The sequence below is a fragment of the Lissotriton helveticus genome, chromosome 9 (assembly GCF_964261635.1).
Source record: "Lissotriton helveticus chromosome 9, aLisHel1.1, whole genome shotgun sequence".
Lineage (NCBI taxonomy): Eukaryota > Metazoa > Chordata > Amphibia > Caudata > Salamandridae > Lissotriton > Lissotriton helveticus.
Window position 1 is genome coordinate 644,566,073 of NC_136070.1, and position 144,179 is coordinate 644,710,251.

General features: G+C 45.0%; 1 protein-coding gene across 1 annotated transcript; it reads left to right on the forward strand.

The window, feature by feature from the left end:
• Positions 1-1,045: 1,045 nt before the first annotated feature.
• Positions 1,046-104,210, forward strand: LOC144781743 (UTP--glucose-1-phosphate uridylyltransferase-like). The gene is made up of 11 exons (XM_078660721.1): positions 1,046-1,437; positions 46,731-46,801; positions 50,770-50,876; positions 51,576-51,683; positions 59,163-59,348; positions 63,766-63,899; positions 80,465-80,771; positions 80,886-81,086; positions 81,769-82,011; positions 103,073-103,177; positions 103,827-104,210. The coding sequence occupies exons 2-11, from the start codon at positions 46,774-46,776 to the stop codon at positions 103,932-103,934; spliced, it is 1,527 nt and encodes a 508-aa protein (XP_078516847.1). The 5' UTR covers positions 1,046-1,437; positions 46,731-46,773; the 3' UTR covers positions 103,935-104,210.
• Positions 104,211-144,179: the final 39,969 nt, after the last annotated feature.

The following is a 144,179-nucleotide window of genomic DNA, read 5'->3' on the forward strand; positions in this document are numbered from 1 at the left end:
CACTGCTCCACTACTGAGATATTGTGTGACTGAGAGCACGCACTGCCAGTAACCTTCAGGCTAGTGCACATTTTTGTCATCCTGTCAATGCTTGCCATATCGCTTTCTCTGTGCTCCTGACAGGTAAGGAAAATATAATGTATATATGCTTTTCTGATATCCGAGCCTGCAGCAGCACACTTGCAAGTTCCATGCATGACTATAGACCTGATCAGGCCTCAGTAGAAGTCAATGGGAATACACTGTCCCGATTCTTTTTTTTTTTTAAATCTCCCACTTTTATCTTTAAAAATGTTGGCATGTAAGGGATGGTTAATTGTTACAATGTCGTTTTTTTAAATTTGTATGCAGATTTATATAGCGCGAACTCGACCCGAAGGTATTGGAGCGCTTTACATGAGCACCAGTTACATTGGGAAACATCCTTTACAACGCAACGTTTACCACGCAGTGCCTTTACGACGCAACTATTACAACGCATGTCATTACAACGCATAGCGCTGGGGGGGGGGCTCTAGGATAGGGAATAGATTTCATTTACTATCCAACACCTTCCCTACTATCCACGGGGACTGGAGTTGGAATAGTAAATTAAACTATTCACTATCCAGCACCCCTAAGCGCTGTGCGTTGTAAAGGCATGCGTTGTAAAAACTGCGTTGTAAAGGCATGCGTGCTAAAAGCATGCGTTGTAATGTCATACATCCGTTACATTACACAAGGACACAGTAGTTAGGCTAAATCAGTTTAAATTGGTCTGTATTGCATGATGCCAGGGTCTGTATCATTTGATTTACACCTGGTCTCATCAAAACAGCTTTTTACACACACAATCGAAGGCATGTGGTCTCTGGGTGCTGCTTCTGCCTGTGCACGTGACTCAGGTCAGGGGCAGGTGCCTGGGGCTATGTCTTACTTTTCCATTGCACAGTTGCTCAATTTTCTAGTAATGAGGCGCCAAGAAACGTGTAGCGGCAGCAACGTCATGTCACATCCTGGAGCCTCGGGGATGGGCTGGGCCGTAGAAAGTTTCCGGCTGCTCAGCAACAAGGAGCGGCGTCATTGTGCCCTGCCTCACCCTGGCCAGTGCCCCTTACGTGTGAGTTGGGGCTGGGCAAGTAATTTAGGAAGTTTGTAAGGACATCCGTCAGCACCTCCAGCCCATTCCGGGCACCAAACTGACGAGGCGCGTCCCAGCAACACGACGCCAGGAACTTCCATCGAGGCAACCACGGCACTTGACAAGAACGTTAATAAAAATAACTTCAGTAGCGCGACGAACCTGGCGTTCAGTTTGATAGATCCGCGAAACAATGAATCATTTATGTGGGCGGCTCAGTCAGTAATCTGACGGGACTCGCCGTAGCAGCATAAATCTACAGTCATCGATCTAACCAGCTGGAGCCGCAGCAGCTCGACCACGTCAGCGCCGGACAGGTAAGGCTGCCAGCTGGGTGCGACGTTCGAACGACGGTGGGAAGGGTAGGTATAGCCCTTTTTCTCCTGCAGCGTTCCCTCACCAGCTTGCTACAAATTTACATTCTCGTGTACATTTCCACCCTGTCCCTGGCAGTTTCCACACTCTGGGGCAGATTTACAAGCCCCTTGCGCCACTTTTGCGTCACCTTTAACATGGGAAAAGTGAAGCAAAAGTGGCGCAAGAGCCTTGTAAATATGCCTCTCTATCTCTTACAGACCTCATTTCGCATCCTGTTTCAATCCTTTTCATATTGTAGCTTGCTGTAGATTCCATCCTCTTCCTCGTCCTGGGCTCTTTAATCCTTCAGTAGGGTTCCCACATCACTTCCCTACTTGTTTTCATCCTCTGCCTGTAAATGTCCACCCTACTGACCATTGCAGGTTTCCACGCTGCTCTCCAGGCATGTGTCCATCTTCCTTCTCCTGGATTCGCTTCTTTTCCTGCATAGTTCCAACTCCTTCTTCCTGCACTGGCCTTTCACCGGCAGATTGTGTTCCCTTCCTTCCATGTTTATTTTCTGTTTGTGCAGGGGCATTTGTGAGACAGGCATCAATCTGGAGAAGCACCAGGGCACTTTACACAGGGCTGGGCAGTGGGGTAGGCAAACAAGCCAATGTGCCTGGGTTACAGATGTACTAAGGTATCTTGCATGGGTTGGATTTTTAATTGTTCAGAAGAGAAACCAAACTCAACCCTTCCATTACCTTGTTTAAAAAGGAAGTTAAAGCCATCCTCGTGGCCAGGCTCACATGATTATAATCTACTGAAACCCTGTGTCTAGACACTCATGCGCCCCCACCCCAAGACACTTTCGTTTTCGATGTTACACCTATTTACGCTGTTTATACTATATGCCTTGTACACATGTTTTGATCTGCTCTTATTCTCGGTATATGTAACATTTAATGTTTGTACAGCGCTCTGATATCCGCGAGGATCTTGTTTGCGCTCTATAAAACGTAATAAATAAATAAATAAATAAGAGAAGGGAGATGAAGAGCACAGGGAGTTCATTGAGGTTCCATAATGGGCATTTCCCGGGCACAAGTCCCATAAGAAGAAGTGGGGGGACTGACCAAGTTAGACACTAAGCAAGCAACATAATGACGCGTGTCATTACAGCACATGACGTCTCAACGTAGCGCTATAAAAGAAACAAAATAGAGCTATTTACATTATTTGTGTAAATACTGGGACAGACCACCCCATCTGAGTCTTACAGTGTCTGCACTTATATACGGGGACAGAACAAAGGCAGAAGCATGCATCTCTAAAGTACCTGTGAAGAGTTAGCAAGCTGTGCGCCTTTGTTTCTCCTGTGTGGCATTTGCATTTGTGGGAGGTTCCAGGCCGCCCCCAGTCAAGATATTCAAACAAAAGGAGGACCGATGGCCCCTTAACTTTGGCCTGGCTGGAGGTAAAAAAAAAAAGAAAATCCCCCCTCGCTGCCTCCATGTTGCTGCTGGACATGGAAAGCAGACAACGTGCAGGCGCTGCTGAACGTGCCCGGTGTCTTACACCAGGGCAAGCTCTGCATATATCTGTGGGGCCCAACATCTTGGCAAGGGGGACGGCGTCCACCCTGTGAAAATAGTGGGTGGACGCCGTGTACCTGCGTGCACTCCTGACTCATGCCCTGGGCATTACTATTGTAATGATGAGCTCTCTGGGGAGGGAGCAAGGCTGCTGGTGAGAGGTAGGATGTTGTCTTGATAGTGAGGCCTGCCTTCTGCACAGCCTTCAACACTTCACAGAGGTGTTGCAAGCAGTGGTCGAAATGGGTGGGATCGGCAGGGCACGGCGTGCCCCTACTTCTTTAATTTAATACAGTCCATTCCTCATCTTTTTTATTTTAGATATGTTTCCCAGGATGGCTGAAATAACCCAGCCATTCGTGACTATTCGGGGACAGGCGGGCAGAGAAGGAAAAGGGCTGTATGTTCCTTCTTGCCCAGAGAAGTCAAGGACAGTGTCCACTTCTCCTGCTCCACCGCTGGCAGCCGCCCCCTCTCTTTCACCTCTTATTCTCTCTCTTTTTGTTGTGCTCCACGTCACTTGCTGAAAACCATTACTTTTCTTTCCTCTCCTTTCCTTCATTCGTTCCCCTGTGAAATGGATCTAAAAAAAGAGGAAACACTTTTGCTGCAAATGTCTTTTTCTGACATTTTTGTATTCCAAAATGCAGCCTCGGGAGGAGAGAAAAAAAGGTTTAAAATGTGAAAAATAAATACATAACTAGTGGTTGTAAATTGGCCAGCTTGATTTTATTCACCCACAAACACATTACCACCAGTTTACAGAGTTTGCCAATGAAGACTACTTTTCTTTTCTCATCTTTCTTTGAACAGCATTTTTCCCCAAATGGGGAAGTGTGCCATTCCTGGAGGTACTATAATTCCTGCTTGATGAGTGGAGTGGAAAACAATTAATGTGATCCTTATCAGTTGTTTTCCTTATTTTAGTTCACAAAATGTGTACCACAGCTCTGTGTTCAGGGATGTGGTCTTTTTAACTCCTACTACCGATGTTTTGTAAGGATATAAGCAGTGGACACTGAAACGGGTCCCTTCCGGGCCCTGTAGTCATGTGCTTAACTTTTCAGGCAGAAATGCTCATTGATTTCTGAATAACGAGTGTAAAAGTGTTAAGTTGTATTCCCTATGAGTGTTTGCTTTTTACAGAATGTAGTTACTTTTTTTCAGCCAGCATATTACTCTTGTCTAGTGTATAATTTGAATTGAATCTCATCTAGATGTTTATAGCGGGGCACAATTGGGTTGTACTTGAAGGCAGTGCGATTTTCTCTCAGTGGGGCAGTATGGTGTCCAGTTGGGTAGAGGATGTGGCACTTTGGTCATAGATGCCGAATTTGGAACTGGGGAACCAGGTTCAGCCTTCATGACCAATCCACAAGGCCACTCTCCTGAGAGAGCACATTCCCCTGCTAGACCATAGAAGGCCCCGCTAGACCTTAAAGGCCCTGGTGTCTTAGCATCATCAGGTGGACCCTAGCGGTGGCAAGTGTGGGTTAACCTTCAAGACATGTCCACCACAATCCATACTGAAGTTCACCTCCAGTCTTGTCAGCAGGCATACGAAGAAGCACACCCTAGAGTGACAGTTACTCAGTCACTGAGGTCATAGGACCCTAAAGGCCAGTCAGCCTCACCCATTGGTACCTCCATTGGCTTTGTTTCAGCAGTAGAAGCTGCAAATCATCAGGGCTCGGCAATGCAGGATTTACACACACACCAAAATAAGTTCACAAACTTCACAGTCTCTTTGCTTCATGCACAAGCACTTTTAACATGTGCTGCCTGCTTTGAAGTCGCTGGAATTATGCAGCAATTGAGGACAAAATTATGCTGCAGTGTTAACTAAATCATGCAGCAAGAAAAAGGCTGCATCGTAAAACAGTATATTTTCTGATACTTCATTGTTTTGACATTTTTACACATACTAACAGTCTCTGAAAATATTTTGACTTGTTAGTACCAGTTTAACATACAAATGTAGCAGTGATAAAGGTAACCAGTCAACCTTGGCAAAGGGCACTTCACTTTGCAGCAACGCAAGTCACATTTTTAGTAATATTTTGCCATTCATGTTTATACTGCTTTTGTGGAAACGGGGTGGAAAAGCTCTGATGACAGAAACTGCACAGCTCAGAGACAAATGGCTTGTGATAGCACTTTGAAGTGTATTTGAGACATTCTGTGATTGGAAACGTATCCCAATTTGTGAATGTATTTTAATGTCAATTTGAATTAAAAAACATAATGAGCTGTAACTGGTCAGTGAAATGCAAAACAAATATTACAAATTGGGATGTTTTGCCCCTTCTGACCACACCTCTGACTCCGCCCACTGCCCCAATCCTAGGGTTATTCCCGCCCTCTGATTCTCCGCCCACAGTTTCCCTACTTTTCCCCCCCTACTTCGACCACTGGTTGCAAGTGTTCCTCCCAGCTGGAGCTGAACACAGCAATGCCATCTAGATGAGCGGTGCTGAATTCCTCCAGCCCAGATAGTACCTAGTTGACCAGTCTTTGGAACGTGGAAGGGGCATTCTTCAACCCAAAGGGCAGGACACAGAACTGGTAGTGCCCCTCTGGTGTTGAAAGTGCAGACCTCTCTCTTGCCCCATCAGTCAAGGCAATCTGCCAGTACCCAGACGTTAGATCAAACATACTAAGTTACCGGGCAGCTTCAAGCCAATCAATGAGCTTATCAGCTCTGGGGATGGGGTGCGCGTCAGTCCTGGTGACAGCATTGAGCCCAAGGTAGTCCACGCAGAACTGGAGTTCAGGAGTGGCCCCGGGCGCAGCAGCTTTTGGAACCAATCCCAGGAATTATCTAAGAACCCTTTGCTAGCTTTAAGTTTCCAGGAACATACCAATTTACAATAATTAAATTTAGCTTTTTCCCCGTAAAATAAAAAGTCTCCTTGAGTAAATCAAGCAGAATTGTACAGTTGAACAATTAACTTTTTTTTCTCTCTGGAGAAAGTGTTTAGATTGGAGAAACTTCTTCTCCTACCTTCCTACTTAAACACAGGTGTTTTCTCTGCTCTTTCAGACCCTGAAAAGGCATCCACATTTGCTATTCACATCAGTAAAATTGTACACCTTATACTGAGTGGAAAACTAGCAGCAAGGTCTATGTAAGTACCCACCAACCTGCTAGTTTGTGACTTATTGTTTTACCTCTGACCCGTGACACATTCTAAAACGTTCCCTGCCTCATCACCAACCCTAATCATATGGCAGTGGAAACTTGCTTCATATTCGCACATTACTCCACTATAACCCCCATAAATGTTTTTAAATAATCATGTTGTGATTCAGGGTGTATAATTTATGGTAATAAATTCCACCGATGTCACACTTATGCTCAAACAAAAGTTTGTGAATCTAGCTTGAAGTCAACCTATTTCACTTTGTGAATAAAATTGCTAGTTTTGTTAAGTATCCTGAAATGTTTGTAGATCAAAACAATTATTTATGTTTAAAGATAGTACAGGCCTTTCTTGTGAGTGGCACTCGGAACACCTTTGCACTTTTATGTGTGCATGCACCTTTCCTGGTTGAAGTCGTTGTCTGGCTGGTGACATGTAAAAACCCCTAAGTAAGCTACAATAAGCAAAACACACAAGGTGATGGGCGGAATGTTGCACATTGGCAAAACATTCACCCCCAGTCACAGATCTGGGTTTAATCCATCGTTATTTTGCTCACCACGCCACCCCAGGTCAGACATGGCCATATGCAAATCAGTATTGACCCTGTGCCTCATGGGAACAGTCCTGCCCGAACTGGCAAGCCGGGTCCTAGGATGCTTGTTTCCAGTCCAGGGAGGACCTGGCTTGGCAGTTCGGGCTGGACTGTTCCCATGGGGCACAGAGTCAAGACTGATTTCCATATGGCTGGGTTCAAACTGGAATGGCATGGTGAGCAAAAAAAAACCAATGGTTTTAGGCCCAGATCTCTGTACTGGTGTGAATATATGATATTGTTCTGCATTCTGTCCATCAACTGTTATTTTTGCATTTGTCACCCCGAGTGGGACAGGTATGCTCAGACGTGAGTCCTGTGCTCTCCATGCCACTGGAATCAAGCTATCCTGGCTGATGAGGGCTGAAAGCCGGAAACCGGTCCTAGGATGCTTATTTCCAGTCCAGGGAGGACCTGGCTTGGCAGTTCAGGTTGGACTGTTCCCATGGGGCACAGGGTCAAGACTGATTTGCATATGGCTGGGTTCAAACTGGAATGGCATGGTGAGCAAAAAAAAGATGGATTTAGGCCAAGATCTCTGTACTGGGGTGAATGGATGACATTGTTCTGCATTCTGTCCATCAACTGTTATTTTTGCATTTGTCACTCCGAGTGGGACGGGTATGCTCAGACGTGAGTCCTGTGCTCTACATGCCACTGGAATCAGGCTATCTTGGCTGATGAGGGCTGAAAGCCCGAAACCAGTCCTAGGATGCTTGTTTCCAGTCCAGGGTGGACCAAGCTTGGCAGTTCGGGCTGGACTGTTCCCATGGGGCACAAGGTCAAGGCTGTTTTGCATATGGCTGGGTTCAAACTGGAATGGCATGGTGAGCAAAAAAAACGATTGATTTAGGCCCAGATCTCTGTACTGGGGTGAATGTATGACATTGTTCTGCATTCTGTCCATCAACTGTTATTTTTGCGTAAGCCAAAATAAGAACATCTAATCTGAGCACCAGATTATATGCTTTTGTTAGCACTAGATCCCAGTGCTATGATACTGCTTGCCGAATGTTTCTAAATGCGTTGGCCATCTTGAAATGGTATTCTCCATACTTATTATTGTTTACCTTTCCAAGAGGCCTACACGTTTATAATCAGTTGGCAGCACCACTGGGGAATGAGCGGTGCCAGAAGCTTCTAAAAATGGATGCTGCAGAAAGTAAAGCTTAATATTTGTCTGTGGCATCCATAACACCCGCACTCTGCCCACTCCAGGATGGCATGCAAACCTTCTTACATATGTATTACCAAAGGACAGCCAACACTTGTTGAAGTTTTGTGGTTGATGTTGGCCTCTGTTTTATTAGCCTTATCTGCATACTTATTTTGCAATCCCCTGGGCATACTTTTATGCCCAGGGTCATAAATCAATATCATGAACCATCATAAAATCATGTGTCATAAATCATTTTTGCTCATCATAAATCATGTGTCATAAATCATTCAGGTGCCGTAAATCATTAGTGTCAAGGACATTCCTACATTTCTTGTCATAAATCATTTTGCTTTACTGGCCATAAATCATATGCCATAAATCACTAGTTGATCATAAATCACTTGTTATAACTCATTTGTATATCATATAGTCATAAATCACGCTGACAGTTCGTTATTCTTCGGTACTGCTCCCCAGCTCCACGACGTAGAAGTGAGCTGTAGTGTGGGGAGCGATACAAAATAGGGGGTTTGAACCCATGCAGTCGCGGGGACCTGGGCGCTATATGATATACAAGAAAAGGGGGCCCCACAACAACCCCCTCCTCACATTTGTAGCCCCACAACAACCCCCTCCTCACATTTGTAGGCCCCACAACAACCCCCTCCTCACATTTGTAGGCCCCACAACAACCCCCTCCTCACATTTGTAGCCCCACAACAACCCCCTCCTCACATTTGTAGGCCCCACAACAACCCCCTCCTCACATTTGTAGGCCCCACAACAACCCCCTCCTCACATTTGTAGGCCCCACAACAACCCCCTCCTCACATTTGTAGGCCCCACAACAACCCCCTCCTCACATTTGTAGCCCCACAACAACCCCCTCCTCACATTTGTAGGCCCCACAACAACCCCCTCCTCACATTTGTAGGCCCCACAACAACCCCCTCCTCACATTTGTCCTGATGAAGACCCCGTTCATAGGATCAAAAGTAACCTACGGCTAGGGGTCGAAACGTCGACGCCTTCTTGTTTTTGGGAGCCCCACAACAACCCCCTCCTCACATTTGTCCTGATGAAGACCCCGTTCATAGGATCAAAAGTAACCTACGGCTAGGGGTCGAAACGTCGACGCCTTCTTCTTTTTGGGACATCCGGCACATGCTCATGATTTAATTCAACCATGTATCTAGCCGTTGAATGTTCTTGAATTGATTGGTTTCAAGCAATGCCTTAAAATATTTTGGTTCTATTTTGAGTTACTTTGAAATTTATGTAAACCTTAGCAATTGCATTTTTCCTTGAATGCTTCTATTTCTTTACGACTTTTCACTTACCTGAGCACACCCCCTCCTTTCCTTTCACCACCCGATTGGGGCTTATTACTATTTATAAATACGATGTGTGTTTTACAAATGGAATCTGGTATTGTCAAATAAAGGACAATATTTATTCAGAATCAATTGTGATTTGAGTAATTCTAGTTCTATTGTCTTTTTCAGTGTGTGTCGTACACAACACTATCTCCTTGCGGGGACCCCCTTTTCTTGTATATCGTAGTGTGGGGAGCGGCACCTTATATTCCCCTACCCCACCCCCACAATTTTCCCGCCGATACTGGGGTTGCCCTGATGGGGGGTTTGAAACATCTTTTGGCCCCCAATTTGCCAGGTGACTAGGCTCCTCACTGGTGCGGGTTTGCCACGAGGGAAGCGCCCCTTCTGCTTTGGGGCGATTCCAGGCGGTCAAAACTGGATCCTTACAGGACTCCGGCATCCGTTATGGTGACGGCCCTCGAGGCCCCCTTTGGGGGCGACCTCTGCAATTTTCAGCTGCTTTTGACTGTGCTTTACTACAGTAGGCTTCATGTTTGTCTGTGTTGTGCATGTCCAGTCTGCACACTGTACAAACAGTAACCTATTGGCTTTGCCAATTCCGGTTTTGTAAAAACTTTTTTGGGGGAATAATCACTGCAAAGGGAATCCTTATATAATGTGGTTAACTGGTATCTGTGCATATCATTCTGTGTTGTGAGAAAATAGATTCAGTCGATCATGTAGGTACCAGCCTTTCTTTCTGGTTCTGTTGCTTACAATTAGATGATGGGCTTCTGGTTAAGATAGATTGAGAGTTGTTTGTATTCTAGCATGCACCATATCCCAGTTCTTAGCTGCCTGGACAGAAAAGAAACTTGCACAAGTTTGGGACTTTTTCTAGAAAGGGATAGTCAAATGTGTTGTCAACCTAAAGAGTAGCTGTCATGATTGGTAGAAAGTTCAAGTTTTATGTTGAATAACGCGTGGTCATATGCCATAAATGGCTTGATCCATGGTGCGCACTGCTGTAAAGGTGATTAATCTAGCCATTGGGAGCCAGTGTAAGGGTTTGGGGGATTCTGAGATGTGAATGTGGATTGGTAAATTGAGAAGCTGCCAGACAGCTTTATTCTGGATACTCTCTAATTTGCAACGTAGGAAGGGAGGTGGTCCAAGCTACCACTCTTCTGCTGTTTCTAAGAACTGTAAATAGCTGATGACTATTAACCATTTTGTGGTCTTAGTACAGTCACGTCGGAGGAGAGGGTGGTAGTGTCTGCGTTGCTAGGATTCAGACTCATGACCTCCAGAACACTATTTTTCTTGGTGGTAAGTGTTCAGCTCACCAAGCTTTCATAACTGCAGAACAAGTTAAACTTTCGCTGGGAGATGTAGGTAATGGAAGTGTTGGTTTACTTGTGATGCAAGAGAGAGAGTGAACCCCATGGTTACCCCTAGGATCCTTACATGGGTCGAGTGGTTAGTTTGAGGCCATAATTCTAGTGACCAGATGGTGAAGAATTGGTAGTTGGTCTGATTTCCACAAACAGTATTTCAGTGTTTTATTTGTTTTAGTGGAGGTGGTTGGATAACATTCATTGGTCAGCAGCTTCAGTTGCTCTTGAGACATTGACCAAAATTATAGTAGTCAGAATTAGAAAGAATTTCTAGCTTTACTATGATTTGTGCATTATTGGTGTACTTAAAGCCTTGAGGTTGAAGGAAGAGGTACGATCAGTAATTAACGGCAGAGCCAGAAGTTAGATTATTCCAGCACCTGGGTTGCAGTTTGCTGATCTGGGATTTGAGTCTAAACTGGCAACTTAATGCAATTCTGCGAAAATGGGAACATAGGCAGAAACAACAAAAAAGAACACTGCTACCAGTGGTAGATCGCCTGGTAATCAGAACTCACTCTGAGTTAGCCCCTATACACAGCAGATAATAGAACAGTTGAGTACACAGCAAGGCACAATTAATAATAACTGGTTAGGATATGTATTCCTTGCAGGATCTCAACTTCTTCAATTAGAGAAAGCACGATGATCACGGGAAGCTCTTTGCAGATGAAGAGAAATGGTCATCAGGAAAATAGAATGTCTGGGGGCGTGGCTGACCCTCGTATGATGATTCGCATTAGGGCTATGCTGCTGTCTGGACCTCCTTGACACCCGCCATGAAATGGACAGAGTTGCCCCATATCCTGTAAAATAGAGGGGAAATGGAATGAGATAGTAGTGTAGGAAAATAATGTGGTGTGTACCCGTGCTCGGTCATAGAATTGTTTTAGAAAGCAACCTATATAGAGAGATACAGGCAGCCAACTGCTGATGAGTTGAGTTGAGATAGAACTTGTAAAGCGCAACTTTGCCCATAGGCGTCAAGGCGCTAGAGATGGAGAAGCTGTGTGATAGGTAAGCGGAGTAAGCCAGTTACAGGTAGGCCTCCCTGAAAAGCCAGGTCTTCAAAGCCTTTCGGAAGAGAGAGTGGGAGGTTAGTCCCTTGATCTCAGCCGGAAGGGTGTTCCATATCCTAGGTGCAAGGGAGCAAAAGGCCCTCTCGCCCCATCTGACTTTATTGCTTTTGGGTACAGAAAGAAGATATTTGTTGGCTGAGCGAAGTGCCCTGCTGGGGACATAGAGGGTCACCAAGGATCTAATATCTTCCGATCCAAGCCCGTGCAAAGCACGGTGGGTGAGGCACAGGACCTTCAACTCTATTCTGGCCTGGATGGGGAGCCAGTGCAGGTCCTTCCTAATTAGGGTGCCTGATGCGAACCTCAGGGCGTCAACAACAAACCGAGCTGCTGCGTTTTGTACTATTTGTAGGCATTGTACCTGTAGTTTATTAATTCCCAGGCACAATGCGTTGCAGTAGTCTAACCTTGAGGAAATTAGGGCCACCGTAACCAATTTGCGGGCATCTGTGGAAAGATAGTGTACTAATTTCCTCAAGGTTCTAAGGACACCACAGCATGTGGAGGTTGTCCTACTGACCTGTTTTTCGAAGGAGAGCTTGGTATCGAAAATAACACCCAGGTTCCGAGCGGACTGAGAGGGCGTAGGACAGGCTCCAAGGGCGGAAGGCCACCAGTCCATTGACCAGATCTCCTCCTTGCCTCCGAAGATCAGCACCTCCGTTTTTTCCCCATTTAATTTGAGGAAATTCCTCACCATCCAGTTTGCGACTGCTTCCATGCAGTTCCTAAAGTTTTGAGCTGTGATGTCAACAGTTTGTGAAAGAGAGACCATAATCTGGGTGTCATCAGCGTAGGAGAGAACTTCCAGCCCAAATGATCTTACAAGTCTGGCAAGAGCTGTCACATAAATGTTAAAGAGCGTGGGGCTCAGATACGAACGCTGAGGCACCCCGCACTGCACAGGTTTAGCTGGGGAGAGACAATCACCCAGCTTGACCCTCTGTACACAGCCATCCAGGAAAGATTTCAAAAGGCTAAGCGCCGGTCCGTCCACTCCTATCTCCCTAAGGCGTTTGACTAAAATGGAGGGGGATAGGGTGTCAAATGCGGCAGTAAGGTCGAGCAGGACCAGAAGGGTAGTCTGGCCACTGTCGACCTTAGCACGGATGTTATTAGTGACAACTGTTAGGGCGGACTCGGTGCTGTGAGCCCTCCGAAAGCCATGCTGGGAGGGGTCAAGTAGGCTGGAGTTCTCCAGGAAGGCACTCAGATGGTTGTTTAAATGGGCCTCTAGCATTTTTGCGGGGGCTGGGAGTAGTGAGATTGGCCGAAAGTTCTTTAAGATCCTGGGATCCAGCGAGGCGTTTTTTAAAAGGGGCTTAACTATGGCCATTTTCCAGGAGGTTGGAAAGACACCTTCCTGGATTGCCAGGTTGATGACTTTCAGAAAAGCAGGAAGTAGAACATCTCTGCATTGTTTAAAAGTCTTCAGAGGGCAGGGGTCAAGGGGGGATCCTGATTTAAGCTTGTCTAAATGCGAATCAAGTTGCTCTAATGTGAGCAGGGGGAAGATGTTAAAGTTGCCCTGTGGTGACTCTATAGGGTATTCTTTCGGAGGATGTAACACCAGGGCAGCTGAAGGTCCTAGTTTTTGATTAAGAACTTCTAGGCCTGAATGGATGTCGGTTATCTTTGCATAGAAGAAAGTTGATATCTGGTCGCAGAGCTCCTGAGTTGCTATTATAGGATCAGGGGATTGCAGAGCCGACAAGGAGTCGACGATTTTAAACAATTCCCTAGTGGAGCTAAGGGAGGCTGTCAGTTTAGAAAAGTGTAGTTTCTTTTCTGCAAGCACCAAGGTTTTATATTCTTTTTTTTTTTTTTGAAAAACCTTTATTGTGCATCAACAGCAGACATGTACGGGCCTACAACCACTCTGGCCGGCCTCGAAAGCAATTTTTAGCGTATCTGTTAATAACAAAGTCACTCAGCAGTCTCCCCAGTACGAAATGCGACAGTGTCCCCAGAATTGTACTTCAGTTGAACGTGACCGTTGAGTTACAGGAGTTAAGAAGGTTAATTTTAATAATACAAAATAAAGAGGATCAAATGCAATATGATCAACCAAGGACAGATAATGGGCGATGCACACAACAGAATATATACAAATCGGAGAATCATAATCGAAGTATCAGTGCTGAAGTATACTTATCAGGATGAAAGAGCACGTGATCACATTTCGCACCAGTCATCGCCCGCCCCATGAACATAAGGCTACCGCAGTATTGATTACTAAAAAAGGCAAAGAAAGAAAAGAGAAAAGGCAAAAAAAGAGGCCCATAGAAACTGAGAGAGGACAAAACAAAAGACCCCCCACTCCCAACCCCCCACCCTGCACCCCTGCAGAGGCTACGGCCAACCCCCCCCCCCCCCCTAGCAGCGTGCCTGTCACCCACGAAGAATACCCGAAATTTAGTCACAGAAAAGAGAAGGAAAAAAAGTTAGTTTTGTAAAAACTGGGGGAGGGCCATCCGTACGGGCTCCCGGCCACCCCCTCCCGCAAAATACACTCCTCCCCAAGATACATAATCCACAACAGTAATCAATCGAGTCAATCAGTAATGGGGAGAATTATCAACATATTGCACTAATAAGCGTAGCAGAATAACACGCGACCCCCACCCCCGCGCCACCCAATTGTCAACATTTTAAGGGATACATCTTATCCTTGGCCAGTCCTTGCAAGTCCCCGGAAGCACGTCCGCCGATCGATTCCAGGATCAGCCGATATAAGGAAACAAAGAGGCCAAGCAAGGCCGGAGAGCAACACGAGCATACAAGATGGACGTCGCTGGCCACCAGCAGAGTCATCGGCCCATACGGCCATCTTCCCCAAGACAGTCCCAGGACACGTATTCCTCAGCAGGGATGCGAGGACAAAGACGGAAGAAACAGGCACGGGAACCAGCCGTCGCTGTGACAAAGCATAGGTCGTCGGTAGCGGAGCAGCGCACAGAACCGCTAACATCTGTTGTGAGAGGGAACCATCAGAATAGTCAAAAGCCACGGATAGTTGTCCACGATTCACCGCATAGTCCATTAGCACCCGTACTCCTCCGCATACACGGGTGGACACGGCACCCCCCTCGGAGACAGTTCGGGGCGGATCCTCGTGCACCAAGAAGTCGTCTGACCATGAGCGCCCCAGTGCGAGCGTGACACCGCCCAGCTTCCTCCCCAGCTCACGGGAACAATGTTCCCAGGCAGATCGAAAGTCACCAATAGCAGCAAGTATGTCACCGCGGAACAGCGTAGCCCTTTTCGCACATACCGCAGCGCCTCGTGACTGTACACACTCCACCTCTTGCTGTACCCCGGTAGCCAGGATAGCATTCTCCATCTCATCCAGGCAGCATTCTGGTGTTTCCATCGCAAATGGGGACTGGGAGTTGGTCAAAGGCGAGGCCAGCTCGATGCGACCACAATCGGTTCGCGGAGACATGGAAGGCAGATCCCCAAGGAACGGTCTCCTGCAGCGATCATCTGCGCTCCGGTTCAGCGCCAGACGAAAATTCGGGAGTGGCCCGCAAAAACCGGGCCGAATCCTAAAACAGCGTCGGAGCAGCTACCATCTGTGCTCCCCATATATATAAAGTTTCCACCAGGCCATCGCTTCGGGAGTGCCCCACGGCCGCTTCGCTTGTCAAGCAGGACGCCTGTGGTAAAAATCCGCTCCAGTAGACCGACTCCGCCCCTGAAACGATGGCCGCTGTTGTTGCATCAGCACCCGGCCATATTTAGAAGCAGACGCCCCGGTTCCAGAGTCTTTTAGGGCCGCTGACTGCCGTCGCAGATTTCTACGGTTATGGGGCCGGCAGGGGTCACGGGATCGCGCTATCGGTTTCAGCGCTCATTCCCAAACACCAAATTGAAGCGCAATATCAGGATGATGACAGGAGAGTCGTGCGGGGCTCGGAGGTTCACGGAGCCGGGAGCCTACGCGTCCGTCCCGATCGCCATCTTGGCTCCTCCAGGTTTTATATTCTTTGAGTAGAAGTTTATGTTTGTTCTTTTCATCTGGATCGAGATTAAGTCTCCAGAGCCTCTCTTGTCTCCTGCATCCCTGCCTTAGTGACCTGAGAGTGTCAGAGTACCAAGGCGCCGAGGGGCGCTTCCTGGCGGAATAAGTCTGTTTGACCGGGGCCAGTTTGTCCATTGCCTTTAGAATGGAGTTATACAGGTCAAGAGCTGCACTGTCGATGTCACTTACTAATAGTGAACGGTGACTGGACAAAAGGGGAGCTAATGAATCACTATTTATCCCTCTGAAGTTCCTTTTTAATTCCCACTTGCTGGGGTCTGCTATGGGGGTGGCATAGTTAGGGTATGTCAAATCAAGGGGGATAGCCATGTGATCTGACCAGGACAGAGGAAGGGGAATCCCAGTCTCTACCCTAGGGTCGTTGGTGAAGACCCCATCCAGGGTATGTCCGGCTGTGTGGGTGGGACCCTCTACTCTCTGTATTAGACCACAGGAGGCTAGTGAGTTCAACAAAGAGACAGTGTCTGTGGAGTTATCCATCTCCAAGTGGAAGTTAAAATCTCCAAGAATGGTGAGGTTGGGTCTGTCGATGTAGGGTTCCAGCAACTTAAGTAACTTTTGACAGAAGGATGGCCTAGGGCCAGGAGGCCTGTAGATCAGAATCCCAGCGAAGGAGGTAGTAGGGGAGGGATTAAGAGCAAAGTATAGGGCCTGAAAGGAGTCCCGTGGTGAAGAAAGGTGCTCTGTTCGACATCTAATAGAGGTTCTATGTAAAATACCCAGCCCCCCTCCCCTTCGTCCCTCTCTGTCCATTCTTCACAGCGAGTACCCCTCCGGGATAGCATCCAGGAGTTCTGGGCCAGAATGCTCTGCAGCCCAGGTCTCCGTGATGAAGACCCAGGGAGGTTTTCTATCGCAGATAAAATCCCTGAAGGCAAAATTGTTCTTAATTAGGGATCTGGTGTTGATGAGGAACCCAGTCTCTCTACTCAGCTGGGGGAGCTTGTGATTTCCCGATCTAGGGTGCCTATTTAGGGAGATATGGAGGAAGGGGCTGTCCCCTCTCCCCATGCATTGGCACTCGAGAGCATCCGGTAACCCCTCGGGTGGAAACGTGTGGTGACAAGATTTAAATGAGGGTTTAGAGGACAGCAATGTCCGTAAGGAATGTAAGGGACTACCGGGAACAGGGGGATCTATGTGAGAAGCCTGCCCGGCCCCCGGCGCTTCTTCTGCGCTGACGGGTGCAGACAGGCTAGACTCTGGTGTGACTCCGGCGCTGAGACGGCGCGTCCGCTGACCGCGTCCGCTGCGCGGAGGCATACCCGTCTCCTTTATGCGCTGGAGACTAGAGCGCAGAAGGTGTAGCCTACCCCCAAGATAGCCGCTGCTCTATTCCGAGGCCCGAGGTGAGGTCCGAGTGTGTCAGCGCCTAACTCGGCTGATCACCGGAGTATCACAATTTAATGCGGGGAAGGGGCCGACGAGTGTCCTGTGATAAAAGTGAGCTTGTCTAAGTAAGTATTAAATCACTTACGTTACACACTTTAAAGATGCCGATTTTTAAAAAGATGCCGATTTTGTAAATAGCACAGAGAGAGTTAAAATTCTGGTGCTCTCAGGAGGTACACACACACTCGCGACACACAGCACAACCTCCCGGCTTCCGCCTCAGGAGGACACAACACGCAGCAAGGTGATGCTGATGCGAAAGAAGCTGTGCCAGGCCTAGCAAGCAGCAACCTTGAGTAAGGCTGCACTCACAGGTATGTGACATGATCAAGAGAAACATGACCAGGCTAGATGGAGGAATCCGAACAATACCAGGAGGCTGTGAACCACAGAGCACCACATTATTGGAGTGGCCATCAGATGCAACTTAACTGTTAAGGTGCACTATCTCAGTTATTATTATAAGAGAGATCAAACTTGTCCTCTCAGAGACTCCCCCATATTCACCAAAGTAGGTTTGGAAACTATAACCTAATCACGGACTGGGCCTGAGGAGGATCACCTAGTTACCTAAGAGCCACCGGATTTGTCATTGCCAATTCACTTCAAATAAGCACTCTGAACTCAGACCCTAAAGGGGCAACATGCCACATGAAGAAAGCCGATATTTCTAAAATGCATAGAGGCCTTCTCACCTGTTGGTATGCTGAATAACTCAGAAGTCACACAACGTTATTCAACAGGTCCCCTATGGCGGCATACGGAGGAGAGGATCAGCAACCACTGAGCAAACAAGATCTGATGTTGTGCCTATCTTGAATGCAAGAAACAATGACAGATGCTTAAAACCCAGATGCACACAATCCAAAACGTGGTACAGGCCTAGTTTGAAACATTGAACAAAAGCGATTCAAGCCATTGGAAACTGAGTGCGCTAACAAGGATGCTAAATTAGCTAATTACAGACATCAACAGAAAAACCGCAAGTGGCGAGGTGGTTGCCAACAGAAGACGTAGAAGTCATACAAAGAAAATGTGTAGACCTTGAGAACAGAGCAAGGCTGGACAACGTAAAAATCCACAACACCCAACACCAGAGAAAAGAAGGAACAACCATGTTGAGACAATTCGGTAAGGATATTTTCAAATAAATTCTGGGTGTAGAGGCCACTAACGACAATGGAATTGTGAGAGCACACATGGTGGGACTGCCAAGCTTGGAATCCTGAGCCGTTCCTTGTGACAGTCTGGCCAAAGTAGCAGGATGAGATGAAAATACAATAATGTTATAATGCCTCAAAAAGGCCATGTAGTTCAAGTGAGTTTATTAACACACTATTCACACTTCAGTCAGAGCACCAATCAGAATAGAATCTTAGCAGAACTCTCAGCACTTACAACTATAAGGGATGTTCCACTGTGATGGAAGGAGAGGGAGGGGCAGGGAAACCAAGGAAGGTAAAGAGAAGGACGGCTATGCATTGGTTCAATCCTACAGTTAAGTAATTACATAATTACAACAGATAAGATTCTACCAGCCGCCTGCCAGTTGGAAGCTATGACATATGATGGATGCACATTGCAACCATTCCAGAATCTTTCCTCAGCCACCTTGGCTAGAAGGAGAGCCCTGAGAGACATTACAATGGAACTTAGGAACAGGTAAATTAAATTCAGAAGAACCTACTATTTTGTCTTACTGTATACAATTGATTGCAAATCCAGGATGATTAGACCTGTGAACAAAGAAGAGGGATCCTGGGCACACATACTATAGTCTCAAGCCCACCAAGCCCTCCTGCGGCTCCAAAAAGCCGGGTCGGACACATTAAGTAGGAAAAGATGGCTAAACAAATTAAAAGGGGAAACCAAGGGGAATACATTCATCAAAAACAGTGTGCCCTAGGAATATGTCAATACAGGGGTGTGGAATTCCTATAGCCTGACGCCCAGTACATATTGTTTGCAGTCAAGGACAACACGTTTTGAAGTTTATTTTGTCCTTGGGACAAGTGGACCCAACCCCCTGCAGCATAAACCCTTTGGCAGCCAGAATACAGTACCACAATATGGATCAGGGAAGGACATTCTCTGCAGTTAAGGTAATAATTGTGTCCATATGTTGTTAATGCTTTTCGGACTTGTATTTATGGTTCATTAATACAAAGCCTTACAGAGCCCCCAGGATATAGCGGCATGGATTCGCAAATTTAGCGGCACAAAAATGGAAATTTAGCGGCACAAATATGGAAATTTAGCGGCAATTTAGCGGCATTTTATTTGGCCATTTTTCCTACAACAAACACAGATATCTTAACTTTTTTTGTTATTTAACAACATGAAGCTATGTATATTTGGTTTAATTACAATGTAGACACTTTGTTTCCCTCGAAAAGCTTGTACAGATATTCAAGTGTATCTCTGGTTATGGTTTGGGAATTCTCAACGTGTCAAATCCTGGGGCTGGTCGTGGGGAAATGAAGTAGTGAAGTATTCCAGGGGCATGACGTCATTGGACAGTCCGCACCATTGGTCTCTTGAAGTGCGTGCTCTGCTTGTTGTCGAACCAGACCTGGAGTAGGTGATGGCGTGACCGAGCGATATGTCAAATGCAGAGTTCACCAAGTCCACCGTTATGCACACCCTTTGGCTCATGGCCCTACTTATGCCTCATCGTGATGCACGGTGCACTTTCGGTTCTCTGCAGCTATATGTGTACTGTGAATGCCTCTCCTGTTTTTTGGTATTTTAATATGCTTCCTGCATCTCGGACAGGGACATTTTAGCGCTAAGTAATACATACAGATAAATATAAACAGGAAACATGATTGCCACAGGGCCTAGGCCAGCTCAATGTGCCTGGACTAGGCCTCTGTGGTGCCATTTATTCCTGCGCTTTCGTGTGTACCCTCTTCATTCAGTGCCACCAGGACCCTCCTACAAATCATAACTTTGTACAGACAGGGGCAATGGAATTAACCAATTGCACAGTTGTTCATTTGGGCTCTTCTGGGGGCGTTGATGGTTTCCCACATGTCAAAAGAATACACATTTGAGCCGTCCAAGGATGTTCCACGAGTCCCGCATGGTGGAGGAAAAATACCCTTAAACGGGCCTGCTGTAAAAGTGATAGAACGATGTAAACTCGTAAAGCGAATCTTGAGTGAATGAGGTAGTGGCTTTTCATCCATAAACTACATGTAGACTGCGGTAGAAGTCAGTGAACCCCCTGTGAATGCGTGGGACGCCCTCCCAGCAATAAGGTAAATGAATAAGGCTTTTCACAGTCCGAGACAGCATCGTTAGTCCGCAAGCAAGAGTGGTACTGGTAAGCATGTCAACAGGTAGGGTTAGTTGCCTGTTTTTTTTTTTAAGCTTTGTATTAAATCACTGTAACTAATTCCAACAAGATTATAGGAACCATTAAAATAAACACGCATTGTAAAAGCCAATAGGTATGCCACTGGTGGTCAATGTTTTGGTTTTGTCAAGGCGTGGCTTGTTTTAACATTGTTTTAGTAAAAGGGTACTGTTGTAGGAGCTGCCGGAACCTCATCATTATTACAAACATTGGCAAAAGCAAGAATATCTTTGGTCTAAAAAAACACATATTGCCACAGTAGTTCCTGGCAGTAAACAAAACTACATTGCTGAGGATATGCTCCTTGTGAAAGAGCAGAATGCTGCTACTCACAGACAAGCCATCCGGTAGATAGAGATATATATAATTTGAATATAAAAACAAAAGGTCTTGATTAACGCCAGACTTAAATAGGGGTCTAATTTGTAACGAAAGTCCCAAACATGCACCCTTGGGGGTCGATTCCGATCCGGTAAAATTCTCGTCCGTACGAATTGCATCCGCAGCCGTTTCCATACGACTCGTACACACACCGTAGGACTCGACGAGTACGATCCGGACAGGGGTATCAGGACGCGATTCGTACGGTCCACGTCAGGTAAGGGCGATTCATACGGAAAAGCGCACATTCACATACACACCGTACGGTGCGTACCCCCCATGATCGCTGGGGTACGGTGCGTACCCCTGCGATCATGGGGGGTACGCACCGTACACCCATCGGACATGGGGTACGCACCATACACCCAGTGTACATGGGGTATGGTGCGTACACCCCAAGTTTGCGGGGTACGGTGCATACACCCCGTGATCGCAGGGGTACGCACCGTACCCCAGCGATCATGGGGGGTACGCACCATACCGGGGGGGGGGAGTTCCGTACCTGTTTCGGGGCGAACTCTGCTTTTACGGCTGTTTTCAGCTCCCGTAGGAAAAGGGTCGTACGGTGCGTACCCAACACGAATCGTACTTGCCGGTTCGGGAAAGGCTGCCGCGAACCGTACAGATGTCGCGTACAGCGGGTTCCGAGGGAGATTCGTACGGGCATTTGATTCGTACGGTCCCTGTATGATTCGTACGGAGTCCAGCTCCCGGTACGGATCGTACTTCGTCGTTCGTACGGGGGACGTTGCAGGGTACGATTGGTACGGGAAAAACGCTCCGAACGGCAATTCGGAGCGCTTTTTACCGGATCGGAATCGACCCCTTGGTGTATGTCCTTGCATTAGTGCAGATTTATGGTTTTCATGAATTCACAATAATTTACATAAGTAGGTCAGGAAATTGTACTCCCAAAAATATTTGTGAACTGCATTTTAGCAAGAGCAAATATGCATGTGTAGATTTGCTCATGCGAAAATCTGTTGAGCGGGAATGACCACTTTTTTCCTCAACCCTGGAAGAAATTTTACTTCTGTTCTTGCCCCGGAGTAAATTTCCAACCTTTCTCGGTATGGAAAAATGTTAGCGACAAGCTAATGAAAACCCAGAAAACATGCACAGACTCGAAAAGGCTTTAAAACCATGTGGAACTATTGCTTACCGCTATCTCCAGCCACAGTATGTAAATCTACGGAAAGGTGGAAAAAACAAGGGAATTGTTAGTATTCAAACCCTGCCATGGTATGGGCTCTGGCATAATCAGAGATCTATTATCAGATCTCTTATATAATGAGATTGCCGCCAAAGGGGCAAGTGGAATTTATGAAGCAACCTTTCCCACAGGCAAGTAGCTATTTTATTAAATTCCACACTCCTGAATGCCAACATCAGAATCTAGTACCCCATTGCCAAGCGACCTTCGTGATGACAGATTGTGACGGCACCACATGTAAGATGATGGTGTGTTCCCCAGAGTGAAAGGGAAAATGGATTGTATGTTGAATAAAACAAAGTAAGGCCTTTGAAATTCCACAAGTACCTCGCTGAGGTAAATTGTGGCATAAGATTTGCTTACGATTGTAGTAAGTCTTTGAATATTTTGTTATTTCTTCCAGATGGTGAAAGTTTGTCAAAAGACGTGAGAGTGATGCTTGTTATATATGTTAGCTTCTTTATGTTATTCTATATTAGCTGAGTTGTCTACAGCAGCCCACCGTTGAATGTAGAAATGATGTTATGTTGTGTGCAGGGCCACTGGAATTATGCGGCAAGAGAGGACCAACTGATGCAGCAGAGTTGACTAAATTATGTGAAAAGTAAAGGCAAATTAAGCACCATAATGTGCTACTTTTTTGTGGTAGTATTACTTCAATGTTTTGTCATTTTCACATGTTAACACTGGGCAAAGGTTTCACCTCACTAGTACCAGTTTAACATCCAAATTCAGCAATTGACCACAGAGCGGTGACCAGTGAACCTTTGCACAGGGTCTTGCACTGTACAGCAACATCTTTTGCAGCATTTTTAGTATCTTTTCTTCCGTTTGAGTTGGAATTTTTTGTTGTTGTTAGAATCAGCAGATGATGGATTGTGATGGATTATGTAGCAAATGCAGTAAATACATAGTTATGCAGAAAATGCAGCAGCCACAAAATCTCATAATTCCAGTAGTCCTGGTTTTCTGGCTTTTATAAAACGCCACACTGGCCGTTAACCAAGCCTCTACCTTGACCTTGACCAAACAGCTGTCTCATATCAGGTACAGCCTTCTGATGCATTGGCAGTTTCCAATATGGTTGGAACTTCTTGGAGTTTGGATTGCCTCAAACGCACGTTATATGGAATCCCCTCTCCTCTGCACTCTTATACGTGAATTGAGATTATTTGGTGTACACAATTTGTAAGCAGTTCCCGTCCAATCTCAAGTGGGTGTGGCTATGACAGCCACCAAGCAATGGCTGACCGGCCTCATTGCTTTAAGGCGGCGCAATAAGCAGTGCCACTGGAATTATGCAGCAAGGGAGCGTCAAATTATGCAGCAGGTTTGAGTAAATTATGCGGCAAGAAAAGGAAAATTACGCAGCTTTACGTGGCCCGTTTTGTGATGATATTACTTCATTGTTTTGTCCTGTTTAAGCTTTTTAACACTGTCTGGGCATTAGTTGTACCCCATTAGTAACAGTTTGAAACCCAAATGTAGAATTATACGTTCTTTTATTCAGTAATGTCACTTCCATCCCGTATGAGACCTAGAGAGCTCACTCCAACTCTCCTGATGCATGCACATTCATATTTCTCATTCTTATTTTACTTCAATACAGGGATCTTGACTCCATAATAGTGCTGCTAACAGCCATAACCAAAAACATCACTTAGTCATGATTTAATTAGCACTATCTCCAAGTAATGTCCAGCTTAGCTCTAGTCACAAATTATCAATAAGTGGATGCTTTCCTTGCATAATTGCTGATTGTAGTTATATGGAGGGCTGCTTACTTTTGAAAATAAAACAAAGCAGGAGGCAAAGTCAAGCCCCATACTGTCATCAGGCCTCCCATTTCCGGTGCTTAATTTGACAAGGTGGTTGCAGGTGGGGGCCACCAGCACTCGTTTTTGGGGACTAAAACAGTACAACAGAGAAAGGCAGAATATGTGTAAAGAAAGAGGACTGGAAAATAGAGACAAGAGCAGAAAGCAGAATATCAATAAATCGTCTGTCTTCTATAATGTTCATAAACATCGTGGGGCCTCCTGTCATAGAATTTAAACCTGAATTTTATGTTCAGAAATGGTTAGAAAAAGGGAGGAGAAGTGCCAATGAAAGAAACTGCATGGCTCGGAGACAAATGGCTTATGATTCCATTTATAAGCGTATTTGGAATATTCTGTGATTGGAAACATGTCCCACATTGTAAATGAATTAAATATAAACAACTTATATATTAAACCTCAAATAAACATGTGTATCGATTGTTTGAATTAAATATTGTTATAAGCTGTAACTGGTCAGTGAAATGTCAAATGCTCTAAAAATTGGTATGTTTTGCTATTTTTAGCCACACCTCCGACTCCGCCCACTAATCCAATCATCTACTTAATCCCGCCCCCTGAGTGTCCGCCCACAGTTCTCCTACTTTTTTGTCCCCACTTCGACCACTGGTCATGTTACACAAACTATATTCTAAACAATACTCTGCTAATAATAAAGACATTAAATCCTAGGAAGTGCTTCTAGCATTACATAAACATCTTCTAAAAGTGCTAGAAAGAATGCCAGACATTCAGACATCAAAGAGGGTTGATACATATTAATAAAAAGGAAAACTAGGTGGGCATTACATACATTTAGTAGTCTTATATGCTCCTTACAACAATTAGGAGGAACACATACAACTAATCCTACACCTGCTGTGTAAGGAAGCAATGGATGTGATCACTTGGGCAAGAGATGTTAAAATAGCACACAGATGCGTTTGACAAGACACCCGCTAGACATTTTTAAAGGTAGAAGATTTTCCTCGGACACACTAAACAAAATGAAAGACTGCTGAAGAGAAATATCCTTGTGGAAATAGACCTGAAAGCTGTTTCAGATCATACACCAGTGGAGGAGGATATTCATCATGGAGAATCTCACAAACGACAACCCACCTAGAAATTCGACTCTACCAGGCTTAAAAAAGGATACACGAGAAAGGGCTAAAAAACCAAACTGGATTTATTTGACCTAAACCAGGAAGGCGTCACAAACCCAGCAAACAATTGGTACGCTTTTAAAGTCATCATGAGGTGGAAAGCGATAGTGATAATTAAGCATGAGAGACAAATATGACTAAAACTAGACGTAGATTCAGAACTGAAAAACATTCAACAGCAATACAGGGAGGAGAAAACCATATCGCTATTGAGAGGACTAAATATGGTTGAATTTATTACCCTTTGAAAAATCTGAATGAACCCAATTGTGTATGAAACAAAAATTATATGAAAAAGCCAAAAGGTTGACAAAATGCTAGGCACAAGACTGAGGCATGCAAAAGAGAATTCATATATTCCTGTCACAAGAAGAGGGGATGGAACTTTAGCTAATAGTGAATCTGCAAAATTTGACTCATTCCTTGAGTACTACTCTGAACTCTGTAAGAGCTAATCCCCAGAAGAGACTCAACAGAACATGTAAAGAAAGCCCACCTTCCTACCTTATCCCAATTTATGAAAGAGGACTTGGAATTCGAAAGTACAAGTGAAGAGGTGAAAAGGTAATTAAAAATCTCCCATCTATTAAGACACTGGGCCAGATGAGACCAAATGGTTTCTAAAAACAGTTTGCCTGGAGTTTAATTCCGCACCTAACAAAACTATTTAATACCTTCCAGGACATGGCCACAGGTTTTAAATATATGTGCGAAGCAGATATAGAGCCTGATTTAGATTTGGGCGGATGGGTTACTCCGTCACAGTGGTGACAGATATACTTAATGGAATATAAATCCCATAATATTCAATGGGATTTATATTTTGGTGGACGGGATATCTGTCACCGTTGTGACGGAGTAACCCGGCTGCCAAATTCTAAACCAGGCCCATAATCTTAATTCACAAGCCAGGTAAAGCTAAATAGCAATGAGTTGCTTATAGGCCCATCAATTACTTAATACAGATCTAAAAATCAATAGGAAGGTCTTGGCAAACAGATAAGGCAGGCATGCCTGTGTTGTAGACCCGGATCCATCTGGATTTATCTGGAACAGCCAAACTTTTGATAATATCAGGAGAGTCCTACATTTAGTAGAGAAGGCAAATAGACCATCAATCCTAGTGTTTGTATTAGTGATCAATGCTGAAAAAGCATTCAACTAGTTTGAATGGCGATTTCTCCAGCAGGTGCTGACAGGTGAGAGTGGGCCTGCTTATGCAAAAACGTATCCTGGCTAGCTACCAACAATCAGTAGCTTGGATAGTGGTGAATAGGGCTAGATCTAGAAGCTTTGTGCTCACAAGTGGAATGCTCCAAGGGTGCCCCATGTTGCCTCTCCTCTTTGCACTCTCCATTGAAAACCTAGCCCAATTGATACTCCGAGGGGGACAGGGATGCCCTTTGGAGGACCCAGCATAACATTCACTTATTCGCTGATGATATCCTTGTGACTATAGCCAAACCAGAGAAATCAACAGCAGAAGTCCTACTGTTAATTCAGTATTTGGGTGTCATGCTTTAAAATTAACTTTGCAAAATTGGAACTCGTGAAGATCAAAATTGACCATGCCACTAGGGAAGTATTGAACGAATCCGCCCCTTTCAAGTGGTCGAAAAAGGCCATTAAATAATTGGTGATCAATATTACACCATCTCTAAAGGATATTTAAAAGATGCATTATCTGCCCCTAATAATATTAAAAGTACACCAGATGGGTTCCTATGTGTATATCGTGGATGGACAAGATCACATCCCCAAAGATTAATATGCTGCGAAGACCAGACTGGGAACAATTACAACAGGTAATTGGCCGATATGAGTGGCTGAATAAAAGCTCAAAGGTGGGTAGAACAAGCCTCTAATCCTCTATGGCATCAGGGGGTCTGTCTCTCAGACCTGGAGTTTTCTTTATGGTGGCCTAACTATGAATCGCATGGGAATGGTCACTAACACAGAAAAATACTGGCTGAATATGGGAATGCCACCGAAAGTTGACCCGCACCAAGGTTTGTACACAAGTATTTGATTAATCAAATTTCTATATTTCACTGTGATGGTTAATATTCAGACAGAAACATCCCACAAGTAAGAATATCAAAACGAGTTGATTGAAGATTTTTCAATTTTCTTTATTCAATTTCTCAGTTAAAATTCACAGAATTGCTTGTTGCCAACGCGTTTCGTCACATCCGTGACTTCTTCAGGGCTCAATGGTTAATATTCTGACAGAATTTCTAGTTAACGTCAGTCACCATATAATCTCTACGTATTTCTGGTTTGATATATTCACATTGATATGTCCGGCGTGTACCTCTCTAACCATTCAGTGCAATGCAGGGAAGGTACCTCCTGATCTTTTGTCGAACCTTAAGCAATTAGTGTTCCGTGGCCAGCGCTCATCTGCGTATCAGTGGTTCCCCAAGCGTCCTGGACAATGTATAAGTGCTACCTGCTGGGTAGATGTACTCTGGCCCCCTAAACATCAAAAACGAAAAATGGCATATGCTTCTGATTCAACAAGACCACTTATGGAGACCTGGGATTCAGTCACCAAATCCACAGCAATCTTGACCTTTTCGTCACCATTTGCACCCATATTAAATAACCTGGATTTCACACTGGCACTTGACTAAAAGCATTTCAGAATTTGGAGGGAGTGCGAATGCACTATGCTTCGAAATCTGTCCATAGACAAGACAAATTAATTATTTCTTCAGTGTAAATTGGACTTTGAGCTTGCAGAAGTGAATAGGCATAGATACTTCTTATTGTGCCATTAGGTGATATATACAAAGACAAGGGAGGCAGGGACAAGGGAATTCACTACATTTGAGGAACTATTTTCCCAGTTATGAAACACCTACATTATTCATATTGACCATGTTCTCTACACTCAAAACTGCACCAAATAATCACATGTTTGCATAAATGCATACATTGGAAAGGGAAATAGGATTTGAAATGAAAGAGGAGATATAACCGGGATTATGGAGGGATATCCCAAAGGCGTCACACAATGTACAGGCAAGAGAACCCTCGTACAAGATAAAATATGACTGAAACTTCATTCCTCAAAGGTAAAAATGGCTTTACCCAAGCACGGATGGGTAATGCAGGAAAGGGTGTAGAATTGAAGGCTTGATGTTACATGTATGGTTCTCCTGACCGACAATGGATGTATTTCGGAAAGATAGATTACACCAAATTTGAAATACTATTGGTCTAATACCAAATGGTCCACTGGTGACAGTTCAATGAGTGAGGCAGACACATTGTTAGGGTCTAAGAAAATAAATGTGACTGGCTGGTGGTGTCTCAAATGCTCCATCCGTGAAACAAGAAATAGCCACCTATTGTAAAAAGGCGCAAAAGCACCAGGAAGCACTGGCTGGGCCCATAGACTATGGAACTTGATGGACATTGAAATAATGGCCTATGAACTGTGAGATGAATGTGAAAAGTGTTAACAAGGCTGAAAGACAATAATACACTATTTACTATTTCATCTAATTTGAGAATGCTAACAGCATTGACACTGTGTTGAAATCCTGAATTGTAACCTAGAGGTATGCAATTTCAGATAAGGATAACGTTAGGTGGTGTGAAGTTAAGAATGTACTGGTAGGTAAAGGTTGAGGGTGCTCTGAGTCAGGGTGGGTGAAAAGGGTGGAGGTTATAATTCTTGCAGTGGGCCCATTTCTCATGTTATTAGTATCGCCTACAGTGATCACAGGCTGTGACACACCCTTCTGAAGGGAGTTGGTACCTCTCTCCTCACAGGAAGGAGTGCAATCATGACCTTGGGGTATGAAGACCACATTACTGTGAATGTCTGCCCCATGTACAGCTGTACATCACATGCTTTGCAATGTCCTATTGTCTAGTGCTGGGATGGAATGCAATAACTTGTTTTTCCTAATAGAAGCGGTTTCGAGGTGACTCATGGTACCCACCCTGAAACCAAAAAATGCACAAAGACACAGTCAACAGCTTAGATTGTTTTTTGTCCGCCATCACGTTCGAATGTCTTTCAATGGGTTTGTTACCATAGTGAATGGGAGTAAAACTTCAGCATCAGAGAACAAAGAAATCAAAACCATCAGACATGGCACTGAGAATTTCAGAACAATAGTGCAGGCTGAGATAGGAGCCTGAGGCCAGATGTATGAGAATGACTCATTGGTGTTGGAGGGTATTACGTTTATGTTTTGCCCTTCCTTGCGAGAGGAGGTTCCCATGGAGTGGCCAACACCTGGTCTGTAATGTGTCTTCCTATGGACCATAGCCAAAGTGTGTAATGCCAACTGTTCTAAAAAGAGGGTTTGACACCTACAGGATAGAAGGGCGCATTACACAGAAATGCAGTTTCATGATTCTACAAAGTCCTTCAGAAGCAGTAGCCAAGGACATTGAGGGCTTTGATTCTGAGGAACAATTTGGAGGTGGCGAGTGCATCTGGTAGCGCAGAGGTCCATGGGGAGCGTAGTCCCATTTCTTTCTCCTTTGACGACTGTGGAAGTAAAAGGTTTCTAGCTGCATTATGGGAACCCACATTTAGGATTAAGATTATTGATTATTGAAGATTATTGGATTATGTACCAGTACATTCTTCGCTTCAAAAGGAATAGCGACAACCCTCACAGCCTCGAATGGACACACTCCATTTTCAAACTGAGGATTTTCCTTTAGGGGATCGAACTCGAAAATACCAATGGGTCCACAGTAAGGAACGGCCCGACAGCACCATGTCTAAAATGACAAGCCACGTCCAAAGAAGACACAACAGTAGTCAAGACCATTCAGTGCAGAATCACACTTTCGACATCAGAGGTTACACAATGTGAGCAAGTAGTCGCTCAGATGGTATTTACTCACCTTAGGCACCGAATATGGCTTTGATGCCAAAAAAGCAGTTTGATACTTTCTCAACAGGTAGAGAGTGAGCTACCCATATAGCCAGTTGTACATCAAAGGGCTATATATGTTAAGCCGGGCATGGAGGCAAATTGTTGCTTGACCACCTAAGGGTTGAAGAAGCCTCACTTTTGAGGAAGCAATGTTTGCCTATCTAGCAGTCATAGGTGTAGCTGCTGTGCATCATAAGACGCAGCCACATGCAGAGGATTCCGTGGTAGAGCACATAGCATGTAAAAAAGCATTAATGCAAAGGACCGGTGATACTCCACTGAGGTATAAGGTGAGTAAAAAGGTAGACGCTGAAGGCAAACATGTCGATATGGAACAGCTATGTAGTGGTGCATTTCTACTTCCATTTACATTTTCTCAAGATATGATAGACATCGATGTAGGGAGATTGAAGACCTCATTGACGTGAGAATGCAACAGAGGTAAATCCAAGTTTCATAAGTCATACGGTACACATCCCCAAGGTTAAGTAGGCTGCTCGTCCTTCCTCCCTAAATGTCTTGTGAGCCATCGCTAGCATTCTAAACTGGACCAATGAGATTAGGGACAAGAGGGAATGTACCACAGTGAATATTAACAAGGGGACAGGGAAGAATACAAAGACAATTGACAATTAGATAGTGATGAAGGTGCTATAAACAAAATCTGTTAAAATACAAGCTAGTCTTTAAATATAACATTCATGCGGCATCTCTCGGATATTTATAAGGAAAGGCCAAAAGAAGTTGTTGATAAAGGTAAAGTCCTCACCAGGGTTAACATTACATGTGCCTTAGATGTTGCAGACACTGCCTCAAGACAAGGGAAGAGCAGTATTTGGCTTTTCGTCATGCCTGACTGAGTTTTTCTAGAAATTGACTAGAGGCCAACAGCACCTCATTGACCTTCCATGTGATTGGGAGCACCCCTTTGACCCACATGTAGATAAATTGCCGGAAAAATAATAAAAAGGCACCGATGCAGCTATGATTATGGATGCCGTGCCACATCAGCAAGCAAAGACATGATTTCACAGAGGACAAGCACAACTTTTGTCAGAAGCGGGTCCTAGTCACACCAGGAACCATATTAAAAGTGGCAGCCTTTTCAAGAACAATAACACAATAATCGGGTCACTGCTCAGTACAGTTAGAGTGGCCTTTTGTGGTAATGTTTGAGGCCAAGTGCAGAGGTGTCCAAAGCAGAGGGACCTCTGCCCCAAAGCAATGACCTACTACAATTTTCCCTCTATCATCCATCAATGTTGGGCAACAACTGGGGCTATATCTGATAACTTGTGAGGGCATAACTTTGCATTAATGGGTGTTATCCTGCACCACCCATGGCTGCTGCTTGTAGTTCCACATTATTCCTTCCTATCTTCTCCAGTCCATCAAAATCAACAAGGTCCCTCTCAACCTTCTCTTTGAAAAGGTTTATGCACTACTACAGAAGTTACTATGATTGTATGTTTGATGGATGGAGTAGCATCCATCAGGATGGCGGAGAACCTTAAGGGGCTGATTTAGGGTGACAGAGTACACTGTTTGCCAAAGCCCTATTTTACCTGACTCATTTAGAGATGGGCAGACTGTAAGCTTTCAGTCGGCAGAGCCCCTGTAAGCACCATCGACAGAAGGCTTACTTCTACGACCCAGCAGAGTTAGGGCTGGTTGAGTAGAGCCATCACATTGCTCGTTCTATTTAGAGGAGATAGTGTGATGGTTTTCTTTATCTGCCCATCAAAGCTAGGAAAAGTACAGCAGGTAATGATGAAACAATGAGAACAAACAGTAACGACTCCAAACACACATGGAGACAACTCTCGGCCACAGTGAAAAGAAAACCAGTGATTTATAAACAACCATTTGGTTATCAGATCAACAAAGTTAATCCTAACCTTGATAGCATTGCACACAAAGGCATCAGGTGCAGTGGTGGTTCCAGTCGTTGTGCTTCTTTGTTCTTAACAGGCTTGGAGTCTATCTTGACTGTTTCTTTTGCACAGAGCTGCTATTCACAGGAGAACCGGTCTTTGTCGAAGGCAGTCAGTCCTCCCAGGGGTTTTGGAGGTTGCTTGCTGCAGGACAAGGCCACATTTGGTACAGGATCTCTGGAAACTACAGACAGGCCAGTAGGACTGGGGCCAAGTCAGTTCTTTTCTGCAGTCTACTCTGCTGGGCGGCTTCTTTTGTCCTTCCTCTTCTTAGTTTGCGGGAATCTCTCTTCTGGGTGTGGGGCTGCCCCCTCAATACTGTATTTAGGGGGCATTTTAGGGGACTTGAGGTCAGGAGCCAATGGACTACCGACCTTAGGGTGACTACACCCTTGGTGTGCTCAGCCTACGTGGGAAGTGGGTACAATCCCTAATCCTGATTGGAGAGTGCATGCCATCTTCAAGATGGCGGGCACTGAAGAGTGGGCTTTACCTCGCCTCCCCCACCTGAAGGGTGGGGTTGGCAGAAGAGGGTACACCCTCTGGGCTGCGCTAATTTTTCCCGCCTGTCTTCCTGCCGAAAAGGAGGGGAGACAAGACGGGGGCCTGCTCCTGATAGCAGGAGAGGCTAGGGGGTCGTGTCACAAAGGCTGCAAGTACTTTGAAGCTCCCATGCCACAGATGACTCTTCCTGGCCTGGGGGAGGTGTGATCACCTTCGCCCAGGAAAGGCTTTGTTTCTGGGCTCAGGGAGCGAAGGCTCCTACCCTAGGGAGCGAAGGCTCCCACCGTAGGGGTCCAGAAATATGTCTCGCGGTGGCAGGCTGGTGTGTACCAGTCAGGGAACCCACCAGAGGCTGGTCGTTTTTCAGGGGGTATCTCTAAGATGCCCTCTGAGTGCATTTTTCATTAAATCCCACACTAGCATCAGTGTGGGTGTAATGTGCTGAGAAGTTTGATACCAAACTTCCCAGTTTTCAGTAAGCCATTATGGTGCTGTGGAGTTCATAATGATAATCTCCCAGTACCATATACTCTTAATGGTATAACTGCACTTACAATGTCTAAGAATTGGTCTAGACACTGTAGGGGTATAGGGCTCACTCACCTGTACCCTCACCACTGTATCGTGCACCAAGCTAGAGGGGTGGCTGACCTATGCCAGGGCAGTGGGTCGACTCTTCACTTTGTTCTGCACCAAAACATGCAGCTTGCAATGGCAGTGTGTGTGTGTCAAGGTACAGGGCCTCTAAGGCTGGCATAATAAGTGCTGCAGACCTTTCCTGGCCACAGTGCCCTTGGTACCTTTTACAAGGGACTGACAAGTGGCCAGAGAGGTGCCAATTGGGGGTACAAAGTACAGGTTTAGGAAAGAACACAGACCCTGGGAACCTGATTGGCAGGGACCCAGGGCACATCAAGTCAAAGTGCATCAGTAGTCTGGCAAAAAGTGGTGGTGTTACTGCAACTGAAACCCAGCTTCCTACAACACTTCCTCTACCAACCCTTCGATGAAAGACTACATCCTTGGGGAGTGTGTGTGAGGAGTAGAGTTTTTAGAGTATTACTTGAATGTCTGATGGTTTCAACAGTAATGCTAAATGATGATAAAATATGCTGATTTGATGACCGGCACATGGCTATGCCTTTCTTCTATCACAGAGGAGGGTGAGTAGAGATTTTGAGACCAGCAAAGGTTAACTCCCCTATTTCATACATACGCCACAAGAAAATAAACCATTGAGTCTATAAGAGGTTGGTGTTGTAGTTGGAGACCTAGCCATAGTGGCATATCCCTTTAAAATGACAATTTCCCTCACCCACCATAGGTGGTATGCTTCATCATTGGGAATCTCCTCATACCGTGATGACCAGGGCCAGTATGGGCTACAACCCCCTCACTGAGAAGGAGAAGCTCAGGAATGTTTTCTGTTGGGGAAAAGGTATACTAAATAGACAAATGATGAGCTAGGTGTAGTGGGGCAGAAGAGCAATGTGAAAAGTGAAAACTAAAATTAGCTACAGCGTATGCAGAGTTCGTTATTCGTGCGTCTCTGGACCAGGGTTAAAAACAGGGCACTGCGGGAAGAAATTAAACCCACTTATAGTGTCAGAAAAAGGTCTGCATGTTTCAGTCTCTTAACCCTCAAGAGAGGTGCTGGGGCTTTCTTCAGGACCTAAAAGTCAGTGCTGCTGCTCAGTGTGCTTAATCAAAAAAACAAATGTGTTTATACAAACGTGCATGGACATATATAGGTATATAAAGGCATACAGTGATCCTATGAGTGGTCATAGAGTGAAGGATTCACTGGCGGTACCCGCTATTGTCGGAGATCGTGCCTCAACTCACCCTGGCATGGGATTCAGGGTACTCTCTGTCCTGCCTGCTCACAGAGATCCGCCGGCCACTTTACCGCACAGAGAAAGAGATCCTCTTTCCTGCACATATTTTGTGTCCCATCAATATTGTGGTTCTGATATTCAGGGGGGGCACACCATTTAAATCTTCAATCTTAAGCAGCTACAATACAACATAATGTCTGCTACCTGTTACATTTACAAAAGACTGGCTAAGCATGGACGTCCATAAAAGTACATTTAGCAGCAACTGTTGCATACCTTCAAACTATAGAACACATAATTTTAGAATCCCTTCTTGGGATCTCATCATTGTCCTAACTAGAAATATAGGGATTCCCATTCAAGCCCATTGCAGTTCTTATCTTGGAGCATAGTTTTTTTGAACCCATTACTTCTTTTTGATGAGTAAGGGAACTTCAAGCTTTTTCAATGAAGGAACCATTTATAAAGGTTCACAAAAATAGAGTTGTGCTTTATCACTTATCATGTTTTTTAACCAAAAATTATATCATCATTTCATGCCAATCAGCTTATAGAATGACCTTATTTCTTCTCTCAGACTTAGGCGTTAGTGGAAAAAGCATTACACTCATTGGAGGTCTGGAAGGATACCATGTACTATATTGAACACTCATTCCAGTTTGTAAATATCGTTTTGTTTCATTTGCAGAGCTTTATTTTAGCAACCCCGTTTCAAAGGTGGGGTTAGCAAGGTGGATCGGATGCATTCAGTTATATTATGTGAAGGCAAAATGTACATCACATTCTAAAAAGATGCCAGAATGGCATTCTTAGAGAACATATATTAGGCAGATATTCATAAAGCTGCTAAATGGAGTTCCACACACCTATTTACTAAACGCTACTATATGCATATTCAGGACTCACAAGAGGCATTATTTGGGAAAACAGTACTTAGAACACTGTACCAGACTACATGCATTTCGTGCCGCTCACTGACCTGCTGATTCTGTGACCTGAGGAATCCCTTTCTTGCTCTTGTAACACACCGCATTCCCTGTGGCAGAGGTCGGCTGGTGGGAGCGTTACTGCAATTGGCGGTAAATCACCTCGCTCTCAGCGCGCCCTGCCCAGGTTCTAGTGCTTGGGCTGTGTCCAGGAAAAGCCTACCGGGGGACTGCGAGGCCCAGAAACCACCGCTCTTTGGAGCCGGCGCCTCTTCCCCCGGCGGCCACGCCCTCTGAACTGACCTGCTTCTACATAACTTTTCGCGACACCCGCTGCGCGGGTGCCGCTCACTGACCTGCTGATTCTGTGACCTGAGGAATCCCTTTCTTGCTCTTGTAACACACCGCATTCCCTGTGGCAGAGGTCGGCTGGTGGGAGCGTTACTGCAATCGGCGGTAAATCACCTCGCTCTCAGCGCGCCCTGCCCAGGTTGTAGTGCTTGGGCTGTGTCCAGGAAAAGCCTACCGGGGGACTGCGAGGCCCAGAAACCACCGCTCTTTGGAGCCGGCGCCTCTTCCCCCGGCGGCCACGCCCTTAGAACCTCCCCAATAAACAGCCAGCCTCTAACGTGCCGCGGGTCGCGCGCGGGTCGCAGCCCGGGGCGAAGACCGGGCAAAGAGCGGGCCGTTTAAGGCCGTTAGAGGCTGGTAGAGACTGGACTGGGCCACCCCTCTGATATTTTCATCTGGACTTCCCCAATTTATCACTACTCTAAGAACCCCCTCTGACTCATAGCCCAACAAGAATAATAATGGTTCTCACGAGAGGATCCAAAATTAAAACCAAAGCCCCTAGCTCAGTGGGTAAGTTGCTTGGCCCTATGGACGACTTCCTAACGAAAGCTAATACATTTATAGATCAAAGTATCTCAATGATGGAAGAAAGGGTCTCTTTAGATCTGGCATTTGCCAAAAGATCCTCACTGGGTATCCTGGCGCAAGCCAGATCCCCAGTACTAGGAGCTTCAAACGCTGAGGTAGTGCCAACTCGAGAGAGACGCAGCTTGCCAAACACAGTAGACCTGTCAGTATCCCAGCTTGCGGACTCCCAGCTCAGCTTTGATTTAGAAAAAACACCAGAATTACTTCCGGTAACAACTCCACAAACTTCCTCCACAGACAAAAGAATAGAAAGGGGTAGGAGGGAGGGAGCTATTAGTAAGAAAAGGGCGCCCAGAAATCCTATCACACCAAGAAGCCTGGTGCTGCCATCCAGCATCTCACAAAATCAAGACGATAGGTTGGTACAAATAGAGATTTTAGCATCAGTCCATCAGCCAGAAAAGGAACCATCTACTCCGAAAGTCTTGGACCCTCACCTTCTCACACAAGCCCAAGTGGACTTGAGTGTTACGGAGGCCCATGAATTAACACTTTCCAGCATAGCTAGCATAGTTAAACAGGCACTCCAACCCTTAGAACACCAATTAGTAATTCTAGAGTCGCAAATCTCAAAACTCCTAAAAATCCAACAATCAACTTTCTCATCATGCCCACAAAAAACAGGAGGAAATAACACTAATAAATTAACTATTACCAACTCAGCCAACGCTAATCCATCTTTGCCCAACCCGCAACAAAAAACTCTCCGGATAACCATTCCAAATGTGCCCGCTAATAAGAACACCTTAAATTCGACTGAAACATCAAAAACTGCTGCTGCTCTGAGTACTACTAATAACTCGCAACAGGTAATCACCTTAACCTCCCCAGGTGCGACACCTACAACTGCAGCCACCCCGGTCGCACCCAGCAGCCTCGCTAATAAAATTCCTGGCAAAAATGTAAATAAATTAACAACAAAAACTTTAGTCCCCTCAGTCCCACCACCAAAAACCCCCTCGGATAGGCCCAAGAGAAATACTGCAGGGAATCCTGGCCCCTCACGACTCCCAGCAGATTTTCCTCCTGAGGCCTCACCGTACGTGGTGGTTATGGCCGGTGTACCCGAATTAACAGATCTCAATTCGGAACCGGCTTGGTCCTTAAAAAATAAGGCCCAGCATTGGCTCCAGACTAACCGCCCGATTCCATCTACCTGGCGCGGAAGAATTAGATCCGTAGCAAGGGTACTGTGGGTGGGCAGTACTAGAAAAACCATTCCCGGGGATTGTATAACGATCACTTTTGAGGACCCACGCATAGCGGACTATGTCTGCGCGTGGGAAGATATCACCTCAAATGGAGGAATTAAGATCAAGTCACTCTCCTTCTTTTATCCTTTTAGGCAAGTGGACCGCTTCATACAGGAGCAGGAGCCTCCCTGGTCTGTTCCATTCCCCAGGCAGGACGACCTACCAAACCCTAGATACCACGCTCCCCCTAACATATATGAGCCAGATTATTCCTGGCACACAGTAAGACAACGCCACCAGGGTGGACGATGGGACGATAGAAAACCCCACACGCAATGGCCCCCATTCAGAGGTCAATCCCGGTGGGATCCATGGCATAACATCCCGTTATACAATAGGTACAGTGGCCTAGTAATGGTCGACTGACCATTAACAGAGATCCCTCCAAACGAGCTTCATGTATTCCCGTCACCACAGCTCCCTATTACTTCCTCAGATCCCAGAAACAAGGAATTCATAACCTCAATAGAAGAATTAAATGATGATTCTTCATCAATTACAGTTCTTTACTGGAACACCGCAGGCCTCCGAAATAAAATCGAGGATGGATCCGCGCAGAAGTTCCTAAACCCATATCAAATAATCTGTCTCCAAGAGACATGGTCACTAGAAGAACTACATCTACAAGGTTATAAAACCTTCTTCATTCCAGCATTAACCAGCCTAATGGGCAGACCGAAAGGCGGATTAATAATTTACATTGCAAACACCCTACCACTTAACAAAGTGGTTACACTCTCTCAGGATGCTAACCACCAAATCCTCTCACTAACCCTGGCAAATAAAGAAATAATCATCTTGACCAATTTATACAATAATTTACCGGAAGAAAACTTTATAACTCTCCTCACAACCCTATATGATAAATTAAAACAAGTTCATCACTGGAGATCTGTAAATAAGGCAACCAACCTAATCTGGGGAGGAGATTTCAATCTCCACCCCTGCACAGCGACCAACCTATTGTGCTGCGGCATAGTGGACGAATTTAATGTACCATTACCGCACTTTGCTCATAATAAACTGGGAAATGCTATTAACACTGTCCTGTCGGACTTGGATCTGCACATTGCAAACCATCCGGAGGCAGACCCAAATAAATTCACCCCGACTTATGTGGGCAGAGGTCATCAAACTACAGTAGATTTTATACTCCTTTCCCCAAACCTTATGAACAAAGTTAAAGATTTTGGGGTCATTGCTAACCCCCTCAGTGATCACTCAGCCTTAACAATTAAGATTTCTATGCCATCCAACTCCTTCCATAAATTGGAGATGGCGACCACTCTCATACAGAACAAAATCCAGGTCGGTAAACATAACGGTTTCACAATTAAATGGGCAAAAATTAATCCGCAAGATATAACGAAAAAATTAATAACTCGGACCTACCCAAATATTGTAAAATGTCTGGACCTTGCATCAAATCATAAGGAAGTTCTGATAAACTTTAAATCAATTTTAGATTCCATAAAGGACCTACTCACCTCAAAACCCAAATCAAACCGTTCTATAAAACCAAAATGGTTTAATCATGATTGCACAGCCGCACTAACAAAATTAAAATCTGCACTACATAACAAACCGCGAAATACAGCTCAGATCCAACTCTTGAGGCGTCAATATATAGGGGAAAGAAAGCTGAGAACTGCTCAACTCAAGCAAAAACTATGGGATGACCTCCATAAAGGCGCAGTGTCAAAAAACAGCGAGCTTTTTTGGCGCACAGTCAGAACTCCATATCTCACGGAAACAGGTATCCCAAAAATAGAAGTCGCGATTGACGAAAATACATGGGTTTCTCACTTTGAAGTTATCTTCAAAAATACTTCATCAACAGAACAACTACCCCTAAAGGCCCAGTACCCCATCCTGGTGCCTTTTGACATCCCAGATCTTTTGGAGGCACTGCAGAACAGCAAACCTGGCAAGGCACCAGGACCCGATGGGGTTCCAGTGGACCTTTTTAAAAGCAACCTAGATCTTTGGGCCCCCATCTTAACTAGAGTCTGTATAGCGGCCGCGAATGAGGGAATCCTAACCTCTTGGACCAAATCAATAATGGTCCCCATTTTTAAAAAGGGGGACCGCCAAGATGTAAAATGCTACCGGCCTATTTCACTGCTGGATTCGCTCGGGAAAGTAGTGGGGAGAGTGATCCTAGAGCGTCTTCAGCAGTGGAGCGAGGACCGGGGCATAATCTCTGATATTCAATTTGGCTTCCGCGAGGGCTTTGGCACTCTAGAGCAGGTCCTTAACCTCACCCTAATAATGGGCAAATACACCCAGGCCATCCCAACTAAGATCTATATGGTCTTTGTCGACCTTTCCGCAGCTTTCGACTGCGTCTCACATGCAAAGCTGTGGAGGGTCCTAGCCCAATTAGGAGTAGATCCACCTCTCTTGGACTTTCTAAGAGAGCTTTATACCGGAGCAACGGCCAGAGTGCGCTTTGGCGTAAATGGAGAGCTGACGTCGCCGTTTAGCGTAGGGCGTGGGGTCAGGCAGGGATGTGTCCTGGCCCCCTTCCTCTTCTCACTCTATACCAATGGTCTGGAGGGGGAGATGTTGGAGGGGGCTCAGGACCTCCCACGCATAAACCGCCGCCTGATCCCAGCCCTGCTCTACGCGGATGACGCTGTTATCCTCGCACGAACACCTCGCGAACTCCAGAAAGCAGTGAGTAGGTACACGACCTTCATGGGCAACCTAGACCTAATGGTGAACGTGAAAAAAACGTTCGTAATGACAGCTGGTAGAGGCCAAAAAAGAATAAAACCCATACAGCTCAATAACCAAAAGCTTGAAGCTACCCCCCAATATCCTTATTTGGGGGTTATGATAGACGACCAACTTAGCTGGAAGCCAGCAGTGAACACAAGGGCACATTTGTTCAAGAGGTCAATCGCCGCCCTAACAACTTTTTCTCAGAGACTAGGCAAAAGGGCACCAGTGGAGCTCCTCAAGATCTACAACGCCAAATGTCAGGCTATCGCAACATATGGTGCGGGAGTCTGGGGTTACACCGACATTAGTCTTATTCAGAAGGCAGAAAACGCCTTTTTAAGATTCCTGTTAGCCACCCCCAAAGGTACCTCAACCTATGCAATGCATTTAGAACTAGGCATACCCTACATAGAGGACCTAATTAAAATAGAACCGCTGATGTTGTGGCGCCGCATTTGGATGTCAGACAAAAACGCACTGACACAAGCCATCATTGCAGACTCAATGAACTTGGACAATTCCACAAAAATAAAGTGGCTTCTATATGTTAGAAACTTTTTTAATGATCTAGGCTCAGAGAACTATTACCTGGATCCGGTAACTATAACAGACATCTCGAAAAAAGACCTCAAACAGAAAGCACTAAGACATCTGGAATCCTTAAGACTTGCATCTAACGCATCAAAAACGGCAGTTATCCATGCAAATATGATTCAACTAGCCTATGACATTCACCCGTATCTGGCACTTCAAACATCAACCTACGAAAGAATGTTAATCACAAGATTTAGGCTAAACACCTTCTTTAGAATGGTTACCTTTCCGTCACAAAACTGTTGGAATGTCATCCTCCCGCCCTGTCCATGTGATGGTTCATCAACACAGTCTAATCTGCATGTGATCCTGCTCTGCAAATTCCATCAAGCCCATAGAAAGATCTGGCTATTACCGATATTAAGATCTTGGGGGTTGAGACAATGCAGACCCGCTCTTTTAAGACTGCAAATGCTGGAAACGGAAAATGTCTGTTATTTTGTTAGTAGTTTCTTAAAATCCATTATGAAACACAGAAAGAACCTTTAAAAATCCTCGTCAAGTTCACTTTGAGCGGCTCCCTGCACATTCTTGATTGACTCTTTTTTTAATTGTGAAATGAATTTTATATGAAATATTATGTGACATATGTATTTTTGCATTGTATGATATTTTCTGCTTCTTTTATGGTTTTTCCATTGTGAACAAGCCGAATAAAGATTTTATATATATATACATGCATTTCTGCTCTCAAGCCATTGCGTTAGCAGTGTCGGCATTTTCAATCTATGTAGAGCATGTGATCTGCAGTTATACATAGTGCAAACAGAGGGGCAACTCACAGAAATAAATGCCTTCTGTGAATACCAAAAGTAGTAAGTTTAGGATTTTATCTCAGATTCGTTCTCTGAATCGGCCAAAGAAAGAGTAACATACAAGTACCAATCAGTTTGTAGTGCTGTAGATTCCCATTAGCCCTACCAATCTCCATGGAAGCAAGTGGGTAAAAGCAATGAAGGTGGAGTAGGTGTTGTAAGGAACCCTTCTAACCTGATAAAGCACCAACCAAGGAGCCCTGTAAACTATACACCCGAGCAGATCATTAATACTTATACACATAAACCACTGGTCTCCATAAGTTTTCCCTTTTTTTTCTTATTAGTGTTATTTCCGTTTTTGTTTGCATAATGTATGTAGAAAATTGTTTATTTTTGCACAATACAAAGGCAGCCTAGCCTCTATGTAATAAGTGCTGACGACTACCTGCCTAGAAAAGAAAGGACAGAATGCGAATTGTAATGCAGAATAAATATTTATATGATGGAAGTTTAGACACATCAATAGACGACACCCCAATGTTAAGGTCGGTATATGTATGAAATCAAATATAAATTTTATGTACATGAATAAACATGATACGATGTAATATAATAAGGTACAAGTCAACTGGAACTGAAGACATAATAGAAATTCCGTAAACAACACTGCTATATACTAAATGGCCATAAAAATATGTTTAAAAAGAAAAAAAGGTGGAGTTGGTGTTCCGGTACATTGTGGATTTTAGGGAAGGTACCTCAAGTCACCTTGAAATCGAAACCCCTTCTTCAAAGGAAAATAAATTCAGAGCTTAATCTCTTGAGTGCTGAGCACGGCCTGTTGACATCCTCAGCACTACAGTAGTGCTCAGTATGTTAATGGGTCATTCACAACCCTGAAAAAGAAAATGCGTCTTTTGTTTCTAAATCAGAAGCATTTTCTTTTTCAAAATCAAAGTTAGGATGTAAGGGAACAGTTTCCCGAGTTTGATTTTTTTGTTTGGTTTTGCTGCAATGTTGGCGCGTACAGTGAGCTGACGTCACAGCAAAACAAAAGTTAAAGGAGAACACGCTAATGAAGCAGACTGCTTTCCCTTATGATTAGTACCAGAGGCATAATTCTGCAGCTGAATGCCAATTATCACAGGAGGAAGCAGCTGTGGAAAGGGGACAATGACCCTTCTCCAGTCCTGCTGGATCGCTGCATGCGGATCCCGCTGGGCACAGGATCACCAAGCAGGGATCGCTCCACTAGACACCAGGGATGATTATTGTGCATGGGAGCGGCCTCCCTGGACATGGGCTTGAGCTTTCCCTGTGCCATGTTATTCTTTCTTCTCCATCTGTGGCACAGATGGGGGTGTCACCCTCAATCTGCATTCCCGAGGAGGCAGAAAGCCCACTAGACAATGGGGATTTATAAACATCGGCATTTTTCGTGGGTGGGGGAGAGACCCCATGGCATGGCCTGTGCCCCTCCACCCCATGTCTGGAACAAGTCAGTTTTGTTTTTGCCTCCCTCCCCTGGCGGTTGGGGGTTCTATAGGTGGCTTTCACCCCCAGCCTTCCCACCCGGGGCAGAGGGGACAAAAAGCCCACTAAACGCCAGGAATTTTTGAAAGGCTGTATTTTTGGGGGAGGAGCAGCCCCATTGTCACCGGCCTGTGTTCTCCACTTGCCCCAGGTCCAGCTACTCTCCCCTCTCCAAAAAAGATCAGTATTTTTGGGTGATAGAGTGCCCTCCCCTTGCATGGGCCTTTGCTCTACTCGGGCCTTGGGAACAATCAGTCATTCTGCCCCCCTCTGGTGTGGATAGGGGTTGTTCACCCCAAATTTGCCCCTGGGACAGAAATCCCACTAAACACCAGAGATTTCTAAGCATCAGTATATTAGGAGTGGAGGATTGCCACCCCCCGGCATGGCTTGTGTACCTCCACTTCCCTGGGCTCAGTAGGTCTTTCTGCCCCCTTAGGGACAGATTGGGATGCCCTTGGGTTGCAGAAAGCCCACTAAACATTAGGGATTTATAAATGTGAGCTTTGTGTGGGGGGGGGGGGCGACAGGGGTGGTCACTCCCAATCTGACCCCTGGGCAAGGCAGAAAGCTCACTAGACACCAGGGATTTACAAACGTCAGCTTTTCTTTTGAGAGGGGAAATGTCTCAAATGGCATGGGCTTTTGCTTCCCACCAGACATGGGTCCTGTTAGTCTTTCTGCCCCCTTTGGTGATGTTTTGGGGTGTTCAACCCTAGTCTGCTCCCATCCTGGGGACAGCATAAAGCCTTCTAGACACCTGGAATTTATAAACGTCAGCAATTTTTGTGAGGGGGACATGGCATGTCCTGTGTGTCCACCCACCCTCACCCCACCCCTCCATGGGACAAATCATTCGCTTTGCCTTTCGCCGGGAATGGATAGCGGGTGATCACCCCCAATCTACCCACCCAAGAAGCGGAAAGCCCACTAGACTCCTGGATTTTTTACAGGCATTTTTCTTTTTTTGGGGGGGGGAGCGTTGTCAATGGCATGGGCCTATGCTCCCCTCCAGACCCGGACCCAGTTAGTCTTTCTGCCTCTTTGGGGGCATAAATGGTGGTATTCACACCCAATTTAATCCCAAGTGGCATAAAGCCCACTAGACACCAGGGATTTATAAACGTCAGCATTTTTTGTGAGGGGGAATGGCCTGTGCGTCCGCCATTCCCTGGGACATATTAGTCTTTCTTGCTTCCCCTGAGAGATGATAGTGGGCGATCACTCTCAATCTGATACCCGGGGGAGGCAGAAAGACACCAATTTATAAACTTCAGCATTTTGTTGGAGGTGAAGTGGCCCCCATGGCATGGGCAAATGTTCCTCCTCTGCCCTGGGACAAATCAGTCTCACCCGTGGGCAAATAAGGTGTGTTCAACCTCAGTCTGCCAACCCCTAGGGTGACAGAAAGCCCACTAGACACCAGTGATTTTTGAATGGCAGTTTTTTCGTAGGGGAGCGCCTTCCATAACACGGCCCTGTGTCTCTTGCACATTGTTATATGAGTCTTTGCACCCCCAGAAGAGGGTAGAAAGCCCACTAGGCACCAGGGATGTAGGAAAGGCACTATTTTTGGGGGACAGGGGAGAGGACCCCATGGCATGGACCTGAGGTCCAGTTGTCTTGGATACTATTAGTCTTTTGGCCCCGCCTGGGTGGCGGATGGAGGTGTTCATTCTCAATTTGCCTCCTTGTGCGAGCAGAAAGTCCACTAGACACCAGGGATTTTTGAAAGGCAGTATTTCTTTTACAGTGTGAGCAGCCCGCATGTGCCTGAGTTCCCCACTCCAGCTCAGCAGTCTTTCTTTTCCCTCGAAGCAGATTTGGGGAGTTTATCCCCAATCTGCTCCCCAGTTGGCAGAAAGCCCACTAGTCCACCAAGTAAAATATGGTTCCAAAAAATGAAGGGGTGATGTGGACGACTGCCCAGGCAGTGGGCTGTACCTCCACCCTAGAATGGGTCCAATTGTCTTTTTGCTACCCATGGGTATAGATTGGGAGAGTTCACATCCACTCTGCCATCTGAAGAGCAAGAAGTCAATTAGACACCTGGGATATATTTCTTTGTTATAGATATAAATGGTATATGGGTGGACCATCCCAAGGTTGAGCCTATCCTCCAGCCCTTAAAACCCAATAGCTTTTCTGCCCACCTCGTGTGTAGAGCATCCCCATTCACTTGCAAGTAAAAGGAAATTTTGATTTATCTGGCTGTAGTTTTGACATATGGAACGACAGAGTTGGAGTAAATCCAAAAATACTCCTATTTGCCATGGTGAATTGTTGCACCATTGGGGCCCATTTTCTGCTACCCAGGGAAACCAACTAAGCCCAGACGTTTTGAAAATTGGACACCCATGGGACATCAGGGTGGTTTACTTACCTGTATACCACAAGGTTTTCTTAACCACAGTGCCCTGCAAACCTTAAACTTTGCTTAAAATAACACATTTTCCTCATATTTCTGTGAAGGAAAGTTATCTAATCTGAGTAATCACAAATGATTATCATACCACCCAGCGTTCTCCCACTTGTACCAATAAAAATAGTACATCACTTGTGTGGCGGGCCTAGCAACCACATCACAAAAGGTCACAAAGCTCAATATGGATAAATCAGCAATAAGGTTAGTGGCAGTATTATGGCCCAGGTAGAGCGGCCACTCAGTGAAACCTACTAGACACCAGGGAGAGTCCAAAGTGGTGTGCCTCGAGTGGTTCCCTCAAGGGACTCGTACCCACAAAGCCCTGCAAACCTCAAACATTAACTAAAAATGTACATTTTCTTTGCATTTTCATGAAGTAAACGTCTTGAATCTGTAGGGATCCACAAAGTTTCAACCACCCAGCGTTACCCCACTTGTCCCATTAAAAGTACTACTGAACTATGTGCCTAGGCTTGGTGCCTGAGACAGGAGCGAATCAGACTAAGGTCAATGTGAAGTCCCGCCTTCTCCTTCTGCGCATGCCCAAGCTCCTCTCCCTGGAAGTTTTCTCTCTCATATCCAACAAGTTTCCATCTAAATCCTTTCACATGTTTTCACCCCCTGTTTTACCTGTTTTTCTCCTGTTTCTGTTATATATTCCCCAACTCTTCTTGAAGCTTTCTGCCCTCTTTCTCTGTCAGACTTTCTTCCTTCCTTTCCTTCCTGCAGTTATCCATTCACTCTCCTCAGATTTCCAGACTTCACATCCTGTAAGTTTCTTCTTCTTCCTTCATATGGCATTCTTACTGTACCCACAGACCTCCACATTCACCACCTAGATCCTTCCCTCTCATGCCTTATGTCTTCTTAATTCTCTTGCTGGCATGCTGCCTTCTCATCCTGCTCGCATCCATTCCCAGTTCATTTTTCCATTGTTTACATGCAAGTTTCCTCCCTCCTTCCCAGATCTGCTTCCTGCTATTGTTACATATGTTGTTCAACTTTTTGGTTGGTTTCTGCCTGCTTCCACTCCATGAAAGTTCCATTCTTTTCACTCCTCCAGGCACACGTCTTTGTTCTCCACCTGCAGGCTTCCTTCCTCCTCCTACATGTCTATTCTCCTCCTTTTCTTGTAGGTTTTCATTCTTCTCCTCTGCACGGTTTCATCACACTATTTTGTTATAGATTGCTATTGTCTGCTCTCCTTCAATTTCCCTTCCCAGCCTGTTGTACTTTCCCACTCTTCTCCCTGTCTGTGGCCTCCCTGACTGTCATGCTTCTCTCATCTTTTGTTTATTTTCTAGGTTGCTGTACCTGAAGACTGAAGATCCAACACAGGGAGTCAATATGAAGGGAGAGACTAAATGTAACAATAGTAAGTTCCTCTGCATTGATCAGTATTTTAATGTGTTATCCCTGTGCTACATTGTACTTGGCAAATTGACAAGTGTCTTGAAATTGGAAGTTGAAGTTGAACAAGTCCTCTAGAATTGTAACCTGGGTGGATCTCTTGGAGATGCTGCTTAAGTCCCTTGAAAGTGTAAGTTAGTTGGGTCACTTGGGTAGTATAGTTAGCTCAGGTCTGTAACTTGGTTGATACTCTTTGAGGTGTTAGGTGTTTGAATCCCCAAGTACTGAATTTAGGCTAAGTGTTATGAGTTAATGTTTTTCCTGTGTCTGTTAAATTTGTAATTCAGGTGAGTCTCCCTTGAGCCTTGGATGAGTTTTCCTGGAAGTGTAAGTAGAGGCGGCTCCTCCTCAATGGCAGAGGAGCGTTGCCCCACTGCTCTGTGAGCAGTTGAAAAAGGAAAAATAAAATGATAATAACAAACGTTATTATCATTTTATTTTTCTGTCATGGCTCAGCTGGATAAGGGCTGGGCCAGGGTGGACGTCACAGGAACACTCTCTCAACTGCACATGACGATTTGGCCGATCGCCTTGGGCCGGCAAAACAGTTATGCGTACTTAGCATGACATCCATCGGCTCTAATGCACAACCTGGGTGGAGAACACGCCGAGGCTCCCAGTCCCTGTCTGAGTGCAGGCACCACATTGTTCAGACCAATCACAGCCGACGCGGCCCGTCCACTGCGCTAAACCGCCGCACCGCGACGGAATTGCCGTTGTGGTTAAGCGGATAAGCATAGCATCAAGCCCTTCCTGAATCTGGTATTAGAAAGAGCGCCTCCAGAAACAAGGAATGCAACCGGAACTTAGCTTCCCCCTCCCGAAGCTTCATGTTTATCAGGATGCCACTGGAAGAAATGATAAATCAAGAGGGCCGCATGAACTATAGAGGCATCTTCCCAAATACTCTCACTGGATGGGTAATATTTCCAATAAATCAGAAACTGAAGAAGGCCTTGAAAAATGTAAGAATCACAAATCTTTTTAACCACATATTCTGGTTCTATTTGTGCCATGATTGGTGTAGATTCAAAAGATAGTTGATGATTCTGATCATATATGCATGATTTAATTTATGAAGTATGAAAAAGTAGATGACTTAACCATGTGCGAGCTAACTACAACAAAAGGCTTCGTTATTAATTGGATTAACAATGATAAATAGGCCAAAATATTGTGGCTGAAAGTTTACTAGCAATGTATGGACATTTAGAAAATGAGAGGATAATTAAATTGTGACTATATGAGTAAAACTTGTTCTTGACTTGTTAGCATCGTCGTTCATCTTGAATTTAGAATGATGTATGCTATGGAATCCTCGTCTTTGTTTCGGTAATTGATGTTTATAGTCAATAGCTTCTGGAATCCAAGGATCAGTACACGGTTATTAAGGGAAATCTCTTTGATGAAAACCTTGCAAGCAGAAAGGTGATGGCTTTTGGTGGCAGTATGCGTAACATTGTATTAGAAAATTCCACAATTGGTAAATAAGAAAGCTCAGTCATCTTGAGTAACGTTACAATAGGATCAACAATACTGTTCCAGACTTTGATTAGTTTATTCTGTCTGCATATTAGTCTGAGGGTGATAACCAGAAGATAGTTTTTGATTCCCAGTGTCCTTCAAATAGCTTTCAAATAATGTAAATTACATCAGAAAAGGATAGTTTGAGGTAAGCAATGAAAATTTAAAATGCTAAAAAACATTGAGCCATTTCTTCTTCTGAAGCTAACTTAGACTAAAGGGGGAAATCCGTCATCTTTGAAAAAGTGTCAATAAAAACCACTATTACTCAATATACTTCTGCAGGTGAGTGGTCTGTTAAAAAGTCAGAAGAGATGGTATGTCATGGTTCAGGAGCCATTGATAAGATGTCCAAAATAATTAGAATGTGATGCTTTATGTTGAGTACATAGAGGACAAGAAAGAATATATTCTCGAACATGAAAATGAACAGTAGGCCAGAAAAAGATTTTAAATCTACTTCTAGCATGGTCTTCGATCCCCTATGACCAGAAATAGCAGAATTGTGACACATATACATCATTCCAAACTTTGTTTTTATTAATTGGAAATAAAAATAGCTTACTGACTGAAATAAAATTCATATTGTCCTACACAGCGTGTGTTAAATTGAAGATCCTGTAATTTGTTTGAGAGAGAATTATTGATTTATCACAGGTAAGTAATGACTCATTATAACGAGATAAGGCATCAGCAAAATATTTTTTTGACCCTGAAATTTAAAATTGGGGGTAGATCTGTATGTTGGCGGAATGTGTACTCTGTTGCAATGGTGAGGGAGCATACATACTGCCAACGGAATGGTCTGCCTGCCTGCTTTAAATGCAGGTGGACAATAGGTTTGGCTATGGTTGTGAGTACTCCATCACCACCATAGCCAAACCTCTCTGCCGGCCGATGGAAGGAAGGGCCGTTGGAGAAATGGCTATATGTTTGCCCACACAATCAGGATGGGAGGATATATGGTCATTTTGTTTGCTGTCCAAGGGACAGTAAAATAGTCATTATGTTCCCTCCGCCATGGGAGATGACTCCCATGGAGAGCAGAACATTATTTGTTTTATTTTCAAAAAGAAAACTGTGTGGTGCAAGGCTGTGTCATGTTGCGGCATCTGTGCACCTAACAGCAAAATGAAGTGTCTGGATCCACCATCACGGTAGTTCGCACCAATGCATTATAAATGACCTCCTGTTTGGGGGTCATTTATCAATTTTGCGGGCAGTCCCTCTGCCATGGGGAGGGAGCAATTTACTTTGTCTTCCTAGCGAAACGATTGGCCGTCTGCCAAATAATAAAGCAGACCCTAAATCATAAAGTGTAAGAAAATGCCCATCTAGCTTGCAAGCTGATTCTACTTTGAAGATTCTGTAGATTCTGCAATTCTTATAAACAGTTTGAATTTGCAAAGGATTCCTGGTGTGCATCAAAAGATGCCTCCCTTCATCCTTGCTGATGAGGGGTGAAACCCTGAAACCAGTCCTAGCATGCTTGTTTCCAGTCCAGGGAGGACCTGGCCTGGCAGTTCGGGCTGGACTGTTCCCATTGGATGGAGGGTCAAGACTGAGTTGCATATGGCTAGTTCAAACTGGAATGGCCTGGGGAGCAAAGAAACGATGGATTTAGGCCCAGATCTCTGTACTGGGGTGAATGTATGACATAGTTCTGCATTCTGTCCATCAATTGTTCTTTTTACATATGTCACCCCGAGTGGGACGGGTATTACCAGACGTGGGTCCCATTCTCTCCATGCCACTGGAGTCAAGCTATCCTGGCTGATGAGGGGTGAAACCCTGAAACCGGTCCTAGGATGCTTGTTTCTAGTCCAGGGAGGATCTGGCCTGGCAGTTTGGGCTGGACTGTTCCCATTGGATGCAGGGTCAAGACTGATTTGCATATGGCTGGGTCAAAACTGGAATGGCTTGGGGAGAAAAAAACATTGAATTTAGGCCCAGATCTTTGTACTGGGGTGAATGTATGACATTGTTCTGCATTCTGTCTATCAATTGTTCTTTTTGTGTTTGTCACCCCGAGTGGGACGAGTATGCCCAGATGCTGGTGCCATGCTCTCCATGCCACTGGAGTCAAGCTATCCTGGCTGATGAGGGGGTGAAACCCCGAAACCGGTCCTAGGATGCTTGTTTCCAGTCCAGGGAGGACCTGGGCTGGACTGTTCCCATTGGGTGTAGGGTCAAGACTGATTTGCATATGGCTGGGTTCAAACTGGACTGGCATGGGGAGAAAAATTATTTACACCCAGATCTCTGTACTGGGGTGAATGCACGACATTGCGCACAGCCTGGAATACCTTGCACAGATGTAAAAGGGACTTTGTTCTTTTGAGAGGTGGACCTCAGTGTATTTTTATAGCCAATGAGTGCTAACAATACCACATTCTCTCTCGGTTTTAGGTCTGTCTTCTTCTGACAAAGTCACTGAAGGCGGCTGCTGGGACCCAGACTTTGTGCCCGAGGGCCTGGAAGACTTGCTAAAGACAGATGTCACACTAGAAGCACAGGTTGGTGTGCTATCTTGCAGATTTCATTCTTTCATTGTACGTACAAGACTACCAGCCTGATAGGCATTTGTTATTTTTTGTTAAAAAAACCACTCCTTGTCATGTCCTTCAGATGTCACAGTAAAACCAGTAATTTTATTTTGTACTTTTCTGATTTTGAACCCATTTTAATTACTCAACCCATCAGCACGTGTGACAGTAATCATTTCATTTGTTGCCATAGTTAGCATCCATTAGTGTAAGATCAGCGCTGCAATACTGACCTCCAGGTGTCAAAGGAAGTGCATCAAGCCTATAATACTAGAGAAAAAAGGTCCTGTGGGATGCCTTTTACCACAAGACCTTATTTTACAGATTATTATGCTTACCTGTCCAAGTGGGCTGCAAGGGTGTGTCCTTGTTCACATTATAAAATGCAATGCAAGAGAGGCATTCCCAGTACTGGGTCATAGGTTCCATTGTAAGAGCAGTACTCACAGTCCTGGGTAATGGGTGCACTATAAGAGTAGTACTTCACTACTGGTCAGCAGCTGTCACCGCAAGACCATCACTTAGTGGCTGATCCACAGGTGTCACAGTTTTAGGGGTACACTGTCGGTGAAGTCGGGTACAAAGCAGGAGGAAACTCTCTGAGCTATATACATTTTTGGCATTTGCTCCCACTTGCTGTTTAATGCTGCCACCATTTTCTGTCCCCAGCTCCTGAAGAGGGATATGCATGGTTTCCTGAGTGTGTACCAACATTTTCTGAAGCAGACTGAGCCGTCGCTACAGTGGGAGAAGATACAGAGTCCGCCAGAAGACAGGGTATGTTCACAATTGCCACATAGTGATAGAACTCAGAGGACAATTTCAGAAACATATTTTTACCAACATTAGACGTCTAACTGCTACTTTACTCCACTGGTTCTGTCTGTTAGTGTGCTTGTAACTGCCATTTCATTCCACTGGATCTCTCTGTTAGTGTGCTTGTAACTGCCACTTTACTCCACTAGATCTGTCTGTTAGTGTGCTTGTAACTGCCACTTTATTCCACTGGGTCTCTCTGTTAGTGTGCTTGTAACTGCCACTTTATTCCACTGGATCTCTCTGTTAATGTGCTTGTAACTGCCACTTTATTCCACTGGATCTCTCTGTTAGAGTGCTTGTAACTGCCACTTTATTCCACTGGATCTCTCTGTTTGTAACTGTCACTTTATTCCACTGGATCTCTCTGTTAGTGTGCTTGTAACTGCCACTTTATTCCACTGGATCTCTCTGTTAGAGTGCTTGTAACTGCCACTTTATTCCACTGGATCTCTCTGTTAGTGTGCTTGTAACTGCCACTTTATTCCACTGGATCTCTCTGTTCTTGTGCTTGTAACTGCCACTTTTTTTCCACTGGATCTTTCTGTTTGTGTGCTTGTAATTGCCACTTTATTCCACCGGATCTCTCTGTTAGTGTGCTTGTAACTGTCACTTTATTCCATGGGATCTCTCTGTTCTTGTGCTTGTAACTGCCACTTTATTCCACTGGATCTCTTTGTTTGTGTGCTTGTAACTGCCACTTTATTCCACGGGATCTCTCTGTTCTTGCGCTTGTAACTGCCACTTTATTCCACGGGATCTCTCTGTTCGTGTGCTTGTAACTGCCACTTTATTCCACAGGATCTCTGTTAGCGTGCTTGTAAATGCCACTTTATTCCACTGGATCTCTCTGTTAGCGTGCTTGTAACTGCCACTTTATTCCACTGGATCTCTCTGTTAGTGTGCTTGTAACTGCCACTTTATTCCACTGGATCTCTCTGTTAGCGTGCTTGTAACTGCCACTGTATTCCACTGGATCTCTCTGTTAGTGTGCTTGTAACTGCCACTTTATTCCACTGGATCTCTCTGTTAGTGTGCTTGTAACTACCATCTCTCTGTTAGTGTGCTTGTAAATGCCACTTTATTCCACTGAATCTCTCTGTTAGTGTGCTTGTAACCGCCACTTTATTCCACTGGATCTCTCAGTTCTTGTGCTTGTAACTGCCACTTTATTCCACAGGATCTCTCTGTTAGCGTGCTTGTAAATGACACTTTATTCCACTGGATCTCTCTGTTAGCATGCTTGTAACTGCCACTTTATTCCACTGGATCTCTCTGTTAGTGTGCTTGTAACTGCTACTTTATTCCACTGGATCTCTCTGTTAGTGTGCTTGTAACTGCCACTTTATTCCACTGGGTCTCTCTGTTAGAGTGCTTGTAACTGCCACTTTATTCCACTGGATCTCTCTGTTAGTGTGCTTGTAACTGCCACTTTATTCCACTGGATCTCTCTGTTCTTGTGCTTGTAACTGCCACTTTTTTTCCACTGGATCTCTCTGTTCGTGTGCTTGTAACTGCCACTTTATTCCACGGGATCTCTCTGTTCTTGTGCTTGTAAGTGCCACTTAATTCCACGGGATCTCTCTGTTCGTGTGCTTGTAACTGCCACTTTATTCCACGGGATCTCTCTGTTCTTGTGCTTGTAACTGCCACTTTATTCCACAGGATCTCTTTGTTCGTGTGCTGGTAACTGCCACTTTATTCCACGGGATCTTTCTGTTCTTGCGCTTGTAACTGCCACTTTATTCCACGCGATCTCTCTGTTCGTGTGCTTGTAACTGCCACTTTATTCCACTGGATCTCTCTGTTAGTGTGCTTGTAACTGCCACTTTATTCCACTGGATCTCTCTGTTCTTGTGCTTGTAACTGCCACTTTTTTCCACTGGATCTTTCTGTTCGTGTGCTTGTAAGTGCCACTTTATTCCACGGGATCTCTCTGTTCGTGTGCTTGTAACTGCCACTTTATTCCACAGGATCTCTGTGTTCTTGTGCTTGTAAGTGCCACTTAATTCCACGGGATCTCTCTGTTCGTGTGCTTGTAACTGCCACTTTATTCCACGGGATCTCTCTGTTCTTGTGCTTGTAACTGCCACTTTATTCCACGGGATCTCTTTGTTCGTGTGCTTGTAACTACCACTTTATTCCACGGGATCTCTCTGTTCTTGCGCTTGTAACTGCCACTTTATTCCACGCGATCTCTCTGTTCGTGTGCTTGTAACTGCCACTTTATTCCACAGGATCTCTGTTAGCGTGCTTGTAAATGCCACTTTATTCCACTGGATCTCTCTGTTAGCGTGCTTGTAACTGCCACTTTATTCCACTGGATCTCTCTGTTAGTGTGCTTGTAACTGCCACTTTATTCCACTGGATCTCTCTGTTAGTGTGCTTGTAGCTTACGCTTTATTCCACTGGATCTCTCTGTTAGTGTGCTTGTAACTGCCACTTTATTCCACTGGATCTCTCTGTTAGTGTGCTTGTAACTGCCACTTTATTCCACGGGATCTCTTTGTTCGTGTGCTTGTAACTACCACTTTATTCCACGGGATCTCTCTGTTCTTGCGCTTGTAAATGCCACTTTATTCCACGTGATCTCTCTGTTCGTGTGCTTGTAACTGCCACTTTATTCCACAGGATCTCATTTAGCGTGCTTGTAAATGCCACTTTATTCCACTGGATCTCTCTGTTAGCGTGCTTGTAATTGCCACTTTATTCCACTGGATCTCTCTGTTAGTGTGCTTGTAACTGCCACTTTATTCTACTGGATCTCTCTGTTAGTGTGCTTGTAACAGCCACTTTTTTCCACTGGATCTCTCTGTTAGTGTGCTTGTAACTTCCACTTTATTCCACTGGATCTCTCTGTTAGTGTGCTTGTAACTGCCACTCTGTTAGCGTGCTTGTAACTGCCACTTTATTCTACTGGATCTCTCTGTTAGTGTGCTTCTAGCTTCCGCTTTATTCCACTGGATCTCTCTGTTAGTGTGCTTGTAACTGCCACTTTATTTCACTGGATCTCTCTGTTAGTGTGCTTGTAACAGCCACTTTTTTCCACTGGATCTCTCTGTTAGTGTGCTTGTAACTGCCACTTTATTCCACTGGATCTCTCTGTTAGTGTGCTTGTAACTGCCACTTTATTCCACTGGATCGCTCAGTTCTTGTGCTTGTAACTGCCACTTTATTCCACGGGATCTCTCTGTTCTTGAGTTGTAACTGCCACTTTATTCCACGCGATCTCTCTGTTTGTGTGCTTGTAACTGCCACTTTATTCCACAGGATCTCTCTGTTAGCGTGCTTGTAAATGCCACTTCATTCCACTGGATCTCTCTGTTAGCGTGCTTGTAACTGCCACTTTATTCCACTGGATCTCTTTGTTAGTGTGCTTGTAACTGCCACTATATTCCACTGGATCTCTCTGTTAGTGTGCTTGTAGCTTCCGCTTTATTCCACTGGATCTCTCTGTTAGTGTGCTTGTAACTGCCATTTTATTCCACTGGATCTCTCTGTTAGTGTGCTTGTAACTGCCACTTTATTCCACTGGATCTCTCTGTTCTTGTGCTTGTAACTGCCACTTTTTTCCACTGGATCTTTCTGTTCGTGTGCTTGTAAGTGCCACTTTATTCCACGGGATCTCTCTGTTCGTGTGCTTGTAACTGCCACTTTATTCCACAGGATCTCTGTGTTCTTGTGCTTGTAAGTGCCACTTAATTCCACGGGATCTCTCTGTTCGTGTGCTTGTAACTGCCACTTTATTCCACGGGATCTCTCTGTTCTTGTGCTTGTAACTGCCACTTTATTCCACGGGATCTCTTTGTTCGTGTGCTTGTAACTACCACTTTATTCCACGGGATCTCTCTGTTCTTGCGCTTGTAACTGCCACTTTATTCCACGCGATCTCTCTTTTCGTGTGCTTGTAACTGCCACTTTATTCCACAGGATCTCTGTTAGCGTGCTTGTAAATGCCACTTTATTCCACTGGATCTCTCTGTTAGCGTGCTTGTAACTGCCACTTTATTCCACTGGATCTCTCTGTTAGTGTGCTTGTAACTGCCACTTTATTCCACTGGATCTCTCTGTTAGTGTGCTTGTAGCTTACGCTTTATTCCACTGGATCTCTCTGTTAGTGTGCTTGTAACTGCCACTTTATTCCACTGGATCTCTCTGTTAGTGTGCTTGTAACTGCCACTTTATTCCACGGGATCTCTTTGTTCGTGTGCTTGTAACTACCACTTTATTCCACGGGATCTCTCTGTTCTTGCGCTTGTAAATGCCACTTTATTCCACGTGATCTCTCTGTTCGTGTGCTTGTAGCTGCCACTTTATTCCACAGGATCTCATTTAGCGTGCTTGTAAATGCCACTTTATTCCACTGGATCTCTCTGTTAGCGTGCTTGTAATTGCCACTTTATTCCACTGGATCTCTCTGTTAGTGTGCTTGTAACTGCCACTTTATTCTACTGGATCTCTCTGTTAGTGTGCTTCTAGCTTCCGCTTTATTCCACTGGATCTCTCTGTTAGTGTGCTTGTAACTGCCACTTTATTTCACTGGATCTCTCTGTTAGTGTGCTTGTAACAGCCACTTTTTTCCACTGGATCTCTCTGTTAGTGTGCTTGTAACTTCCACTTTATTCCACTGGATCTCTCTGTTAGTGTGCTTGTAACTGCCACTCTGTTAGCGTGCTTGTAACTGCCACTTTATTCTACTGGATCTCTCTGTTAGTGTGCTTCTAGCTTCCGCTTTATTCCACTGGATCTCTCTGTTAGTGTGCTTGTAACTGCCACTTTATTTCACTGGATCTCTCTGTTAGTGTGCTTGTAACAGCCACTTTTTTCCACTGGATCTCTCTGTTAGTGTGCTTGTAACTGCCACTTTATTCCACTGGATCTCTCTGTTAGTGTGCTTGTAACTGCCACTTTATTCCACTGGATCGCTCAGTTCTTGTGCTTGTAACTGCCACTTTATTCCACGGGATCTCTCTGTTCTTGAGTTGTAACTGCCACTTTATTCCACGCGATCTCTCTGTTTGTGTGCTTGTAACTGCCACTTTATTCCACAGGATCTCTCTGTTAGCGTGCTTGTAAATGCCACTTCATTCCACTGGATCTCTCTGTTAGCGTGCTTGTAACTGCCACTTTATTCCACTGGATCTCTTTGTTAGTGTGCTTGTAACTGCCACTATATTCCACTGGATCTCTCTGTTAGTGTGCTTGTAGCTTCCGCTTTATTCCACTGGATCTCTCTGTTAGTGTGCTTGTAACTGCCATTTTATTCCACTGGATCTCTCTGTTAGTGTGCTTGTAACTTCCACTTTATTCCACTGGATCTCTCTGTTAGTGTGCTTGTAACTGCCACTTTATTCCACAGGATCTCTCTGTTCTTGTGCTTGTAACTGCCACTTTATTTTACAGGATATCTCTGTTCGTGTGCTTGTAACTGCCACTTTATTCCACTGGATCTCTCTGTTAGTGTGCTTGTAACTGCCACTCTGTTAGCGTGCTTGTAACTGCCACTTTATTCCACTAGATCTCTCTGTTAGTGTGCTTGTAACTGCCACTTTATTCCACTGGATCCCTCTGTTAGTGTGCGGCTAAAGGAAAAGCCACCAGGAGCAAAAATGAAAAGATTTTCAGACCTCAGATATAAGAAACGACATGATACATCTTAGAACAGCAGCACATAGAAAACTGAATAAGAACGCCCACTGCATCACATCAGTTTAATCAAGAGGAGAGAGCTCAGAAGAGTAGATAGAAGATACACCCCCTCTTCACAAGCAACTACCAAGAAAGTTATACATGGACTGGGATGGTAAATCATAAAATGACATGCAACATCATTATACCTATAATGAACAAATCATCTTACACTATAAACATTCACACTAATTCATACACACCCACCCTCAAACTAAAGATCTATACGCACTTTACACAGCCGCAATGCACTCTCAATACCACATTCTACCAGTGTATCCTTCTGACCCGGAAGAGAAATGATAGAAAGCACCATGACACCAAAAACAAACGAATCTACTTTCAACCCTAGGAGATGCTGGATAATATTCTCTCTAGAGAAAAGCAGCTGCTCTGCCTTCACCTGACATGAGCACCCTAGTGGAGCATCCTTTCACTAATAATAACACATCTTCTATAGAACATATTCCTCAGACGCCAGTGGGTATCCTTCCACTAAACCATATAGGGTGCTTTACGTCTTGTAACAACTGCAAACATGGAGTGCGCTCTTCCTTCCTGTAGCAACTACAACCCAGCTGGCCATCCTTTCCCTTGTAGTTGAAGAACAGTAGACTAATGAGGTCTTGTTTGTCTAACCTTGGCTCACCCCATACAATATCATGTACTCCACAGTAATGAGGTGTATTCAGACTCATTAGGGGCCCTATTATGATGTAAGTTGGAGGTCGGAGGCTTTCTGACTTACATCGTTGGTTTCAAATCCGACAGCCTTATTACGATGAAGGCTGTCTGATTTGAAGCCGGACGGTTCGGACCAACTGGCTTCCGACAGGCTCATGGAGCTTTGATACCTGCTACTTACTTCAGTCTAATGTCAGACAATCTCCTATGACAAGCACCTCAGGTGTATCTGAATTCAGTTTTAAAGAATTGCGACTCATCCACAAAACAATCTAACATATCTGAATTTTTTAAAATGTTTTGGGGGTGCTTTCTAGTCTTAAATTGAGTTGGGCATCGATAAGCTTACGACATACTTGAAAAGCCGTACAAGTGAATCAGGCTATTGATACTTGCCAATGAAAACTACCAGTGGAATATCCCAACAATAGGTCAACATAGAGGAGAGTATCCTTAGTATAGTAAAATCAACATTTTTTGGGGGGAGAACACCATCAACAGAGCACATGTATAAAGCACTATAAAAAAACACAAACTCCATTGCATCAGACACATTCACAAGCCAAAACTCACTATTACTGACTCGGGCAAGTAATCGACCCCAGTTATCAGAAATATAAAGTATTTATAATGAAATGGTCTTAGATTTCTCTCCCATGGGCAAGGGTAAAATAAATCCTGGGCCTCTCAGTCATCAGGTCTCAGGCTCTAAGAAGTCTGGCCAGGGAGCATAGTTACTGCCCAAAGTGGGTGGAAATTGGTTTTGGGTGAACCCTAGTCCAATAAAGTCTTGAGCTGTGCAGGAGATTCCTCATAAAGGTACGTATAGCATGTTGAGTGGGTTTAAAGATATCAAGGATGCTGGGGGAATGCATATGGTCAGTAAGTATTGCAGATGCAAGGACAGGAGACGAAAGCTATCTGTACCACGTGGCGACCTACCTTGGTGCCTATGATGGCAGCCAAAGAGTCATCATCGAGAGTCTCAGCTAGATAATCAGTATGACACAACTGTGGGGATTTTAGCAACATCCATTGATTGGCTGCCTTGCTCTATTTCCTCTTCAGATCCAGTCCTTCGAGAGCATCAAGGCCCAAGCCCTACCTGAAGACATCACCACTCTGCTCAACCAGCTAGTCGTCCTGAAGCTGAATGGTGGATTGGGGACCAGCATGGGCTGCAAGGGCCCAAAAAGCCTAATAAGTGTCCGCAATGAAAACACCTTCCTGGACTTGACCATCAAACAGATCGAGGTGAGCGGGTGTGTTTGCATGTCACAGCCTTTAATAAGAGAAGGCGATTTAGGCAGAGGCTTCATTTATTTACATTTTACAAAGCAGACCAAGCCAAAAAGCTTTTAATTAGAATTGTACTCTAGGGAATATCATTTATTGGAGTTAGAAACTAAAACAAGCAGTGATGAAAATCTGACAAAAAGATTTCAATAAAACAGTAATATAAAAAAGAAAAATACTCAACTGGTTTCCCAAAGCAGATACCTGTGCCTTTAAAAAATATATTTTTTTGGACATTTGCACATAACATAAGCCCTTAGCTCTGCAAGCAGGATACCGGCGTTGCATATAATGTAGTGGGCCTTTGCAGATGGTAATATATCCGCAAATTTATCAGGCCTATACAATCGTGGATTCAATCAAGAAAGAATGCCAGTCGGTCAGCCTTTTCCTTTGTACAGCTGTACATATCAAGAAGGGATTCATCACTGAGCATTACAAATACAGTCAATAATATTCAAAACTAACACACAACATATCCAGGGTTGGAGATTGGATAGAAGTAAAAGGAACCAATGGGTATTTACACAGCAGGACAGTGTTGCCCACCCAGTCTATGGAGCAGCCAGAAAAACCTCGACCCAACTGAAGTATAGTCATATCGAGAGTAGCCGGGTGGAGGAAGCAGGGGCTATTGGCCCATTGTAAGTGAGTAGAGCTGGGAACAAAGGAGTCGGATGGGGTACGCAATTCACAGAGTTAATTGTATAAACACAAGGCAATAATAATATTGATACCCAGGGTTGGCTGACACAGAAGCATCTATGGTGGCAAGGTGTCGACCTTAGGTTCACTTTTCAGACACCACCACAGATCGTCCCAGTTTCCAGAGATTAGATGTTTCCATGGGCCTCGAGTCTCCTCCTAATGCAGGGCTGTGCGTTTGACCTACCCCCATTTTGAGGCAGCACACTGCCTTGCCTTGAACTTTGTAAGAAGTAATGCCTTCTATTTCATAGTGCCTTCTCACTTGTCCACAGCAGTGATAGATCCAAATGTGAGCAACCGCCTTATTTTATTTGGGTCTCATATACAGTACGAAAGCGCAGACCTACCAGGAGTTTAGAATGGCAGCTTCTTGATAGTTGTCACCGCCAGCCAAAATCCCGGGCAGTCTTAATGCATGTGTTGTAAGCTCGAAGAGGCAGCATTGCAGCGTGCACAAGCGGCGTTAGCAGTAGGGTAAATTTTATTAATCTTATTAGGGATAGCTAGACCCTATGTAAAATGTTAAATTGAGGCAATTTAAATTTAGCGTTTCACAAGACAATATGTTGGTATGCCGCTGCCCAAGTCCACTCTTTATCGTGGACTACTCTTCCTTCTTTGAACTCCTAAATGTATCACAGGTGTCGCAGGGATTTATGTATGTGGTGCTGAAGGAAACTGCTTAGCCAACTTACCCGCTTCCTGCCATCACCCATGAGAAATAGGGTCTGGACCATGGAATGAGTTTGGGGTTCTGTATCAGAAATAGACCATGTAGTTGTAGGAACATTAATCTGAACTCTGTGCCAAGAATTGTCATGATGCCAGCCTTTCCCCAGCTTCATAGATGGTTGTCAGTGTGCCACCCCAGTGCTTTGACAACCCAAGCAGGGGTGTGGTAGGGGCATGAGAGGAAACCTCTTTGGTGACACAAATCTGCCATGATAGCTCAGGGCAGTATACAGCAAGTGAGGGGGGTCTTGCCCTAACCTAGTGCTCAGGAGAAGCTGTTCATATGGTTGTTCAAGCGTCAGTGGACAGGTCTCTGTCTAGAGACAAACTTGACATCCAGCAGCAAAGCCATTAAAGTTGGACCTCTAAATTGTAATGTTTAAAATTCGGGGCCCCTCTGGGATGTCCGGGAGTCGTCGTTTGACCAGTACAACATTATGCTGGCCATTGCGTCATGTAAGCTCCCCCTCATCAGAATTCTACCTAGTGTAAAAACGTCCTAGTGAAGAAGATGGGGACATTAGAGATATAATATAGGATATGCGGCAACATCACCATTTTGGATAGGGCACTGTTATGGAGAAGAAATGTGGTAGTCCATTCTTTGTAAATTAATAGATGGTATTTATTTAAGTAGTAATCAAGGAGAGCCCCACCAGGAGCAGTCTGTGCTCTGCTCAGCCCATTCAGTAACTGACCAAAACTTCAACATTCTAAAATACACACATCCTGGCTGAGCAGCATACTACAGGAACACATCCCATAGCAGAGAGCGGTAGAAGTGTGAAGAACCTGAAATCTTCATTCTCAGGGGTCTCACTAATACAAAAGAAGAATCTGACACAGAAGCTGGAATATAAAGAGAACATTTTTATTAAACTCATATGAGTGAGACTACGTCACACAGAAGCCTTAGCAACTGAATGAGGCAGTCTAAAGAGTACAGAACACAGAGGCCTTTTATATGCTTAGGGTTACAAACTCAGCACAAGAGTAAGGGGCAGTCCTAGGTTTTGCAAGCATGCAAAATACCTAATATGGACATACAAGATCTGCAAAATATTAGCCAATAGGAAAACATTCAAAACAAGGCATCATGTAACCAGAACGTCCCCCTTAAGTGCGTTTCTGCCCAACCCATAAGTCAATCAATTACAGCACCTATAGGTCAATCAGTAATGGCAGGACATGTCTGTATGCAGTTAGGCCAGCTGGTGTCTGAGATTGGTTTTCAAAACAAGGACAGAGGGGGTTTTCAACACGTTGCAGTCCATAGGGCAGAAACACTTCGTGAAACATGCAGCCTGTGTAAAGGCAACACAAAATGGAGTTTGAATGTAAAATGGAGTCAAAATTAAAGAACCTCAAGTGTACCTTTAACAATCATATGTTTCTGACATGAAATAATGGTAAAATGATGTATTAAAAAAGCAGGGCATGATGCAAACATATATGTGCCCATAAAACGATGGATGGAAAAAATCCGTAGATTAGTCATTTTCGTTCTTTTCGTCCCAGTTTTTGGAAAACTAAAAAAATTTCCTTGAAACTTCTGTCAGACTTTGGTATTGAAATTCTTCTTCCTCCCTTCTTGTGTGGTCGTAGAGACATTTTGGTACACTTGTATCTTCTCTGCAGATTTGTTAGGGCCTAAAATTGTCAAGTGCTACCGAGTAACAGAGGACAAAGAAGATGTCTGAGAAGATGTGTAGCACCTAGATTTCACTTCTGCAATCCTAACGAGTGTCTGACAAAGCAGCAGCTCTCGGGGGCACTCACCCTGCTGAAAGAAGGCTAATATTTCCGAAGTGCACTGTAACTGAAAGATTTCCTAGCACTAAATGGTAGTTTCAAGCCACACAACGCGAAAATTGGTATTTATAACGTTAGCAGTCATGTTTTAAGCTGTTTAAGAAAGCTCAAGTGTTTGTTATGAGCTGTAAAATATCTGGCTATGTGAAGGATTACCGCTCACATTTTTCAGAACTCTGGGGCATATAATCAAGAACAGGCGATAAATTATCACCTCTTTATTGGCAGAAAACTGCTGCTAAAGCGGCGATAATGGGCTTGATAATATGCCCTTCTGAATTCCCATAGCGGCAGTTTCCTGCCGATAAAGCAGCGATCATTTTATTGCCTGGTATTGATAATATGCCCCTCTATTATTGCTACGCTCACTGCAGTTAAAAGGTATTGGTAAACGGTACCACCTCAGCACAGTGGAACGCCTAAGGATGTTTATTAAAAAGAGTAGCTGTGCGCACCCATTTGCAGTGCAATGATTATTTCTGTGGCAAGATCAAAATATGGAGACGAGCATCGAACAAAAGCAAAGAACAGGAACGAGGATGTTTCTGATTAAATCCCTACTGCGGATGACTTTTGTGGGAGAATATATGCTAAGCTGGTGGGAAAGAGTTAGAGAGGTTTAAGGACTGCACTGGGAATATTGGTGCAACAACAGCCAAGAGCAGAAGGAGTAAAACACATGGTTAGAGCCTACATCTAAAGCTGGAGTTTCAATGCAAGAAAATGCACATCTCTCATCAGCGCGGTGATGGTACCAGAATATCTTTCTTCGAATATCAATCTTTCATAAATGTCTTGTTATAAACATCCTGTAAAATAATATTGCCCCATTAGATTTAATATAAAATCTACATCAAGTGGGACAATATTTTTTATGAATGATATGTGTGACGTGTTACATATGTCAGACACTATTTATATACATGGTATTCTGACATTCAGCCAGAGACAAGTTTGTAAAAGAAACTGACAGGCTGGGAAGTAAAAGTAGAATTTGCACAGATCCACATTGGACTACAGGTAGGTTATAATTAGGAGGAGGGGTGATTGGACCATGCGTGTCAGCGCATGGTGGATTCTGGATTTTTCATCCGCTCAGACATGTCCACCCTCTTATCCACAGCACCTGAATGAAACCCATGGGTGTGACGTGCCCCTCGTCTTGATGAACTCCTTTCACACTGACCAGGAGACTGAGGACATTCTGAAGAAGTACTCCCGACGCCATGTGCAGATCCTCACCTTCACCCAAAGCAGGTAAGATCAGGTTCCACAGTACTTTCAGGCCACATAACTTTCCTACAACTGAACATTTCTTCAAGGTTTTCTACTGTGCATTCTTAGTGCCAAAACATTTCCAGTGTGGACAAAGTTCAAGGACCATGAGTTGATATACTTATGAGACAATCGGGAAAGTCTAGGATGCTTGTAACTGTATATGGCCTATCTAAGATGGACAGAACATGTGGATTCTGGGTCTCATGTGGCGGTATAGTAGTATATCCCTGAGGGACACACTGCTTGGCTCCTAGCACAGCTGTACCTCTGTGGCACCACACCTGGAAGGGATGGGCAGGTTGAGATCTTTGTCACTATATCTGATTCTTGACTTGGTAGGGATAGACTTGTTGGCCCTATGTACCCTGTAACTCTGTTAGCATGCTTGGGAGGTAAAGGCTAGTTGAAATCTGCATCTCTATATCTGAATGGTAACATGAATGAGAAGGGCATTCTGGCTGGGCCTAAGTCCCCCTTTGTCTACGTGGTATCACAGATAATGGAGAGGCTGGATCCTAATTTCGCCCTGTCTACCCTCTACGGTGCCTTGGAGAGTTAGTCTGTGGGAGAGGGACATTATTGAAAGGAACCAGAATGATGGTCATTATGGTGATAAGATAGAGATACATTTGTACTCTGAAACCTCAATTTTTCAAGCACTTGTTTCCAAAAATACCCACTGTTTCAGTGGTCTGAAAAGTAGAGAAAAGTTAGTGTTCGAGGCATGTGTGCTGTAGATACACATGCTTTGCATAATCCTGCCATCTAGTTTTGGGTCCTGATGTTTGCACATTGTTTTTCTTCAAAGAAGACTCCTCCTTTCGGTGATAATGCGCATGGGCATCGACTCCATTGTTAGATTGTTTTCTTTCCGCTATCGGGTTCGGGCGTGTATTACAGCGCTCCGATTCATAATCGTCAATCAGGATTCCTTCGGTACACAATTCACTTACCCTCATCGGTATTTTTTTTAATCGCATTTCCACCTTCTGCATTTCGAAAATTCTGAAAACTTTCATTACCTAATCGGGAACTTTAACCGTGGCCTTAGGGCTTAGCTCGTTTTCCTCTATCTACTTCCACTCGAAGATCCGTCTTCGAGTCTTCCTCCGATGAAATTAACGCCATTTCAGTCTGTCCTCGGTGCGATTCAAATAACTGCGCACCAACCTTCATAAGGTCTGTCACCTCTGTCTCTCCCCGGAGCTTAAAGAGGAAGACTGCAACGCTTGTCACTTGTTCTGATCCAAAAAGACTCTGCGAGACCGTCTTGCCCGACGAAGAGACATGCAGCAGCAGAGTATCAAGGACACCCCTGATATCTTCAGAAAATATATAGAGCAAGAAGAGATGTAAGCAGCAGAAGAGGCCTTCTCCGTTCAGGACTACGATTATGAGTTGGAGATCGAACTAGAGTCCAACGATGTTCCAGCTGCACAGAGTGCCATGAGTAACAAAGCCCCTTTGCCCACCCAACCCGCTCCAACCAACCAAACGGCTATTCATCCGCCACTGCCACCAGGCCATAGTAGGCACCAAGACTCCGATTCCAATTCCCCCCTTCCAGCTCGGCACTGAAACAGCAAGTCAAGCCTTCCGGTTCGTGCTCGAGCCGATATACTTCTTCGATTTGGAAACAATTGGGCTCCAAAGATAAAAAGGAAAAATCCAGCTCAAAACATAAAGATGCTCCTTTAAAGCTACAAGAGCCTATTTAGGAAATAATGAAACAAAAGCTGGATCCAAAGCAAAAGAAAATGCATATATATCCTGACACTGGGCACATTACAACTAAGCCAGTTATACCATCTTCCAAAAGGAAAATAGACAGTAAATATAAACTCCCTCTTAAGAAGAAAAAGGACATGGATACTAGTCCTATTAACATTCCTCAAACCCCTCCACCTTCTTCACCAGTACCTATTATAACAGCTTCAGCCCCTTTACACATCACACCACCAGGCTCTCCTCATTATCTAATCCTGATATTGTTGATGATGATGACACTTCTGATCAGCCACCACCTGAATAATGGGGTGACAACAATATAGACCCAGCAAATCAAAATAGAGAGAGAGGACTAGATAAGCTAGTCCGGATCCCCTAGTTTATATGTAGATTTATCAAGAAAGGACTAGCTTAGTTGTGTGAAGAAACTCAATGGGTACGTATGTCGGCAAACCATTTGGTTTGATCATGAAGCCTTCACCCACCAACCTGGTTGGTGGCATGCTTCATCATCGGGCCCACCGCAGTGACACCGAATGTGTCCCGGGTGCGCTTCGACTCCAGATTACTGAGGAGCTGGAATACTTGCTGAGTGTGCTGTGTTAGTGGGTGTGAAAGTGATTTAAAAGCTATACAGTGGGTCTCAGTTCCCGAGGGTGTATGGATACGTTTAATATCGGAGCCCCTGTTAGCAGCTAAAAAGGTAAGCGGACGCGTTGAAGTGAGTTATGACCTCCTTCGTCCTGTGTGGTCTACATGTTTCAGCCAGGCTTTTATTTATAACTGGCTTTCCTCAGGACCAATAAGTATGTGTAGGTGAAAATAAATATATTAAGTGATCAGTGTTGTATTTACCAAAAGTGTCGCACTCGCTAAGGTGCGTTACGTGTTAGAGGGGGATTCCCTCTGCTTTACTGTACACATAACATGAAAGACACAAACGGACATACATGGTAGAGTCAATTAGAATAATGTTCTAGGAACACAACATGTTGCCGGCTGCTAAGGTGTGTGAACGACCTAGAACGGCGGGCAAACGTGGCCATGTTGATTGCATGGCTGGTGTGGTTTATAGCGTAAAACCGGGGTGGGGGTGGTGGGCTAAACAGCGAGGTATGTGCATGGTGAGGTACAGGTAAGTATAATACATTTTACTCACACTTGCTGTTTGCTGTTAAAGCCTCCTTGGGTCACCTGGCAGGGAGAGAAGACCCTAGATATTGTAGAGAGGCAAAGTTTAGCACCGAGGCTGTAGGGAAAAAGTTTCTGCTGCTTACCTAGACTGTAGCGGTGAACCAGCGTTATTACTCACGGAATTGCCGATCTGCGTGCTCCTTAGACCTGTTGTCCTGCTGCGGTGTCCCGGGTAAATGAGAGGAGTCCCCGGTCGGGTTTAAGTAGCCCATTAGATTCACAGCACCTGGAGCGGGAGTGGAGAGAGTGGGTGCGGTCGTGCTGAAAGCGCTGAGTCATCTGCAGTTCAGCGCATGCGCGCGGGGATCAGTGCTGCGTGCGCATGCGCAGAGCGCAACTGGTAGTGCCGCGGAGGAGCGCGTGCGCGTAGCAGCGCAGAGGGAGAACAGCCTGTGTAGTGGTCTAGTGCAATGTGAAATGGTTAAAAAGGAAGGTTAAAAAGAGGAGATACAGACTGGGGTATTGAGAGGTACACGAGTAAAAACGGGAGGACCTGGGATACAAACGATCAGATCAGATTATACTATCTTGATACGTAAAGGAATGCTCAAGTTGTCATTCAGCCCATTTATATGCGTGGAAAGGCGGTATATACAGCGTTGTTCCTTCATGAGGAGAGCCTTTTCATTACAGTCAGTTACCTCAAACTGTTCAATCACTGTCCACGTAAAGTCATTGGGGGTGTGATTGTGGGTGAGAAAGTGTTCCGTCAATTTACTAATGTTTTTACCACAGCGCATGGTACTTCTGTGCTCAGTCATTCTTGTCCTGACTTTCCGAGTAGTCATACCGATGTACCTGAGGCCGCACCGGCAAGTGATGAGGTATACTAAGTTTGATGAATTGCAGTTGGTAAACTGGCGCTGAGTCCAGGTTTTGAGGTTTTCCAGGGCAAGTGTCTTTGAAGGGGATGTCAGGTGACAGACGCTGCAGTTATTGCAAGGTTGGTGGCCAGTGAGTTTTGGTAGGCCCCATACGTTCAGGAGCGTGTTGTCTGTCGGACGGGAGCTTGTTCTCGGTCTGGTGGACACCAATTGGTCTTTTAGATTCTTTGCTCTCTTGTATGCGAAACGTGGGATCTCCCAGTTTCTGGTTCCTGAATTGACTATCTTCCAGTTTTTGCGGATTATGTTGGACACCTGATTTGAGGCGGTGTTATAAGTGGTTACACATGTGATGATTGGTGTTTCAGGTGGTTTGATGATGGTTTCCAAAAGTGCCTCTCTGTTCTGATTTCGCGCTCTTTTGCAGACACTTGCCCTGGAAAACGGCAAAACCTGGACTCAGCGCCAGTTTACCAACTGCAATTCATCAAACTTAGTATACCTCATCACTTGCCGGTGCGGCCTCAGGTACATCGGTATGACTACTCGGAAAGTCAGGACAAGAATGACTGAGCACAGAAGTACCATGTGCTGTGGTAAAAACATCAGTAAATTGACGGAACACTTTCTCACCCACAATCACACCCCCAATGACTTTACGTGGACAGTGATTGAACAGTTTGAGGTAACTGACTGTAATGAAAAGGCTCTCCTCATGAAGGAACAATGCTGGATATACCGCCTTTCCACGCATATAAATGGGCTGAATGACTCCATTCCGTGGAATTCCCTGACAACTTGAGCATTCCTTTATGTATCAAGATAGTATAATCTGATCTGATCGTTTGTATCCCAGGTCCTCCCGTTTTTACTCGTGTACCTCTCAATACCCCAGTCTGTATCTCCTTTTAACCTTCCTTTTTAACCTTTTCACATTGCACTAGACCACTACACAGGCTGGTCTCCCTCTACGCTGCTACGCGCACGCGCTCCTCCGTGGCACTACCAGTTGCGCTCTGCACATGCGCACGCAGCACAGATCCCCGCGCACATGCGCTGAACTGCAAATGACTCAGCGCTTTCAGCGCGACCGCACCCACTCTCTCCACTCCCGCTCCAGGTGCTGTGAATCTAATGGGCTACTTAAACCCGACCGGGGACTCCTCTCATTTACCCGGGACACCGCAGCAGGACAACAGGTCTAAGGAGCACACAGATCGGCAATTCCGTGAGTAATAACGCTGGTTCACCGCTACAGTCTAGGTAAGCAGCAGAAACTTTTTCCCTACAGGCTCGGTGCTAAACTTTGCCTCTCTACAATATCTAGGGTCTTCTCTCCCTGCCAGGTGACCCAAGGAGGCTTTAACAGCAAACAGTAAGTGTGAGGAAAATGTATTATACTTACCTGTACCTCACCATGCACATACCTCGCTGTTTAGCCCACCACCCCCACCCCGGTTTTACGCTATAAACCACACCAGCCATGCAATCCACATGGCCACGTTTGCCCGCCGTTCTAGGTCGTTCACACACCTTAGCAGCCGGCAACATGTTGTGTTCCTAGAACATTATTCTAATTGACTCTACCATGTATGTCTGTTTGTGTCTTTCATGTTATGTGTACAGTAAAGCAGAGGGAATCCCCCTCTAACACGTAACGCACCTTAGCGAGTGCGACACTTGTGGTAAATACAACACTGATCACTTAATATATTTATTTTCACCTACACATACTCATTGGTCCTGAGGAAAGCCAGTTATAAATAAAAGGCCTGGCTGAAACATGTAGACCACACAGGACGAAGGAGGTCATAACTCACTCCAACGCGTCCGCTTGCCTTTTTAGCTGCTAACAGGGGCTCAGATATTAAACTTATCCATACACCCTCGGGAACTGAGACCCACTGTATAGCTTTTAAATCACTTTCACACCCACTAACACAGCACACTCAGCAAGTATACCAGCTCCTCAGTAATCTGGAGTCGAAGCACACCCAGGACACATTCGGTGTCACTGCGGTGGGCCCGATGATGAAGCATGCCACCAACCAGGTTGGTGGGTGAGGGCTTCATGATCAAACCAAATGGTTTGCCGACATACGTACCCATTGAGTCTCTTCACACAACTAAGCTAGTCCTTTCTTGATAAATCAACAATATAGACCCACCTGTAGACACAGACCCGGAGCAGTATCCGGGTACACCTTCCACTCCTGATGATAATACTGCATATCAGGAGTTAATTGCTAGGGTAGCCACTTACTATGGGGTAACTTTTTATAAGGAAGCCCTATAAGAGGATTTCCTATTAGAACCTTAGGAAACACACACAGAACATCACAATCCCTGCCTATGTTAAAGGATATAATGAGGCATGCTGACAATATTTTTAAGGATCCAGTTAGGGCACGTATCCTAACACCTGGGGTGGATAAAAAATGTAAACCCCCACCATCTGACCCAGTTTTTTTTAAGGGCCAGTTGCCTTTGGATTCTTTAGTAGTCTCTAAAGCCCGTAAAAGGGTAAATTCACAAACCTCAGGGGAGACACCACCTCCTGATAAAGAATCCAAACTAATAGATGCCTCTTGGAAAAGGGTAGCTGCTCAATCAGCCAACCATTGGTGCATAGCCAATACACAAGGCCTATTGGCTAGGTATGATAGGGCACACTGGGAAAATATGGAAATATTATTACAATATCTCTCAGAAGAACACAAGAGAAAGGGGCAGGAAATAATGCAGGAAGGGAAATGTATCTCCAATTCCTCTATCAGATGTGCATTAGATGCTGCAGATACTGCAGCTAGAGGAGTCAATACCAGGAGACGTGCATGGCTCAGAATTTCTGGTTTCAAACCAGAAGTTCAACAAACTATTCTTAATGCACCTTTTGATAAGGAACACCTCTTAGGGCCTCAAATAGACCAATCGCTTGAAAAGTGAAAAAATCTGTGGGAGCACTTCAGTCTCCTTCTACTAGAGGTTCCTTTCGTCGTTCCTTTCACAGAGGGGGCTCCAAAACTAATGCCACAGATGCGGGCCCATCTTCATACAAAAGACAAACACAACCTTCCCCCTCTAGAGGATTCTATAAGGGTAGAAATAAGGCTTACAACGTTAAAGGAAGAGTTAGAATGCACAACAACATGCACCTCTCCATCCACTAATAAGCAGTGACTCGCTATCACTTCCCCCGATCATTCATCACCTGTCGGGGGAAGATTACAACAGTTTCTTCCCATTTGGCAATGAATAATATCAGACAAATGGGTGTTGGACATTATCCAACATAGTTCTTGCCTGGAGCTCACAAGCAACCCTCCCACCATTCCACCTCATATTCACAAACTGTCTTTTAAACATCAACATCTGCTCAAACAAGAAGTACAAGCTCTTCTAACGAAAGAAGCTATAGAACCTGTCGCATTACAACAACAAGGATCAGGAGTTTATTGTAAGGATATTCATTATGCTTCCTAATTCCCAAACGGGACATTTCATTAAGGCCAATCTTGGATCTCAGGCCAACAAACCTATACATATTATCAGAAAACTTCCATATGGTCACACTGCAATAGGTACTTCCACTTTTACAGCAAGGCAACTTTATGTCAACACTACACTTAAAGGTTGCATACTTTCATATACCCATTTGCCCAGCATATCGCAAATATCCCAGATTTGTGATAGGAAAAAATAATTATCCATTCAAAGTACTTCCTTTCGGAGTAACTGCACCCAGAGTATTCACCAAATGCCTTGCAGTAGTAGCAGCACATCTACGAAGACAGCAAATCCATGTCTTCCCATACCTAGACTATTGGCTCATAAAAGCCAACACACATCCCAAATGTGTGCAACACCCACAAACCACCATAAACCTTTTACATAAATTGAGATCTACAGTCAATGCACAAAATACAACCATATCTAGGAGCCATTCTAAACATTCGAATAGCTCTAGCACATCCCAATGCAGCCAGGATTCACAATTTTCACATTTATTAAACACTGTTACTCCAGTTTCAAAACAAGCAGTATCTACCAGTCATTACTTTCATGAAGCTACTAGGGATGATGCCGTCATGCATTGCCTTAGTGCCTTATGCAAGACTAAACATGCGTCCTCTACAAGAATGCTTAGCACGTCATTGGAATCAATCACAGGGTTATCTAACAGATCTAGTGTAGTTAGACAGCCGCACTCATTGCTCTCAGCAGGGGTGGAACACAAAATTTGTCAAAAGAGCGGCCCTATATCAACCCTATTCCACAAGTCGTGCTCAAAATAGATGCATATCTCACAGGGTGAGAGGAACATTTGCAACAGTTTAACAGTTCAGGGTCTTTGTGGGATACCACCCAACAGAACAATCGCATCAACTACCTAGAACTGCTAGCAGTTTAACTAGCGTTTAAAGCATTTCTACCTCATCTGATAGGAAAAGTTGTCCTAGTCCGGACAGACAATATGACAGCAATATACTATGTACAAAAACTGGGGGGTTGGAACACTCTATACAGTTGTAACGCCTCTCTCAGACCATTTGGCGTTGGGCAATTCATCACAAAATCCAACTCTTGGCAGAACATCTTCTAGGGACCTACAACATCTTTGCTGACCTCCTCAGCAGAATGAGGCAACAAGTACACAAATAGGAACTTTACCCACAAGTTCTCCTTCCATACTTTCAAAAATGGGGATTTCCACAAATGGACCTCTTTGCCACAGCAAAGAACTTAAAATGGCCAGACTTCGCCTCCAGGTTCCCACACCCTCTATCCAAAGGTAATGCCCTATGGGTCAACTGGTCAGGGATATTTGCTTATTACGCTTTTCCCTTTCCTTCCATTTCTGGCTCGGAAACTCAGGCAGACATTTCTCACACTGATTCTGGTGGCTCTCACTTGGGCTCATCAACCATAGTTCACCACACTATTAGAACTCTCAATAGTCCCACACCAGAAGCGTCATATAACTTCAAGCTTTCTCATACACAACCATGGAGAAATCAGACATTCAAACCCGAAGGAACTCAACCTAGCGATTTGGCTCCTGAAGTCATAGAGTTTGGATACTTAACCCTACCACCAGATTATATGACAATTCTTAAGGAAGGATGAAGACCCACCACTAGGGCATGTTATGCAGCACAGTGGAAAAATGTTGTGATTTATTGTAATAATAACACAATTGATCTGCTAAATGCATCTATACAAAATATTATTTGTATTCGTTAGCCTACACATCCATTCGATTACACATTGCGTCAGTAGCTGCGTTTCTTCAAAACAGACCTATTCAATGTTCCAGTAATTAACCCCTTCGATGCTCATGACGGAACGGTTCCGTCATGAGCGTCGGTTGGCCTGTGCTCATGACGGAACCGTTCCGTCATTAGCCCGTTGGCTCATTAGAACGTTCAGCACAGCGCAGGAATCTGCGCCGCGCTGATGTGGTTAAGGCCTTTATGGAAGGCCTTAAAGAATAATACCACCCAGAGTACCACCTGCACCTGCTTGGAACCTTAACATTTTTCTCACAAGGTTAATGGGGCCACCTTTTTAACTTTTACACAGTTGTTCATTACAATTCCTTTCATGGAAAGTTGCCTTTCTAATTGTTATCATTTCATTAAAACATGTTGGTGACCTACAGGCATTAACCTTAGAAGAACCCTTCTTTCAACTTCATAAAGATTGAGTGGTTCTTCGTGCAAACCCAAAATTCCTTACAAAAGTGGTCTCTGCTTTTCATATTAACCAAAAGACACACAATTGATGGACGGAATGCTGAACAAATCAACGCATTCACCCCCAATCAAGAAATTTGGGTTAAATCCATCATTCTTTTGCTCACCATGCCACCCCAGTTTAGACCTTGCCATATGCAAATCCGCCTTGACCCTGTGCCTCATGGGAACAGTCTAGCCCGAACTGCCAAGCAAGGTCCTCCCTGGACCGAAAACAAGCATCCTAGGACCGGTTTTGGGCTTTCAACCCTCATCAGCCAGGATAGCTTGAGTCCAGTGGCACAGTGAGCCCGGGACCCACATCTGGGCATACCCGGAGCACTTAGGGCGAGAAAGCAAAAGACACACAATTGATGGACGGAATGCTGAACAAATCAAAGCATTCATCCCCAGTCAAGAGTTCTGGGTTAAATCCATCATTCTTTTGCTCACCATGCTACCCCAGTTTAGACCTTGCCTTATGCAAATCAGCCTTGACCTTGTTCCTCATGGGAACAGTCCAGCCCGGAGCCTGAATTATAAAAACACCGTGTAACAGGGAACCCGGGCGACAAAGAAAGGTGGTGGCAGCTCCTTTTCACGTTCTTTGTGTGCACTTGCAGATTGCGAGGGGATCCTCCTCTGCGTGTTACATGCCTAGTGTGAATCCGGATAATATTTTGCACATCGTGATTATTTGAAATATTTTAACAAATTGACTTACTAAATTGCCTTTTAGCTGCAGTACTGTTCTTTTCATTTAATTGTATACCCTAGCCCCGTTCCACCGCGGCTCTGTGCCGTTAGTTGTGGAGGGCAGGGCAGAGCTACATTGTGCCTCAGGGCCGGCTCCCGCCGTGAACGGAACGGAGTTAGCGTTCTAGTTGGGGGCGGAGCCTGGATTATAAAAACACAGTGTAACAGGGAGCCCGGGCGACAAAGAAAGGTGGTGGCAGCTCCTTTTCGCGTTGTTTGTGTGCACTTGCAGATTGCGAGGGGATCCTCCTCTGCGTGTTACATGCCTAGTGTGAATCTGGATAATATTTTGCACATCGTGATTATTTGAAATATTTTAACAATTTGACTTACTAAATTGCCTTTTAGCTGCAGTACTGTTCTTTTCATTTGATTGTATACCCTAGCCCCGTTCCACCGCGGCTCTGTGCCGTTAGTTGTGGAGGGCAGGGCAGAGCTACATTGTGCCTCAGGGCCGGCTCCCGCCGTGAACGGAACGGAGTTAGCGTTCTAGTTGGGGGCAGAGCCTGGATTATAAAAACACTGTGTAACAGGGAGCCCGAGCGACAAAGAAAGGTGGTGGCAGCTCCTTTTCGCGTTGTTTGTGTGCACTTGCAGATTGCGAGGGGATCCTCCTCTGCGTGTTTTATGCCTAGTGTGAATCTGGATAATATTTTGCACATCGTGATTATTTGAAATATTTTAACAATTTGACTTACTAAATTGCCTTTTAGCTGCAGTACTGTTCTTTTCATTTGATTGTATACCCTAGCCCCGTTCCACCGTGGCTCTGTGCCGTTAGTTGTGGAGGTCAGGGCAGAGCTACATTGTGCCTCAGGGCCGGCTCCCGCCGTGAACGGAACAGAGTTAGCGTTCTAGTTGGGGGCGGAGCCTGGATTATAAAAACACTGTGTAACAGGGAGCCCGGGCGACAAAGAAAGGTGGTGGCAGCTCCTTTTCGCGTTGTTTGTGTGAACTTGCAGATTGCGAGGGGATCCTCCTCTGCGTGTTACATGCCTAGTGTGAATCCGGATAATATTTTGCACATCGTGATTATTTGAAATATTTTAACAATTTGACTTACTAAATTGCCTTTTAGCTGCAGTACTGTTCTTTTCATTTGATTGTATACCCTAACCCCGTTCCACCGCGGCTCTGTGCCGTTAGTTGTGGAGGGCAGGACAGAGCTACATTGTGCCTCAGGGCCGGCTCCCGCCGTGAACGGAACGGAGTTAGCGTTCTAGTTGGGGGCGGAGCTTCGCTATATGAAATGAGCATTAGGAAGCACAGCGGACGAGCGCAGCGGGAGCGCCGTCAGCGCGCCTAAGCCGCGCCAAAGGGGTGCCAGTCTGCGCCAGTCCGTGCTGGGACTGCGCGGAGCGCCGTACCCCCTGGTCCCCGAAGACCCGGCCATATTAGTAAGTTAATCACATACACTAGGGCACAACTCAGGGACATAGGAAACAACATAAATTCCTTAAATTGCACTCATTTTGATACAGACTCCGTTAGTAATCTGCTCTCGTCCTCATGTCCAAATTGCCAATTTAAGCTTATATTACCTTACGTACAACCATCATCTCTTCTGGCCCCCGGGAATGATGTTAAACACATAACTTGTGTACTCATTAATGCGCGCTCCCTTATAAAACACAGAGAAGACGTTGCGGAACTAATTTCCAACCAAAATATAGACATTCTGTTTGTAACGGAAACCTGGGCAGATCTAGCATCTGGCCCTGACTTCAGTATAGCCACCCCGAATGGCTATCACGTTATTAGACAGGATAGATCGTCTGAAAAAAGGGGAGGCGGCTTAGCAATAATTCACCGAGCCAACTTAGCAATAAAGACAGAATCCTTAGATTGTACATCCGCTGAAGCCTTGTGCTTTACCATCACACTTTCTCCCACACAAACTTTTAAGGGGACTGCTCTATCGACCTCCTGCCACACGCACGCTTTTCCTGAAATCCATTAATTTTCTATTAGAACCGGTAGCAGCCAATTCGAATTATACTATCTTGGGAGATTTTAATTTCCATTTAGAAAATCCTAAAGACAAAGACTCGCGAACACTTATTGCCGACTTCCTGGCTGCTGGTCTAATACAACGCGTTTCCATTTCCACCCATAGAGCAGGCCACACTTTGGATGGCCTATTTACAAATAATTCTTATATCACTTCCCCAACAGTAATTCCGCTTACATGGTCGGATCATTCAGCTGTGAAATTTACCATTCTAATTGCAAAACACAAAAACTTACACCCTCCCAACGGTCCCCGGGTCCTTTGTCGTGACTGGAAGAATATTGATTCTACTTTACTTCAAACTACCTTGGAGGCTACGAGACCACTAAACACAGCAGATCCGCACATAGCCTCTAAAGACTATGGTCAATGGCTGAACAACGCCTTCGACCTGTTAGCACCTGTTAAAAACTTGCGGCCCAATCGCATAAAACCTTCTGCCCCTTGGTTCTCGGAACCCCTAAGATTAGAAAGACAGCAATGCCGTAATTTAGAGAGACGGTGGCGCACTAATTACGACAACAACGACAGAGACACTTACAAACAAGCTCTGTCAAGGTACAGGAAGCTTATAACTATAGAAAAATGTAAATTCTATAGTAAACAAATAGAGTCATCCCAAAACTCGAGCAAGCAATTGTATCAAGTGGTATCAAAACTTGCCAATCCACCTGCATCTGTCACAACTGAGACTTCCCAAACCTTCTGTAACAACGTCGCGGACTTCTTTATGGCAAAAGTTAAAGATATTTTTACCAATTTCTCCAATAAAACTGTCACCGAGCCATCCGGCCTGAATAATGGTGTTATATTCCCCAACTCCACTCTGGAGGAATTTAGTCCGCTATCTCAACTCTATATAGGAGAACTCATGAACACTGTCAAATCAGGATCACCTCAGGATCCATGCCCACCAACAGTTCTTAAATCTGTATCCAACTCGATAGCTCCAGTGATTACTAACATCTGTAATTCCATGTTTCAAACGGGGAATTATCCTTCAATCTGGAAAAAAGCCATTGTAAAACCTTTATTAAAAAAACCAAACCTCAATCCATCAGAGCCCAAAAGTTATCGTCCCATTGCCTCTCTCCCGTATCCATCTAAAATATTTGAAAAGGCAATGAACATCCAGCTGGCCAATTACATCGACCAGAATGACATACTGGACAACACCCAATTTGGGTTCAGGAAGGGCCACGGGACAGAGACTGCTCTGATAAAGGCGGCGGAGGAGGTCAGAATGATCATGGATCAAGGTGGCGCGGCGGTCCTGATATTATTAGATCTGTCTGCAGCTTTCGACACGGTCGATCATACCATCCTGATCGACCGTGTCGCTGCCATAGGCATTAAGGGCAAAACCAAGGCACTTCTGGCCTCGTTCCTTGCTGACAGAGAGCAGTCAGTGAAGATGGGGAGTTTTTACTCACCCGTTTTCTCTCTGCCGTGTGGAGTCCCCCAGGGATCCTCGCTAAGTCCAACACTTTTTAACATCTACGTGTCGGACTTGGCGAGGGTCATTAAATCATATGGAATTGGGTTGACCTCATACGCCGATGACACCCAGTTGGTCCTGGCGATACATAAAAATGGAGGAGCAGTGGCTGCGAATTTCCAGGAGGGTATGAGAGCTATCAGTCTGTGGATGGATCAGAACTGTTTAAAGTTAAATTCAGACAAGACGGAGGTCATGATATTTGGTGAACTGACCCCGTCTTGGTCCCCAGTATGGTGGCCTTCCGATTTAGGCATCCCGCCAACACCAGTTCCCAAGGTTAGAAACTTGGGGGTTCTATTTGACAACAAGTTAGCATTTACCAGTCATGCTAACGCAGTAGTCTCAGCCTCTTTCTACACGCTGAGAATGGTGAAGAAACTGTTACCGTTTCTCCCTTTTACAGCGGGTAAAACCCTTATGTCCTCCTTGGTATTGTCCAAGGTGGACTATTGTAATGGACTGCTGCTAAACGCCCAAGAGCAAGTTTTTAACAAACTACAGCTGGTTCAAAACGCAGCTGCAAGAATTTTGACCAGTACCCCCAAGTTTTCTTCTATCTCACCTGTTATTCGTCAACTTCACTGGTTGCCGGTGAGAAGTTGTACGAAGTTCAAGGCCTTGTGTATCACGTACAAAGCTATGAACGACATAAGACCAGAGTTCTTAAAAAAGGCCTTGAGTGTATATACGCCTAACCGAACTTTACGATCCTCCTCATCCCAGCTTCTCCAAATCCCACGGACAAAAAAAGCTACGTGGGGAGATAGACGTTTTGTAGTTGCAGCATCCAAATTATGGAACTCACTACCTGATCACATCAAACTCAGCCCTTCCTTGTTAATATTTAGGAAACAGGTGAAAACTTGGCTTTTTAATCAGTAACACTAACAAGGATCCTCTCTGCAATTGTAGGTATCAGCGCCGAGACACCAATCGGTATTTGTGCGCTATATAAGTTTTATAAATAAATAAATTGAACGCAGGGTCAAGACTGATTTGCATATGGCTGGGTCCGAACTGGAATGGCATGGTGAGCATAAAATGATGGATTTAGACCCATATCTCTGTACTGGGGTGAATGTTTGACATTGTTCTACATTTTGTCCATCAATTGTTCTTTTTGCATTTGTCATCCTGAGTGGGACGGGTATGCCCACACGTGGGTCCCGTGCTCTCCAAGACACTGGAGTCAAGCTATCCTGGCTGATGAGGCCTGAAAGCCCGAAACCAGTCCTAGGATGCTTGTTTCCAGTCCAGGGACGATCTGGACCGGCAGTTCGGGCTGAACTGTTCCCATTGGGCACTGGGTCAAGACTGATTTGCATATGGCTGGGTTCGAACTGGAATGGCATTGTGAGCAAAAAAACTATGGATTTAGACAAAGATCTCTGTACTGGGATGAATGTATGACATTGTTCTGCATTCTGTCCTTCAATTGTTCTTTTTGCATTTGTCACCCTGAGTGGGACGGGTATATCCAGACGTGGGCCCCGTGCTCTCCATGCCACTGGAGTCAAGCTATCCTGGCTGATGAGGGCTGAAAGCCCGAAACTGGTCCTAGGATGCTTGTTTCCAGTCCAGGGAGGACCTGGCCTGGCAGTTTGGGCTGGACTGTTCCCATTGGGCACAGGGTCAAGACAGACTAGCATATGGCTGGGTCTGAACTTTAATGGCATGGTGAGCAAAAAAACTATGGATTTACCCCCAGATCTCTGTACTGGGGTGAATGTATGACATTGTTCTGCATTCTGTCCATCAATTGTTCTTTTTGCATTTTTCATATTAACCAATCAGTTGAGTTACCTGTGTTCTTCCCTCAACCTGATTCAGTAGCAGAAAGAGCTCTACATACACTTGATGTCAAAAGAGCACTATTATATTTTATTGATAGGACAATAGATTTTCGCAAAGCAAAACAACTTTTTGTTGCCTTTGCTCCTCTTCATAAAGGAAATCCTATCTCTAAATCCAGTATTTCCAGATGAATTGTTAAATGTATTCATACTTGCTATGTTAAAGCTAAAATAACTTTAACTATACCTCCTAGAGCACATTCTACTCACAAAATAGGAGCATCTATGGCCTTTTTAGTCAACACTCCCATAGCTGACAAATGTAAGGCAGCTACATGGTCCACACTACACACATTTGCCAAACATTATTGTGTGGATGTGTTGGCACATCAACAAGCTAATGTAGAATGACAAGCAGTGCTAAAACACTTTTTCAAACAACTGCAACACCCACTGGTTAGCCACTGCTTTTGGAGAATGCTGCTGTACACTCCGCAAAGCATGTGTTTCTACAGCACACGTGCCTCGAACGGATTATGTTGCCCTGTAAACATCTATTCTAGGCATGTAGAGCTGTAGATTCACATGCGCCCACCCACCTCCCTGGACATCTCTGGTTGTTGCAGTTCTTATTATTCATGTTACATACGAATAGACAACTCTATACTACACTTACTTACTCCGTTCTCACCATCTTGTGGGAAAACAATCTAAGAATGGAGTTGATGCCCATGCGCATTATAACCAAAAGGAGGAGTCACCTTACCTTGTGACTGGAAAAGACTTCTTCGAAGAAAACAACTTGCAAAGATCCCGACCCAACACTAGATGGCAGAAATAGGCAAAGCATGTGAATCTACAGCTCTACATGCCAAGAACAGATGCTTACAGGGTAAGTAACATAATCCTTGCCAGAGATTTCAGAATTTTATCTTTCTGGTGCCATGTACTTTTCCCTTCGTTCCTTACAGTTAGCTGTTTTCACCTCTTCTTGTTGAAAAGGTTTCCACGCATTAACAAAGAATCGCGCCTGCCATTAGCGCGTTCACTCTCAATGGATGGAGCCAATGCTGAGGCATGGTACCCGCCAGGTCATGGGGACGTTTATGCCAGCCTGCACCGATCCGGCCTGCTGCAACGCTTCCTGAGCCAGGGCCGTAAGTTTGTCTTCATCTCCAACATTGACAACTTGGGAGCCACTGTGGACCTGCACCTCCTGAGCCAACTGGCTAACGGTCGCCCTGACCACTCTGGGCCTCCCTTCGAATTCATCATGGAAGTGACAGACAAGACACAAGCTGATGTTAAGGTAGGCATTCATGGAGATTTACTGACAAAACTGTGCCTCAAAAAGGCACACAGTTGTAGGGAAGAATATGTCACTTGTCTTGAGAGGTCACTATGTCTCTTCTTGGTTTTAAAGGGAGGTACTATGATCCAGTATGAGGGAAATCTCCGTCTCCTGGAGATCGCACAAGTTCCACGTGATCGTATTGATGAGTTCAAATCTGTCTCCAAGTTTAAGATCTTCAACACCAACAATCTGTGGGTATCCCTGGAGGCCATCAGGAGGCTTCTGGAGGAAGAGAATGGGATCAACATGGAAGTCATAGTTAATTCCAAGGTAAGAGAGAGTGGAAGAAGAATTGAAAACAAAGAAGTGTGAAAGCAACATGCAGAGATGCAGCAGAAGTAATTGGTTGGGACATTAGGATATTTTTATTTGTACATGCCAGGCATGCGATTACTCTTTCTTGATCCTTGCAGCCTTTTAGAGTCAATCCTAGAGCCCTATTGACTAGTTTCATTGTGCTAAGATAAGAGCGGAAGAGAGATGGGTAATGGGAGGATGAAAATGATATGGTGAGATGTACGAACAGTAGAAGATAATGGTGAACCCAGAGTGGTCCTCTCTAGGGCACCAGAGGTAAGACAAGGGAAGATGGAGGGAAGCAGAGAGAGCAATAGATTTGAATTACAGGAACATTTCTAATATTGAGGAACTGATCTTTTCAAAGATGAGAGGATACGGAATCGTAGGTCACAAGGGATGTCGTTACAAAGAAATAGAACTAAAATGGGAGCTTGTGGTAATAGAGTTAGGAGGTGAGAGATGGTAGTGTGCGACCCCAAGCTTGGGGAGGCATAGAGCAGCAATCAGATGGGAAGGTGAGGGAGAGTAAGGTGGAATTAGTGAGAAGTGATGAAGGAAATGATGGAATAGGATCTAAGGAAAAGTGTAGGAGACAATGACAAAAAGTAGTAACAGTGCATTTCTCTCACCTTTCGTACTCTCTCTTTTCTAGACCCTAGATGGCGGCCTAACAGTGATCCAGCTGGAGACCGCAGTAGGGGCGGCCATCCAAAGCTTTCAAAGGGCCATCGGTGTTAATGTGCCCCGCTGTCGCTTCCTGCCAGTAAAGACCACCTCAGACCTACTTCTCGTCATGTCAAACCTCTTCAGCCTAAGGCAGGGTCACCTATCTCTTAATGAGCAGCGGCAGTTCAAGACTGTGCCCCTCGTCAAGTTGGGCAATCACTTTACCAAGGTGGGTTGGATCTCTGACTGTACCAAGCATGCTTCTCTTCTTAGCTCCTGCCCTCCTGAATAAGGCATTGAGCAGAATGACATATTCAGCAATATACATCACAGCATGAAAATAGCTACGTAAATGTGATGGGTCTGTGCTTGTAAGAATATAGCTGTACTGAGCTCTGTCACCTTGCAAAACCTTACAAACCTACCCTCAACAACTCACTTACGTATTAATTCCCAATCTCCTACATCACTTAATTTAACCACGTATCTATTCCTATTGATCGGTGTATCCCTTTCAGATCCACTGCTCCTGTCTGATGCTGGAAGTGCAGTTGTTCTTAATGTTCTTGTCCTTAAGCTCTCCTTGATGTACTTCTACTCTCAGGAGTCACTTGCTGCTCCCCACTTTCTGGATTTATTTAGCTGTTTTCCTCCTCTTCCTTCGCCTTTCATTGCAAAACATTGAATTTGTTTTTACTGTTTACAGCAAACATTTATATTTTATCAAGTTGCATGATTGAGCATGTAAGTACCCGGAGACATCATTTTATGCACTGCAGAGTCTCTCCGAGTAAGACCTTTTATCTTCTGGACCTGCCATCGTCCTCTGCAATTCTAGAATTTCTGGTCTTCCTAAATCTCTGGCCCTCCTAGCCTTCCAGAGTTTACTCTGCATATAGGCTCACCATTCTGTTAAGACTTCTGAGTGGATCTGTCCGGTCAATGATAAAGACCAACCAACTATACTAAGCTTATGCAGATACTCTTCGGACACAAACCATTGCGTTCAGAAAAAACATTTGTTGGAATCCTGTACCTAAAGTGATAACAATTTATTCAGGTGGTTATCGAAAATATAAAGAACATTGACCATTAAACATAGCTGCAAACCATCTTCCTTGAGAAAGGAATAAAATCCATTCCTTTCTGTAAAACAACATAATTACTATATCAGTCTTCCTCCTGTTTCTATTGTGCCCTGGCTTGGGGACCTCCACTCTACCCTGCTGGGTGGGGAGCACCCACGTCATAATTCTGTTTGGTTCTCCCCAAAATCCAGACTTTGCATTTCATCCTGCCCCCTGTAACTTTGCTCTGGTTTACTGTACAGAGTCTCTTCTATTTCTCCTTTTTGGGTCGGTCCGCTACATGCATCACTCGTGGTTTCTCAAAACCTAAAAAACGGCAGCACTGTATCTTAATTTGACTGGAGCTTTAGGTCTGCATGGAAAGGTTTGGCATCACTCAACTATAGTTACGGCTCTCTTAGCATCCACTAGGTGTTAGCTATCACACATTAGGCTTATAAACTCTCAGTACACAGGTTATGAAGAAGAAGTATAGAGAGAGTGGTTTGGGGGTTACCCCCCCCATAAACAATTGAGTTTCATGTGCATTTCATGGCTTCCCTTTGCTTAGATGGGCAGTTTATTGTGACTGGTTACATTATTTCATTTGGAATAACCATTAGTCTTGAGACTCTACCCGATGGCAACCAACATTGGGACCTACTTCTGCCCCCACCACCCATGCAAAGAAGCTTGGCATTGACATCGACAACCACCTCAGCCTAGCCACCCAAGTCAACGCTGCCACCTCCACCTGCTTCCACACCCGGAAGATGCTTTGGAAAATCTTCAAATGACTCCATACTGGCACCTGAAAGGCCGTCACTCATTTCCTAGTCACTAGAAAACGTTACTACAGGAAAGCCCCCGACTCCGGGATCAGAAAACCATCCAGGACTCTACAGCCAGACTCATACTCAACCTCCCACATACACACGCATATCAGATCGCACCTCAGACAAATCCACTGGCTTCCAATACACAAACCGGCCCAGTTTAAACTCCTCACACACACCTTCAAAGGCCTGCACAACACTGACCGGTCTATCTCAATAGCTGCATCTCATTTCTCAGACCTACCCAGCACTTCCAATTGACCCGGTTCCTACTTTCACACATGCCATGCATATGCAGAACTAAATCTGGTGGCCGGGCCTTCTTACACATTGCTCCCAAGTGCTAGAACATACTGATTCTAAACATCTGAGCCAAGAAGCTTATGTCCTGGCTCTTCGAATGGCCCTCTGGACAGCCCTCAGTAGGCCAGGATGGACCTTCCTCAGTGCTTGGACACCATTCCTGGTAATAGGGCGCTTTACAAATACTTATAACATAACCATAAACATAACACTGCAAAAGAATGGCTTAAATTGATTCGAACCGTGAGACATCCCATTATTTTATGGATTGGAACTTATATGAAACATGATTTGAGCATGATGGTGTAACATCCCATTAGTAACTCTGAAATAGGAGTTTAAATCCAATTCTGTACTCCAGTGCTTATGGTTTACATGATCAGTGTTTGAAATCAGATGACATTCATGTCAAGGAACATTTCTGCCTCCTTCTGAATTGCCTTGCAGCAGCTTGTGCCAACCAGGACCAATGCAGGAGAATGTGACTTGTTGAAGGCATATATCTCTCTGCTTCCCTTCTACATATGCCTGCCACACCAGCAGGTGAGGACAGATGTAGGTGTTTTTCACAAAGTGTGCATCTACATCTCATTCTGGGAGTATGGAAACTGACCTGTTCTGAAACAATCTCATTTTTCCAGTCAGCTAGTATTGTGATGGACTCCTATGTGAAGCAAATAGATGCTCTTGCACTTGGTGTTGAAAAGAGCATTGCATTGGCTCAATATGAATGAATACATTTTGTCCTGTGGTTCACACTGCAAACAAAGTGGTTTTTTCAGAATAGGGTAAAGTGGGAGAGCTGTCATATTTTGGCAGTGCTCTCGCCCCACCAAACACGGGGTTCCCATGCACTATATAGAGTTGGAGATAACTTCAGATTTACATCAGCAGAGACTCTGCTGGCTCTGCCAGTATACACCTCTGATCTGACGGCCCTTCCACCAAGAGACCATCAGGTCTCAGTGACGGGGGTTCTGCCCTAAAGAGGGCAGGCAGCGGTAACTTATTTTCTGTGCACAAGTCCGCTTTGCATTGCATAGTCGGCAAGGAGTTAGAAGATGCAAAAGGGCCCCCACACACACAGAAAACTACTCAATGTGGCTTTTGATTCTTTTTTTAATGAAAACAAACTCCCTCTTTTTTCGAATTTTCCAAGCAGAGGCTTTGAACTAAGAGCCTGCTCTACATACTTTCAGTGCTTTGAAGGGAGCTGCTGCACAGTTCACCTGAACAGGCAGAGGATTTTTCAAGTGTAACTTCTTAGTGACCAACTGTATTTTCTCACCTATGGTATATTTAGGTAGAGGAGTTTTTCCTTATCAGCTTACAATGAATATTCAGCTTTAGCTTTTTCTAAAGCATCCTCTCCTGATTTTTGTACCTACCTCACTTAAATGTTCTACTGAAAGAACTCATGCAGATGAAGACAAACCTAAGGCAGTCTAGGTAAGGAGGACGGTCCTCAAACCCATTCTGGCAGACTGGCCGCCTCTCTGGCAGAGTATAAATCAGGCCAAAATCTACTCTAGCAGTTCTACATAGTTCACAAAGGAACCACCCATAACAACCCAGGTCTTCAACATTTAGTGCTCCACTTGGGAAGGTTTATAAGCTCATAGAACAATAGGTGCAAAGATAGGTTTGCTGCTGCAATTCTTCTCTTGCCATTGGTATTATCCAATAGCCCTTCTCCCCTGAAGCTCTACTCTGGCATTGTCACTTCATACCTCTACCAAATCCTTGCCTGCTGACAAATAAACAGTGTAAAGGTTTTGGAATGAACTTTCAAAAATCCAATTAAATGATCTCATTTATTGCAGATAAAGGTGTACTCCAATGGAGGTCCATGTGAACGACAAAGACTGACACCCTTGTAGTCAAGGAATAGAGAGCTTTAGGTGAATTAAAACATGTTCTTCCATTGTGTGCATTGCAAATGAAAGCATCTCTAGATGTAACATGGCCCTGAGGCCAAGGTAACACACTTAGATAAAATGGGGAAGCGACGTTTGACCAGTGAATGTCAGGAGCTGGAATATGATGTCCCTGATAAGACAAAGTTATCTTTGTTTGCTCACCACTTCCCAACATTTCAGGCAGAATATTCTTTTTTTTTTTCTTCTTGATTTAAATATCTGAACAGATGCTTCACCACTAAATCTTCAGGTTCTGCACACAAATAGCATTTCACAATATTAACTGTTGGGAGAAGCTAAGGCTTTAATAGAAAGGCTCAGAATACACTGGAAGACAAGGCACAAGTGAAGAACTGGTCAACTCAAAGGTAAAAACAAGAAAGTGATGACCCAGTGAACTACAAAATCCCACTGAATCTTGTAAGTCCCCATCGCGTTCCAGCATCATGGAAATCTGCTGTAGTAACCGCCTGTCAGGACAACAAACCACGGGAGGCAGTGGTAGATGCACAAAGGGGGTTTTATTGGTAGAATGTTCACTACAACAATGCACTAGGCGGAATGGGATCCCAACATCCGTCTCTGTGCAAGCTCTTGGTCCCAGGGTCTCAGGGTTTCTTGTCGGGATGGCTCCAGTCCGGTATGTTCCCTGGCGTTGATTCCCCCTCGGTAGAAAGGAAAACAAAATGAAGAGGCTGTTAGTTCTCTGGTGGTCGTCCCTTGCCACTAACACAGTGACTGTATTCCGTAGGGGTTCAGGGAGTGCTCGGGTTGGGGCTCAACGTGTTGCTTCACATGATATTACAGAGGAACTGGATGACAGAAAGGCAGAACTACAGGTAAACTACACAACAGTGGGGTATGGGAAAATGCGGGGGCCGTCCTACTTCACGTGTACCACTTTCCCGCTCCGGGTTACTCTCTATCCCTGGACCTGGGTCTGGTTATGTATCTGTTCTGCCTTCAATGTTGGCCTCCCTATAGGCCCGTGAAGTAGGTATGGGTGAAGGCCCACCAGTCGCCCAGTTGTATGAGCCACTTGCCTGAAGCCATGGCTCCCTGACAGAGCCACGTCCGCCTCGTCCGTAGCGCCTTCCTCAGAGGAAACGATCACCACTGGTCTGATGGGCTTCCCTGTCTCTCGTCCATCCTGCGTCCTCTTCCCTCTCCTCCGTGTCGCTTGACGCTCTGTGTCCTCCGCCTTCTCCGTCACAGGTTCTCCTGGTGTCGCTTCTCATCCTCCTCCGGCTCCCACGGTCTGAACACCTGGCTTCTCCACTGTGGTCGTACTTGAGGCCACTTCCGGATTCGGGTGGGGCTCCACCCTTCCGAGGACGCCAAGCACGCCATAGCAGTACCCCGGGGCACCAGCAGTCATTCTCCGAGGGCGCCCTGTCACACTGCCATCCCAAAGAAATCTAATGGGGATCCTTCAAATTTGGCGAATTACAGGCATATTTCTTTACTACTTGCACCAACTAAGATGTTAGAATCTCACATCTATTACTCGCTCACTCAGTATCTTGACACCAATAATCTTTTGGATTCCACACTATGGGGCTTCCGGGCAGCACATTCTACTGAACCACTTCGGCTCATGGTGAGAGAGAACTTGAAACACCAACTAGATGGTCATGGCAGCGCCTATACTGCTAGATCTTTCGGCTGCCTTTGATTCCATTTCCCATAAGATTCTTTTTACATCACCTGCAGGAAATTGGTGTTGAGGGCAGATTTCTTGAATAATCGTAACCAAGTCATCAAAATTTCTTCTTATTCTTTTTTGGTGGCAATCGATCGGGGTGTACCCCAGTTGTCGTTATGGAGTACGACCTGCTTTAATATCTATATGGCCCCCCTTGCCAGACTTTTAAATAAGTGTTTTCTTATGCAGACAACACTAATGTTGGACAATAGACAAACAAGACGCAAGTTCATTCAGTTTATTACATCGGTGGCTAAGTGGATGTCCCAAATTCATATAAGGTTAAACTCAGATCAAACTGGGTTATTATCTGTGGTCCGAATCCTCAACTCTGGACTAATGATTGGTGGCCAACTGAATTAGATAACCTGCCATGCCCGGTTGATTCTGTACGTAATCTGGGAGTCTAATTTGACTCCCAGTTATCTTTTTCTTTACAGGTTCAGGTGGTCAAAAGTACTTATTAATAATAAGTTGATTTCTATGCACATGGTTACTTTCAAAGGAGTGTTCTCGCGATTGTCCACCCACCTACACCCAAACCTGGATAATAGAACAAAACAAACCAGACTGAAAAGTATTGCTGCAAGCAGGGCCAATTCCAGTCACAGCCAAGTCCTAAGGCAGCTGGAATAACCAGGTCTTCGGCATTTTATGGAATGCTACTTCCGAAGCCTTCTGAAGACTTGTTTTGGCGTCCTAAAAATTAAGGTGCTCCCATTTCTACCTTTTTCTGACAGAAAAACGATGGACCACGCTCTGGTCACTTCTAGGCTAGATTATTCAAGTGCCTTATATCTAGGTACCTCTAAACAACTTATTGATAGATTGCAAATTGTTCAAAATGCTTCAGCCAGGCTATTACTTGACATTACCCCCAGGCCCCTACGTCCTCGACACCTTCATAACGTGTTTGCTGCTTACCTGTTTCTTCCGTGGATTCGTCATCCTGTTCCGCTTCTCCTGGCCTGCCGGGCTTGCTGGGAGTCGCGTTGATGGGCGCCCGGCCCTTTGCGGCTGGTGCGCCGCTCCTCCTGGATTCCTTTCGGGTGACAGCGCGTGTCTTCCTATGGCTTGGCCAGTTGAAGGACACGCGGTTGAGGCTGTTTTGGGGGGCTAGTGGGTAAGCTGGGCGGTGCTCCTGGTCCCTCTACCTGGCTTGATTGCATGATGGCATTCTGTCCTTCTGGGAAACGCCGGGATGAGCTACTGAGATGCCTGGTACTGCCGAGGATTGACCCGGGGCCTCATGCATGCGCAGCGTGCCATCTGCTACTGGGCTACATCCCCAGTTCTGTGGAGGCGCTGCAGGCCTTATTTCTCTCTGTCCCCCCGGCTGTTCGTGGTGTCGATGCAGGGGGCTGGCTTTATGGAGGGTCGGTCTCGGACCGGTGGCTGCAGTCCTCTACCCCGCCCGGTGTTGGTCTCTTGGGTGCTGCCTGGGCTGGCTCCTGGGGGCAGGACGCTTGGAGTCCTTCCTGCCCCTGTTGTGAGTACCACATAGCGGTTCCGCTTTTTCCTAGTTGCCTCGCACTTACATGTTCCTATGGCCATGTGTTTTGTGTTTTGCCTGGATGGGTCTGGCTGTGCGTAGTGGGGCTGCCTCGGGGGTCCTGTCTGGGAGTCCTGCTTGGCGTCTTCGGGGGCTTTTCTCTGGCTTGTGGCGCTCCCAGTCCCTGCGCTGGGTTGGGACTTTGCGTGGTTTTTGCGCCATGTCTCTTCCTTTCTTCCCTGTGCTGCGCACTTCTTCCTCCACAGGTTCTGGATTCTCAGGCCTCCTGGCTTTCCGCTTGCCCGGCGCTTGTTGCTGGTTGGCGTCTGGGCGGAGGGGTTACTGGACGTTCTATGTTTGCGCATTGCGGGTTTCTTCTTCCATGTGCTGTGCTCTTCTGCTGTGCTGGCCTGCGGCCTTGACTCCATGTTTTCCGCTCTCGTGGGCTTTTCCTTTGGTGGGGTTTTGGCCTGGTTCGATCCTCCGGCCTCGGGGCTTCCTGCCTTCCTGCTCTGTGTGCTTCTGTTCCCCCTGGACGTCCTTGGTGCCTGGTGGGGTGTCCCCCTGGGTTGCCAGTTTCCCAGATTCTACCGCCTTCTGCCTGTCCGCCCTGTTGGTTCCTGCCTGTTCTTGTGGGTTCGGGCCTGGTGCGTTCCTGTCTGGGTGCCTGCCTGTGGCTCCTGGTGCTGGGCGCTCTTTGCGTCTTTCCCAGGGTGTTGGCTTGGCCCGTGCTCGGGGTGCCATGTTTCTTCTTGTCCCCCGGCGCATGGGTGGTGCTCTGGTTTTCGCTGTGTGGGGTTTCCTGGCCTGTGGACTTTTCCTCGCTGCTGGCGCCTGGTGGTGCCTGGGTGTGGCGGCTGGGCCCTCCGGTGCCCTTGCGTTCGCTCCTCTCCTTCTGCGTGCTGTCCTGCCCGGGCTGTGTTTTTTTTTTCCACCGGCGGGTTTTCCTGTGAGTGGGGTTCATGCTGGTTGCGGGTCGTGGTGATGGCTGTGCTACCCTCCATTCCACCCCGTGTTTGGGTGTGGCGCATCTGCTCTTGAGCTTGGCCCCTGCTTGCGTTTGGCTGGGTCGCTTCCTGCTTCCTGCTTCGAGATTCTTGGTGCTTTCGGACTCCCTGTTTCCTAGGTTCAGTTGTTTTTTTCCGGGGCAATGGGGCTATTCTGCCCTCCCTCAGTCCTGGTGGGCCTTGGTTGGCTGTTGCTCCGGGACTGTCCTGCTGGGGCCCCTGGTGGGCTTTCTGGCCATGGTTGCGCTTGCCTCTTGCCTGGTGCTATGTTGTGTTGCACTTGGTTGGCTGGTGGGATTTGGTTTCCAGTGGTGGTTTCCTTTTCCCCTCTTATGGCTCTTTTTGTGGCTTGGTGCGCTTTGGGGTCCTTTTCCTTTTGCAGGATGCTGCTCCCTTTGACTCCTGTGTTGTCTGGGTGTTGTGGGTCTTCCTTGGCTTCTGCCTGGGTGGCCCCTTGGTTTCTTGGGTGCGCTGCTTCTGTGCCCCTCTCTGTTTCAGGGTTTGGGCTGCCCTGTGCCCTTCTTTCCTGCTTTTTGGGTGCTGTTCATGGTGTCCTCCTCCCCATGCCTTCTCTTGGTCTTGGCAGGTGGGTTTGTTGGTGTGGTTGCCGGTTGTGGTCTGGTGTCGGACTCCCCTGGTGTGTGGGGTGCTTGACTCCTTCCCCGCTCCCCCTTTTCAACCTTTCTGGGTCCTGGTGCTGTGGTGTTCCCCTTGCGGGCCTGTCCTTGGGGTCGTGCGTTTTCGCCTCCTGTGCGGCCTGCTTTCGGCCTGTGGTTTCTCTGGCCGTTGCTCTTGCTGTCTCTAAATGGGTTTGTTCTTCCCCTTTTTGGGTCTGTTCCCGCACCCCTCGGGGGTTGTACGCCTTTTTGGTCTCTCCTGGCTCCTCTCCTGTGGTTTGGGGTTGTCTTGGGTTTCCGGGGTTCTATGGGGTCTCGGCTCTGCCTCTGTTGGGTTTGTTCCCTGGTGGTCCCTGTTCTTGGCCTCCCTTTGTGGGGTCCCTGCATGGGTCCTCACTGGCCGCTCGTTCTCTCGTGCTTTTGGGCCTCTTTTTGCAGCCTCTTGGTATCCGATGGTTCTGTCCCTGTTCGTGTGGGTATTGGGTTGGGCTTGTGTCCTTTCCTGTGCCGCTCCTTTGCGCCTGACTGGTGCGCTAGGCCCTTTGTGTTGGTTGACGGTTGTGGCTTGCCGATCTCCCTCTCTGTCTTCATGCTGCTTCTCCTCTCTTGTTGGCTTGGCAGTGGTGGGCTTTGGTGCCTTTTCCTGGGCCCCTTCTTGTTCTGTGGTTTTTGGGGTTGGGTTGGTTGGCCCTCTGCCTCCCCTTTTGGGTTCTGCCAGTGCCGTTTTGGGGTCCTCCTGGCTGGCTGACCTGTCGGTTGTCCGGTTGGCTTCTTGGGTCTTTCTGGGCCTCCTGCGTTGTTGGGCTCCAGGGCTCCCTTCTCCCGGTGGTTCGGGAGGGGGGTTTCTTTGTGCCCCGCTGGGTGCTCCCTTGCGGCTTGGCTCCTCCTGTGGGAGTTCAGGGTTGTTGTACGAGGGGGGTGGCTGCATCTTGGGCTGAGGTCCGGGGTGTTCCTCTCTCTGTGTTCTGAAGGGCGGCCACTTGCGCTTCTTCTGATACTTTCATCTGGCATTACCGCCTTCTCTATCTGCTGGGGGATGAGGGCGTTTTTGCTTTGGGTGTGTTGGGCTGTGTTCGCTCCTGATTTCGTCTGTTTTTGTCCATAAGTCTCTGGGTTTATTTGGTGTCCTGGTGGTTTGTTGTGTTTTGGGATGAATGCCGGGGTCTGCTTTGGTATTTCTCACTTTGTTATGAAGGTGTCGAGGACGTAGGGACCTGGGGGTAATGTCCTATTACTTACCGATAATCTTCATTACTCCGGGTTCCGTAGTCCTCGACACCTTCATCGATTCCCTCCCTCCCTACCGATCTGCCGGCCTTCATCCATGGCTTGGTATTTCAGAGGGAATGCTGGGACCTGTATGCTTATGTACTCCCAGCGGGAGGGGGAGGGTAGGTCCAGCATTCCTTCGTTCTTTTTTTCTGTCAGTGAGATGGATTATCTCACTTTGTTATGAAGGTGTCGAGGACTACGGGACCCGGAGTAATGAAGATTACCGGTAAGTAATAGGACATCCCTAGGCACTGCTTAGTGTTCCTTGAATCTTAAGGCCTGCACTGGTTACCAATTTCTAAGCACATCCAGTTTCACATGCAATTACATATTCTTCGTGCGGTGCACTGGGTTGGCCAGTACATCTTCAGAAATGTTTTTCCTTCTATACTCCTCTCTGAGGATGATGAATTTGTTTTTCTTGCAACCACCCAGAATCCGGTTAGCGAGTCGTGGGGGAAGCTGTGATGCCTTCCTGGAGGAGCAAGAATATGGATTAGTTTGCCGTTTTCCCTCCGCTCAATTACAGAGCAATCTTTCTTCCATAAAGGGCTTGAAAGACCAGTTTTTTCAAGCAGGTATTTAATTGATTGTTTTACTTCTCTTTCTTATCTGGTCCAGTATGGCATCAGTTTATGATTTTGAAAGGATTTTTAATTAGGGATTAGTACCTAGAAGCTCTCTTCTGAGAAGTTTGGTGTTTTATAAATGTTATTTGAATTTCATCAGGAGCACTAAATGGGAACCAGGAGATCTGCTATTATGAATTAAAAAATGCTTCCCTGTTTGCTCGAATCAACAATTGCCATGTCATGGGAAACCAGTAGTGGTGTCAGCTACCTACAACTACTTCACGCCATGGATTGGCATCCCGGAATGCACCCAGAAACACCCTGCTACTTCCAAAGCCAAAGGAACTCTCTACCTTAAGCTGGAATCCTGAAAATAGGAGCTGCTCACACAGGGAGGTTGGGTGTCGGTACCCAAAGAACTAGTTCTGGAATTTGTACAAGAATTGCTTTCAAAACCTGACTTTAAGTCTGAATTACACAAGAAAATGCAGGTGCTTCCTGGGGTCCAAAAAAGAAGAAGAAACCTTAGGCCCAGACCACTATTGTGCACCGCAAATGCTATTACTCTCAATTGGTGGTGGCAAACCAGGGCAAATCATTAGAGTAGAATAATGATGAAGATAGAGCCAGGGACACAGACTCAATGTTCAGAATGCCTCTGCCAGACTCTTCCTGAACATCCCACGCCACAACCACATAACCGGCCACCTGAGAGTCCTTCACTTGCTACCTGTCAACAAGAGAATCATCTTCAAGCTTCTCACGAATGCCTACAAAACCCTCCACAACGGAGGACCTGCATACCCCAACCACCGCCTTCCTTCTACACTCCCACCAGACATCTTTACACCGTCCAACTGGCCCTGGACACAGCCCAATGCATCAGCAAGACCACAGCTTGAGAAAGATCCTTCTCCTACCTCGCTGTGAAGACCTGGAACTCCCTGCCTCTGCACCTCAAGCAATCACCATTGCTGCCGAAATTCAGGAATGACCTCAAGACCTGGCTCTTCGACTGAACAGCAGACCCACCACCTCACTCAGTGCCTTGAAACTCTCACGGGTGAGTAGTAGCGCTTTATAAGATTACTGATTGATTGATAAAAGAGGGTTGCAGTTAAAACACAGGGACAATTATTGAATGGAAACAAACTGCATTTGTTCCATAGCATACGACAGGAATATGAAGTACAGAAGGGTCAGTTTCTGGCATTTCAAGCTTTAATAAGGAAATCCAGAAAAAGGTGGGACATAATTAATGGTCACCCACAAACACATAGTGCTTTATCATTATTAAGGCTATGTCTATGGAAAAAATGTGGTCCTGGGACATGGGGCGGGGGGGGCAAACTTGTGAATGAAGAATGAGTGAAGGCTCTGGGGTATCCGAAGAAGGCATCTAGAAATGTAAGATTTCAGCTTATTGAGTTATGTAGTATGCATAGTTTATATCTGACAATGCACAAGATGTTTGCAGATGTGGTAGACAGCCGCCCAAGAGGTTAGACATACGCAAGGGGCAGACACAATGTATATGTTTTGGTCATGTCAATCAATAAAGTTGTAATGGATGCATGTTTTAACTTTCTTAGAAAATGAGGCAGAAAAGCCAGTTATTCATGACCTCAAGACTTACCTGCTAGGATTGATGAGCAGATAATAGAAAAATGGAAAGCTGTGTAGATGTGTTTTTCTTGCACTTTTGCTGGCAAAAAGATAGCTTGCATTGGAGTGGAAGAGCAACAGAAACCCACAGAATGGTGGGAGATGGAGTTGGTTAAGTGGACAAAAGTGTAAGGTGCCACCCTGATTAGCTTATGAAGAGCAGGAGGTGGTCCTCCAAAATAGAACATGGGGCCATATTATCAAGGAGGGCATTTTTGGCCGCTAAGCGACGATAATTCTATCGCCCTATTAGCAAGCTGTCACTAACAGCAGTTAGCGACAGCTTGTAGGCGATAGCGAGCGGTTTGGGGCCAGCTTTGCATGTCAGCGAAATTTATCGCTAATGACATGCAAAGTGGGCGTACCCACCCTGTTAGCGACTAAAAACAGTCGCTAACATCGCTATCGCCTATTATCAACGCAGGCGTAGCGATGGAAATATTCGCGCTATATATATATATATATATATATATATATATATATATATATATATTCACTGAAAAAACCATAGGTTATAGACCATATATAGTTAGGAATTAGCATTTAGAAAACCTTATTTTACTCACACAAAACCATTGAAATTCCATATATAGTTAGTTGCACTAACTATATATCGCGCACCCGCAATCCACTGCTGATGATGTCACATATTACATCATTCATGACATGGTCAGTGACATCACTGATGACATCACTGATGACATCATCTAGTGTCTGTGTGTTTTTGTAAAGTTTAAATACGTTTTACATATTGAAGAATGACTGGATGGATGGAAGACTGAGTGTGTGTGTGGCTGGCTGGGAGGTGTGTGACGCTGTGCATATCAATGTGTACTTGTATCAGTGATTGTATAAGAGAGTAAGTATGTGTTAGTATATGTGTGAAAAGTATTGTGCTCTGTGTTTAACTATAGATGAGGAAATCGAAGTGTGATTGATTCTTCACAGGACTGACTAGGTGTATGAGTGCATATGATAGTGTTCTAATAATAACTGACTGTATGTATGAGTAATTGTATGGGTGAATGAGTGAATGTGTGTGTAGACGTACGAATCAGTGAGTGCGTATGTAGTAACTGGTATTGGTGTGTCATGATGTCATCAGTGATGTCATTTGAGATGTCATCAGTGATGTCATTTCAGATGTCATTAGTGATGTCATCAGTGATGTCACTGAAGTATGGTGTTCTGTGTTTAACTGTATAGATGAAGAAATGGAAGTGTGATTGATTCTTTACAGGACTGACTTGGTGTGTGAGTAACTCCATGGATGAGTGGCAGTGTGTGACTGTCTGCATAGGTGTATGAGTGCATAAGATAGTGTTGTAATAATGAGTGACTGTATGTATGAGTGATTGTATGGGTGAATGAGTGAATGTGTGTGTAGACGTAGGAATCAGTGAGTGCGTATGTAGTAACTGGTATTGGTGTGTCATGATGTCATCAGTGATGTCATTTGAGATGTCATCAGTTATGTCATTTGAGATGTCATCAGTGATGTCATCAGTGATGTCACTGACCATGTCATGAATGATGTAATATGTGACATCATCAGCAGTGGATTGCGGGTGCGCGATATATAGTTAGTGCAACTAACTATATATGGAATTTCAATGGTTTTGTGTGAGTAAAATAAGGTTTTCTAAATGCTAATTCCTAACTATATATGGTCTATAACCTATGGTTTTTTCAGTGAATTTTCAAGGTTTTGTAAATGCTAATTCCTAACTATATATGGTCTATAACCTATGGTTTTTTCAGTGAATTTCATTGGTTTTTTAACAGCTAATATCTGTAGCTGTAAAATGTATTCTTCTTTAAATCCAAAAATATATTTTATATGTTTATTAATAATTTTTTTTTTAAATATTTTTTTTTCTTCGTTCCCGCTTCGCGAATCGGGAAGCTTCCCGTTAGCTGACCTTGATGCCGCGAAATAGACCGCGAGCCGGTAAACGTTTCTTTACCGCAACTGCCGCGTTAGAAAACAACATCGTGACGCCTCCCGTCCGCATGACGTTTCGCGTTGTCGCGTGATACGTCATATGACGTGCTACGTTAGCGAACTGGTACGCTTACCGAGTCGCAAAGCACAGGTTTCTGGAAGCAAACCGGGAGGCCCTGCAAAGCGCTTAACGTAAACACAGCAGGTCATGTGACTTGGTAATAACACTTTTCATTGGTTCATTTCACTTTTGGTTTCCTAATGATGTAAGACTAGGTCATATAATCTAAAATGAACACTTTTCATTGGTTGAGAACTATTGTTTTTCCCAAATGATGAAAATCCCTCCTTCTTTCCTCACTCTGACTTTCATCATTGTGAGAGAAAGACCCTTTGTTACCAGTGAGCAATGGCTTCTTTAGTAGCTTCAGCTGGTGCTTCCCCACCACCTCCACCACATCCAAGGAAGAGTGGACCACCTGCTCAAGTTATAATTCAGCAAGAAGAGGAAGAAGAGGAACAGGATGACGAGCACGAAGAGAGGCACTTTTTGCCTGAGGAGCCCAGGACGTCTCACCGGAAAGAAAACTTCATTTGGCAATTTTTTAAAATTCCCAAAGGTCAGAAAAAAGTAAATGCAAGATACGTAACTTGCCTTATATGTCAAGATAGACTGTCCAGAGGGACCGACAAAAAATACAGTTTCGGAAACTACACAATGCATCGCCATATGACTAGGTGGCATCCTAACAACTACAGTGCTGCACAGTTTCGTAACGACCTAGATAATCTCCCTATTATGGCCAGAAGATCTGTTGTACCGGAAGTAACGGGACCAGAGGGCAGGGAGATGGTGCCAAATATTCAAACGAGATTTCATGAAGTAAAACACGTCTGCGTATATTGCAATGGATTCATTTGCTACGGAGAAAGAAGCATCACTCTGATCAACAGAGCTATTGACTATCATATGCAAGTTTGTACGAAACGCCCCAAATAATAAATACTTTTTTTTTGTTTTGTTGCTCCTGTTGAGCCCTTTACAATGAATCGTTTTCATTGCCCCCTGCAAGAAAAACCCCAAAAAAATATAAAACTGTTCCGAAAAATTCCAAAAAAGTAAAAAAATGTTCAGAAAAATAATAAAAAAAATATAAAACAACAAAAACAATAAAAAATTGGTACAATATTTGGAACTGTGCCAACCTCTATTTCTCGTAGTTCGCTTCCCAGTTCGCTCGCCGGTACGCGAACCGGAAGTGAACCAAAAAATGTTTTTTTAAAAAAGAACAGTAAGTATAAGGGAAGGAAACAGACACTTATGTTAAAAGAAAGACAGCTATAGGGGAGTAAACTAGAGATACTATTACCCGTAATCCACTGCTGATGATGTCACATATTACATCATTCATGACATGCTCAGTGACATCATCAGCAGAGGATTGCGGGTTTTTTGGCAACGTGCCTTATCCACGGTTTAATAACGCTGCCTTTTGCTTTATATAAGTTTTCAAATTGTATGAAATATATACCAATAGGTCGTTATGAACCTTTAGGTAGTGCTTTTCTTCATGAGGTCTGGTCGCTTCCATACACATACAGATGTTTCAAAGATGATCAAGAAGTTTATCTGAATGGAGAGGAATGCACTGAGACGCCAGATCATTCACTAATGTGTAGGCACATACAGTTACACGGTTCATGCAACAAACACCGACCAAATATGGCTTGCGTGTTGCAAGGCACGCCAGTTCCTGCTATCATCCCCACGTTCAAGTTGTTGGAAAATGGTAGTTATTTGATGCTCAATAATGAAGATTGTTCTGGGTTAATTAAAAGTATTCCTTTTATCGTAACAGTAAGTGAACGGGTTATTTGCTGCAGAAATGTTCTATTTCCTCCCACACATGAACATAGGGAGTTTTCAATCTGGCCACAAATACCAACCTTGGGAGCAGATTTCAACGGCATGGCAAGAATAAGAGCTCTTTTGTCTCAGAGAGAGGTGGCCTTGAGTTTGGCCCGTGAAACTTTCGTGCTTCACATAGCGAACACCCGTACAGAGGTGCAGACCCTTTTCAATACAGATTCGCCTTTGCATTTCAGCAAGATGGTTCGGACTATCTTTAACGCGTCCTCCACAAAGGGCCTGGCGCACTTTTTTAAAGTTGTTACCAGTGGTCTCGTGACTTCATTTGAGAAAATCTTTGGAGTCATCCCTGCTTTCTTTCATTCTATTTTTTTCCACTGTGCTTCGTGGATTCCCATTTTTACTTGCATTACCAGCGGACGCTCTTGTGCTTTTTTACATTTTTAAATATGGATGTCCCTCCTGTGCAAGCTCCCGCCCTGCAGCTGCTGACACTGTTCCGCAATCACATGCTAGAATATTATGGCACAATGCCGTTGGCGATATTAAGCACGGCATATGGATTATCTTTTCGATTCTCCTACTTCACCTGTGTCCAGCCTGTATTTCACTGCCTGACCTGTGATTTCGATTGGGCCATTGATTTGTGTCTCTGCGGACCGGTTTCTCCTGACGTCGACTTTAATCAGCTGATGACTCCTATCATTACTCACGAGTTGGTTTGTCCTGGCGAAAGGATTATGGCTGTGGCATTGATGCATGGACTAATTGGTCCCTGGAATTTACTGGCGGCAACACAGTCTTTCTTGGAACAGAGCTTTCTTGAAAACCCACCGAGCTGTCCTCTGATGGTGATAGAGGATCCGGTGCTGGGAGAGCACGTATGTTCTTTTCCGCTTTTAAATTGGATGGCTGAACTCTTTTCGGATGAAGACGGTGACTTCCTATTGGAGGCTGTTGCAGCTTATTTTGCATACACAGTTATGTCATAGACCTTTTTCATGTTTGATATGCTGAGTACTAGCATTTCATTGACAATTCATTGACTTATTTGTCAAGTTTTTATTATTTAGCTTGCCTATTGGCTTAAGACTCGATAAAGTACTTGGCTGTTTTATTTTTCTTTAGCATTACATTTTCCTAGTTTTTAATGTTTTACCTTGCGGACCGTCCACATATAAAGTTGCAATCTGCTCTCATGAGATGGCACTTCTATTATCTTATTCAGTTCGTTTCCGGATCATGGGGAGGTGTCATCTAGGTCCTGGATATCTTTACACCGTGTTAAGTTAGCATGGGCTCATTACCGGTTTAAACGCCATTTTTCCTTTTTTGCAACTTCTGCACACGACACTTAGTTGTTGGTTTAGCTTTCAACCTAGTAGTTCATCGTGGTTTACATGAGAATAATATGTTATTGCTCTACTATCTGCTTTGCTTGTTAAACTATATCTGTACAGCGAGTGCTGAACTTTCAAGAACAACACGATACAGAATTGTTATGAGGTCTGATCTCCACGACTTCATACTCATAACATAAGTGCAGCTTCTGCCAATTCTGGGCATGAGGCGGGTTTTATATTGCTTTGCCGAACACACATACACAACAGTTGATGCGGTTCACATGAAGAAAGAGCTGGTGTATGCTGATGTGATTCCTTCAAATCTAAGACACTAAAGTATGGGCACGCCCTAAACCAACACAAACAGACCTTCTTAGCAAATAATATAATATGTGTATTAGGGAGGGTGAGATATAAGCAGCCGCGGGCCGTGGAGGGAGTTACGGTGGGGCAGGGAGGCGGGGAGGGGGAGGGGCAGGGTGGAGCCCTCTCCACCCTGCCCCTCCCCCTCCCCGCCTCCCTGCCCCACCGTAACTCCCTCCACGGCCCGTGGCTGCTTATAAGTGTTGCTAACTCTTATTCATTTACAGCATGTTAACATACTGTCACCATTCGCTTTTTATGTACTAGTAACTATGCTGGTAATTTTGCTACTGATAATATGTGTACTTGTATTATCTAAGATACTACGCCTGAGAAGACGGCATTAGTAAATAAACATTTCAAATACACATGTGTTCTTCTTAACTCCATGTTCTGGTTTCTAAGAAATATATAACGACCGACTGTTCATGAGTTCCACGTATCCTGAGGTACTATAAGTTCATATTCTGGATTGTCTAAACATTGAGAGTTTGTTATATCCAATGTGACACTGTACCTAGCTTGCTAAGGGGTTTTTGATTACTAAGGTGAGTTTTGGGGCACCCTAATTCGCCGAGGTTCCAATCCTCTGTCCACAGTTCTGTGTGAGAACAGAAACCCTGCGACAGGGGCACCCCCGACCCTTGCTGGAGCTTCATCACACTTGCGATACAACTCCAGCAATGCGCCACCTTTACGGCACAGATACATCACGCATCTGTGCTGTTTTTGCCCCATGATGCGCCGCATTGTAAATGCAGCACACCATAGGTGACGGAACAGCGGCACAGAATGACTAACACATCCCTGGTGATGCGCCAGTCATCATAAATCTATCCCTATGCTTCTTATCTTGTTAGAGATGAACCGCCATATGTATCATCAAAGTTTTTTGCATTTCCTAAATAGCGAACTTTAAGGAATAAATAGCGATTCTTTACCATTCCTAGTTTGCGATGAGCTATTTGCTAATTACAAATTACCCATTCATTTCCTTCATTTCCATAGGGCGGTTGGACTCACTTTTAGCTCGAACGGCTGAATGGATTTCCACGAAACTTGGCAAAATTGTAGGGACTGGTAGCCCGATGTGCCTTTGCTATGTCTCAAGATATATGCTCCAGTGGTTTTTACGAAAATTAACTTTGAAAAATATATATTGGGCTACATTGGCCTATATATATGTTGGAGCCCAAATGTAGCCCAATGTAGCCCAATGAAGCCCAATGAAGCCCAATGTAGCCCAATGTAGCCCAAAGATGGCCGCCAGAGACAAAAAAACAAATGTAGCCCAAATATCAGCCAGATGTAGCCCAACTATAGCCCAGTGACAGAATGACCAATCAGCTTCGCAAACCTCCGTTACGCGAAGCGGAGCGCTGTTACAGATATATATCTTTTTTTGAACGTTAATTTCTCAAAATCCACTGGAGCACATATATTGAGACCTAGCAAAGGCACATCGGGCTACCAGTCCCTAATATTTTACCAAGTTTCGTGCAAATCCATTCAGCCGTTCGATTATTATTATTATTATTATTTTTTTTTGCCCCGCGGGGCCCTTTTAAAACCTCCACATCAAACCTAGGGGGTCAGCGAGGATCTACTATGCCCCCTTATGGTCATTTGCCCCTTCGCTTTGGCCTCCTCTTGTCTCTCGATCCTACCGAGAGACAAGATGGCGGCCGCTACGGACTGTTTGGAATGTTTACAGACGCCGGAGAACCAATCAGCTTCGCTTCACAAAGCTCCGTTGCGCGAAAAGTACGCGTACTGGAGCGCTGCCCGGTCCGCTGTTACAGATATATATCTTTTTTTAAACGTTAATTTCTCAAAATCCACTGTAGCACATATATTGAGACCTACAAAAGGCACATCGGGCTACCAGTCCCTACAATTTTGCCAAGTTTCGTGCAAATCCATTCAGCCGTTCGGGCTAAAAGTGAGGCCAACCGCCCTATGGAAAACTCAATGTTAAAAACACGTTTTGGGACCCCCCTTTTTTCTCGACCCCCCCTGGACGAACCCCCCCCCAATTTTCAGGGGCTGCTCAGAAACAAAATGTGCCATTTTCCTGAAAATTTCAGCCAATTCCGTCCACAAACGCCAAAGTTATTTGACATAGAATTTTCAAAAATCCCATAGAGAAAAAATCCTAACTATATATACCTACTGGCGACCGCCAGTAGGTAATATATATATATATATATATATATATATATATATATATATATATATGAATATCTCCAAAAGCTAACGCCATTATATCCAATGGGAGGTGGATATTATGGCTAAGACCCCATTGGCGTTAATGCGTGAATATCACTGTATTCTCAGCGATATTCACACATTTCGCCGCTATCGCCGGATATTTTATCTCTTTAGAGATAAACGTTGCTAATAGCACGTTATCTCTGCGATAATATCCGGTGATGCTTGGCGATAAAAAAAAACTTGTTAAGCCCATTTAGTGATAAATATTGCTAGTTGTTGGTAATATGCCCCATGGTCCTGTTAAATTTGGAACGGAAAATTTACACAAGGCCACTCTGAGATGCGCTTGTAGCATAGAAAATATATAATAGTTGACTGGTCCCCCTGAAAAATGATCAACACTTTAAGAAAAATGCATTTATTGGTCACATTGTCTAACTGTGGGACTGGTTTGATAAGGAATTAATCTAATGCAATGGCGGGAGGTGGATAAGTGGCTTGCGATAATAGGTATCTGAATATTCGATGTGCTGGTGAATGCTGATATGATGTATATTTAATTTGACTATGTAGGCGATATTGGTCGATACTCCATTTCATGAATAAATGTATGGTAACAATGTATACTGCTGTCTTAATGTTAAATATCATATTATGCAAAAAGAAACCTACGTAAAAGCATTAAAAACAGAGTAGAACTATGAGTGGGCAGGGGCATTCTATTAGACATCAAGAATCTAATCACAAACGCCTCCTATTGCAGACTCCAACTTATTTACGGCCTCTTATATTTCCTATTGATTCTTCTCTTTATTACTGTATGCCTGCCTTAACTGCATTCAGGTAGTAAAATAAGGGTGGCCCTGGTTTTTATCTTTCTGGTGCCCAAATAACCCACATAAGTGATTGTCCAAAAGCTAAAGTGCAATACCACTTTTGCATTTTGTTTTATTTTGGTGCATGAAACTGTTTCACAAACTACAATCTTGTGCCAATGCATGCCACATATAGTAGTTTTTGCAAAGGTCCTCCTTAAAAATCTCATCACTGTAAACTTCCAGTCAGTTATTCATCCAGCGTTTCTGGCCATCTCATTCCAGGTGCGCGACTTTCTCCATCGCTTCCAGAACATCCCGGACCTGCTAGAGTTGGACCACCTGACTGTGTCAGGCGATGTCACCTTTGGGAAGGACGTCACACTGAAGGTGAGTCCTGAGAGTCCTGGAGTGGCAATGTGGGTAGGAGTTGGAGTAAAATCAGTATCTAATAACAAACAGTTTTCTTTGAATCATTTGAGCGCTCCCAATTCTAAAGAATATATTTTCTGTGACCATGTGTCTGTTCCTGACCCCATTCGGGCCTAGAGGTGGCAGATGTCCCTGTCCTACACACATTGACCCTAAAGAGGGGTTGTTACTCTCGCCAAGCATGCTGATTTCTTCTACTATATGAGGTATAAGGTGCATATCAAGTAGACCATCTTTTCCTAGAAACGACAGGCTGTGTATCCTTAGCCAAGCCACTGAGCCGGTCCTGTGTTAATATCGAGAGTATCTGTAATCATAACCAGGCCTAAAAGGACCATCCGGTAAATGATCTCACAATAGATCTCAGAACCCAAGCTGACATCATCAAACAAAAGAACTTGATCAAATGCCTATTGTTGGTGATTGTTAGCCATGTTGGACTAGGTCATGAGAACTTTTATTTTATCTACACTGAGCGGCCCCTCTAAGACTAGAGGCTTTGCATCCCAGTCCATTTGCAATACCCATTAAGCCTAAAGGTAAAACTCAATGAAGTGTGTGATTTTTTAATGTTCATGTTGTAACCATTTGTTTGGTTCTTTTCTAGGGCACCGTAATCATCATTGCCAACCATGGTGACCGTATTGACATCCCTACTGGGACAATCCTGGAGAACAAAATTGTGTCAGGAAACCTGCGAATTCATGACCACTGACCCATATTGGTTCAGCGACACCAGGAGCCTGATGTAGCAATGATCCCCTACTTCCAAACTGGAGCCAACTGTGGTGTCTCATTCTACGAGATACTTCACTGGTTCTTCCTCCACCCGTTGCACAAGAGAGGATTTACCCTATCCCACTCGACTTAAGTGTTCTCTTGGGCTCCAAGTATTCTGAGTGACTTCATGTACCCATTATTGTCTCATTCTTCCACTTCTAAATTAAAGCAGGAATTGCAAATTGAAAATAAACCTAAAGTTCACTTAAATTTACCTCAGATGGGATGGTGCTGAGTGGCAGTGACCCATTACACCTCAAATGTCCTTTCGGTTTTTGTTTCGCCCTAGTGGCAATCCTGTGCAGCCAAGCTTTTTATTCAGTGCCTTCAATACATTAAATTAATGGATTTTGGGGATGTTCATCCAACAGAAATAGTATGTTTCACCCAGCCGGAATTTTTGACATTCAACAGCCTAGTGTCTTCATGGAGCAGCGATTAGAGATATTCAACCTGCAGAAGTTGGGAATATAACACAACTAAGATTGGGGGTCTTTTAATGTGCAGAGTCTGAGGATAGCCAAGAAACAGAAAGTGGAGCTATTAATATATTAAATCAACAGAGATTGGAAATATTCAGGCAGGAAAGTTTGGGGTATTCAACCAACTGAGGCTGAGGATATTCTCTCTGCAGGGAACTTGAGTATTCGGTGAAGAAGTGTTAGGGATATGCACCCGCTGGAAGTTTGTGCTATTCAGCAAAAAAGACTGGAATATCGAAACAGTAGACTACAGAAATATCTATCCAGTTGAAACTTAGTATGCGCTGCCTGCATAAATTGGCATTATGTAATGAATGGAAATGGAACATTCAAACTGCTTTGAGGGGATAATCACCTGGTATTTTTTAAGAACAATAAATTAGACGATGGAAGAACTATTTATCTAGAAGTAATTGGAAGAATAGATGTTCATAACATATTTAGGGGTTTGGTCCACAGCCCCCACCAAAATATGTTGTCTATTTAAAGAATATCATATATATATATATATATATATATATATATATATGTTTTTCAGGATTTTTTGCAAGCTGGTGGTTTAAAACATACCACTTCTGCCACAAACATAGTTAAATGGATCGGAAAACAGCCTTGAGTTTTTCAGCAGTAAGAATCCTCCTTGGGGTTTTTGAGCATGTTTTCTGTTGTATCTTTAGAAAAGTTTGAAAGAATTCTAAATCTAAATCATCCTTGTAAATGTTCTTAAAAAGAAAACAATGAAGGATGTTGTGTCTGGTCTGCCACAGGATAAAAACCTTATAGAAGATAAGAAAATGATAAGATAATGATTGACAGGCAGGACTGGTCTCAGAGTTGCAATTCTCAGATTCCTAAACAATAAGTAAGCGAAATACCTGCACTTGCATTACAGGTAGTGTGGTAGAGTTGTGACAGAAAAAATATGACGGTCACCTTGTCAGTGCTTGTCATTCTCATTCAGTTCCTTCTCCCATTCCCGTCTTTTAACCATTTCTTTATATATGGTTACCCACGCATAGGTTTTATTTAAGGTACCTTTGTAAATTTGTAAAAAAATATACTAAATAAAGTTGTGTAAGTACTCTTTGACACTGACTAGATTCTGTGTGTCCATGTTATTTTTAACATTATGTTGCAGTGTCTGGTGTGAAATGTTCCTAAATGACATGTCAGAGGTGTTGGTGCCTAAACAGTCGACCAAGGTGGTCTCTAAAATTAAATACCCATACTTACAGATTGACCCTTGGAAATCCAGATGGAGCTTGACAGGTCAGATGGACCTTTGTCACTGTGTTGCGAATGGAGCTGAAACAAAACACAGGTCATGCATGTATCATCAACTGCCAGATCCTTAGTTTCAGTCAAAGATGAGAGGTTAAATACGTTTTCAAAACCTTTATTTATCTTTAGGATTTAGTAGGTTTGTTCATCTTTATTCAGATTAGTACAGTTTACAGAAATATCGAGTAAGAGGTTGATTAGTGACAACATAAATCAATACAGAGTGTTCCATAAAGACAATTGTCACTAACTAGCTAAAGAACCTAATCTATCCTAAAATAGGACCCGTGAAGAGTCCCTTCTTGAAAAGAGCAAGATGTTTTGGAGCATAAAGACTAGAACTTCCCATAAAGAATCGTTCTGGAAACTCAGCTGAGTTTCCACAGCTGCAGTAGCAACCACCAATATCAGTGATAGAGGGATGATCGTTTCAGTAGCTTTGATCAATAGAATTTCAGAATAATGAAAAATAATAAAGTCACCTATAGCAATAGCTGTTGGTAACAAAGGGCAAGGATGTAAAAGAGTCACTGTCTCATAGTAGAATCATAAGAAGTTTCCTTTTTCTAAACTCTCTAACTAGAAACACTTATTATAATATAAAAACAAACAATAATGTAACAAAAAATAGTAGGTGTCTTATTCTCTTGAGTAAAGGAAACCTCTCATCCCATGGTGTTGTCAACATCTATTGCTTCTCTTCCCGATTCCCACAGTAAATATTCACGCCAGTACATAGTAAAACAGTGTTGCAAGTACTAGAAAAATGGATGAAAATTCTCCTGAGAACCTTCTTACCTTAGCTGAAAGCTGCGTTCAATGTCCCATTGTGAATACAAAGGCTAGTCAGATGCACTGAAACAAATCTATCAATAATGTTCTAGTTAAGCATGCATATAAAAAATATATAAATTATTGTTCAATCTAGCAGTTTATTCAGTATGCATCCACAGCAAGGTTTATTGTTAATATGAGATGATCTATTATGGTACGATGAGGCTAAGAAGATAATCTTGAAGTCAGCACATTCTTTAAGAAGTACACTTTTAGAATTGGCCACCAGGTCATAGGTTAGGCGCACAGCTGGGGGTAAAACAATAGCAAATAAGTTTGTATTTTTAGTGAACTCCAAGAGAGAAAAGGGACAGGTTACCATACAATCCCTAGAAAACCCTGAATAACCATCCAGAGTTTGTCACACATTAACACTGGTATCTCCCTGAGCTCCACAGGAATAAACAATAATGCAGTATATGCAAAAGAGTATAAAGGACAGTTCCACTCAAGTGCAGAAGTAATGTCTTTCTTGAAGGAAAATATATCCGTTGAAGTAAAGTGATCCACAAATCCAATGTTATGGTTATCCAATGTATTTTAATGGTCGTTCTTCAAATAAATCCTTTGACAGCCACACAGCCAACACGTGTTTCGTTAGATGCTTATTATTGCATCAACTGACTTCATCAGGGCTTAAACATTATCTAGTCCTTCCCTGGACTATTAGTCATGATACTCAAAATTTGAGACAAGTTTGAGAATACCGCGTTTTATCCGCTTGTTAGACTCCACGCAATATCTAATCATCAAATACAACGGCGAGATACACGAGTACATGTAGCTATCCACTATCACCAATGCTCCCACGTACAAATCCTTGATTTCTTTAGGAAGTTGCTGGTGATAGGCAAAGTGTCCTAAATAAACATCTATTTAGCTATGAACAAGAGTCAAAAGAAAAGGCTTCAGCATAGTTACAGAGGCACATTCAAGATTGAAAGCCTAGTACAAAAAACTTTCTTCACGTTATTTTTTATATACGTTTAAAGCAAGCACATTTTCCCTATGTGTGATTTACGTGTGTATTCTTTAAGGAGAATTAAAATGCGTTCTAATGGATTCCTACAAGTTGTAAAGCAAATACATTTTTCCTACATATTATTTTCCTAAGTGAAAACATTTCTGCATGGTTTAAACGCATTTTAAAGTGTAATTCTAATATGGTCAGTAAGTCGAAATTTGTTTTTAGAATTAATTCCTTATAGAGGTCTGGTCTGAGATGGTCTTCTACCTACTGCGATCTCTGTGGTGCGAGATGCATTATTTTGTACAGTTAGAGAGATCTTGACTAAGGTCATTATCACACACCGCAACCACTGGCTTTACAAGTCAGTGAGATGGTCTGAGATCACCCTGTGTGGACTGCAGTCTTGGGTGCTAGGAGTGGCATTGACATGACACTGCATTATCAGATACTGTTCTGTGTGAGCTACATGAGCCCCCTCGCAGCCATCGCACGCCAGCACAACCTGAACATCATCTCCTATGCCGACGACACCCAGCTGATCCTCTCCCTCACTAACAACCCCGCCACCGCCAGAGCCAACCTGCACGAAGGGATGACAGAAGTAGCCAAATGGATGTCGAACAGCCGCCTGAAACTGAACTCAGACAAGACGGAAGTCCTCATCCTGGGATCCTCGCCCTCCGCCTGGGACGACTCCCGGTGGCCCCCCGCCCTGGGCAGCGCACCCAAACCAACTGACCACGCACGCAACCTGGGCTTCATCCTGGACTCCTCCCTCTCCATGACCAGACAAGTCAACGCCGTCTCTTCGTCGTGCTTCCACATCCTGCGAATGCTACGCAAGATCTTCCGATGGATCCCCACCGAGACCAGGAAGACGGTCACCCAGGCCCTCGTCACCAGCCGTCTGGACTACGGCAACTCCCTCTACGCCGGAACCACCGCCAAACTCCAGAAGAGACTCCAGCGGATCCAGAACACCTCAGCACGACTCATCCTGGACATCCCCCGCCGCAGCCACATCTCCGGACACCTGAGAGACCTGCACTGGCTCCCGGTCAACAAGAGAATCACCTTCCGGCTCCTCACCCACGCACACAAAGCCTTACACAACCAAGGACCAGGATACCTCAACAGCCGCCTCAACTTCTACGCTCCCACGCGCCAGCTTCGATCGACCAGCACGCCCTCGCCGCCGTCCCCCGCATCCGAAGAGCCACCACAGGAGGAAGGTCCTTCTCCTACCTGGCCGCCAAGACTTGGAACTCCCTTCCGACCCACCTCCGCCTGACCCAGGACCACCTCGCCTTCAGGAAGCAGCTCAAGACCTGGCTATTCGAGCAGTAGCGAACCCCCCCCCCCCCAGCGCCTTGAGACCCTCCGGGTGAGTAGTGCGCTATACAAATGCTCTGATTGATTGATTGATTGAGCTGTAGTCACTGTGGTGTGCTTAGCATTAAATTGTATTTTCTGAGGATTGTTCTAAGATGGTTCTGGATGGGCTAACACCGAAGGGACAGCAATTAATTCGTACCCATCTTAGACCACCTCCCTGAATAGAACTGTACTTTACCACTGCCACCCCCAGCATGAAGAGTGCAGCCCCTCTCAAGGGGCTTGTCTTTTGTTGCTAGGTTTGGCATTGCACTGTATTGTCAGAGAGCTGGATTGATGGTTCTATAAAGACTGCACTCTTGGTGCTGGTAGTGGCATTATCCATCCTGTCAGAGTTCATTTTGAGTGGTTCTGTGTATGGCTTGCATGCCTTGTGCTGTGAGCGCAGGCTATATTTTCCCCACATGGTCTGAAATAGCACATTGCGGAAGGACTATGGCCCACATGCATCAATATCGGCTTTTGCGAGTTCTAAATTGCGAAAAATAACGATTCGCAATTTAGAATTCGCAAAAGCCTATGCATGAATTTTTTCTTATTTTTTTTGCAAATCGGTAAAAATCGCTATTTTTACCGAAATGCATAAAAAATGCGAATTTTAAAATGCGAATTCACAAATCCCATTCATTCCTATGGGCCAAAATGCCCATAGGAATGAATGGGAATTGCGAATTCGCAATGTGCAATTGCAATTCATCAATGCATTTCAAGGGTGGAGAGGGGGGTCAAAATGACCCCCCCTGCACCCATGAAATGTACTTTTCAGCATAAGTTACATACACACATGTCCTAAGGACATGTGTGTGTGTAACTTTACAGTTTAAAAAATGCATTTTTGTGCATTTTTAATCAATTTTGCAATTTACCACGAAGTTGAACTTCGTGGTAATTTGCACTTCCAATTTTAAAAAACGCATATTTTTCTGTAATGATGCATAGCATTTAAGAAATCGCACAATTGCGATTTCTTAAATTCTAACGCAATTTTAGAAATCGTAAAAAAGATGCGACTTCTAAAATGGCATGATGCATCCCAACAAGCACTTTTGCATTCGCAAACGGCCGATTTTAAGGAATCGCACCGTTTGCGACTACAAAAATGCTTGATGCATGTGGGCCTTTAAGCCCTGATTTGAGCAGAATTGTTCAGCCCTCTCAAAAGTGGCTAGAGATGGATTCTCAGCAGACCCTTTCTGCGTTTAAAGAGGTGTCTAGGACAGCAGTTTGTATGCTTTTTTTTCTTCTGTGGACGCCCATGATTCATTACTGGACACGAGATAACCACCTAATCCATTTCTATGACTTGAACCTCAAATCAATACACAAAAATGCAGAAATGTATGTACATCAAACAAATACACAAGTTATGAAATATTTTATTTAGTCACAAACAAAAATATGCAAAAATCGAAGTTTTTAATCTGAAGGTTGAAGTGTTTAAAACATATACGTTTCTGAAAAATTGCGTAAAAAACTAAATTTGTTCGCACGCCATTTTGTCTTTTTCATTATAATGAAATCTTAAATCTTTTTGTGGGCACGCACCAGTGCTCTATTTGAGGTTACCAGTCGTCCATACTAGATTTATTTTGTTGTATTTGCGCTGCTCCCATAAATCAAGAACACCAACTGAATTTTAAAGCATCCAATTTCATATTCCTTCATATTTGCAAAGCATGTTAGCGTTTTCAATTTTCAGTTTAGTTTTTTTGGGTACCTATATTTTAATAATCCGTTATTATTAAAACAAGTTAACTGCTGCGGAGCCCCAGAGTAGGCATTGGGGTCATCGGACCACAGGTTAAGAATCACTGGTCATGGGGAACCCTTGCAGCAGAAAGAAGGCAGGGGGACAGCCAGATGCTAATTTAAGAAATTAAGGGCCAGATGTATCAAAGGGTTTAACCCATTCTGAGTCTATGGGAAAATGTGTTCATATATATGGCCCTAAGAGTCGAATGTATATATGTTTTTGGGTTGTGTTGGATTTGTCAGTTTGACACGGTGCTCAAAGTCAGGTTGCAATGATTTGTTGAAATATTACCTCATGAATATTCATAATGCAAGGGACCCAACATAGTAATAGTTGTTCAACCTTATGCACTCAAAAAAAGTAACACAATGTATCAAAATGACATTATGCCTAAAAACCTGCAATGGAAATGTTGTGATTCCTTGTAAATTGTAAGGAAAGGTGTGGACAGGAAAGGATTCCTCTTCTTTCCTTGTACTTAAATATTCATGAGGTAGAACTTCTGTGAATCTTGCTGTCAGCCTCTTTGCGCTCTACTGGATTGGTACGTCCGCAAAGCGGGAAGAATTGGTCAGGTCGCATTGCAGACCTGTGAAGACACTGCACTGCAAAGCAATGTCACAACTGATACATTTGGCGCAAATGGATTTGCTTGATGCGAGTTGGTATGAAAGTGTGTTAGTTCGACTTGTGACAGCACATTTAGGTTTTCTAACTGGATGCTCAGATTATTGGTTTTGGATTAAAAAAAACTTACAGGTACCCACACTGTATTCTTTTATAGCTGTATTTTAAGGTATGGACAGAAAATATATTACTGTAATTCAATTTTTGGGTTCACCTTAGAGAGTATATGCTCTGTCGTTGTGAAATCTCTTGTAAACAAAAGAAAAGTTGAAAACGGGATTTGATCCTGTCCTTACTTACCATTCCTTATTATCGGTTGGTTTCGATGTCACTCTCATTCCTTGCCTCTCATTGGTCAGCACCTCCTGATTCCGCTTTCTCTTCATGTCTTGTCTTCCATGAAGCATGGACCTAGCACAGTTTCCTCTCTGTGCCCAGTGTCCTTTCACTGGACGTCTGCTTGCAGAGGTACTCTTTTTTTTGTTTTTTTACTTTTCATCTAGCACTCCTGCAGGTGTTTCTGTACCTCCCACTCTCTCCCGTCCTTGTTGCTTGCTCTTGTTCCTCTCACCCCTCCCGCGTCCCTCCCACACCCTCCTGCTTCTTTGTTAAGTGTCCCCATCCCTCCCTCTGCCTCCCACAGCCTTTTTTGCTTGCCCTGTCCCACCGACACCCTCATGCTTTCTCGTTGCTTGCTCCCGTCCCTCCCACCCCCTCCCACGACTTTGTTGCTTGCCCCTCCACTCTCATTCCCTCCCACTTCATCCTTGCTTGCCCCGTCCCTCCCACCTCCTCCCACACCGCATTTATTCCCTGTCCATCAGAAAAAAAAGCTCAGTGATGGGTAGAAAACGGTTAAGTACAAAAAATGGTAATTTGCATATGCAAATTGGCAGTGATCCAGGGGTGGGTGAGATATGAAACAGGAGCAAATGATTTGCACTTGTTTACCATCATCAACTCTTGCCCCTTTTCCAATCAAACTTGAGTAGAAGTTCTACAGAAGCAACTGTTAATTTATGTTTCCCGAAAAAGCAGGACTTTCACTGTTGCCCAATATTATTGCTGAGACAGCAGGGATTGTTTTGTCATCACACTTGTCCATGCTTTTGAAATACCTTAGCAGCAAAATGTGAGACGCTGACCCCAGTAAGAGTGCCTGTGTCTCACTGCCTGTTGCTGCACCTGTGATCACCTATAAGCGATTCTGACTTCCGGCTTGAGGGCTCTTGTGCATTGGCATTTTGTTGGTACACATGTGATCTTTCCTTACGGGGTGTTCGTGGTTCTTGTCACCATGTTTTTCCTGGGGGTCGGGCTCTCAGGAAGGGATGTACGGAGTGCGGCTGGCGTCTTCCAGCTCTGCGGAGCCCCTTGTTGGATACTCCTCCGCTCCACTACCATTGTCTCCTTCTCAATACCAGATTGTTGAGCTGTCACTCCCTCAACATTTGGAATCTCTTGATGGAAACGAAGACATCTTGCTTATTCCTCACTGAGACCTGGCTGGGGGAAGGCTCTGCCCCAGATTTGGCTAATGCCTTACCTCCTAATTATAATATCTTTAGGAGGGACAGAGCGACTGGTAGAGGAGGAGGGGTGGCTCTGATTGTGGACAATCGCTTCCTCTGTACGACCTTTCCTGTAAACAATATTCAGGGCTGTGAATCCCTAGGCTTTACCCTCCACTTTTCTCCCTCTCAAGCCTGTACTGGGATCCTTCTTTATAGAACGCCGGGACCTCTTGGGTCTTTTTTTGATGACCTGCAAGCGGCACTTTCTGTGCCGTGTCTCAGATCAGAGCAGTGCATTCTGCTTGGTGATCTCAATTTGCATATGGACAATAATTTAGACCCTGAGGTTCTAAAACTTGTCGATATTACGGCTCCGTTAGGGCTGGTACCTTTCGTTCAGGGGCCGACTCATAATAAAGGTCACACTTTGGATCAGGTCTTCTCCACTAGACCAATAAATGTGTCTCCCCCGCAGCCTGTCCTGTGGTCTGATCATTTTTTAATCAACTTTGCGCTGCTCTCTACTGCTACATCTCCAATGAGGCCTCTAAAAAACATCGTGAGGACCTCTCGGCCTTTTCACTCAATCTCTGCCGATATGTTATCCAAAGCCCTCCTCAGTTTCCCTTGCCAACTTTCTGGCAACCTGGAGGAGGATCTTGTTCTCTTCCAGAAGTGGTTTTTGGCCAGATTTGAGGTGCTGGCCCCTGAGAAGAGGACTAAATCTACTGAGAGACGTAGCTCTGCTCCACATCTAAAGGCCCTACGTCAGGAGTGTAAGAAGGCGGAAAGAGCCTGGCGACGAGCCTATAATCCAGCCGAGAGATTGCAATACAGAGTGGTGACAAGATCATACCACAGGCAAATCTGGGTGGGGAAAAAGGCGTTTTTGGAGCACAGGATAGACGAAGCCGACAACGCTAGTAGAGAGATTTTTAGAATTGTAAAGGATTTTATTTCTCCTTCCCTAAATACTCCCTCTCATACTCATTCAGAAGCTTGGATAAAGCAACTAGCCGAGTTTTTTGTGGATAAAATTAAATCCATCCAGAATTCCTTCCCTCCTGCCTGCCCTTTGTTGGATGTTAGCGGTCGGCCGTCCCTGCCTCCGTTGGATGGCAATGGTCCTTTCATGTGTGAATTCCCTCTTATGTCCCTTACTAATTCTTTTGACCTCCTGTCCCGTTTGAAGTCGGGCTCGCCGCTGGACCCTTGGCCGTCGAAGTGGCTGGGGAGAGTCGCGTCAGCTCTAAACACCTTACTGAACCCACTTCTTAACTCCTCTCTGTCCACTGGTGTGGTCCCTCAGGCCTGGAAACGTGCTTTGATCCTACCATTGATCAAAAAGCCAAATCTTGACCCTCTCAGACACGCAAACTACAGGCCGATCTCTCTCCTCCCGGCGCTGGCGAAAGTAACAGAGAAGCATGTACATCGGTCGATCTCCTATTTTATCGAGGAGAACGACCTTCTTCGCATGTGTCAATCTGGCTTCCGTGCGAATTTCAGCACGGAGACTGCCCTTCTCGAGGTTACCGACGCCATCAGGGAGGTTTTAGATTCTGGAGGTAAGGCCATGTTGGTTATGCCTGACTTGTCGGCGGCGTTCGACACCGTGCCCTACGATGGCCTCCTGACAAGACTCTGGGAAATCGGCCTTCGGGGGACGGTGTTGGGCTGGCTTAAATCTTTCTTGACCGGCCGCCGGCAAATGATCTGGGCGCCTCCTTTTTCAGCTGATATGTCGCCGCTATTGGTGGGGGTGCCTCAGGGTTCCATTCTTAGCCCCATTCTGTTTAACATCTTTATGGCCCCTCTGGCGGCGGTTGCGGAATCCTTTGGTGCCCAGATCATATCCTATGCTGACGATACCCAGCTTCTGTTCACATGTGACAGAGGTGGGACGTTCGACGGCATACGGATCAGGGACTGTCTCGATGCTGTTTTCGAGTGGTTCCGATGTCAGGGTCTCAAATGCAACTCCGATAAATCGGAGTTGCTTTTTTTTGGCTGCACTCCCGATCCCAGCTGGAAGGCCTGGTGGCCACAGGATATGTTTCCCCCGGACAATGCCTCTGTCAAGGCGAAAAACCTCGGAATTCTGATTGATTGTGACTTATCCTTTAGGCCCCATATCATCGGGCTTTCAGGGAAATGCTTTGGCATTCTCAGGATGCTTAGGAAATTTCTTCCTTTGCTGTCACTTCACCACAAAAAAACCATCGTGCAGGCTTTAATAGGGTCGCGTTTGGACTATGCGAACGCCCTCTATTTAGGTCTACCCAAATATCTTTTGACCCGCCTGCAAGTGGTGCAGAATTCTGCGGCGCGAGCCATTTTTGGGCTCCCGAGACGGGCCAATGCCGCTGAGTTACTCAAAGCTTTGCATTGGTTACCCATCTCTAAGAGAATTCTATTTAAAAGCCTAACCTTGGTTTTTAAAGCCCTTCATGGTATCGGTCCTAAGTATATTGGGAAACGCTTCTCTTTTTATCTGCCTAGCAGGGCTTTACGATCTGCTTCTTTGGCCAAAGTGGCTGTGCCTGCCATTAAGCGTTCCAGAACTGGAGGCCGGGCTTTTCGATACCTGGCGTCGCGGGGCTGGAACGAGCTACCTTTGGCTTTACGAAGGGCAAGTAACCTTCTTGCCTTTAGGAAGGAATTAAAGACTTGGCTCTTCTCCGCATAGGTATTCTTTGGTTTCTTTTCTTTTTTCTCTTTTAGCTTTTAGTTGTTGTGTTGTTACTCTGCATATAGTTCTCTTCGCCAAAGCGCCGGGATGCTCTTTGGAGTGGCCGTGCGCTATAGAAGAAAATAAATAACATAACATAACATAACATCTCCCTCCTAGAGTGATATTGACCATTGCAGAAGGGCCTGAAATGATCTTCGGGCCCACAGCAGCTGGACAACTAAGTCCTGGTGCAAGGACTTCGTTAATGCACCAATATGTATTAGAAATGCAGGTGGACTGCAACCCATACAGAAACCAGTGGGCAATGCTCTTCAGAAAGTGTTTATTGATAACCATCAGTTTCACAAGTTGAGTTCAGGGACTCAGTTAAAATCCAAACCCTCTTTCATAAATGATTAATACACTCAAAATAGCACTAAGAAACCGAACATCCATTTTAAAATGTTTATTTTAAAATCCAACCTAGTGCATAAAATATGAATGGTAACCACAGAGAATGGGAAAGGACTGCAACTAAGCATGTTTTGGTCAGAGCAAACAGCAGAACATTTTTAACATGGTTATTGCGTTTATATTATTCTGACACCCTCAAGCTATTTATAAGCGCGATGCTAAGTTTTAGCTAAAGCAGTATCAACCCTGTGCTTGAGTTTCTTAAGATGTATCGAACAACATACCTGTGTTTTCATAAAGAAATAGCAATTGAGCTATTCTCTATAGCAGCTTATTTGGGCCTGGAAAATAAAAAGCGACAGTCTGGAGGCCAATTCTCTGTGCTGTCTCCTGTGTTGTCTTAAACTGATGCTTGTTGGTGCCTCAAATCCGGCTTGACCTTTGGTGTGATAATCCTAGTGCTAAATCCTTGTCTGCCTCTGGTTCGATACCTGAGTTTTTATAGTAATCGATCGCCTAGTTTATCTTATAATTTGAAAACAAGACAGGGCTGGCAGACAACAAAGCCTCCAAAAGATGAAACAATCATGCTGAATAACATGTCATCTTGATTATCATATTGATTATATTTATCCAGCATTTTAAACATCAAAAACATATCCTAGACAGTAAGCGACAGGATGCAAACATTTCTTGAAAAAGTCTTTCTTTGAAAGAGATAGTAGCATCTGAGAACAGGTACAGAATGTAAATATTAGAGTGTGTTAGAACCAAATGATGGAAATAGCAACGCTTGAAAGGGAACTCTCACAGTGTTCACATCAGACCTTGGGCTTCTGCATTTCATCCTTTCATCTGTGGCCTCTCCAGAGGCGTGCTGACGACCCCAGCCTCAAGGCTCAATTACCTCCATGTTCATCTCAGCTTATTATTTTCCCTGTTGAGTAGCATCTGTCAAGTGTAAGTACCCATGCATCTTCATTCTTGCAATTTAGCTAAACTGGTATATCTGCAAAGACTGGTCTTTCACAGCTCGAAGGAAAGGTAGACGCTCACCACAGATGGTGTTAGGATGGTGCTGTCCCGAGATGTGGCTTATTTGATGATGTGTGTGCTCCAACAACTGAGGGCCTGATTAGGATGGCGGTCAGACTTGCATCCGACATCCATCCCTTCAGCAACGGGACCGCCGACTACCTGTCGACGGTCCTGCAACTGGATTCACCAAGGCGGTCGCAATGCATATCTTTTTTATTGCGGCATGTACTGCGGCCTGCAGCACCCGCCGCAGTACAAAAAATACACTCTATGAGGTGCCTGCCACATGGTGCAGGGATATGTAGGGGAGCACCATAGGTGCCCCCCAGGGCCCAAGTCGGAGGGCCGGGGGGGAGGAAAGGGGCCTGCTATGGGTCCCAATGTCCCTATAAATCTGCATTTTTATTGGCGGGTAAACCGCCATGAAACGGCCAGCGGGAAGGGACATCGTAAGCCCTACACCGATGCCTAGCCAGCACCGCCCCCATTGTAGGGATGGCAGACCCTCTGACAAGCCCAAGGATCCCGTCGGATCTGTGGCGGTCGGTCTCTCTCTTTTATAATGCGGTAGGCGGGAATGTTTAGTCCGATGGACAGGCTGATGGTGGCAGTCCCACCGCCATCATAATGAGGCCCTTAGTACGCTTTCGAACTGGGAGACTCAGCCTTTCTAACCCTTCACTTTCCTTGGCTTTTTGCCATAAGATGCACTGAAAAATGTATCTTTCCATGGAACATTGAAAGGTCCGGAAAGATCATGCTGATGGTTGCAGAGTAAATGCAATACTTACTTAAGAATAGTAGCCGGTGGCATAAAACGTCTTAGGTTACTGAGCATATTTACCCTATGTAAATAAATGTTCGTAGCATGTGTGGCTGTAGTTCATAGTTCAGTTTAGTTTATTAGTTAATAAAAACCATAAACATAGAAATATACAATAGTAATATCAATTAAAAAAGCCCCCAGTAAGTCCAAGAACTAAAGCGCAACAATCAGGCCACAGCAGTGAGTAATAGGCAATCCCATTGAGGATTATATCAAAAGGGGGAAAACAGGCTTTTAAGGATGATTCCTTACCCCTAATTTTACTGTAGATTTCAAATAGTGTACCACCACACTAAGACGGAGTTGAACAGTAGAGTGCACAGTGCAGTAAATCAGTATTGATTCCCACAGAAAGTGCAATGTGCTACCAGGATTCCAGCCTAAACAACAAACCCTTGCCCTTTCAAATTTCATGATCAAGACACGACTCAGTTAAAAACTAGAGTGGTAAAGTGCAACAATTAGTCCAACAATGCGTAATGGGCATAGATCCCATTGCAACTTATCAATGTTAAGTACGGGGCCAACACTCCACGAAGTGGCAGTGTCACCCCGGATGTAGCCATAGGTGGATTGAGCAATAAAGTGAGAATGTAGCGGAACAATGTTAATATTCACAGTATGTACAGGGAGTTTTATGTATCGTTTTATACCTCATGAACCACAAAGAAAGATAGTACCTAAGTCGAGTGTCATGGTGTTCCATTCAATGTCGTCTTTGTTTTAATGCCCCACTTAGACTCGTCGAGCACAAGGACAGACCCTACTCACTAGGAACCAGGGTAAGTCATATGTAACAGAAACAACGGTTCCAGCGTTCTGAGGAGACTCCTTAACCGCATGCGTGCGGGCGGAATTCCGCTCGTACGCTGACTTTTGCGAAACCGCATGTTACGTGACGAGCTGGGCTCGTCATCAGCGTAGCAGGAGGCTACCTCATGACGAGCCCAGCTCGTCATCAGCGTGGAAGGGGTTAAACTTAAACAAGGTAGAAAAGTAATTGACTGTAATTTAAAGCGAACCACTTCAACAGCTCTGATTATTGTATGCAGCAGCTGGAATTATTACCAAGTTACTTTTGGTCGCCTTTAAAAATTGTGGAAACCAAGAGTACACATCACATTTTTTTCACTTTCTGTTTTATGGTTCCATTTCACTTGGGGACACAAAAGCACCATTGTTTTCTTGTTCGTTTATATATCAATCTGAGTTTCTTAATTTTTATAAAAGAATGAATGTTAATACAAGCAAAAGTCTACGAGGTCTTCTTTCTTTCTGACATCACCATAACCCATTTTATTCATTGCAAGTGTGCATACTATTATCATTATAGATTAGCTTAACTTTCACCCTAGACTTGTGACCTCCCCAACCAGGACAGACGGCGCCAAATTTCACACAGTCTTATCCATAGTGCACCCTCTAGCAGCCCATCCGGAAAACCAGCACCATCCCATTTGCACCAATCCTGACTTAGATACTTCAACCCTGTTTAGGGAGTACTTTTGCCCTTATCAAATCCTTGAAAATGACAAAAAACTGCACCAGCTTTATGTTCAGCATAAGGTTTTGTGCGTTTAAGGACTCTATGACCACCGATCTAAAGGCTCTTGTTCCTAAGGAGATTCATTCATCGTGAAGCAGGGCCCTTCGATGAACAAGTAACTGTGGGCAAAGACAGATGACATAACAATTTTTAATTTGCCACATGGCATAGTTGCACCTCTTATTCTCCAGTTGATAGCGACCTGCCCTTTGGGTATATAGTCCAGAGTGGGAAGCAGACCAAATCTCATTACCATAAACCTTCTCTTGATGTTAAGAGCATTCTGCCTCAAAATACAACTGCTCCTTTTTTGCATCATAAGTTTTTTAACAGAAGCCACCTGTGTGCTCACTTGGCTAGGGTCCTTTTGTCCTCCAGCCAACTTTTCAGCCAAATGCATTTGTTCATAGGTATCTTAAAATCTTCCTTGCTTATATCCAGTTGCCATAGCTCACCAAGGCCCAGACTTTCAATACCATCATCTGGATACTTTTTATGACATCCTTTACTTCTGTGCAGATTTATTTCAGACCATACAAAGTATGCAATGGTGTCTTTAGGGGCATTCCTCATTTTGTGGCAACATTTAGCGAAGGCTCCTTTTGAATAAAGATTGCTTTTCCATAGAAATAATAAGTCTAACTTGAGCTGACGATGCGGACCTCGGGAGACAAAACATTTGTTTGTGGGTTTATTCAGGAGGTTTGCGTCATGGCCGAGCATTATCTCGCTTCCATATGAAAGCGTCGAGGACCGTATTGATTGAATCACAATGATAAGGGGCTGGAGATTGTGGCCCCATAAGCTTTTGGCTAGCGTTTGGAAGCCAAGGGTTAGGGTGATTGCTTTCCCTATAATGGCTTCTTTTTGTGGGACATAGGATTCTCTTGAAACCAACTTGATGCTCAAATATGTAGATGTTTCTTCTATAGGTGACCCTTTTAACAGCCCTATGCCCTGTTTGATAATGGGACAGTTTAGGGGGATTACATTTGTCTTCTTGAGATTAATCTCAAGGAGGTTGTTATCGGTGTGCCCAGCAAGCTGATTAATAAATCTTTGCAGTCCGCCTCGCGTGTTACTCAATAAAAGAGGTCATCTGCCTAAAGGATATTTGACAAGGGCATTCAGTCAAGGCACGAGGCATGTGACACCACATCACCCAGAGCCGGAGAGAGATCTGATGTGCACAGATTAAATAGGAGTGGCACAAGCACACATCCCTGCTCCAGAGCAACTCAAGTTCCCACTTTCCTGGACAGGTGAGTCCCATCCCCACCCTTGATCCTGACCAATGTCTACATGGATAGCAGCCATATTGGCTTCAACAGATTTTGCAGGATCCCCCAGCGCAGTAGTTTTTCCCACTGTTTTTCATGAGAAATGCGGTCAAAGGCCGCCTTAAAGTCCACGAAATACATGAACGGCATGCAGGTTTCACTTGCTCTTTCCATTATCAAGCCCACTGCCATTTGATTGGATAGAGTCCCTTGTTTCTTTGTGAATCCTGTCTGAAGTAGGGGCAGTCTGATGCCCACTTAGATAGATTATGGAGCAACAGGATTGCAAAGTATTCGAGATCTACATCAAGAAAAGCTATCAACCGGTAGCTACTTGGAGATGAGGCTGACCCACCCTTGAAAACAGCATGCATAATTCTCGACAACTTTTTACAAGATTTCCGGAGGCCAGAATGGAGTTGAAATTATGGCCATATACATAGCCCAGATTGATATATTTTGTTTTAATTCTGCTTGAGGAATACAATTTGGGCCAGGTGCACAATTTGAATGGGAATTCTCTATGACTTTGATTATTGCTGCTGTAGAGTATTCCAAAGGATCTTCTTCCGCAAGGATGTCATTTCCTGAGAAAGGTGCAGCTGGGGTTAACTCAGTAGGAGTTGCACTACCTGTATTCCCTGAAATGTGAGTCTTAAGATATTCCACCCAGGCATTGTCACTTATGTTTGCGTTCTTTGCTGCCCGCGGAGCTTCTTCAATCTCATTTATCAGCTTCCAGAACCTTTTTGGGTAATTTTTCTTTAAGGAATGTAGGAGCTTGGCCCATAAGGATTCATGTCTGCTTTTTTTAGCGGGCCATATCTCTTTTTGTAAGTTCTCCTGCCATCTCGTAGTTTTTCTAAATAAAACTGGATTGCATGGAGATAGTCATGGTTGCCGGAGTGTTCTGTTAATCTGCGATCTCATAAAATGGATTACCCTCGGCATATGGGTGATTTGTTTTGGGTCAATACTTGTACTTTTTCATTGGCTTTTAGCCAGATATTTTGCCACTAAACACTCCTTGAAACTTTCTCAGGCCTCAATTGGGTTGGGTTCGCTGATTGAAGCATCTTCAAGGGTCTCCCCAGTGGCAGCCGCCAGTTCCTGGACATTGTCTACATCTTCTACATCCTATTTGAGACGCTTTCGATTTTCTGTATTTTCCTCCTCCAGCCGAGTTTTACCAGGCCCCAGCTTGCTCAGTTTGGCTCTAATCCAGATATTTTGAGGCTGATGGTCATTCGCAGTGTGTTGGTCAATTTTGAAGTCTATAATTTGGCTGAATAAACTGTGATTTGCCATATGGAAATCTAAATAAGAAACCGTTTTTTTCCGACGGACTGGTCTATGTTGGTGGAATATCACCAGGGAATCTGTCACTCAATGTTATTAGGCCTGCCAGGTCGCAGGCTCTCAGCAGTTTTTTTTCAGATTTTATCCTGTTGCCTATTAAATTGAACACTTTAGGACATAATCCCGCATGTCATCAAGATCCTCATCTGAGAGCTGAAATAGATTTAAACTAAAGCCTCCTGTGATTAACAAGTTCACTGCCGTGTATAGCCCTTTTAGATCCAATAGATGGCCGGTTAGTTTATCCACCACCATGGATTTGTCTCGTAGATTGACATAGATGTTAACTAATATCAGGGAATACTCCGACCGCTGTGACCCGTCATCCAAGCGTAATGCTAGTAGTCATGGTTCCTGTATATCCTTTACTGAGACCTTCGCCGTTAGATAGGAGCTCACATAAAAATATAATCAATTTTTTGCTCTACCAAAGGTACTACTTTTATGTGCCCGTCGGCTTTATTCCATAAACCCTATTAATGGTATCCTGAATAATGTCCACGTCTCTTGATCAGTGATTACATCAAGGTTTTTCAGGTATTCCACCAGTGGAGCGTCCTCAATTTTTGTAGATAAGCTCCCCAGATTCCAGGAGCATATGCTTAGATTGCCCTGGGCTACTTTTGATCCTTCCGTTTTCAGTCCTTTGGTTGCTCCGTTATCTGGGCTGACGGAAGCCAGCTCCAACTTTCGGTCTCACACTGCATGGTTGCACTTCTTCTTTGTACATCAGCAATTTGCTCACTGGTTGTTTGAATCGTCAACCCAGGATAACCATATGGGGTCAACGACAACTGCACTTTTCAGTATTGCGGTTAATGTTCTTTTCCTCTTTGTTGGGTGATCTTCCTGCGATTATAAATAGAGGACCATCTTCCTGAAAGGTTGCAACCTTAATTCCTCAGCTTTTCAATAGATCTTTATTTGCTAATATTTTTGCTTGAAGACACAGTGTTGAATGTGACCAGGGTAGGCTCTGAAGATTGTTTTTCTCGAGTAGGCAGCAATATGTTAGAAAAAATAACTTGCGACTACACCTCAGTCAGTCCCAAAAGACACTTGATCAGTTTCAGAATATTTGTTCTATTTAATGTATCCTAGTTTCCCCTTGATTTAAATTCCGGGATCCATAGTAGACTTGGCTTGTGGCCATTCGGAACCAGGAGGTCAATGTGCAAGCTTTTAGTTTCTTGCTCTGCCACATCCCTTTCTTTTCCTCTTGTGTATGATGGCAGAGTGATTAGGGCAGGCTTTTTCTCAATATAAGATTTGCACTGATGACACAGAGACTCAACGCCCCCAGTCTCTGAATTCTGAGTACTATATGTTGACCCACTTTCTCCTTTGGAAAACGTCCGGTACTGGGGTCACAGCCAATACTGCAGGCTTACTCTGGTTACTACCCCCTAATTCCAGTGGAATTTTTTGATCAGGAAAAACATTTGGCAAGTCATCAGTGGTATTATGGCCACAGTTATTGCATGCACAAGACTGTTTGTGCTGGCCTTTGTGCACATTACTATTTCCTCTGGCGTCTTTATCTGCGTCTGCTCGCAATCCACTGAAAGATCTGACAATTCTATATGTCTCACTAGTGAATCAGTGATGACTGTGTCAGGATCTATCAAAATGGTTCATAGATTTTCATTGTGGGCCTCCTCATGTTCTATATGCGAGTTCATGTGAACATGCAGAAGATTTGGTCTCTTAGCCTGTTCCCTGTTTCGAGCTTTTCTGACATGCTTTTATTCCCGCTTCGTCAGCCGGGGACCAACCGGCTTAAGGACATTTTCTAGAACTCCAGTGTTGGCTCCTAGGTTGGTCTCCTGCTTATGACAAAACCAACAGTTCTGCCCTTCTCCTTGTGATGGGGATTACCCCCATGGTCCCATGATGCTTATTGGAGTTATCTCCTCTGAGATTCCTGGTGCAATTATATTGTCGAAGCCATTGACTGTATTTTGATTTGACTGCCCATTATTTAGCTATGGGGATACTTTTATTGCTCCCAGTATTTCCTCCAGGACTATTGGTAACTCCACTACTCTATCAGTCATCTCTTTACACAAACACATGGGAAAATGAGTTTGGTTCTTAGATTAGACTCACGTTATGAGGACATTTACTTTCTCTAACCTTTCATCAATGTCTGAAACAAAGACTTCTGGAGTGTTGAGAAGGTCTACTTGAATATCCATTTTGTTTGATGGTTTGGTGGAACTCATGGAATTAAGGATGCCCCCTCTCATTTTATTAGAGCCAATCAGTGTATCCCTTGTCTCCTTTCTACCTGGCACACTCAAGAGGCTCTGGTCGTGAACCATGGGATGCATTACCCTCCCGAAATCCTGGGTCGAGTTGTGCAATTTTCTCATGGTTGAATTTATTCTTTCATCCCTGCCGGCTTGTGCATGAGGGGTTACACAGCTGATGGGTACTTCCCTGTAAGCCGTGAACAAACTCTTAGAGGATTGAAAGACTTCAGGGCCTGGTGTTATAGAAGTGTTTATGAAAAATGTGGGTTAGTGTTGAACAGAATCCCATAGTTGTGCATCCTGGGGCTTCCCTACTGAGTCCATTCGAACCTGGTTGGGAGATGTAACAACCTTTCTATTAGAAAATAGAACGGTTGATGACAAGGGGATCGGCTGAAATCCTGGCTTTGGTTTTATCGCACTCTCCTCATAGTCATCGTGGACGACCTCTCGGCTTTGAGTATCCCCCATAGGGCTGTATTTATCTTTGCCAATACTTAAATCGGTAAGGATTCTGAGATTTTTGAGGATTTTACAGATTTACTGGGCTTTTCTGGCCCTTGAGGCCCTAATTGATCTTGCTGGACTACACAAAAGCCCTTCGTGGGATCACTCCCTCCGCACCGATTGCTTCCTTCAGATGTTGGGAACCTATGACGGAGTACTTTTTGCGATTTTATGCTTTATGTTCCTCTAACAGGCTAAGAGACCAAATCTTACCACCTCAGGCTAAGAGACCAAATCTTACCACCTCAGCGTGCCATTTCACGCTTTCTTATTCTTTGGACCAGGTTGCACACAAGACCTGATCTCAACTTTTGGACTTCAAGAAATAGGGGTAAAGATAGCCTTGGGCTGACCTATCACATGCTTAACACTCTACTCCCTATAATCCAGGCCTCACCATGCACGGATATTCCGTTTTCACTGTGTACCCTTTTGCTGCTCCCCATAGCTCTGCACAGCCCGTCTGCTGCCGCTGTGCGATGCTGGATACAAATATTGATACTAGGTACTTAGTGCCGGATCCCAATAGGGGAAAAGTTCCTTGTTTGCCTGTCCTATAGAGCGAGTGCCGCCTTCTTACATTCCTGCTTTACTACTTGCTGTTCTACTTTGCTGTGAGAGCTCCTTTCTAACGTGCCCACTGTCATAAAGTACCGGGCTCCCAGGTCCTACTCCAGAGCCCAGTCATAGTTCCGGGCATCTGGCCCCAGCTTCAGTGTGGTGAGCAGGCAGTAAAATCAACTGAGGTCAGGGAGCTGGACTGGGCTGGGGTTCCAATTAAATGTACACACCCCGTCCACCATACAAACGATGATAGTAGCGGTGATGGCAGCATCTACACTCAGTGGCCATAGCTGTTCCTGCAGCAGAATAACCCCTTTGAGAGTTTACCATGGGGATAGGGATGAAAAAGCTCCTTAAGAATGGTTAATACAATGTTTATTTAGCTGCATCCACTGTATCTGCTCCCCTTTGGCGCTTGAATGATCACCATTAAGGGGGAGAGATGAGGAGCAGGGAGGATAGGGAGCAGCCAGCAAGGGCAAAGGGTAAGCTGGAGCACATGGGGCTACACCAAACGCAAGTCTGGCCACTTCCATGATGCACTGGTGCCCCTGTTGACTGCACGCCTAACGCGGCAACGCTTACCGCATTCCTTGCAGCAGGGAGAGCGAGGGAAGATCAAGGCACCAAGATATTCCACCTGCAGTCTGACTCCCATTTCTTGGCTTGCTCCTGATTTGCCACTTGGCCCCCAGTCCCATCTAAGCATGCTCTGTGGTGAGCTCTGTGGCTATCCCTTTCTTCGCAGCCCCAGCAACATCCACTGTGAACGTGCACGTCATAGCACATTGCGTCCCGCAATACCGCTAATCGTCCAATCCTGGATGTGATTTCTTCCTCATGAGTGGCTGTAGATTCACATGATCTGCATACTCATGCCATCTAGTGTTGGGCTCAGACGTTTGCAAGTTGTTTTTCTCCAAATAAGTCTTTCAAGTCACGAGGAAGTGTGACTCCTCCTTTGGCTGGTAATGTGCATGGGCACAGACTTCATTGTTAGATTTTGTTCTGTGCAGTGTGTAAGCGCAAAGATGGAATGTAAGATAGAAAAATATGGTGACCTTGTGAAAGTTAAGAGACTTAGAAGTGAGATAATAGAGCATGCATCTGCAACAAACAAATGTTTCTAGAGAGGTTGATGGGTGCATGTGAGTGTACAGCACTACATACTATGAACAGATACTTACAACATAAGTAACATATTCTGTTCGTAGCATTTGTGTCAAGTGTGGCTCAATGGTTAGAGCGGCAGACCCTGATGCAGAGGTCTAGCCTGGGACCAGGGTTCAATTCCCCACCTCGCCGGGTCTGGGCTCAAAAATTCCACGGACCTGATAATTCTCGCCTCGGTGCCTATTCCAATCATGGAGTCCCACTCTGCAACTCTGGGCAATAGCTTGCTTAATCTCCACAACGGCCCCCACAATGCTAAGGATGCCTGGCCTCCACCTTGGGGGTGCCCAGTAGTGGACACCTCACAGGGAAAGCCAAGATGGGTTCCACAGTGGTATTCGTACAAGTGCCTTGAGACCCCTGCGGGTGAGTAGTGCGCTATACAAGTATCAATTTACTATTACTAGGTACACATGCTCTGCATAGAGTGTAAAGCAATTCTCCCATAAGTGGGGATTACCTGGAGGATGTTGCAGAAGACTGTAAAAGAGTCCTTAATACAGCCTGGCCAACTTGTGCTTGTTATCATGCTATCCTGGGCGAGATAGACAGATTTTGTTTAGCTTTAATATAGGAAGTCTGTATGCATTTGAGAATCCACCAAGTTATACCCACCTTTAAAAGGGCAGGACCCTTGTGCAGTTTAGCAAAGGAGACAAATAGCTGAGGAGTTTTACGAAAGGGCTTAGTTTTAGCCATGGAGTACATGAGAGCACGCCTAACATCAAAAAAGGGAAGGTGGTTCTAAGAAGTACCCTGTATGCACAATGGTTTAATTGATGGAACAGCGATACCACTTTTGAAAGGAATTTAGGATTGATTCTAAGAGCAAATCTGTCTTTGTGAACCTGAAAGAAAGGCTCCTCCAGAAAGATGCCCTGACTTACTAACACATCATGAGGATGTGATAGTGACAAGGAACTCTACCTTCTAGGAGAGGAACTGTAAGGGGCATGAATATATGAAAAAGGAGGGCCCATGATTCTGGAAAGGACAATGTTAAGGTACCAAAGTGCGGCAGGGGGTATAATACATTTTATGGAACAATTCTGTTTATTAGAGCCTATCGAGTGCAATACACAGCTGTTTGCCTACAACCAATGGCCAGCATTGGTAACAAATACATTTTGCACGCATAACACAGCTGAGTGCCGACAACCCATTGGGCTAGCAGCGTAATTCAGGTATTTAAGATAACAAAAAATAACCCATTAAACCACCCCCCTCTTCTGTCACTCAATAGGTTTATAATCAGTAATGTGGGCTCTCTGGTCTGATATATAAAAGGATAGGGGAAACAGCAAAAACTGGGAAATGCCTAGCCTTTCTAGGAGTCTCCTGAGAGGCCAAACAGAGTAGCCGCAGGTAGGTCGGACAAAGTTAGTTCGCTAACCTCAGAGGAAAGAATTTGGATAAAGGGAGTCCATCTCTCTTGATAAGAGGTACTGTTTGGGTCTATGGACAAGGACAGTTTCTCCATCAACACCCAACATTCCGAGTTCATCGAAGCAAACCGCATCCTGGACCTGTCCCAATCTGGCTTCCAAAGCAACCACAGCACCGAGACCACCCTCCTCGCCGCCACAGGCAATGTCTGAATCCTTCTTGACTGAGGCGAAACTGCAGCCCTCATCCTCTTAGACCGCTTGGCCACCTTCCATACCGTCTCCCACCTCACCCTATGCACAAGACTCCACAATGCCAGCATCCGCGGCAAAACCCTGTAATGGAGACACTCCTTCCTCACCAGCCAAACACAAAGAGTCAGACTACCACTGTTCCACTCTAAACCCACAGAGATCAGCTGCAGAGTGCCTCAGGGCTCCTCCCTGAGCCCCACTCTCTTCAACATCTACTTGGCCACGCTCTCAGCCATCGTCAGGAGCCAGGGTCGTAACATTGTCTCCTACACCAACGACACCCAGCTGATTCTCTCCTTCACCAACTAACCCCCTGTCAACAAGGACAACTTCCATGACGGGATGAAGGTTGTCGCCACTTGGATGAAGGACAGCTTCTTCAATCTCAACTCAGAGAAGACTGACTCCTGGTGGCTAGCAGCACTTGGAAGCATGCCCCCTCGACCACAACCATAGACCACACACGAAACCTCAGCATCAGCCTGGACTCCTTCCCATCATGAACCACCAGATTAATGCCGGCTCATCACCTGGCTTCCACACGCAACGCCATCTCTAAAAGATCTTCAAGTGGATCCCCACTGAGTCCAAAAAGACTGTCAGCCATGCTCTCATCAGCAGCAGACTCGACTACGGCAACACACTCGATGCTGACAACACCCAGAAAATCATCCAGAAACTTCAAAACATTCAGAATGGCTCCGCCAGACTCATCCTCAACATCCCTCGCTGCAGCCACGTCACTTGAGAGACCTATACTGGCTCCCAGTCAACAAAATAATCACATTCAAGCTCCTCACACACACCTTCAAAGCCCTACACAATGTGGGACCTGCGTACCTCAACCACCGCCTCGCATTCCACGCATACACCAGAGAGCTCTGCCCAACTGGCCCTGGCCACCATCCCAAGCATCCGCAAGACCACAACTGAAGGAAGATCCATCTACCTCGCTGCAAAGACCTGGAATACCCTGCCTTTCCACTTCAGGCAATCTCAGTCACTGCCTCAATTCAGGAAGGACCTAAAGACCTGGTTCTTCGACTGAACCACAGTGCCTTAGACGGACCAGCAGTTCCCCACGCCCCAGTGGTTTGAGACCCTAACGTGTGAGTAGTCATGCTTTACAAGACACTGATTCATTGATTGATCCCAAGGATGAACCATAGTTTGTGTAACCAAGAGGTAATATCAGGAATCTTATTGGTACCCATAGCGAAAGAATCACCTGTTGTGCCGCCCTCAATGCTAGTGCCATTTGTCTTCCCCAAGTAGAGCATGGAGGGTATGTCAGGGGGTTCGAGAGTCCAAGGATAGTGTATGTTGGAAACCTTGGGATGGAAGTATTAAAGACGGTGTCAATGTAGGTCAGTACTTGGTCCCCGTTCTGAGTAAATTTTGGACAGTGCCATAAAAGGTGGAGGAGATTCCGAAAGTTGTCGCATCTCCACCAGCACTCATCAGAGCACCCTGAATTCCACTTGTAGATTTGCGTCGGGGATCAGGTACCGGTAAGAGACCATTTTATAAGTAGTTTGTATGCTGTATGGTGTACTCTATAAAAAATATCCTCCCATTCGTTGGTGGTAAGGATCCGACTTAACTCTGCCTCCCAACGTCACTGCCTCTTGGACCTTGCCGGTGAAACCTCCTTGCTCTGAAGGGTATACAGTTCAGTAATGAGACGCTTTTCATCCGTTTTACGAAGTATCCACCTCTCTAAAGGAGTCACAGGTCATCCTGCTCCACTTTTGTACTCGGTGACGTCACCCTGTGACACAGCAGCAAATATTAAATGCTGTCAGTGTCTGTCAGAGAATAATCTGCTTTGAGTTGATCAAAGGGGATAATCCTGTGTTGATCAAATAGGCATCCAACTCGCTTGTAAGCACTCGTCGTGCCACCTCTGGAACACCTCTGGCTCCTGCCCCTGGGAAAAATCTCAGTTGGCCAGTATCTGAGTAATTGGGGAGGGGAACATCTGAAGGCCTGCCTGAAGCACCACAGTATCCCATACCTTGAGCGTTGAGCGTGTCCCAGGTGAAGAGAATAGACCTCAAACTTTCTTCCATATACTGGAGTCGATTACTGCTTGATCCATGAAGGACCAATGTTTTTCTGATAGTGGGCAATTCCATTCAACTAAGAATCGGAGTTGCGTGGCTTGGTAGTAACAGGGCAGTATGGTAACAATGGGGCGACCCTGTGTCCCTCACAACCTGGGCATGTTTACAGTAAACTACAATGTTTTTGTCGGGTAGAACCCAACAGCTTTAAAAGAAACCCGAAAGAGCTGCTTGATACCTATTAAATAAGTATGACAAGTATAGCATTTACATTGGTTAATTCATGAAACGTATCACAAAAAATGTTGGAACACATATCAAGTGATGTAGAAACACAGATTTAAAGCAAAACACCTACCAATAAATGCTTGTAAAAGGCTCTTTTTTATATCAATTAAACGTTTAAATCAAAATTTAAAAGAAATCAGAAGGCTGTCATTACAAGAAATACTTACACAGTGGCTTGTGATATGGTGCAGTGTATATATACAAAGTGATATTATGTACAATTCTTTACACAGTGGAATAGGATGTGGCCAGAATGAAAGTAGGAGATAACTCTGGTGAACAGCAGGTTGGCTTATTGATTTTGTAACCTGAGATTTGATTGATCTGAACCATATGTATTAGTCGACGTTTCGACCCTGACAGAGCATTATTGGAATGCCATGGCGGGTCGTCTTCAGGACAAGTGGGAGTGCTGGCAGCCCAAAAAGTGGGATGACTTGCTGGAGTGTCCCTTTCTGGGTGGAAGCTGTCAGAGGATCTGCAAGCGTCAGATAAGCTCAAGGACTGAAGAATGCTTCATAGAGTGAAAAACCCTAACACAATGTGGTATTTACTTCCAAAACGTAGAGGACACAGAATAAATGAGCTCCATCAGGGGGGTCAGCCAATAGTCCTGAACAATTTCGCTCAATGTGACAGTGGCAGCTGCAGTCAAGTATTGTCTGGAACACAGAGTATACGCAGTAGAATTGTCATTTTGACCTCCGTTATCCTCCTGGTCCAAGAAAAGCGAAGCCGGTTCCATGTGTACTGGTCCCTGGAAATCTGGTAGAGAAGAGCAAAATAATTATAAGCGAAGGTCTTGGGTAGGGTCTGAGCCAGCTTGATGCCCAAGTAGGGTAAGGAGTTTTTCGCTCACTTGAAGGGGAACTGGAAGCACAGGGCACGTTCCGGAGAAGGAGTGACTGAGAGGTTTAATATCTGGGATTTTTGTAAGTTTACTTTGAAACTCAAGATCTCCCTGAAGAGCTGAAGGTCTTCAACCAGCGCAGGAAGTGAGGACATCGGGTAAGTAATCAATAGGATTACATCATTGGCATAAAGGCTAATGAGGTGTTGGTCGCCACCTAAAGGGATCCAAGTAATAGCCAGGTTGTCCCTCGGCCATTGCACCATAGGCTCCATGCCGAAAGCAAAAAGGAGAGCAGACAATGGGCATCTTCAGTGTGTAGCCCGTAGTATGGGAAAAGTAGGGGACGAAAGATTGTTGACCCTCACTGAAGCTCGAAAGGCACTAATGATGCAGTCGAACCATCTGTGAAATTTGTCACCAAGACCAAACGTGTGCATAGTTTCAAAAAGATAGGGCCAATGAACACGACCAAATGCCTTCTCAGCGACAATAGTGAGAAGCAATGCTTCATTGAGTTACCTATAAATTTTGTCTAGGATATGCAAGAGGCAAGAGTATAAATCCTGCTTGGTTGGGCTCTATTAGACCCGGCATGAATGGGTTCATTCGGTGTGTTAGGATATCAGTCAACAACTTGGCATCTATATTTAAGAGGGAGATGGGTCTATATGACCAACAGAGGGTCACGTTCGGAATAACCGTAATGGCAACCTCTAACATAGAGTCAGTGAGGAAGCCTGAATCGGTGAAGGAGTTGGGTAAGCAAGGGGGCTGGCTCGCGGCAGAAATTTATAAAATCGGGCATTAAAACCACAAGGTCCTGGCGATTTAAACAGTTTTAGGCGAGTGATCGTCAAGATCACCTACTTTATTTGTATGGGTCTCCGTGATCGGGAGGAAAGCAAGGGTGACCTCACAAACGTAGAGGGAGTACAAAGCACTGTAGAAGGCCTGGGAAAGCTGAGGCAAGCTCTGCGTCGGTGCAGACCTCCATGGAGAGGCCTGTGGGTATCACCATAACTGTCCCAGAATGAATTTTACTAAAGAGGCAATGTGCTAACATACTCACACAGCAATTGCTCCTGAGGTAAAACATGTGCTTAAGACTAGCTAAGCATATTCAGCGCAGTCAAGGCATTTAAAAGAAGGAGCCACGCCTTTTCATGTTACCACCATATTCTGGGGACACCTGTCGGCTTGCGGACAGCCTCTAATTCCGTGACCAATTTCTCTAAGAGCTGCAATTTGTCCGGACGTTTGCAGTTCTCGGATACGGAGACTGCTATGAGTTCCCACCTCATCACCAATTTCAGAGCTTCCCAATCTGACAACTGGGATAACTCAACAGTATCGTTAGTGTGGAGATAGTCTGCTATGGCCTTTTGGAGGGAGTAGATTGTAGCAGGGGAGTGCAGCAATGAGTCTCTAAGACGCCAGTGTGAAGAGCGCAGTGGGGTCACGTCAAGCCGAAGAGACACGGAGAGGCGGGCATGGTCAGAGAGCAACCGACGGGCAATGTTCGCTTCAGAGACTAGCGATGAAAGGGCCAGAGTGGCAAGAAATTGGTCAATGCATGCATACATTTTGTGTGCTGCTAAGTAAATGGTAACACAAGCAGGTGGGTCTCCTGTAGGAGTCAGATATCACTTCCACTGTTTTAAAGGTGAAAGCACGTCAGCCCACTTGATGGGGTCGTTTAGGCCTCGGACATTTTGGCTAGTAACCTTAAGATCCTGGAAAATAAGGTGAAAAAGAGGTAGGCTTGGGAGACTTTACTGCCAATATGACATCTCAGCAAGGGTGAGCTCAAAGACCACACACTGAAGAGCCCAAAGTCAGACCAGTATGGAGGACTGGAAGAAAAGCCCTTATAAAAAATAACCCTTGAAATCCATCAAACAATGATAACAATAAAAGACCATCATGTTATGTTATGTTAATAACAACTTCTAAAGCGCACGTTCACCCGTAGGTTTCATGGCGCTAATCGTAAAGAATGTTGCAACAGGGTGACTATTCATATGCTTGCGCAAACAGCCAGGTCTTCAAAGCTTTCCTGAAGCCCAGGAGATTGTCACAGCTCCTGAGTGTCAAGGGGAGGGAGTTCCAGAATTTAGAGGCGAGGTAGGCGAAACGGCAGCCTCTTTGCCGCTTTCGTTTAAAGGAAGGGATGGTGAGCAAGTGGAGGCGGGCCAATCGGAGACTTTGTGTGGGGGCGTGCTTTAAGATCATGCTATTAATGAATCTGGGGCTTTTGCCATGTAGGGCCTTAAAGGCCAGGCAGCCGGTCTTGAAGGCCACCCGCTGGGCTATGGGTAGCCAATGGAGATTCAACAGCAGGGGTCTGGCTGAGAGCCATTTAGGTTGTTTATGGATAAGTCTGGCCGCTTGATTTTGAACAATTTGCAGGCGTCTTATTAGTGCAGCTGGTAGACCTAGGTAGAGAGAGTTTGAGAAGTCAAGCCGAGAGAGTACCAGAGCTATCACCACCTGTATCAGAGCGGAGTGGATCAGCAAATGGGCAATTTTCTTGATTTTACGCAGTTGATGGAAGCTAGAAGAGATCACCGCTCCCACCTGTCCTCTAAGTGAAAGATCTGCATTAATGATGATCCCGAGACTTTTCACCGAGAGAGATGGAGTGGGCGGTGGCCCAAATTCTGTCGGCCAGTAGTGCGGGCCCCAGCTGGTCTCGCTTTTCCCAGGAAGCACCAATTCCGTCTTGCCTGGGTTGAGTTTCAGGTGGTTCAAATCCATCCAACGCTGGATGTGAAGCATGGTAGTCTGAAACTCAGCAGCAGAGTCCGGGGAGTCTAGTGGGAATATCAGCTGTAGGTCATCCGTGTAGATGAAAATGGCGACCTTTCTGTTTTTTAAAGAGTGTAACAGGGGCCTACGGTAGAGGTTGAACAAGAGAGGGGACAGGGAGAAGCCTTGAGGGACCCCGCAGGTGGAGGTGAGCTTGGGGGCGGTGAAATTACCAAGCCTGACTGCTTGAGTGCGGTCGGCGAGAAATGATTTAACCCATCTTAGTGCGGGTCCACGCAGGCTGGCCTGTTCGACACGGTTCAGCAAGATGTTATGGTCGACCGTGTTGAACAAGGCTGACAGATCCAGGAGCACCAGGGCCTGATGGATACCCCTGTCTGGGTTTGATATGATGGTATCCAGGACTGCCAAAATCACAGCCTCGGTGGAGCACGCAGGTTGAAAGCCGTCTTGGTTAGGCTCCAGGTAGTCTGATAGTTCGATGAAGTTGGAGAGACATCTAGCCACATAGGTTTCCCGAATTTTTGCCCCAAAGGGGAGGAGGGATATAGGCGGTAGTTAGAGGGATTAGCGGGATCTGCCCCTTGTTTTTTAATGAGGGGCAGAGGATGGCGGGCTGGGAGTCAGGGGTCAGCCAGGTTTCTTTTTTTTGTTGTTGATATTTTTATTAGGTTAAGATGCATTTAAGGACAGAGCATTTCATTACATATATACTTAAAACCAATATACAAAAATAGCAATTATAGCAATCAAGGAATAAATAAATGCACAATTAGGACAAGAACATACAATAATAAAAGGTCAATCTTATTAGGTATTCTTTAAATTACAAATCATTATCATACAGCCATCTCTCATAATCTTGCCTCCCTCCAGTTCGTTATAGGGGCCCAGATATGTCTTCCCATCTCCCGTTTTTTAATCCCTTTCAATTCATATAAGCAGGATTCGACATTATGTATACTTAAAATCTAAAGAGCCACATCTGGAAAGAGGGAGCTGTAACATCCTTCCATCCAGCCGAGATTAAAATCCTTAAAACGGCGACTGACATAAAAACTAGGGCTTCCTCTTCCTTCCCGAGATTCAACGAAGAATCCATACCGAGTAACATCAGGGTCGGGGATAGATCGATCTTATGACCTAGCAGCCCCTCCCAAAATTTCATTATCTCCTCCCTTATTGGCTCTAACCTATTACAATGAAAAAACATATGTAAAATATCCGCTTGGCTGTTGTTACATCTTGGGCATCTGTCGTTTTCCCTTACTCCCCAGGCGAATAATTTTGAAGGAGTATGATAGAGGTTAAAGACCGTTTTATAATGCTGGGCCCGTAAAGTAGATGGACGAAATATCTTTTTATTCAAACTTAGCGCAAGATCCACATCAACACGGGAATTCCCAGTTTTATAGCCCAATTATGTTCAGTTTTCTCCATATCATCTTGGACCATAGTTGAAAGGAGATTATACACCAATTTAATCTTCTTACACCCTCTAGCTAGTACCTCAACTACAGGAATATCCACCGGGGCGGAGAGCTTTGGTCTTTGTGCCTTAAGGCTTTGAGCTATTTGGCCATACAAAAGCCAATGGTCGGCTTGAATGCCAAACCTACTTTGTAAAACTTCAAACCCAATTATCTTATCGCCCTCAAGAATATCCCCGAGAGTCTTAACTCCTAATACTTTCCAAAACTGAATGTTCCTATCTGCTCTCAGCTGAGGGAAAAGACTGGAATTTCCAAGATGTAGATATGGATGTATCTTTGGACCATTAAAAAGCTTTAAAATAGATTTCCAAACCTGCCAAGCACTATCCAAAGTCTTGAGTCTTGCCTTTTTGTAAAATCTCCTTTCTACTTCACGCAGCAGTAGCCCTGTAGCCTTCCCACCCAACAGCATCTTAAAAGTCGGGGGAGGGATCTGAGCATCAGAATTTTCAGCCCCCGGGTCCGGCTCAAATTGAAAAAAAATAGATATTTGGATCAATTAACAAGACCAATGATAAAGTCTAAGATTTGGGAGAGCCATCCCCCCCTTTTCCCAGGGTAGTGACATTAGGCTAATAGAACGCCTGACCTTCCCGTACTGCCAAATAAATCTTATGAATGTAGATTCCAAGCTTTTCATTATTATTTTGTCTAAAAAAAGGGGAATAGCGCGAAACAAGTATAACACTTTGGAAAACATTAACATCTTTAATGCGTTAACCCTTCCTACCAAAGAGAGGTGCAGGACATCTATTCTTTTTAGTTCGGCTTCGATGGATTTGATCAGGGGTAGGTAATTTTCTTCAACAATTCGATCAACTGAAGCGTTGATTTTTACCCCTAAGTAAATAGCAGAGTCAACGAATCTAACATCAGATTTAACAATATTTTCTGAGCAAGTAATCTGCATTTTTGATTCATTCAAGAGATATCCCGACTGATGGCCGAAGTCCTTCGCGATCCGAGCCAAGACCTGAAGCGCCTGCTGTGGATTAGTGGTGATAACCGCCAGATCATCGGCGTAAGCCAAGATTTTATGCGTATACCCATTAAAAATCACAGGATTTATCCTGGGGCACCCCAGAATTTCCTGTCTTAAAGGGTCGATATAAAGAGAAAACAGGATGGGTGAACAGGGACAGCCATGGCGCATCCCTCCCTTTATATCGATTTTCCCTGATTTCTCGCCCATCACCATAACCCTTGCTGTGGGATCTACGTACATGGCTTTTAAGGCTTTAATGATTCTTTCGCCAAAACCCCTCCTGGCCAAGATACCCCAGAGAAAACTCCAAACCAGACGGTCAAAAGCCTTCTCTGCGTCGAGCAGGATCATGGCCATCTCCCCCCCCCCCGTGGCAGCCTGGGCGTCAAACAGTGTTATTGCTCTGTTTATATGGTCTGTCGTACCACGACCTGGGACGAATCCATGCTGCCACGGGGATACCAGACCTCCAATGATCCTGCTCAACCTCTTTGCCCATATCTTGGAGTACAGCTTAGTATCCGCATTATTTAATGAGATCGGGCGGTAAGACCCTGGTTTTTCGCTTGGTTTCCCTTTCTTGTGGAATATTACTATATTGGTTTCTTTCCACGAATCTGGGACTACCCCTGAATACATAATCCCATTAAACAAGTCAACCAATAATGGGGCAATTTTAGATTCAATCGCTCTATAGACCTCGAGAGGGATCCCGTCTGGTCCTGAAGCTTTGCCCGGGGCTAGTTCCCGCATTGCGGCTACCACCTCACTCTGTGTAATGTCTTTATCGAGGGCTTCCCTAGCTGCATCATCCAGACGAGGTCAACTATCCGGATAATTGCTCCTCTGAGTCCTGGCACCGCTCTCCTCATGATATAGTTTTTCATAAAAAATCTCAAAAACCCTTACTATATCCTTTACTTCAGTATAGTCATTACCATCCTCCTCTATACATAAAATTGCGTTTTTAGTTCTTTCCTGCCTTAACCGGAGGGCTAGAGCTCTACCTGCTTGCTTCCCTGTTTCGTACCTTTTAGCTCTAGAGGATTGAAACTCACAGATCGCCCTTTGAGTTACCTCCTTCTGTATTTCTGCCTTAATCGCCAGCAGCGTATTTTGGCTTTCGCTGCTATCCCCTTCTGAGGCGATATCCTTTACATGTTGCTCCTCAGCCCTTGCTAGTTTCTCCATCAAAACCTCAACCTTACATCTTTCAACTTTTCTCAGCCTTGCAGAACAACTTATAGTTTCTCCTCTTAAGGCCGCCTTAAAAGCCTCCCAGACCCCATTACGAGAGGTACTATATCTATTTGCTGTGAAAAATTTGCCTGCCCAAATAGTAAGATGATCAACAAACCTCTTGTCGGCCAATTATCTCCTTTCAAAGGTCCATCCTGACCTTTTCCTTTCTAACCTACCAAGTTCGTATGACAATATCAAGGGGTTGTGATCTGAAATTAATCTTGGGAGTTTTGTGATGGCTACTTTTTTTATCTCAGAAGACGAGATAAAGAAATAGTCTAGCTTAGAATACTTCTGGGCTGGGTTTGAAAAATACGTATAGCCAGGATCTTTGGGTTCCTTCACAGCCCAATCATCTTGGAATCCGTGTGAGCTGATAAAAGCCTGTAATGCCCTAAAAACTCTGGGTTTACGCCCAGCATATACTGTTCCGGTTCCCCAATTTGCTGAAATATTTAGGTCTCTGGCTACTACTAGGGGGGAGGGCCAGCTGACTAATTCCGTTTCTAAAAATCAAAAATCTCTGGGTCGTCTCTGTTAGAACCGTATATGGTGCTTACTGTAAAGCCCATTTCCAGTTCTGCAATGACCCATCTGCCATTACTATCAGCTTTAACTTTTCTAGCATTTCCCAAGGTGGATCTTACCAATATAGCAACCCCCCTGATAGTTGAAGATTGGGTAGAACAAGCCACAAGCTCAAAGCCGTTAAGAGACATCAATTTCCTCTTGGCCCAAGGGAGGTGGGTTTCTTGGAGACAAAGGACGTCTATTTTATTATATTTAACAAAATATGCCAATCTCTCCCTTTTCTTCCAGTCATTTATACCCCCCACATTAATTGTACAGATTCTAATGTACGTCATCCTGCTGTGCTATCACACCTTCTATTAGAAACTGATCCTTGATTGTATTTTCCTTCAATGTTCCTTTACTTTGTCCTCTTCTGCATCGTCTCCCACTTTTTCCCATTTTCACCCTGAACCCCAGCTCCCACCCCTTCCCTTCCCAACCCCCCCACACCCTTACTCCCTCACCCCTACAAACCCCACTCTCCCCCCCTCCCTCCTCAATGAGGCGCTCAGACCTAGTCTGTGCATATGATGGAACATGATGAGAGCAGTGAGATTTTATAATGAGCCAAAAAAAACAAAAAGAATACAAAACATTTTTTAAGCCCTATATAACCCAAGTGAAAAAAACAAAAAATCCTGCAACCAAAGACCGGCCATATCACGCTATCCGTCAATCTAACGATATATTACATCAAAACGTTTTTTTTATTCTGGGAGCCATTTAAATTCCAGTGTCGAATTCCAGTCTATTCACCAACAGAGTCCAGATATTCCTTCGCTTTTATCTCTGAGGAAAAATAGATTGTCCTCCCTTCATTGATGACTTTCAATTGAGCCGGGTTTATTAGGAATGCCTGCATCTTTTTATCCTGGAATGGTTTAATCATCCCTCTTAAACGACAGCGTCTCTCTACTGTTGAATGACAGAAGTCCGGTCGGACAAAAAATGTTATTCCATCATTGCTTCGCTTGGCGTTTGGCCTAGCTAAATCCGATATTGCCTGTCTAAGAATGAAGTTGCCTAGGAAGATCAGGACAGCCCTGGGTTTGCCCCCCTCCATCATAGTGCGGGTCCACGCAGGACGGCCTGTTCGAAACGGTTCAGCAAGATCTTATGGTTGACCGTGTCGAACGAGGCTGACAGATCCAGGAGCACCAGGGCCTGATGGATACCCCTATCTGGGTTTGATCTGATGGTATCCAGGACTGCCAAAATCACAGCCTCGGTGGAGCACGCAGGTCGAAAGCTGGCTTGGTTAGGCTCCAGGTAGTCTAATAGTTTGATGAAATTGGAGAGCTATCTAGCCACATAGGTTTCCAGAATTTTTGCCCCAAAGGGGAGGAGGGATATAGGGCGCTAGTTAGAGGGATTAGCGGGATCTCCCCCTGGTTTTTTAATGAGAGGCAGAGGATGTCGGGCTGAGAGTCAGGGGTTAGCCAGGTTTCAGTAATAAGGAGGACGTCGGGTTTATCGGTGGTGGGGAGCAAAAAGATGTCCAGTTGGTGCTTCACCAGAGAGCGTTTGTTAAGGTAAAGAAAATGGAGGGTGGTATAGCTTGCCGAAGTGGGCTTTGCACTAGCGGGGGAATGGAAGTTAGGTGCGGCAGGGGGGGGCAGGCATCGCCTGAGAGTGTAGAATGCCATTGGCCGCTAAGCGACTATACGTAGCGGGGTCCAAAGAGGGGCAGACTTGTGCTAATACTCATGGAGTTCAGCAGATCGTGGAGCACAAACCTGGCAGGCGGGGCATGATCGGTCATATGCACTCTGGCAGAAAACATCCCTGAGTGGGGGTGCTGTTGGGCCGAAGCAAGTGCCAAAAAGAGCATCCCGTTCCCTATCCCCGCCATCAGTGTACCTCCCTGCCGGAGAGAACAAAATAGTGGATCCCCAAAACTTCATGGTACATCAGGCTTGTCAGTGTCCTTGGACAGCGTTTAAAGGACTGCTTGCCTCTCCAGCGCTATAGTTTCTAGGCCAGGTCTCATGTTGGCAGGGGAGCCTTTTGTGTGTTGCCACTGAAAGCGTTTACATGCTACGCAATACAGGGTTCGGGCCGGCGTTCATCCTTCGAGGGATCAGCAAGGCCGAGAACAGAGTAGGCTTCTGTAAGGGATCTGAATTTGTACAGCTTGCCATCAAGATGAAAGATAATCTGGAAAGGATAGCCCATGAGTACAATATCACAGCCTCCCGCAGGTGATCAGTAATAAGGCGAAAGTCTTGGTGCTTTTGAAGGGTAATGGATGCTAGGTCCTGGTATAACACCGGTGTGCGCCCTTGGAAGTGAATCGGATGGGTCTTGTGGGCCTTGTGCAGGCTACTCTCCTTCTACTGAAAGTCGTTTATGAAAGCTAGGATATCCATGGGAGGGGCTTTATCTGGTTTCGGAAACTCACTTGGTGTACCCGGTCCTGCTTTAAATCACCCAGTCTTCCCTAGCCCCTAGGACATGCTGAAAGAGGGCCGCAATGTACTCTCCCAGATCAGCTCCTTCCACTTGAGTAGAGACACTTTTAATGCATATTATATTATCCCTGGGAGCGGTTTTCTAAGTCCTCATTGGCCTGGAGGTCAAGATGTTGTTCATTTAAGTGGAGAACCTCCTGTTGAAGCCATTCCACCTCCACAACCCGTCTGGACTCTTGTTCTTCTAGGACAGAGATCCTATCTCCCGTCTCTTCCAGGACCCGACGAACCCTGCGTAGGGCAGTTGAGAGATCCTTCTTCACTGCTTGTAGGTTGTCACGTAGCGATGCAAATAGAGGTCCAAGAAAGTACCTAGTCATCGGCCCCTCTGCGTCGCCCATTCCTGGGAACTGGTCAGTGCTAATTACAGGTGCCTTGTCATTCGCTGCTCCCCCAGCTGGCTTAATCTGCATGTTCCGTAGGCAGCGGTCTTTCTTTGTACTGGCCAAGGACATAGCGGGGGTCTGGTGCTAGGAGGAGGCCAAAGAGGATGTCTGCCAGTAACGGTCTCCCAGAGGGGGTGCCCTGGCCAGTACCTCCCAAGGCCCTGCAAAGGTCAGCTCAGGGTCCCCGTTCGAGATGTAACACCTCATCTGCCACCGGAGAGCCAGCTGGGGCAGAGCACCCATGCGGCGCTAATCAGATCTTTCCTACGCCCTACCCCCGGCCTGGGGCAGGTGGCGAGCAAGCAGAGAAAGGGTCAGTTCAAACTGTGCTTTAACATCTTTCACACAAGGGGCCCACCAGCTCGCCTTTCTCTGCCTCCTCTTCTCGCTGCTCTCCTCCCAAATCAAGCACTTGATGTGTTCAGAGCCTGCTGCCGGAACAGCGACCTGCACCGGGACACGGAATGAGGACTCGGAGTGTTCTCCGATACGTTAGGATGGATGGCCGGATTTGAAGACAGACGTGGCTGCAGCTGAACTCTTCCTTACATAATCCTACCAGGACTGTGCCTGACCTGAAGATGACATATGGAAATTCATTCGGACCATGGTTTCTCCCCCCCCACACAAATCTGACAATCTTTGAGTACTCCTGATCTCCATCCTGACAGCGGAGTCCGAGCACTATGTCCGACGCCCGGTGGAGCTGCTCTGTTCAGTTATTGAGGAGATCGGCCTTTGTTCATCCCCTCACCGTCACCTACCCAGGCGGAATTTGGGCACAGTTTTTCTCCCCGTCTCCCTGTCTCGCCACCCCTCATCGTATTTCTCTAACTCAGCTTTTTCCATGTCTCCTATCTATCTATCTGTTCCCATTTAGCACTCTTTCTTTCTTTGTCTACTTCCTTTGCTTCTTTCTCCTTGCCCGCTACACCGCCTAGATCCCTGTCCTTTTGTGCCTTTGACTAAGCACTCCTTCTCCCCTTGTTGGGGAAAGATTCAATTTATATACTCTGGAGTCTCAGCAAACCCGCTGAGAGAGTCCACAGCACCAAGAGAGCCACTCACAGATGAGGTATGGTATGGCACTCTTGCCAAAGCACTCCCTCTCCCCTTTTCGGGGAAGGATCCAGTATGTAGGCCTTGGAGACTCAGAGACCCCTCTGAGTGAGTCCACTGCGTATAGGGAGCCTCTCGCAACAGAGATGGGGAAATGATACCACTTCCCCTGGGATCACAGCTTACTGGACTTTGGACGCAGCATTGACTCGTCTACCGGTTTGTGTCCCCGTCACCCTCCCCCTCCTCTTTCCATGCTGTGTCTCTCACCCTCCCCTCCTCTTTCCCTCCTCCATTCTCTGTCTACTTCCCCTGCTCTTACCCCCCTCCCCGAAATCTCTCCCCTTGCCTCTTTTTTCTGTTACGTATAAGTCCTTTTTGTTTGTCTCGACCTTACTTGTAACTAAGTTGCCAGGCTCTAATAACTGTGTAACCTTTGTATCGATGTAACCTGCAATTATGGTCTGATTCTCATGTAAAGCGCTCTGATACCTTCGGGCTAGCCAGCGCTATATAAATCCTTTAAAATAAATAAATAAATAAATAAATAAGGGCAGGACATTCCAGGCCCTGCAGACCCACCACTCTCAAGGGTGTGCTGCCAGGTGTCATGTGCCCAGGGAGGGTTCTCTTCACGTCTGGTTGCTCCAGAGAAATCCACCGGTGTTCACTGTCTCAGGCCGGGATCCATAAAGGGGGCCCTCTATGAGACAGCCTGCCCCCCTCAGATGACAAATCCAGTAGATTAAGGATAGGTGTCCACTCAGTCCCTTGCCACAATCTCCATAAGGGCGTAGGCCAGTTCTCCAGGCCATTATCGAGGAAAAGCAGACAGTAGTGCCGAATCAGCTGTAATGGCTGTGTGGGCCCCAAAGAGCACTGAGCAGGCAGCAGGCAGGCTGTAGGCAAGGCAAAGTCTATAATCGGTCCACTGCTGCTCCACCCAGGGCCCAACACCTTGGTGCCTATGCCTGGTCTGAGTAAGAGGTCACCAGCAGGGCTGGCAGCCACATGGGTGGGCAGCTATGTAGGTGAAGGGGCTGCAGGGACACCAGTGTGGGGCGTTTTGCTTCCTCTTCTTCTTGGTGCGCTGTGGAGGGGGGGCTCCAACATCCGTTTCCCCCCAGTTTGCTGAATTTGGCCAAGGCCGCTACAGGGATGCAGCCGTCCTGGCCTCAAGTAGTCGAGCCCAGAGGTCTGCCACTCCCTCAGGTCTGGCACCGGGGCGGGAGAACACTCACTGTAGGCTCACTTCACAGATGCAGTGAGGTCGCCTGCCAAGGCTATTCTTGGGAAGGGGTAGTAGGCCATACTGATGCGTCCTCCTGGTGCCAAATTGAGGGGGATAGCCGTAGGACCCGTAACATCTCAGCCCAGGCCAGCAGTCGCCATCTTGACGGCAGCACAACTCTCTCCGGCCCCAGATGTCGACGAGGAGGTCTATTCTTCACGGCAGACGGGGTCCGCAATGGCACGGTTACGACCGCGTTGTAACAGCATGCGGGGTTACAGATGCGGGGTGACGGTTTTTTACCCGCATCCCTATAGCCGCCTCTCAGTGATAGCAATGGGAACAGTGCAAGGCTGACAGGGAGGGCGCTTATTGGTGCTATTGATGTGGCTGTGACGGTGAGATTGGAAAACACATCTCAACCGTCTGCCATCTTAGTCACGCCCCTGTATAATATGTTTTAGACCTTTCATGTATGCCTTGATTACAGAGATTCTGAAAAAGGATGTATGGGGCATATTACCAACAAGTAGCGATATTTATCGCTAAATAGGCTTAGCGACGATTTTCTTATCGCTGCCTATCGTTGGACATGCTATTAGCAATGTTTTTCTCCATTGTGCTAAAATATC

Coding starts and splice junctions, on each gene's coding strand:
- LOC144781743 (XM_078660721.1), top strand. CDS start 46,774: ATGAAGGGAGAGACTAAATGTAACAATA. Junction 51,684..59,162: donor AGAGTCCGCCAGAAGACAGG/GTATGTTCACAA, acceptor TTTCCTCTTCAG/ATCCAGTCCTTCGAGAGCAT. Junction 81,087..81,768: donor AAGTCATAGTTAATTCCAAG/GTAAGAGAGAGT, acceptor TCTCTTTTCTAG/ACCCTAGATGGCGGCCTAAC.